The 144,179-nt window shown below is 37.7% G+C and overlaps 8 protein-coding genes and 1 long non-coding RNA gene across 22 annotated transcripts in view; 4 read left to right on the top strand and 5 right to left on the bottom strand.

Annotated features, from left to right (window-relative positions):
- LOC113644351 (1-phosphatidylinositol 4,5-bisphosphate phosphodiesterase beta-1) overlaps nt 1-18,623 on the bottom strand; it is an 83,091-nt gene extending 64,468 nt beyond the window's left edge. For 4 of the 5 annotated variants that reach the window (XM_027149104.2, XM_027149105.2, XM_027149106.2 and 1 more), the window contains exons 1-2: nt 18,222-18,623; nt 11,892-11,969 (exon numbers count right to left, since the gene is read on the bottom strand). In XM_027149104.2, coding sequence (XP_027004905.1) covers nt 11,892-11,969; nt 18,222-18,320 — 177 coding nt within the window. In that variant the 5' untranslated portion in view covers nt 18,321-18,623. The remainder of the gene's footprint in view (nt 1-11,891; nt 11,970-18,221) is intronic. The other variant, XM_027149102.2, reaches the window with a different exon arrangement.
- A 22,328-nt stretch (nt 18,624-40,951) lies between these two features.
- On the bottom strand, nt 40,952-45,770 carry bmp2b (bone morphogenetic protein 2b). The gene is made up of 2 exons (XM_027149546.2): nt 43,757-45,770; nt 40,952-41,915 (listed from the first exon to the last, which is right to left on the bottom strand). The coding sequence occupies exons 1-2, from the start codon at nt 44,103-44,105 to the stop codon at nt 41,041-41,043; spliced, it is 1,224 nt and encodes a 407-aa protein (XP_027005347.1). The 5' UTR covers nt 44,106-45,770; the 3' UTR covers nt 40,952-41,040.
- Nucleotides 45,771-53,563: 7,793 nt separating this feature from the next.
- On the top strand, nt 53,564-75,135 carry fermt1 (FERM domain containing kindlin 1). Of its 4 annotated transcripts, none has more exons than XM_027149543.2 (15): nt 53,564-53,684; nt 64,605-64,763; nt 66,064-66,297; nt 66,367-66,495; nt 68,173-68,359; nt 69,633-69,735; nt 70,388-70,495; nt 71,710-71,841; nt 71,942-71,991; nt 72,133-72,254; nt 72,354-72,460; nt 72,602-72,826; nt 73,388-73,512; nt 73,764-73,905; nt 74,601-75,135. In XM_027149543.2, the coding sequence occupies exons 2-15, from the start codon at nt 64,613-64,615 to the stop codon at nt 74,772-74,774; spliced, it is 1,989 nt and encodes a 662-aa protein (XP_027005344.1). In that variant the 5' UTR covers nt 53,564-53,684; nt 64,605-64,612; the 3' UTR covers nt 74,775-75,135. The 4 variants fall into 4 exon arrangements, with proteins under 4 accessions (XP_027005344.1, XP_027005346.1, XP_047657835.1 ...); XM_027149545.2 differs by lacking the exons at nt 53,564-53,684; nt 74,601-75,135 and adding exons at nt 62,703-63,009; nt 73,612-73,640; XM_047801879.1 differs by lacking the exon at nt 53,564-53,684 and adding an exon at nt 62,706-62,984.
- A 1,414-nt stretch (nt 75,136-76,549) lies between these two features.
- Nucleotides 76,550-83,882, top strand: trmt6 (tRNA methyltransferase 6 non-catalytic subunit). The gene is made up of 11 exons (XM_027149945.2): nt 76,550-76,893; nt 78,315-78,448; nt 78,533-78,642; nt 79,320-79,411; nt 79,497-79,580; nt 79,677-79,801; nt 80,672-80,976; nt 81,780-81,865; nt 82,358-82,460; nt 82,559-82,645; nt 83,433-83,882. The coding sequence occupies exons 1-11, from the start codon at nt 76,784-76,786 to the stop codon at nt 83,610-83,612; spliced, it is 1,416 nt and encodes a 471-aa protein (XP_027005746.1). The 5' UTR covers nt 76,550-76,783; the 3' UTR covers nt 83,613-83,882.
- Nucleotides 83,883-84,359: 477 nt separating this feature from the next.
- On the bottom strand, nt 84,360-87,420 carry chgb (chromogranin B). The gene is made up of 5 exons (XM_027149944.2): nt 87,072-87,420; nt 86,628-86,674; nt 86,441-86,537; nt 85,037-86,280; nt 84,360-84,445 (listed from the first exon to the last, which is right to left on the bottom strand). Exons 1-5 carry the CDS (start codon nt 87,115-87,117, stop codon nt 84,392-84,394), a joined length of 1,488 nt encoding a protein of 495 aa, XP_027005745.1. The 5' UTR covers nt 87,118-87,420; the 3' UTR covers nt 84,360-84,391.
- Nucleotides 87,421-96,622: 9,202 nt separating this feature from the next.
- LOC113644349 lies at nt 96,623-100,392 on the bottom strand. The gene is made up of 2 exons (XR_007138079.1): nt 100,167-100,392; nt 96,623-99,740 (listed from the first exon to the last, which is right to left on the bottom strand). It is a non-coding gene; the product is annotated as an uncharacterized LOC113644349 (long non-coding RNA).
- Nucleotides 99,887-114,776, top strand: gpcpd1 (glycerophosphocholine phosphodiesterase 1). 7 transcript variants are annotated; one of them, XM_047801536.1, is made up of 22 exons: nt 100,337-100,560; nt 100,643-100,735; nt 101,121-101,192; nt 103,892-103,982; nt 104,192-104,276; nt 105,852-105,887; nt 106,009-106,084; nt 106,956-106,997; nt 107,086-107,209; nt 107,284-107,509; nt 107,867-108,029; nt 108,295-108,424; nt 108,901-108,955; nt 109,041-109,133; nt 109,331-109,408; nt 109,576-109,615; nt 110,800-110,858; nt 110,947-111,012; nt 111,102-111,238; nt 111,374-111,509; nt 111,705-111,865; nt 113,697-114,776. In XM_047801536.1, the coding sequence occupies exons 3-22, from the start codon at nt 101,144-101,146 to the stop codon at nt 113,926-113,928; spliced, it is 2,079 nt and encodes a 692-aa protein (XP_047657492.1). In that variant the 5' UTR covers nt 100,337-100,560; nt 100,643-100,735; nt 101,121-101,143; the 3' UTR covers nt 113,929-114,776. The 7 variants fall into 7 exon arrangements, with proteins under 7 accessions (XP_027004892.1, XP_027004890.1, XP_027004891.1 ...); XM_027149091.2 differs by lacking the exons at nt 100,337-100,560; nt 100,643-100,735 and adding an exon at nt 99,887-100,007; XM_027149089.2 differs by lacking the exon at nt 100,643-100,735 and having other exon boundaries at nt 100,305-100,560.
- A 1,457-nt stretch (nt 114,777-116,233) lies between these two features.
- Nucleotides 116,234-122,295, top strand: napbb (N-ethylmaleimide-sensitive factor attachment protein, beta b). The gene is made up of 11 exons (XM_027149373.2): nt 116,234-116,446; nt 118,161-118,240; nt 118,401-118,517; nt 119,019-119,065; nt 119,260-119,337; nt 119,849-119,904; nt 120,034-120,118; nt 120,200-120,304; nt 120,401-120,469; nt 120,558-120,608; nt 121,302-122,295. The coding sequence occupies exons 1-11, from the start codon at nt 116,349-116,351 to the stop codon at nt 121,401-121,403; spliced, it is 888 nt and encodes a 295-aa protein (XP_027005174.1). The 5' UTR covers nt 116,234-116,348; the 3' UTR covers nt 121,404-122,295.
- Nucleotides 122,296-122,378: 83 nt separating this feature from the next.
- On the bottom strand, nt 122,379-126,555 carry gzf1 (GDNF-inducible zinc finger protein 1). The gene is made up of 6 exons (XM_027149372.2): nt 126,402-126,555; nt 124,383-125,696; nt 124,197-124,291; nt 123,944-124,111; nt 123,545-123,702; nt 122,379-123,357 (listed from the first exon to the last, which is right to left on the bottom strand). Exons 2-6 carry the CDS (start codon nt 125,675-125,677, stop codon nt 122,776-122,778), a joined length of 2,298 nt encoding a protein of 765 aa, XP_027005173.2. The 5' UTR covers nt 125,678-125,696; nt 126,402-126,555; the 3' UTR covers nt 122,379-122,775.
- Nucleotides 126,556-144,179: the final 17,624 nt, after the last annotated feature.

Here is a 144,179-nt window from a genome sequence, read left to right as displayed (position 1 = left end):
CTCTCTCTCTCTCTCTCTCTCTCTCTCTCTCTCTCTCTCTCTCTCTCTCGAGGAACAGTGACACGAGGGAGCCGGTATTTTAAGTATGGCAGACTCCTGTGTCCCTGCCTTGCCTCAAAGCACTTGAGCAGCGTTTAAATTTGATACTTATCATTTTACCAAAATTGAATTGGCTTAAGACAGAAAAAAGACAAGTGACCTAAATCTCTGACATACTTAATAATGAAGGCAGAAATGGAGCTGAGAAGAAGGACATGCAGGGGATGCAGGGATGGACAAAACACACTGCTTACATAAACCTCAATCACTACATTAATAAGCAGTCTTTAAATAAGTAAAAATATGCACACAGAGCTAGCCATTTACTATTTTATTAGGGGCAATAAACCCATTCGTTTTACGCTGCCTAGATAAAATTTAACAGGGTGCTTGTGAATCTTGTAGAGTAGCTAAAGGCTTTACAGCCCTGAGAATCAGAGCAAGAGACTCATTCCATTCATGTTAAGGTAGGAAGGAGCAATCCATGTGAGCAGGTGCAACAACCCATTTAATAATACTTTTAAAACACACACACAAAATCAGTGATTCCTTCTGAATTTCAAATGTCCTACATTCTCAAAAAAACAAAAAACAAAAAAAAAAACAACAACATACAAAAAAAAAAACACTGCTGCGTAGGATCTATATGGGACTGTTAGACATAGGTTTGACCTGGGTTTGGGAATTGGCATAATTCTTATACGTGTATTCATACATTTTAGACAATCTGCATTTTTGTTCATTGCTCAAACATTTTATTTATACAAAAAAATTACCAAAAACATGTGGGAGATGAGCATATCTAATGGTTGAATAATATTATTTCATACAAAGAATAAAGCCTGCCTGTGATTTGCTCTTCTCACATTCTATGTATTTCAAGTCATATAAACACAAACAACATGGACTACAAACACACAACCAAACAGGAGATCATGTAGGCATGCAGCCAGTCAATTCAGATAGCTTTATGTCTTGCATTCAGCTTTTCTAACCAAGGCATCTGTTTTGGGGTCATGTTTTTCCTGAAAGTAGGAGTTACATTTGATTGGGATTTGAGTTTCAAAACAGAGAGTTAAGCTGACTGTACCTTTACATATACTTACAGATACAATGACATTATATTTGTTTTGCACCATATAAACCATATGGTATTAACCATAATTGGTTACATTTCTGTCCACCTTTTAAAACACAAACTTATATAATTCAATCAAATTGGTCCCAATCCATAGAGTACGAGCTGTCAGCAATGTGATCCACTACAGTGATTCTGGTTGTCGTGGCAACACGGAGAGAACAGTGTGACGTGAAAGTGTGTGTCGACGCTGATGACAGAAAATGATGACTCAACACTCTGAGAGCACAAGCAAGTCATATACTATTACACCAGATAGAAGAGAAGATCCATAGACACACTGACAGCAACTTCCTGCTGTTACATGCAGCTGTTGTTCCAGGCAGGTTCCCAAAGAGGAAGAACCCACTTAGTTTATTAAATAAACTGTAAGATCCCGCACATACTTGAATAATGAGAAGCAAATGAGAAATAAATGTCAATCTATTCTAAATAAAATTTGTATTGTATTGTTTAGTTCTCAGAAAAACACCCAATGTTGCTACATGGATATTTTATTATTTATATTAAGAAGCCAGACACCTAAATATTATCCACGCTAATGTATTTTTTCCTTTTAATTCAGATAAAGTTCTAGGTCTATCAATAACGTTGACCATGAAATCATGCTAAATCTATTTTTCCTGCCTCTGCTTTTATATTATCTATTATATATTGAAATTAGATTTTTTTTTTTCCTCCGTGTTTTATCACAAGTGAACTTTAAGTTAGACTGAAAAATGCACTGACCCTCCATCCCTCTGCAGGCATCGTTCTGAGAGAGTCAGCGTTCTGCAAGCTTTGTTCATAATTACCCCTCCTACTGCAGGAAGCTAATGCTTCTCTCCGGACGCTGCCAGACTGTGATAACTGTGGAGTAATAAGGTCACCTTTCACTCTATAAAAGCTGCTGAGAAAAAGATTAAATTATCACAATACAGCCAATAGTTATGATATTGGTTGAATATTTGCAAGGACACATTTTCTTAAAATTTAATCAATCAACGCATTATCAGAAAAAAGTTTAAACTGAAAGGTGTCTTGTGTGTTAAAAGACTCCAAGCTTGTTGGGGGGGTTTCAGTCTACGGATGGCTGATGTATTGACTAGCAATGTTTAAGCATGAGAAGCTGACACTCTGTCCTACTGATAAAAGTTAAAACAACTATGCTGGCAATAAGTTCCTATGTTAATCAACATATCAGTTTATACCAGCTGGATACTACAGTAGTTTTGTGCAGTCATAAAACTAGACAGCACAATAAATGGATTTTATTTAAGTGGATTTACTTTTTGCTGATTTGTTTTATTGGTACTTTATTCGATCTAAAGTGGACTTAGAATTCAATAACATTGTATTGAAAAAAGATGACGAATCATGAATCATTTCTTACAATGAATCACTGCAGTCACTTAAGCAGGTTAGGAGATTAAGGAGATTTTCCTAAGTGACTGTATAAAAATGAGTGTTGCTCAGATTTATTCTTTTTGATGATGAATTACCATTTCATAGCTTTGTCTTGCCTGCATGTTATAAAAATTTCAAAACACTCATTCATTCATTCATTTTCTACCGCTTATCCGAACTAGTCTCGGGTCACTGTGAGCCTGTCATCGGGCACAAAGGCAGGATAAACTAACCCATCGCATGGGGAGAGTGCCAACCCATCGCATGAGTGCCAACCCATCGCATGGGGAGAACATGCAAACTCCAAACACACAAGGCAGAGGCGGAAATCAAACCCCCAACCCTGGAGGTGTAAGGCAATTGTGCTAACCACTAAGCCACCGTTGCCCCCCCCCACACACACACACACTATTTACAGCATAAGAAAAATACATTTAATCTAAATTGCATAAAACTGCACAGTAAAGTGAGTGACTGATTGAGTGTATATTTGCAATTGTGCCATTTGCTGGGTTGCTGTTGGTATGATGTTATTTTATGATAAATTGTAGTAAATGTTCTTTCAAAATCAACCGTTTCAACAAATATTTCAGTTAATATTATTTCAGTTAATATGTTGTAGCTCAGTGCTCCTATGAGGTCATGTTTTGTTTTCATTGCTAATGTAGTGATGCTGTGGACCCCATGGAAATGTGTGGATTACTAATTATTGTATTAATCAACCGACGAGCACAGTAACTGTCAGCAGCATGCACGGTATGCAAATCTTTGTTTGCCTTTATCTGTTTACTGCTGTACATATTTGAATCTATTCAAACAGATACCTTTTGTGTGAGTGAAGCCTTGCGTCACTGAAGAGCTATCAGACAATGAGACAAGCTGTGTTCCTTTAATCTGCTACATCAGTGTAGTACAAGGTGATGCGATCTCAGTGACTTGTGGTTGTGCTCTGTCATCGACAAGGTGTTTCTACACACAGAACTGCTACTCACTGGATATTTATTTGTTTGTTTGTTTGTTTGTTTGTTTGTTGCACGACTGAACAATGAACACTATTGTGCATGAAATTTCAAGATTTTCAGTTTCTGAAATACTCAAACCAGCCAATCTGGCAGCCATAAACATGTCAAAATGACATTGTTTCTTCGTTCTGATGTTTGATGTGAACAATATCTGAAGCTCTTGAACTGTGTTTACATGATTTTATGCATTGGCTGTTTCATTAACTGCGTAAATGCAGGACATTGTCCCTATTAAAGTGGCCTGTGAATGTAAATATTAATGCTGTCTTTAACAATGCAAGCCATTCAGATACTGAAGCTGGAGTTTATAATGCAGACTCAGGAAGTAATGGTCAAATGGAATAATCATGTTATCTGTATAAATATCTACAAATATTACACATGCGTGTCTACACACACTGGCATAGCTGTAAACACAGGGGAAGAGTCTGACAAGGCCATAATAGATGAGGCGGTTTAAAAAGACAATCTGGTCCTTACAGATAAAAACTAATCTGCCTTTTCTACATATCAAACAACAAATTTTCATCAAACCAGGACCATAGCATATGAAAGTACATCAGTAATGACTTGTCAGCCTTCTTAGATTTAAGTGCAATATGTTTGCATTCCCTTAAACCAAATGCATATCAACAAGCCTTTTTTGACATATCTGAAATAACTGCAAGACGTCATCCATCAAGCTCTTCTCAAATCTGAGACAAAATGGTCATTTCTGTAGATAAATTATAGGGTACATTTTTTTTCTTCAAACAAAACCCATGTCATGTATGAACCTTTCCCACTTATACTGAACATTATGATTTCAACAATAAGCCAGATCCTGAGTAAGCAACCACTTCGCAAGGCTTAGGCTGTTAGACACTAGACACAGTACATACCCTGTATATCTCTAAAACACATCTTATCACACTGGTTCATTTGTTCACAAAACATCGAAATATTTTCTTCTACTCAGAAAAATAAGATGCATTACATGTCTGCACTACATCCCATTGGTTTCCAATAGTTTATTATGTTCTACTAGGTTTAATCTTTTCTGGACAGTCTTTATAAACCTGCCATGGGAGAGTGTGAAACTCTAACCTGTAGATCACACACTGGATGAAGGTGTAGAGTGTAATTTGACGCCATGGACTCCAGAGCTGTATTCACTTTCCGGTTTCACTTTCCTTTTTCATGAATGGAGTCTGGCATTAGTTTTCCGAGGAAAAAATAACAGAGGAGATTGTGTTCTATGTGGCCTGATCTGAATATCTGAGCAGAGGAAATCGTGAATGTCACCCAAGTTTCAGGTCAACACTTCAGTGCTTCACATGACACACTTTAATCAGAGGAAGTGAAGCGAGATTTGTGACTGATGGGTACAGACCTCGAATACAAACAAGAGGTCCTTCAAATACAGTGCACAGATATGAACTTATAATAGAATTATTTATAGTCCATTTCATTGAACTTCACTGGAGGAGTCTGGTGGAAAGTGTGTGTCTTGCATTCTAAACACATTTGCCCATACCCAATTGCCCAGTCAATCCGAGAGCCAAGTGACTCACTAAACTCTTCGCCCTGAGCCAGAGAAAGCGACACAGTAAAGTCTTTTAAAAGGCCGCTGTTCAGGCAGTCTATGACAGATTAATGAGTTAAGCCCTCTTGAAAGAAACGACTTGTTTGGAACATTGTCAGTGTTGAAGCTTTCCAGCTTAAAATTCATATCTAAGCAATCTTCTTCCTGACAGTGAGAAGAAGCATGGTATGATGCCGATACATTTGTCCCGGCTCAATGTTATTGTGGAAAAATAAATGACTCTTAGCAGTTGCAGTTTTCATCATACCTGTCCTCATCTCACTTGAGTCATCTGAAATCAAGTGAAAACAGGGTTATAAAGCTGACAATCAAACGTTCTATTAATGCTGTCTGATGACCATAATCAGCTGTGGAAAGGTCAGATTTCAGAAAGCAATCAAAACACAGAGCCTCTTGTTCATCAGCTGAAGTAATGCAGTGTGATGGTTTCATTAAACAAATGAACCATGACACATCTGGTATCTGATGCATCACAGAGGAAATGAAAAGGAGCAAGTATTTACGCACTATGACACTTTAACTCTTTAACTCTGGACAGTGCCACTTTATACACTCTATACTGTACACGCCAAACTACACATAGACACTTTACGGACAATCACTAAAAACCATACGCATGTATGTATAAGTATATACATTATTTTTTCACATAGAATTTTCATATTTTTATATAGTTTATACTTTTTATTGATCTATCTCCTTCTGGTTTTGGTTTTATTTTTATCCCTAATTGCATTCCTTTCATGCTTAAATACCGGACAGGTGCAAAAGCATTTCCACTGCATGTCGTACCCTGTATGTATGTGTATGTAACAAATAAAATTAGATTTGATTTGATTTTGATTTGTATCAGGGGATAAATGTGACACCATAAGGCCAGTGCACAAAAATGGCAGCAGAAATTCAGAGTGTATACACAGGGCTTGAGTCAAGGCTTATTTCCATCTTTCATTCTCCTTCTCTCTCTGTCTGTCTTTTCTGTCAAATCATATGCATGTTAAGTAGATATTCCTCCTCCCTTACTCCTTTTTCATTGATGGAAAGTTGACCACCAATCCTGACTTGGCATTGAGTGCAATTCAATTTTAGGAGGTTGGCTAAGGATTTACACTTTGTCCACTCCAATATTGCTGAGTGAGAGGAGGGGAGCTGTCTGCCTAATCAGAAAAAAGTGCAGAGCTGGACAAATGCAGCCCTTTCAACTGTTGGCCAAGACAAGAAAGGAGGAAGCGGGGCACAGACTTTAGTTCCAAGAGAAAGGAAGCTCGTGTCCAAATTACTTTATACACAGCTCTGTTTACTGTGGGCATCCTAGTAACTTTACTATCTCACTACTTTATGCAATGAATTAGGATGAGTAACAGTCCTAATTAATAATAATACAGTGTGTCATAATTAGTAGCACATTAGTAGCATAATAATAACGACAATAATAATAGTAATAATAATAATAATAAGAAACATTTAATTTAGTAGCACTTTATTTGTCTACAGCATGAGCGTTTTTAAAAACATCTTGTCCTTTATTTTATATCTGACTCTAACTATGGCCAACGTGCCTCCTTTAACTATATATTGATATTAACCGCTTGACATTTAAAAAGAAAATTAAAAATGTCACACTTTACAAAGCTTGCTCAGTTGGGCTAGTCCATCTCTTTTGTGAGGCTACAGACTGCAGACAGGGTATAAAAATAGTAAAGATGTGACACCTCAAATTTACAACAATAAAAACCTTAAATCACTGGAGTGGGAGCTGAAGGGGAATAAAACAGTATTTGTAATAATAATAATAATAATAATAATAATAATAATAATAATAAGAAGAAGAAGAAGAAGAAGAAGAAGAAGAAGAAGAAGAAGAAGAAGAAGAAGAAGAAGAAGAAGAAGAAAATTAAGAAAACAAAGAAGAAAACGAAGAAAATGAAGAACAAGAAATGGTCAGAAAGTCACATTTCATACACTGATCATTTTTTTCTACTTTATCCAAGAAAAATGGTATGGTACTATGTATAGATTTGTTGAGTAGTTCTGTAAGAGCACTGCATGAAATAAAATATCTGGAGCTATCCAGCTACCATTTAGTGTGTTGTATTGACTTTGTCCACAATACAAAGCTGTATTTCTTCTCAGTCTTTATGAAGGTGAAAAAAAACTCCAATAAGCAGCACGATACTGAGGTCATCTGTGCTAATAATAAAGCTATTTCTAAAGCTCTTCTATATAAGGTATTCATTTACGTTATTGATTGCAGTTTAGAGAACTCATGCTAACACCAGAGAGTGGCCCGTGCCCGTGATAACTGAGGTAATCAATGCCAACCAGAGGGCATACAGTGCCTGAAATCTGCACATATATATAATTACAGTGCATTATGAAATGTTGTATTAATTCCACAATAGAAATATAACATTTGTTGTTGTGTTTATCCATTTTGTCTTTAAAGTAAAAACATTTGTATGGATAAAATAAGACTCAGAAACAAACTTTTTTTTTTTTTTTTAATACCCTTACACTGTAGGCTTTCCAGTATTGTAGGATTTTCTATAACTAAAATAATTAGTGCTGTCTAAGGTAATATAATGATCATCATTATTCCTTATAATGTTTGGCCTGGGATTTATAATAATATAAAATATTATTATATAAATAAATTAAACATTTGGCTACGGAATTTATTTAATTAAATTGCAAATTTGGACCAGACGCACACAAATATACAGAAATGCTCTAGATAAGTAATAATGTGTATATTGGTATCATTATAATTAACAACCGGTTATTCAGTATTGCTTTCTTCCTCTTGAGCTCCAGCCCATGACTCTGCAAGTTTAGGAAATTGAGGCAATCTGTGTTTAAAAATATGTTTTCTCTCTTTTTCGTTTCTATCCTTATTCTCTGTTTTAAGAAGCATCTGGTTATTTATGTGTTTGAACAAGCCACCTATTGACAGTTGTTGTCTGTTGCTGCAGTTATCAGTCTGCGGCTTCAATATTATGCAAATTATTCAGTCAAATGTCCTTCACTGACAGTTTCAGACAGAATGGAAGGTCTGTCTGCTTTGTACAAGTCAATATAAAGTAAACAAGCGGACATACTTACAGTTTGGAATTAGTATAACAGAATACTGTCACATTTTGTACTGCAAATGTAAGTGTATTAGCCAAAGTGCTGTGCAAGTAAAAGGACCATGACCCAGAGATGCAGAAAAACTTGCATGGATTCTAAATAGTTTCTTCATTCTTTCTACTTCCTTCTTCAACTTTTCCCAGTATGAAAGCATGGGCTGCTTTCTGCTACAATTATTTTGTGATTGTGATTAACATGAACATGTATATCTGGGAATAATGGTTCCAGCACTAAAAAACACAGTTCATGGGATGTAGAGAGCATACAACTATGCACTGAATGCACTGAGCCTTCAGTGATTACATAAGGACCAAATTGTAATTTTGATTAATATTTGATTCATTCTACAGCCTTAGGGATGAATCATTAATAGTTTGGCTCTACTATAGTACACTTCCATCATTATGCACTCAAAATTAAAATGCCGAAATAGGAAACATAATTAGCTGTAGTTATCTGTGGATTAAATTTGGAATTTGCCTTATTATTGTATATGAGGCATTATTTGCAGCTTGCTGATTAATGTCATAAAACATTTTCAAAAATCCCATAACCAGAAAACAAGACTCAGGGCCACTGGTCTTCTGACCAGCTCATATGTGTTGTTGTTTACATGCCACCATGCTGTTTTTAGTGACCACTATCAACAGAACAACGTTTTGCATCAAAGCTAATGAGGATAGCAGGTGTGTTTCTACAGTCAGGCTAGTTTTAAACTTGACACTTTTTATTATGAATTTTTTTTAAAAATCTTTTGGTGTGAAATGTGAATCAATGAGCAATGAATTTTAAGCTATGAAACTAAAAAAAAACAATACATGATATAAATGATTAGCAGTCAAACACCAAAAGGCTGTTTCTATTTATCACTTTTTTATCACAAATTTTCTTTACCAGAAGTCAAACATTTTCATTTGATTTAAAAATCTCATGCAAGGTTAGTCACGCTAAGTATTAGTCGGGGCAGTGACTTGGTTCAGGACATTCATGTTGTGACTTTTTAAGTGCATAACAACATGATTGGGCGATCCAGGCCAGACCCAAGAGAACACCCTCAAGAGAGTGGAACTGAGACTTTGTTCTGAGGAATCTGTGGTATGTAGCTGCTCTGAAAGACACAGGACTATATTAGACATGTGCACACAAACACACATATACACACACAGTCACTCATTTACACTTGTACGTTACATATCTAAATGTATGCGGTGTGAATCATATGATATCTGCATATATATATTCGCCAATATGCTTAGATCTGTGCAAGAATATCTGTATAAGAATCTTCTCATCATGCTGTACCCATGCTTATGGACTACATGTACTCATGAAGTTTTTAAGTTAATGTGACCCAGAACACAAAAGTTGGAAAACAGCTTTTGTTAAATGTCTTTAACTCTAAAGCGGGAAAACATTAGTTCTCAAGTGACCAATCGGTACTGTATGCTACCAAAATAATTAGCTCTGTAATGTTGTCTAACATTATGTCTAATATTAGATAGCTGTGTGTGTGATTGTTGTTGTGTGAACATGTGACTATACGTGTAAGAGGCTGTCAGCAGAGATCTGACGACTGAGTGTGGAAACTGTAGCTGTTTGTTGCTCATGCTAACTTTCAACAGAATCACACAGTACAGATTAAAGGCTTATGGCAGTTTATTTCTAATCAAAGATAAACAGCAACGTAATCAGCATCCTAATAACGAAAAAAAAAAAAGGCAAACATTAGACAACAATAAAATTATGACACTGCTGCCCAGTTGGCCCCAAACTTACTGAGCAAGCTGTTCAGTCATGTACTGTGTAGTATTAGGTGAATCGATGAAGACTATTGTTGTAAACAAGCACACAGATGGACATAAACAATGGATTAATGCAAGTTATTATATCTGGACTGAAGTCTGGTTCTACAGATGGTTTCACCTTTATACGCAAGTGCTGTCGGGATTTCACTGCATTTGAATTAAGATCAGAAATCCTGCCACAGGAAAATTAATCTATCTCATCCTGCCTATCTAGTAGAAGTGAATGAATGGTAACATCAATATATGTGCAATCTTGGAATGGCTTGGGGTCATGTTTCAAACATGGTCAGTTCTATAGTTAACATAATGCATCAGTAATTATCCAGGTCTAGCATAGTGGAATATTTCATATAGAGATAAAGGGTACTGTCATGATTCAGCTCGGACTTTGGCCACGTGCAGTTTTGTTTATGTTTCTCGTCACGTGTCTGCCCCGCCTTCATCTGCTCCTTCCGGTCACCACACCTGCTCCTCATTGTGTCAAGATTGTCTCGTGTATTTAATTGTGCCGCGTTGCCTTGTGCAGCGCGGAATCTACTGTTGTCCTATCTTGTCTTCAGTCTGTGTCATGTTTCGTGTTCCCTTTGTTATTAAACCCTGTTTTATTTTGCTATCCTGCGTCTGGGTCCGCTTCCAGCACCACCCTGGTCTCCGGTCCTGCTCTGGTCTCTGGCAACGTCCTCCATGGAAACAGCGACGCCCCCCACCGGACAAATGCGGGTGACCGGAAGGAGCAGACGAAGGTGAGGCAGACACGTGACGAGAAACATAAACAAAACTGCACGTGGCCAAAGTCCGAGCTGAATCATGACAGGTACACCACCCAGCATTAAAACCATTATCAACCTCCCTCTCTCTCTCTCTCTCTCTCTCTCTCTCTCTCTCTCTCTCTCTCTCTCTCTCTCTTTCAGTATCCATATCTCTACAATAACCTCACACATCTTCATGTACCTCTTGAAAACTAAAACATTACATTTGTTAGGAAAGGACAGTTTTATTTTTCTAGCTCTGTAGTCCAGAACATTCGACTTGATGTAGCACAATGTCTATAAATCTAAGGAGCAGAATACAAGCTTTAATTCACAGATATTTTTTGAGGGACCCATAACAGGAATAAGGACCACCAAGTTCAATACTAATAACAACCAACTTAACTATCAACTTAACCATAAAGTCTTTGATATAAATGTAAAGACACTGGGATAGCAAACATCAATCAACTTTGTACAACTACAACAGTGCTGTGATAATACTTAGAAATACTTCCACTGGTTCTGCCATCTTCCGAAACATTGAAATTGTGCATTGATTCATGACATATACATGATTAAAAGCACCATAACCCTTGAAGCAATGACATTATAGTATTAGCTTACATTGTCAACAGATTAGTCAGCAGTGTTTGTCTTTGCTAGTTACTGTGCTTTTTGCAAAGGACAAATGGTGGATAAATACAGCTAGTTTATGCCATCACAACAAAGCTCTCCCCATTAGCAAATTTCCTCATTGTACTGAGTCTGTGTTTCAGCAACCTGATCGTCTTGTGCAACCTGTCCCATTACTACCTCAAGAGAGAATAATAGCTTAGAGGATCTGACTCTGTCAAGGGAGACAGGATAGTCAGATTCAGTGACTTGCCCTGGAACAGATGATTCTTCTCTGCTCATCAACGATGAAGATTATGCTCGTAAATGTACATTGGTGATATAACCATGTTATTGAATATTTTTGAGCTATTCGTCATATGAAAATCATAGAAAAATATAATATACTTTCCAGTTGTTTACCTTATTCTGATCAGTCCAGTACAAGAAGTAGCCTTTGGGGTCAACCCGTAATGTCACAGGAGTCACAATGGTGGAGTCCTGTAAGAACAGTAAGACAAACAGGAAGTATTAGTACAGTGGACAGATAAGAACCAAATATGGATTGCTTTTAAAAATACAGAAAAATTGTACATTTTAAATTTTAAATTTGTTGTGTGGGGTCAAAAAAATAAACAGTTTAATACCAACCTTTTTTTTTGTCAAATATTTTCAGGGGAGTCAATTAAAGTGAACCAACTAAGAATTAAAGTGCAAATAGTGTCATTGCAGCAGGTTTGCTGCATGCTCTTACCAAGTGAAATAGCTAAAGGCATCATTGGACAATACTTAGATAAGAGACAACTGGGATGCTTGAAAAATGACAATGCTAAAACTTAAGAAAATAAAATAAAGAGTTAGAAAATGGATCAGTTTATGTAGAAAGACATTGAGAGAGATGCTTGGGATGCAAGCATTTCCTATCCCAGCCTATGAAAACATGAAAAGCTAAGACCTCACTACAGTGTGCCACATTGCCTTGGCAGTTCAAACAAAATTCTAACAACAAGATATTATTGAACACTTCCGTTCCACTTCTTGTCATTTTGGGTTCCAGAGTAAGGTACGGTGATTAGCTATAAACAAGGTGATACTGATGTTCCCGGTCTCCTATAAAAAACCACCTGTAAGAGCTTAAGTGAGCAGCTGGAACAAAACAGAGAAAAGTTTAAAGCCCTAAGCAGACACTGGTAAAATCTAAGGGAGAACGGTGGCTATAAAAAGAAACTCTACTCCATGGTATCACTTGTTGGCTCATTTACTACAGGGGGTGACTAGAGTGCTACATTAAAGCTAACATAGCTTTTACTAGCATATTCTCCAACTTTATGAAAAACAGTGGAACAAGCAAACTGATGATTAATGGTACATTTGAATCACCAGCCTAGGTAAGCATGCTAGGTTTGTAACTTGAGCTGTTTTTACTTTTAATTTCCTGCAATAAAATACAGATAACAATGCTCAGTGTAGCCTTCCTAAACCGGACTGAATGATTCTATTTCGGGTAACACGGTTCACTTACACACATCCATAATGAGACAAGGGAGGGAGAGATGAAGTTGGCGATGGAGCGAGTGTCGAGTTAACTGATCCTTCTGATACAGTGTGGGAATTCAAAGAGGGGAGCTGCAGTTGTTTTTGCTAGAGGGGATCCAACATGTAGGCAGCTATATAGGAAATCAATCTCTCTATCTGAAAACAGAGCACTAGGCAATTAGAATGGCTGCTTCTTATTGGGGAGGCACTGAATATCCAAAGCCCCAGAGACAATATGTCATAGTACAATGAATAATCACACTCAAGGGAACAGACTGAAAGGGATGTATAGGCCAACTATTAACATCTTCTGATTATAAGAAGGCACACTCCGTGATTCACCATGATCAAGCAGCTCATGGTGTTACATTTAGCTCACATGCTGAGTTTTAACAGTTCTTGCTGAGGACTACCCCACCCCACCCCACCCCACACCCATATTATGGGCATTTACATAGCTTGCAATTAAAAAAATCTACAATTATTATAGCACTATGAATAATTTCCTGCGGTTCATTCCACTGAACATGAAGTAGTCTGAACCCAACAAGTGACACTACATGCACTTTAAAAAATTTAGCTAAAGCACATTTCATACACAAAAAAGGCAAGAATGAAAACTATAGTGTGGTGAAAAGAAAAGGAGGAAAGAGTGCACAGGACAAATGTTTGTATAAGGGGAAATTTGGAGAAAAGCTGCTGGATACGTGGTTTGGAGTGGTGCCGTTGGAGGGCCGACGCCCAGCAGCATGACTGGGAAAACAAGGGAAAGAGCTGAGTGCCAAGGTTCTGAACAGGCCAATGCCATTCTTCCACTCAAGCTCCACAAGCTGATGGACAGTTCTACACCCACACCCACACATACACTTATCCAGGAAAAGACAGTGGGGAAAGAACATCATGAATGCACCATTTATGACTTCCTTTTGCTGTTTTGGTGTAAGTGTGCTGAATGATTTCTATTTCTTTCAAAAGCTAAATCTTACATGTTACAGAGAAAATGTAAAATATGTATGTGTATATATATACTCATACAACAACAGACATTTTCCGTGGGCATTGGGTAAATTTCGAGCTCTACAGGTTGCCAGGTGAATAACATTGTTACTCCCATAAAACATCCTAACAATTTTTATAGCCTGCATTATTCATTCATTTATTTACACTGAGCGATTTGTCCTGGTCATTGTGGGTCCAGAGCGTATCTGGAAACTCAATGGACAATGGATATAACCTGGATTGGACGCCAATCCATCGCGGGACACCATCCACACACTCTCACATACTCATCGAGACCTAAGGACAATTAAGCATATCTGATCCACCAACCAGCATGTTTTTGGGAGGGGAGAGGAGAACCAGAGAGAACTAAAGAGGAAACCAATGTGAAATACCTGGAAAATAAGTGAAAGTCAGCATAATCTGTTATCCAAGCTCAGGATTGATCCAGGATCCCTGGAGTTGTATGGCAGCAACAATATATGCACCACCATGCTGTCCATGAACATCAACAATCCAACCCAAACTGTTATCACACAAGCAAGGGTGCCGTTTTACTGAGGCTGCGATTCAGCTGTAGACAATCATAGCTGTGTCAATATTCAGTCCAAAAGCACAATTGGAGTGAACCATTGTTTTTATATGACAGTTTAAAAAATAAGCAATTAATATAGATTATCTGGCATTTCAGAGACAATATGACCAATATTTTTGTTTCTTTTTGCTCCACGATGTAAATGGGTCGAGAAGAATCCACACTCCTCATTGACTCAGCTTTGTTCATTTCTGTTAAAGGTGAAATTGGTGAAATCTGCTGAAACTGGTTTCCCCTTCTTCATTTAGAAGTTATATTCCTGAAAATGACAGTGATTAGCATGTCTACTGATGATGTAGCTAAGACTATTATAGTAGTGGAACTTTGTAGAATTACAAATTTATATGGCCATCATCGAAAAGTGGCGGGTTATGCGACGTGAAACCTCCTAGCGTGGATCTATTTAATACAAACACTTTTGTAACCCCACTCAACCAATCAAATTAATTGACCAACTGTTGTATAAACACTGGCATAGCACAATGTTGTTATTCTCACACCTGAGTTATCAGCACATGCTGATAAATTTCCTATAACAGCAGCCAGCTCTGGCTATAATTCAAATAATGTATTTATTAATACATTGGCTTTAATGCAGTGTTTCTGTCATATAAAGTAATTCACATGATGAAAACTCCACATAATCAACACAAAATAATAATTAAATAAAGAAAAACTGTGGATATTGTAAAGCTTCTTGTGATAAGACGTTTATTTAGCGATTACTTTACCTCACAGTTTGTACAATCTATCCCAGAAACAATCCTTCCAGGATGCACACTCCTACACCCAACAATAGCTCACATCTAAACCATGTAATAGTTGGGAAGACACTGTCACAACATCCCAGCCTTAGTAATGCATGATATTTATATTCTGCTTTTTAAATTAGATGCATAATTGGATGACTGCTGAGAATAAGGCTATACCCATTTCATTCTGATTGAACAGAAAATGTGTCCAATATAAAATTGAAATTGTATAGTACAGAAAATACTGAAGTGTACAGTAAGAGAAATATTCTTTAGTTTTGTTTTGTTTTGTATTCTTATGGAATCTTGCCAGCTTTAGGGAGTGATTATCCTGACAGATAATCATGCAAGGATTTTAAAAACATGTAAGCTTTATACTTTCATGTCAAAGCTTGTGAAGAAGGTTGCCAGATTTCAACCAAACGTCCACCTCAACTCCAACTCAAATGCCACATAAAAAGGAATGAAACCAACCCACAGCATAGGAAAAGACATAAGAAATGGTGAATATAGTTGCAGTTATTTTGTGGGAACAATACATTTACATATCTGTAATATAATATTATATGTTTATTATATTACTATAATATGTCAAATAGAATTATATATCTGCCAAAATTACAAGAAGGTAAATATTGTACATGGAACATGGCAACCCTGCTCACAAAAGTTTCAGGGAAATTTCAAGTTCATTCTAGTAGGAGATGAACTATTTAGATGAAGCATGACTGCCTTCCTGACCCCCAAAATAAATCACATTTCATATTTCATATCATATTTCTGTACAAACAAATGAAATATGCTTTAGTATATTAAGCAAAGCTCTGCTGGATCCACAAAATAAGTGTTCAGCCAATTTTCTTAAATACATTTTATTTAAAAAAAAAAAAAAGTATGTGTGTTAATGAACCTAGGACCTGAACTTCTTTCCTTCCTTGGTGAAGAGAGACAGCTTTATCTCTTTTTTATGTTTTTTAAGTGTTGTTTTCGTATTTTTGTATTTGGGTGTTTTGTTTGTGTTTTGTAGCAAAAAACTTTGTTAATTCTGCCATGTTTTTTTTTTTTGAGAGCGAGAGAGAGAGAGAGAGAGAGAGAGAGAGAGAGAGAGAGAGAGAGAGAGAGAGAGAGAGAGAGAAGAGCATGACGTGGCCATGGCAGGAGCCTCTTTTGTATCACCATCAATTTTCTGCAATTTGACACATCTAAGTCAATGTACATTGATCTGCTCAGCTTTTTAGATTTTGCACAATTGTATGGTAATTTGCAAGATACCCCACTTAGCTTCCAAAAACCTAAGTAATGATTAATGAGAATTGCAACAAATGCTACTAGTCTCCCACTGGGACAGGAATCATGCTGCCAAATGTTTGTGGGAAAAGCAGTGGACATGACAGATACATCATCTTGCCATGATCATACTGTAGCTTTTGGTCAATCTGGACTAGGCTAAAATGTTCTGCAGCCTCCAAGATCTTGTTTAATAAGAACTAATCCAAATAGAGATCCCCGATTTGATTCTGAGCTTAGAAATTCCATATGTCCAACCCACGAGCATGTTGGATTCATTCAGGTTTTCTGGTTTTCTAATAAAAGGTAAATGGACTGGCTAAATTGCCTCTAGGTGTGCATGTTTGCATGCATGGTGGCCTGCATTGGACTGGCATCCTATCTGGGGTGTGGCACCACCTTCTATTTGTGTTGATATGAAACACACAAGCTGTACATATAAAATAATACAAAATACGCTCCTAGACTGAATGTTGGATGATAGTATGTTACCCCTATTATGGGGTAACTCAAAAATATCCCTAGATTTTATGCTATAGCATAAGTCAGGAGTGATAGCCTGAGTTGAGCAGTTATGTTTGATGCTTTATCCTTATTAATGTCCTCCTGCACCACCAACATTTCATAAGTCGTCATTGTAGACTAACCACACAATTGAGTGTGTGACATGATGCTGCATCTCCATATCTTTATCTGTCGTTCTTTACAATTTGTTGAAATGTCTGAATTTACAGAACAGCAGTTACTGACCTGCTGAATAATTCTGTTACAGACACCAATGTGTGAGACAAAAAATGTTCAAACTGATCAAACGAATCATGATGTATTGCTGTGATCTGCGTGTTTGGTGTGATTAATACGTGTACTGCTTGTATTCATAGCTCTTGCATTGCGACTGGATAGTAACTAACGTTTAGCAGTTAACAGCTGGTGAATTAAAGCGGAAGCGAAACTTGTAGGAATACGCGTGGGGGGGAAAGGAACGCGCCGTTCCCACCTGATTTATGTTCGCCTTAGGAGCAGTGATGGGAAAAGTCACTACAGCACAACATACTGAATGTGTTTCTCAGAGACTACAAAAACTGTCCATGTAAAGTCTAATGCAATTAATACATCTTTAAACGGAATGGATTTACAATCATATATATATATCATATATGCACAAGGGTCTCCAATCACACATACACATACTTGTACACAACAACAGAATGTAAACAATCAAACAAACAAACAGACATATAGACATTTAGATATATTTATATAAAGATATATAAACACAGATCCTAATGCACACCTTCCGGTTTCTGACCAGCAACTTATACTTTCATAAACAGTTTTAGGTTATTGCTTAAAATGCACAGAAATACCTCCTTTTATTCGTATGTTGTCTCTGAAAAAAGTGCAAAATATCCAAGATGCACGAAAGGAACATTTGCACATGCATGAACTGCTTCAGAGAACAGGAGCAACACTTTATCAGGAGTTTATCGGGTTGTGCACAAGGCAAGTGGCACCAGACTGCATCCACACCATCTTTCACACTGCCCCCGTGCTAAAGAGTATTAATGTGCGGATAGTACTTACATCCTCCCATTTCATGAATTTGTTTCCACTTCTCAGACTCTCCGGCACGGCCACGGGTTTGAGCTTGAGCGCGTGAACTCCCGGCTGTGACCCCGCCATCTGAGTGCGCCGACCTTTAAATCTAACGCACAACTGCCAATTTCTGGTCCAAAATAAAATGCAATAAAAATAAATAAATTTAAAAAAGTCTCTTATGGCATTTAAAGTGAATCTCAGTGCCAGTCCGTGCGAAACCGAAGCCGGTTACTGTCCATACTGCATCAGGTCCGAGCGCTTTAGTTATGTGACAGGAGTGGTAAAGGATGGTGGTTCACACGCTGTCTTGCTCTTTTGGGCACCGAGTGCAGAACTCTAGCGACACAGACAGAGAGTAAGCGAACGCGCGGCTTCATTTATGAAGAGATTCAATGCAAGACTCCGCGCGCTCTGGGATGTGGCGCCGCCCCGCGTGAGGACGCGCGCATCCAGATCCCGCAGGTATCCAAGTTTTTCCAGATTTAAATTTTTATTTTTTTATTTTTTTAAATATAAAAAAAGAAGTGGATAATAAATATTTTATTTGGAATATAATTGTTCCTCTATCAGAGTGTTATAAACAATAAAAAAATAAAATAAAATAATAATAATAATAATAATAATAATAATAATAATAATAATAATAATAATAATAATAATATACTCCACATATTCTTTGTCTTGTTAGGAAAGATGCAGAATATTAGAGCCATTTTATGCTATGTGTTACTAAAGATATAATATGTAGATTTCATAATTTCATAATATGGGACAAGTTATTAGCTATACTTACCATGAAAGTGTGGGTTGTAAATAGCCTACAGGGTACAATTACTGTAGCCAATGTTGCTATGCAGTTTGTCACCCCCTCTGTCCATCACAGGACCCAGGTCGACCAGATATTGATCTGGCGAAGGATCATTTTCAGCTCTGACGTTGACATAATATTGTGTTCACCATCTGAAAACATCCAGCCATCTATGGTGCTGGGTTCAGAAAGTGCCCACTGCTAAAGGGCTAGAGCAGCTAGAGTTGCCAGCTTAACGCCTTCTACTTAGATTATTTGCCTGAAGTTAGTGAATCTCTTCGTTGCTGAAAAGGTTTGTTTTACTCAGATCCAGCTTCTGTTAGTTATATTATTTTATAATTATAAGTCTTATAACTAATTTTTCAAAGCTGATTTCTGCCTTTCAATACAGAATAAATGCTGCTTCAAACTTCCAGCACAGATTCAGGGGAATGGATTTTTATACAAAATATTGAATATCCTTAGAGTACTTACAATGTTTCCCATTTTGGGGCTTTTGTTTAATTTTTGTCTTGCTTAGATATTCATCCACTTGTGATTATTTTTCTTTTCTTTTCTTGACAACATGCCTCTTTATCACATTTTACTTATAAACTTCCAGTAAAATACTACAGTATTAATTTTTTAAATTAATTTCACCTATATACTTAAAAAAATATTTGAAAATGTAAATATTGTTTCAATCTAACTTAATGTTATTTTCATTTCCTTTATAATCTGATTAACAATCTGATCATAAACCACTGTTTATGAAATCCTGGGCTAGAGGAATAATAGCTATAGTTACTCATTGTTAGTAAAGTGTCAGTAAGAGTACACAGTGCTTAAAAGTCAGGAACACAGCTGAATCTACACACACACAAACACACACTCTACTCAACACTATCATTCTTGTTACTAAGAAAGTTCCACCACCCAAATAATACCCGCTCAGTGATGGTGTTGTAAAAAATTATCTATTAAGCATATTTTTAACTGCCATTCATTTCATGTTTCTCATGTATACTTACATTTTTTTATGGCTCAGAGGCGGGATAATGTCGATGACATAAAGTGCCAAAATTAACAGAAACCAATTTATCTCATATATCAAAACTCAAGCAAGAACAGGCAGAGATTGAAAACACTTCGGTTTCTTACAGTATTTCCAGAATAGGAAATGTTAGGACTTGATCAATTTTACAGAGGCTGGAGGATTTTACAATAATACTTCCACTAAGGTGTGAATCCATTTTATTGTTTGTTTATTTACAATAATCAAGAGGTCAAGAGATTTTACCATTTTTCCTTTCTCATTTTTCCTTTCTTTCAAAATGTATGACTGACTCCAACTTCAATGTATAAAGTTCCATTAGAATAATTTTGATTTGATATATAATCAATAAAAGCAATCCTTCAGACAAAGTTTCAATATTTCTTTATATATATATATATATATATATATATATATATATATATATATATATATATATATATATATATATATATATATATATATATATATAAGAAATAATGAAACCTTCTCTGTAATATATATTACATCTTGTCCTTAAGGCCAAGAAAAACACCAGAGGTCTTCAGCTGTTATGTACAGAACATAGACATTGCCTGTAATTAAAGATAAAAATAAAAGCATCATGATATTCATGAGCTTGTATAAACAAATGGGTGAAATGATGCCGCACAAATGATCACCGCCTCAAAGCTTTAGGATTGCCAGTCTCATCCTGACTAGAGTTACTCTCTCTATGGAGTTTTAAGCATTCTCCAATCGTCCATGTGTTTTTGCTCCAGTTTTCTGTCACCTCCTAAAAACATGTTGGTGTAGTGGTACTCTAAATTGCTTTAGATATGAATGTGGTTGTGCATGTTACTCTTGGAAGGACAGACATAACATTAAAGCTGTATACTTGCCTTACACCCACATGACCAGGATAAAGAATTGAAGTATTGTATTAAATTAAATATATATAGAAATAGCAGGGGAAATCTGGGCATCTCATGTCCATTATAGTGACCACAAATTGAAAGTGATAAAATGGATTGCATATGGTGCAGTACTCGGAATGTGCTGCTTTAAGTGGTCTGTCTCTTTTGAGGAATGCTTACTACATTTCATCATAATTGACCTCCATGTAATTTATAAAATAAATTAGCGCCCTCTGCTGTAAAGTTACTGTCAATGCATGATAGTTAATACAGAATTTTTGAAACCCAATATTTACTCTTGTTTATCAATATAATCGATATGAATATTTATGTATATTATTATGGTTTATAATAATATTTATTTAAAGAGAGAAGAATACAAATGCAGAAAGCTCATTGTGCAATATATTCTGTTAAAACTATTTTTAATAATCAGCCTTTTTCCCAGTTGTCTAAACTATAAGTATATATACATATACATATCTGAAAAAAATAAAAAACTTAATTGAATTCCATGGTAAAATATGAAACTTGAGTGTGTGATTCACAGAAATTAAATAGTTTCATAAATTGATACCTTTCAAAAAATTCTCTCTCTTTTAATTCCCATTTATAATTGTGCATTCAGGAATTCAGTTTCCAGATTTTAGATATTTGTAATTATTTTTTGTAAACCACTAAATTCATACTAAATTCAACTACAGCAGTGGAATGTGTACTGAGTGCAAGATGAAGAGGCAGGATTCACAGAGATTTCCAAGCACTAAACGACTTGAATTCAATGTTAGAATTATTTCTTATCACTAGCAGACAAGAGAATGTGGGACAGAAGGTAGCTGTTGTGTTGTTACCCATGTTACAACTACATAACTAAAGCACAGCAGTCACACTGCTCACCATGCACTGATGCTTATACCAGGTCCCCCTGATGTTGTAAATAAGAAGCCTGCATGACTGAGACAGTGTAGCAGGAGAGGAAGAATGATGGTTGGCTATCCAGAACTACCCAAAGGTTAAGTGCCCTAGGTTTATTTCAAGGTTGTCCTAAGAGATCACAAGCTTTTGAAAGATGCATCTTCAGAGATATCCACAGTTCAGTTCTGCTGGGATCTAGTTAGTGTTCTCAGCATAGCATACCATAACATAGCATAGCAGTGGTACAAAACTGTAGATGTAACTGCAGATTTTAATTCACTATCACAATAGTACTGATTAAAATTGATAGTGTAAATGCTGAGGTTTTAAATGTCTTTTTGGATGTTATTCATAATGACTCCACACGATGGAGGTATAGAGCTATGGGTAAGGCTGGACTTTACAACTTGCCTTATTGAAATTCTAGTATAAGGAAGTCTTTAAACTTGTATTATATACAGGTCAATTTCTGTGTTCAGCTGAGAGTTTATAGGGGCATTTACAACAAGAAGATTTGTACCCCAGTCCTTCCTGACTTTAGATGGATACAGCTGTGCAATGTGTGCATTTTCAGAGAAGGGTTATTGAAGCAGTGATCCACTACATCTGTACGTTTACTCCTTCAGGAAAACACCCAAATTGCTAAAAAAAAAAAAAAAAAAACCCCAGGAGGGTTTAGGTACAGTGATTGATTTAAAAGCTAAATAAATAAAAACTCATATAAATGTAAATAAAAACTCATATAAAATAACTCACTGGACCTGTTCTTCATGTTCACTCCATGTTGCAGAATATAATTCAGTGAATAAGCCTCACCCGTGAAAGGCAATTTCTAACCTATAACTGTCTACCTGAGATAGAATAACTTACAGTGTAAGTCTGAATGTCTGCCTCTATGACTACACATCCTGAAGGTCATCTACACAGGAGTGTGTGTGTACGACGAGCACAAAACCTTATGCTGACCTGGGAAACATGCTTCACCAATTAGCAGCCTCACTACAGGATCAAATGCAATTGAAAACATTTACCGACAAGACTGCCACACATCACAATGCTCCATTCATGGAAGCCGGGCTGCTGTTTTTTTTCCCCTTTCCCTTTTTTATGAATGCAGTTCGAACCTGACCTTATCCCATACCTGAGTGCAGGTCCACTTTACAGCTTTTTCAGGTCAAAGACTTAACGGAACTCAGTTTCTGGTGTGTCACATCCTGCACAAGGTGTACACCTTATTTAACACCCCCTCAACCGAGCTGCTTTACTCTGATGATAAGGTGCTGTGCTCCCAAAAAGAGAATGTCAGGATTTGGGGCCTGGTTGTGTGCTGAATGAAGATTTCTCTAAGCCAGAGCTATAAAGCAACGTCAATAGTTGTATTGTCTGTGTCAAAAGAAGCGTATACAGTATATTTACTGTAGAGAGAGAGCAGAGTCTGACACACAGCCCTTTGACTTGACTATCTCTGTGCCAGTACACAACCCTAACATTAATGTCTTCTACATGTTTATACATTTAAATGGTACTTCCAGCAACCCATGTTTCTGCTTGTGGATGTTTCCAGCTTATGTGGCGAAAAGGTTAACACAGAAAAAAATGCACACACATTCACACAGACACATCCACAGTTTAAGAGGAAAAAAATGTGTAAGAAAAAACCAACAGCAGCATGCATTTTCAATTATCTCTGTGTTCACTCGCAGATCTTAAATTTCCGTCAAAATCAGCCAAGTCCTGTAGCTCTTGCTCTCATGGAAACATCTGATATAAATAAGCCGTTGCAGCCTGTCAGGTTAGATAGATATTAATACAGCTGCTGCCATATGCAAACCCCAAGGTTTACCTTCTCCATCCGTCCAGGAGACAGAGAGTACCTTTGGAACCGGATATCACATGTTGAAATAGCACATGCTTTGAAGATCAGCTACTGTATAACAGCTTCCAGTACACAGTGGAGCTCTACATATGAGCTTCAGTGTTTTATCACTCTACAACTCGTAGACATAAAAGATATGGGTGAACAGACTCATGTGTTTCAATAAAGGTCATCTGCCAGATTGTGGTCTCCCCCTCTTTTTTTTCCTCTTCATGGATTACATATGTTTCCTGTGAGCTGAAAATAAATCCCAATGAAAAGCAAAAGCATCCAACATTGTTAAAGCTCAACAGCCACCTGCATGTGAGAAGTTAGTGACGTACTAAGGTGTAATCCTTGATAGCTGAAAGGGGAGAGGTTTTAGTTTTCTAGTATCTGCAGTAAAGGAAATGCCATCTAAACACAAAACCAGTGTAATACCAAAGGTACAGTTCAAGTGCTTACGGATAAAGATATCATTTCGCCTATTAAATTACCTTTCTCTGAAACGCCTTAGAACAAAAGCTCATAATATAGACTGTTTTTTGTTTGTTCTTAAAACTGTGCAAGCTTTCTTTCTTCTTAAACGTACTCTACACCCTGGATTCTGATATTGAATCAAGGGTAAACACTTTGAATGTATTTGAATAAATCTTTTGCTAAACCCAAATGCACAAACATGCTCTCCATCAGGAAAAGCTGCTAAAATAGACAGGCTCTGTTTACAGAGCACTTACGCTTTCCAAATCTGCTGTAACTAATAATGGACTAGTGCACGTCACCCATTGTCACTATAATGTCTTTCCTTTTTTTTTTTTTTTTTTCTGACGAATGGCGGTTTTGCATATGGTCTTTTTCTGTTGTGTTGTGTTGTGTTGTGTTTATTTTGATAAGTGTCATAGCTGAGATTTAAAAATGATCTGGGAAATCTCTCAGTAAAATGCGTACAGGTTTTGTTCTGTTTGTCCTATTATGTACTTTAATACCGAAATGATGCCAAGGCTTTCGGTAACCCGTGACAGGACACCAAAAGTGTGGGATATCAATTTTCACTGCATGAAATAACTGAACTTGTACACTCACCTGAGGAAAAATGACACCACATATACAGTATATTTGTTCTAGTTGTTCAATTTTATTCACAAAAATAGACATGATTGGTGCTGATTGGTGATGTGCTGTTAGGTTAAGCTAAAAGATGGTTAGAGAAACAGCTGCTTCTAGACTGAAGCCAGACTAAATCTGTTGAGAAAAGCAACCTGTGTACCCTTATGACATTCAGCATGTTTTTACTATTCATAATCCACACAGATTTCCAAAACAGGCAGCATGTCCCTATACAGCTGCTGGTCTCATTGAAAGACAAGACCTTTAAGAACATTTATGCATATCCCTGGATTCTCAATGTGTAAGAAAACAGAAAAGCTGTCTGATTGTACTTTATGCCCTGGGAGACATCCAGCAGGGCAACGACTCTGATGTTTAGGCTGTAAGTGCACTGGGTGAGTAATAGGGCACACAAGGGGAGGTGTTTGTTTCCTCCATCGATGGATATGCCAGCTATTCGTGAATGGATGCCATTTTGCTGCATGCAAATCTTCGTGCTGCCTGCTAGTATCAGCTGAGGTATATTAGTGTTATCCTTGGCACGGACCAAAAGGGAGGTCAGGAGAAAGACATATTGAGAATTCGGAAAGGTCTCACGAACTCTTACGGGATTACCTTACAGACACTTTCCACGGCTGAGATCCAGTGAATGAAGCCATTGTACAGAGGGACTCAACCCAGGAAAGTAAACTTTGTCAGGACCCAGTTCATTAGCACCTAGTTTAGTGTTTGAGGCATGTCGTTTAGACAAGGCTTATGGGGAAACCCCGCTCAGACATATAGACATATACCCTGTAAGCTCCAGAAATGGCAAGGGGATTTCCACTGCAAATTGCTCAAGAGCAATAAAACTTTGTGGATAAATGAAGAATGGCCTAAAATCACTTGGAGGGGCTTCACTCCGATAATAAAATTTCTATATTTTGTAATGACAGAACATTCATAGGAAATAATATATTAATGACATTTTTCAGAAAATATGCATCTTTTAAATATTTTTAGCTCCTATACAAGAAAATTCCAGTTTACTTTCTTTTTTTTTTTTCTTTATTTCTTAACATTAAAGTATTTGTATCCGTTTTTAAAGCAAGGATACCACTCTCAGGCTTGGAGTGATGGGAGGAGCAAAAGATGTGCAAAGAGAGAGAAAGAGAGACAGATTGAGCTTTGAAGGAAGGGGAGTGGAGAAAGAGTTGGAAATTAGAGAGTTAAACATGTTTGCACCTGTTTTCTGTCTTCTGAAGAGCAAATGTTTAGGGTTTCCATACTGACTGTTCCATTTAGCTACATATTTTGATGGGTATTAGACATTAAATTTGATGAAGCCACATCTGACCATTTGAGTCCCTATTCATTAATCATCATCCTATATATATTTATTGGAGATCAGAATTAATTTGGTTTGAAACTGGTTTTAAAAAAAAAGTGTATAAATTATGTACTGTTGTTTTCTCTCTGAATTCAGTGTATAAATGATTCCTTTCTACCTACATAACAAAAAACAACAACATAAAAACATAAGGCTGCTTCGCCACATCTTTTCTTGTTGACTTTGGTACACTGAGCAACGCTGCAGCATTACATGTTCATGAACAACTCAGAGCATATGGAGACAATCCATAATATATCATGGTGATATCCAATTAAAAACTAGTCCTATTTTTCATTGTCTTGAAGTTTTTGCTTGAAGTTAAATTCAGCTTAAAGTTCATATAAACATCATCCAGCTAATGATATTTCATACTCAGTCTGTCAGGGTGTTTGGGGTAATTGTGCTGTCTGGGGCAACAGACAGCACTATTAAAGCTGAGTGTTGTCTGGACAGCTATGAAAGATTTTCATATTTGTTAATCTGATATGTTGCAGTCAAGCATTTACACTAATCCTATTCATTCTTTTCATGTGAAAATTTCAGTCTTTTTTTTTTTATATCCGAAATCAGTTTTAGGGCCACAGTGATCTTTCATGTTTAGATAAAAAGTGTTATATCATACAATTTGTAAAGACTCTAGAATTCATGACTTTCGTTCATGACATTTGTAAATATATGTATATAGATATACAGTATATTACTCAAAGCTATAAACCTGAGCTAAACCTGGTAGTGACTCATCAGGCAAAAGAAGAGAAGCGTTACATTGGCTGTCTGTAGGCAAAGGTAAAACCAGCCTTACTCACAAAGAATAGTCATGTAATGTCTAACAGGTTGTTGTATACATGTCTTTCTGTCTGAGTGTGTTTCAACTCAGCCTAGGTACCAATTATATGTCTTTTTATAAAGCCATTAAAGTCTGCAGCATGTTTTTTCCTTACCTACTAATAGACTGCGTATGCCATCATTCTAATTCATTCAGATCAGCTCTCAAGCAAGGTGAATTATTTCAGAAACAAATTGCAAGATTTGACTCATTCTGATTTTTTTTATGTTGTTATAATGTGCTTGTTTTTAGGAATGTGGCCTTGCTTCTCACTGGTCAGACAAAAGTGCCATGTTGAGCAAAACCTCCTCTCACTTTGTATGGCTTGTGTGGGTCGGCCTATTTGTACACTCTTAAACAAATGAGAGGCACAGCTGTGCAGGCCTGGTCTATCTGTGTTGGCTTTCAACGATAAAAATATGCTCTGGTAAAAACCGCTCCAGAAATATGAGGCTTTTTCCCTGACTCTGAGAAGCACACAGTATTTATAATCAACTGCTTCTCCTCTTTAGCCCTGGAGAGATGAGAGAGAGAGAGAGAGAGAGAGAGAGAGAGAGAGAGAGAGAGAGAGAGAGAGAGAGAGAGAGAGAGAGAGAGAGAGAGAGAGAGACCACCTATGCAGATGTTTTCCAGACATGGAACAGTCTTCATGCCAATACGCACCTGTTGAATTGCAGATGTTTTGTTTGTTTTGTTTTTTTCACACATGCATATATAATTAGGAAATTGTGCAAGTCGTTTCTTGGAAACAGCATAAATAACAGTGCAGGGCATTAACCATAATAAACTCCAACATGTTCAAACGTGGGAGTTTGTGCACATAGGTTATGTCACCTTATTATAAATAGCTTGTCATATGTGACAAGCTTTGTGATTTTTTTTTTTACCCAAGTGTTTTAAGAGAACTAAATTGAACGGACGTCACAGAAGTGACATTTTGTGGTGTGACACTCTTCATGGTATTTTCATGATGCCGTCATGAATCAGACCAGGAGGGCGTTGTAGGGTGTTGACCGAGGTGTTCCCCGAGTTTTAGTCAGAATTTCCAGGTTTATGGCACATCTTTCAACAAGCAAGCACAGCATGCTTTGAGTCCAGGTTTATGTACCAGGTCTGATACACAGGTTTACATCAACTCAGTGTCAGAAAGCTGCCTCTGTGATGGCCAGCTGGAATAAAACTCCTCTAATTACATGGAAAAGTTGGCCACTGACCGACAGCAAACAAACAAAATCACTCTCACCTGTCACATGGCTTGCGGGACCTACATTGGGATTGGAAAATACTACAATGTTAGTTTTTTTTATTTATTCTGTTGCTCTTATTGTATTCTGTCATAGTTGTGACTTTTTATTCCACAACCCTTTTGAACAAATAAAGAAAGTAATGATTCGAGTTGTATAAAAACGTGTCTTTGGCAATTGTTCCAGCTACAGAGCTTATATTAATTCACTTGTTCTAATACATTATCATAGTATTGGCTTACACTTAGGCAGGGACTTGGTGGTGATAAAAATAGGATTATGATGTATTTTATTTTTTTAAATACAAAATGCTGCATTTGTTCTTATTACTTTTAAAATAGAGAGATTATTGAGTGACTAACTTGTTTTGCAAACATTCAACAACTTTAAACATACAAAGTAGGATGTGTCATTTGTTAATAAAAGGTTGTAATAGTTGGCAAGATGCTGTGGTACAAAGGGAAATAAACACTTCAGGACAGTTATTGGGGGGAAAAAACTACAATGTGGTAATGACTCAACACGTAGCATTGCACCATGTAGCTTTTTTTTTTTTCTTACATAACAACTTTTTTTTTTAAGTGATACCTATGCCATAAACCAATATTGATAGATTGATAAGCTGTACCATTTAGTTACACTATAGTTAGATTAAGCTGTTCTTGATAAATCTTTGTTAACTGTGCACTGTGCTATTGTTTGGACCTCTTCAGTGACCTGTTGAATATTTACTAAAGGCTTGTATAATGCTGGGCTGATATATAAGGCAAATCTACCTGAAATTTTCAGAAGCTTGATGAGCCACAATCTTAAATCTCATTTCAATCAATCTATTTGGAAAGAGAATAAAAGTTTTTTCTGGATAACACAAATTCTCCTGTTTATGAATAAGTTTTGCTACCAAATTTTCTATGTAGCATGTAGTTATTCAGCCAAGATTAAGGTTTGAACAATATTAATATCACAAATAAAACAAAGTTTACATCATTGCAGTAAAATGTCAGATACAGCACAAAATGAGTATCATTGCTAAAGACCTCTGTGTTGCACTGCACTTTCAAACTGCATGGGGATACATGGGCCATGTAGCAAATATTTAGCTTGGATGAAAAAACTAAATTATATTGGCAATGAGTGCATGAAAACACAGCAACCTCTGGAACCTCAAGTAAAGTGAAAAGAGGCTTAAATCCATGTGCTACTGGTTTTCATTCTGAAAAAAAGTCATCCATGCAAATATAGTTTAATTATATCTATAGTCACAGTGCAGTTTAAGTAGAAAAAAAACAATGATTTTGTATGATTTTACTGACCATTGGTGCAGAGCATGTAGATGAAGAGGTAAGAGAGCTGGAAAGAAAAGGACTAAAGCACATTTGCAATGGAACAGCATTGTGGTTACTGTAACAAAAGTGAAAACAAACCAACATTTTGATGAAAGATAGAAACTCTCAGCTATTTGTGGACTATTGAAACCATTTACCACCTCATGATGAAATAAAACATGAAACGTGAAATATCTGCAAGCAATGAGTTTACAACATGATCTGGTTGTCTAGTATGAAGTGTCACTAATTCTGATTTATTATTTACATCATAGTTCTCTTGGGACATTCAGTTGCTGTTCATGCTTTATTTGCATAAATGAAGCACATAAGTAAAAATGGCAATTCTTACAATAGCCATACATTCCAACATGACTAGCTGCATAGCAACACAGTGTTGGAGTTTGCTTTTGTTTGCTCACAGCTGAAGTTCTGAAGAAAGGGAGGAACATCAGGAATAGGCCAGCCCTGACAATTCCACACAAAGGGAGCACTGTTGCTTAACAGTGTCCGGTCTGTTTCAGTGAAGTTTGCACTGTTCCAGAGGCGCATTTCATGGAACAGTAAGCAAGCATGGCCAAAAACAGGCCCATTGACCAGAGTGATACCACACTGAGCAGGGCCAAACTAGGGCCTGGTTCTCCTCCGCCTGCTAGGTTCAGAGGTCTCTCATTGCCCAACAAGCTTGCTGTGTTTTGCAGGTGCTCATCCACAAAGTCACATGCTTGATGCTGTGAGGACAAGACCAGGAGAGGCAATCGAGTGTGGGAACAAAGGCGCTTGCTGTGACTAAGAATCAGCTGCAGGTGTTGCTCTAAAGATGAATACATTTTCTATTAAATCAAAAATCATATGAGGTTTATTATATAGGATAGTTCTTCTTAGGAAGCAGTTGTATTATGACCTCTTGTTGTTTTCAAGTGGAATATCAAGGGACAGCAGTGTTTTGTCAGTTTTATTAGTAAAGGAGCCTACTTGCATTTTCTCTCATCTTTTACTTGCATTCATTTGTGTCTTTTAATATACTGTAAACAGTAAATCCTAGAAATGAAGTGGATATATCCACACCAGTGGGTGTGAAAACTAAGCTTTTTACATGTAAAGGGAAAGGGAAATTCTTATTTAATGGCTAACCTCTGTCCTCAAGCATACTCAACAACTAAATTATGGGAACATGTGAGATTTTGTTTCATTATACCAAATATGTTGCCATTATCTTAAAGCAACAAAGTGTAGTTTGGTTAAAGGTTTCCACAATACATGACTAATTAATTTGAGGGTATTTTTTTCCAATGCTTTATTGCCAGAGAGGCTTTTCCAGAAGGAAGTGTGGTGATGTCATTACGGGGCCTTCTATTAGCTATAGAGAGGAACAAGCATGAAGGCCAGACTATGCCACATCACTCACTCTGCTTCTGATAGGCTGTTTTCAAACCCATAATCACAGAGCAACAACTTGGTATTAAAATACTCTGCAGCCACACATGCCTGACATCAGACTTATAAACATTAACAAAGACAGTAACCGGTCAGCTTCACAATCTTAAAATGCCCATTCTGACTGAATGGGTTGATTCAAAATTAAAATGGTATCCAAGTTTTCCCTCCCCTTATCATTTGCACATTTACACAGTTATGAAATACAGGAAACAGCCACAGTGGCAATCACGCATCACGGAGGATTTTCCCCCCTGTGATGAACAGGACCTTATTATGTTGGTATTTTATGAGGTGGGATACTTTTTCAAACAAAAATAAGCTCAAGCTTTTCAAAAGACATTTTTAAAGCCTAATGTATCCTGTGCATAAGCCTTTGAAACCTCTCAGAACAGAGGTCTACCTCAGAATTTAATTTTGGCTAAACCACAAAATGAAAACAACACAGGGGATTATGCACACATACTGATATATTTAGCTCTGCTAAAGTATATCTACTCCCTAGCTGCCAATATCTCAAGAAGATGACATGTCCGGTTCACAGAATCAATCAAGTCTGATGAACTTTGAGAACAAACAGTGCCTTGTTTCCCCTAGCTTAGTGACAGGGCTGTACTCTGAGTGCTGGCAGGACGGGGCTGAATGACCTCATGGCAGCACCTGCACTCCAACGCTCAGCCTTAAAGAAAATGCCACGGCCTGTATTGGCCCCTGACCTTTTTGTAGTTAACATAAACTCATTATGCACTCTCGGCCCTGGGGAGGCTTCATCCAGGCTCCGAAAGGGAAAGCATTGGCGTCACAATGGCCTAACCAGTGCCTAGCACATCCATCTGGAGCACATAATTGGGTGCTGTCCTCCAAAATCCACAACTCATTATCTCACATTTTCAAACATTTGTTGCCGCAAGTCTGGCCCCATGTTAACGCAGTGATGTTGCAGAGGTCTATCTGTTGGAGATTTAGGAAATATTAACACGGAGTGCTCAGTCTCAGTCTTGCCTGCACCGCAAACAAAGAATACCCTTGTCCACTGTCACTTATCAGCAATTACAGCACATCAAAATAGCTTTTTCTGTATTGCCACAAAGTGTTAATGGGCCCAAGGTTGGGTGTGAGGATCCATACACACAGAAGAAAGGTCAGAGGTTAATAGGGCCCTGTGATGTGGCAGATGAAATTTCAGCAAGCTTTCTTCACTGGAGGATAAGAGAACAAAGAACACACAATGCGGTACAATTAAGCAGACAGCCACCAGGTCCAGTTTCTGCAAGATGAAAGTAGAGGAACTCGAAGCAAGTGATGAGGTGAATAAGGTTTTCTGTTTGATCTGGTCATATTTGCAGGGGACATAACAGAGAATAAAATGTTGGTCTTCCATAAGGAATATTCCAAGCAATTACTTTAGTCTAATTTCACTGGTGAGATTATTTTATTATATACCTTCACTTTGAAGCAAACCCAGTGAAGGAGAACAGAGCACAGTTTCAGCTTCATAACACAGCTTCATATTAGAAGCTGGCCTAAAGCTCACCTGAAAATGCTCCATGATAAGGTTCCTCTGAGGGTCCTGCTTATAGCTCCTATTTCAAAGCTGTGAAAGACCTAGCAGGAAGATTAATGTGTTTCCATATTCCCTATTGATTTAAGCCCCAACACATTAAGGGAAACCTGGAATCTTTCAGAGATGAAAAGAAAAGTTGGCTATGTTTACGGCTGAACCGGATGCCCACTCTGCATGCAAAATGAATTCTTTATCAGATTGTGAGTAAAGCAGGCCACTAATCATAGGAGAGATTAAATCACTTCTGGTGTGTTCGGTTGTTCAAACTCAATGAATGTGGAACTAGTTGACTGTTAATGCTACATTTGCAAGAAACAGCCACAGATTTTTTAACCCTCTTTAAACCCCAACAGGACGATATTCCCACACTTAAAACAGAGTTTTCCACATGATGAATTATACAAAAACATTTATGTATCAGTAGATTATCTGTCTAAACAATATGAGGAGCCCCCCAAAGAAGAAAGTCACATAGGACGTTAGACCTCCCTCAGACTCATCCTATACCCACTATAATCCTGACATACAGGAAGTGATTCAATGGAGTACCTAAATGGGATCTGCAACAGCTGTGATTTCAGATTAATAGGAATGGCAAGCGGTCCACAAAAGGACGTCTTTCAATAGGAGGAAGCCTTTCAGAAACAGTGAGGAAGTTAAAAGCAAGGTCGCAGAGGTTAATTCCGCTTGGTTCATAAAGAGTTCCAATACTGAAGCGCTTACAGAGGAGACCGGAGTTGAATTTGGATGAAGTTGTCTGTGTGCATTTACTGGCCTTAATGGGCTTGAACAGGTTGATTTTTTTCTTTTTGCTCTTCCTGAATAGAGGTCACCTCTTCAGAGGAAGATGACATGGCTGTTTGTCAGTGTGGATGGGTTCTCCTCCCCAGATCTGAAGTCATGCAAGGAGGTGGAGATGGGTGTATATGCTACATGCAGGACTTTTATTACATCTGTCATCACAAAGCAGTTCCAGTCAAAATGAATTTCTTTTAAATTGCAAGGGCAAAAAGTACGTAATGCTCTTAAAAGTAGGTTGTGTGATTTGTTTATGGTGATCCTTTTCGCAATTTACTTTCTGTATCTTTAAATGGTTCTTGGTTCTTAAAAGAAAGAAAGAAAGAAAGAAAGAAAGAAAGAAAGAAAGAAAGAAAGAAAGAAAGAAAGCAGAGACAGAGAGAGAGAGAAATACACAGTCCATTCAGAACACTGTTCTCAAAGTCATGCCAACACACCTGCTACTATTCACTTCAGAGGAAATGGACACTCGGTGGATGAGAGGCTGCTGGCCAAGGGACAAAACCACCCCAGATCCAAATTAGAAACAGGAAGACATGTGGGCAACGGTCCGATTAAAACCGTCCTCCCCACATGGAGTCAATATACTCAAGCCCAGCTCCCTCTCTAGAAACCCAAAACCCAACAGAACTATTTTGTCGTAGTCAACAAATGCTTCGTGTTTGAGCAGTGATGGCACAAGTTGAAGCCAAGATGGTCAGAATTGTTTATAACCACTGCAAATACTCACCGCTGTTATAAATGTCAGTCGTTTACAAGAAGTTCTCAATTGACCTATAGGATTTATGTTCCCTAATGCCATACACAACCGTGTCACTCTGGTCTAAATGTTTGTAGGAATGTAAGTGGACCTAGAACATGATGTACAATTGCATGAGTTGTGGAAAGTCATGGTACATCCTGCTAAAGAGGTTGTGAGAATCTGCATGAAGAGACCCAGTTTGCTATTTTCACATCCTGAAACAATAAAATAAAAACTCTGTTTAAATATAGCTAAATATCAGGGTTTTTTATTATATATATATATATATATATAATAACCCAGGGCTTGTAGGGCAGACATTCTTAATCAGAGCTAAGGTACATGTCATATACTTATTGAACCCAGATGCCCTGTCAGAACAGCTTACGGTTTGTGACCATCCTTCTCAGAACATGGCAGATACACAGGGAATTGGTTGGTGCTGTATATTGTAATGTAGATGCTCAAAATGGGCAATTACCAAACCATAAAAGCAACTGAGTTGAATGTTTCGGACAAGGAAAGAGAGAGCTGCTGCTAAGCCCTATCCAAACATTTCTGTTCTTTCTGTCAGGTCAGAGTATGGATATGTGATCTTTCAACAGTTCTGTCAAATAGATTTCAGTGTGCAGAATGGCCCAGACACAATTCTAAGTTTCCCACACCAGACTATTAGTGCCGCCCTTGCTGTCAACAGGCGCCCAGCATGGACAAATGGGGCGGAACCAAATGAAAGAGGAGAAATGAAAAAGCGATGCTCCCCATGCTCAGTGGATGAAGTAGAAGGGAAATGAATGTTGAAGTATGCCCATTGCCCCCTCATGTTCACCTTTGACCTCTAACCCACTGATACTCTCCTGCTCTTTTAGTGACAGCCATTCTCTGGCATTTCCTGCCTGCTTGCGAACATACCCGTTGAAGTGTCAACTTCATGGACCTGGACATGTCAAGTTTAACTATCATGTGAATTATACAGTCTTTATCAGTGGTCCCCCTAAAAAAAGAAGCACAAAAAGAACCCAAATGTGTGTTATTTAATAAATGGCTCCTTTCAATCCAGAAAAAGGAAGAGAAAATATTGAAAAAGTACATGTCGCTTCCATATGATATTTTCATTTGCCTGTGGGTTTAAAGAACTTCTGCCCTGTCTATTTATTGTTATCTTTGGCAATCTTAAGTTTAAACTTTTCCCACAGCAGAAGTTCTTGATGTATTTTTTGCACGATTCACTGTTAGAACAAAAAAGTCTCACTCTTTCTAACGAGGTAGTCATCCGCTCACTGTAAAGTCAATAAATTCAGCACCAGAATGCAGCAGCACTCTTCGTTATATTTGGGCTGATTGAGGAGGCTGGAGGAGAGTGCTGGCACCCAGCTCAGTTCCCCTATGATGTTATAGCCAGATGTTTGTATTTCATAGGCAGTAGTGGAAAGCTGCCATGACATCACTCAAACGACAACAGGACTCTGGGCCTGGGACAGGAAGTGACTCAGAGGAAGTAAGGTGAGGTTAGGCAGGCAGGTGGCCATCTATCTCTTACCTTGCATACAAACTCAAGGATATTCACTCATTCTGGCATGAGGCATGGATGAGGCAGACCCAGACTTATGTAAACACACTTTTTCGAGCTGATGTTAGGTAGACCTGAAGAAGGCATTAGAGCTTCTCAGAAATTCCTATTTCTTTTCCCCTCAAGAGCAATTGTTGTTAATGAATTCAACAGATTAATTTTGATACAATTAACAGTCACAGACTTATTTATGTACTTATTTTAGAATCTAAGAAAGATGAGAAACATGTTGCAGGTTTGCACACATCTGTGGTCATTACTATGCCACTGTTTTGTTTTGTTTTTGTTTGTTTGTTTTGTTGGATTTCTGGGCCCAGGACATCCATGGTGACATTTCTCCAATGGCATGGTATGCAATATACTTACTCATAAAATAGCGTAGTGAAATGTGACTCCTACTGACAAGCAGTGACGAATGCCATGAATCAGCCAGTGCTGGGATGGCATGTGTCCCTGACCAGCATTGCTGGTTGCTTCATATGAAGCCTGTTAAACTAATGAAAAACTTGTGGAGAGGGAATTAGCACCATACCACCCAAGCAAATAGACCCCCTCCTTAGCAATGCAACTGCCTGCAGCCTCATGCTAATCAATTCTAAGCAGCAGGTTCAAGACCAGGTTTTGCTTCTAGGCCACCAACAGCGAGTGATATGCTCTGTATACAGGATTATTTCAGGACAAACTGTCAACTGAATTGTTTGTTCTAAGCACATTGCTACACTGAGAGAAACCTGAAGAAGATATCATCCGTATTATATACTCTATATCATTATTTGTTCTATAAAAGATCCATTTTAAATTTCATTATTTATAATTTGATCACATATCAACAAATCTGAAAAAAAAAAAAAACATACTTTCCCCCAGTTGTCTCAAAGCTCCTGTAACAACAAAAAAAAGCAGACAGTCTTTTTGAGAGACTGGTTAATGCCATCTGCTGGTAGGATCTGTTGCTGGTAGGCTCTGTCTACTTATCCCAGTAAGATTAACACATTGCAGGGCAAATTAAAAACCTTGAATCACAAATGGGCTTAGCATTTTTACATGATTTAAGCATTAGAGTTGGTTGAGTCACATGACTGCAGGTGAAAGAACTAAAGGTCATCAATACATTACTATGAAGGTCGGCTGTTTTCCCAAAAACCATAAACTGGGAAGAGGTGATTCATACCTAAGTCACTTATGACACAGCTAACAACCACAAAACATCCACAGCTGATTCTCATTTGTTGCCATAGTGTATACATACATATACACTAAGAACTTTAAAGATGTTATGAAAGGTCTCACATGCCATACCATACCTACTCGTTCATGAGAACCTACATATATTACTAAACCTCTTTTAAAGACACAGAACAGACACAACAGCTAGACCACCAACTACGTTCAGCACTGCTCTCCAGCTGCCCTGTACGAACAAACAGCCTAAAGACTGTATGCTCTGGCCATCTGTTTGCGCCTTCTTTCAGATTGACTGTCCTAACAGAGACACGCTCCGCACAGCTTTTTACAAGCAAAGTCCAAATTGCTTTCATGCAGCAAACTCACTATGCTGCCATGGTGACCATATACCAGTGGATTTAAGGAAATGAAACCAGACTTGACTAAATGGGGTCCTTGGGAACATAAGGGATGTGGTTCATTGGGGAGTTAGAAAGGCCTGTGTCCCAACAACACATATTTAGAGGTATGAGTCAAATTGGATTGGCCTGAGATCAAAGCAAACATTGCATTTGACCACGAGGGCCTGGGAGAGTGCTCTGACTCACCTCCAATGAGGCACCTGCTCTGTGGGTGTAGGAGTGTGTGTGTTTGCGTGTCTGCATGTGGAAGACAAAATTACTCCTCGCTATTCTGAGTGGATGCCATGGTGATTAGTGTAAACAACTGTTTTATAGAAAGGTAAAAGAGGTCCAATCACTAGACTGTAAAATGTGAAAGGTTAAAATTCTGGTATATGGAGATTTATTCAGTTGTCATAAAGTTTTTATTGTGATTAATAGAAGTTTCTGTTACATGCAGGTCATCTGTCATCAGATCATAATCATCTATCAAACAGCTTCCAGTTTAGAATATGCAGCAGGTGAGTTTGGATTTTCCAGTTGTAGTGTACAAGATTTTAGCCAAAGTCAAAAGACACTTCGACTCTGTCTGCCCCCAGCTAGTAGCAATGAATTTGTCATTGGGTATTTTTGTTAAGTGAACTCTTGATGAGAGGATAATCTGCTGTTCCAGAGGGAGAAGTGGAAAAACACAAACAAACATTAGACTTCATAAATAATACTGAATCATTTCCTAACATTTCCTCCAGTCTGTGGACTTACCCCGTTCCATCAATCACCCACACACTTACACAAACCATAAAACTATTAATTTAATAAAATAATGGGTGGTTCAAACGGATATAAGAATTAGAACCTTTGCTTCTATGTCTTTTGGTCATTCTGGAAAAGTAATTTGTGTGTGTTTTCCTCTCTTACCAAAATGTGGATACGAGGCTTTTTGATGTGTTTTGAGCTACTTCACAGATGCCGCATTTCCAAGTATGCTGGACGTCATCAGACGGATGCTTTTCTGAGCGGCAAAGCAAACCACACCTCAAATTAGCACACCCCTGTGGGATAACAAAGGCCTTCCGATCGACCGCAGACCCGATTCGAATGCCGGCATCCCCTTGGAGCATGGCCAAAAGTCATATTCTGCCCAGGCCGGGTTCACTTCATCAAAGGTTTGTGCTGCATATTTTCCAAACGTCAACCGCCAGAAATCTGGAAATCTGATTCTGCTGCTGTATGTGTCTGGTTAGAAGAACTACAGATACTTTCAGTGTGGTTTGCACTTACTGAGACGAATCAAATTACAGTTCCTTTCCAAACTGAATCACTCCCAACCAAAGTTAAGCCTGACGTGTGGAAATCCTTATGGTTGTATTTCTCTCAGGCCTTTTTTATGTTTTAAAAAAGAAAACCCACTCTATGAACTACAGCCTCTGGGATCATGCACATCAATATACAAATGTAAAAAAATCCCTTATTTGTTTTCACAAAGTAAGCTAAATCACTATTTTTTCAGCAACCACCTACCATAAAAATGTCATTAGCTTACTAAAGACGCATTAAATGTCCAGTGTGGCACATAAAAAATTCTCCCTGGGAAGAATTCATAAAATAAGGTAGAAGTGACGTGGTTGTTCAGCTAATGTTACAAGAGAGTGGTTTTAGGACTGCACCCTTTGGGACTATCTGGGGTGACCCTGACCTCTTCCATGGCATTCCCTCTGAAAACAGCAGACTCGGAGTGTGGAGGGTGGGAAATGTGCAGCTTAATGTGGTATTACAGGGGTAGGCAGCAGGAGAAATGCGTGCTAAATGTGAAACATGGCAGGGGAGTCGTATTCCCACACAACTCAATTAAAGCTTTATGGACTCAGTGCAATAAAAAGCCTACCATTAAATTGAAAAGTTTCCCAAAGCATGTTTCCCCCTCTTGGTTCCCTCATAGAGTTCCATGAAGAACTGCAGATTTTTATTGTTGCATGAAATGTAATTTTCATTAAAGACATCCATTTTGAGGGTTTAAAAGCAAAACAGTTCCCTCTGGATGTGAATAAAAATTCAACAACCACAGACAATGCAGCACTGTAGCCGGGTCTTTGTGATAAGAATGTAATACATATACCACGTTTTATGCCGTTTGCTGTGCAAAATATGAAATCAAACACGCACCATATGTGCTTCAAAACAATGACTCAGAAATAAAGATATTACTTAGACATAGTATGAGAGAATAATAACAGACAGAACGTTTTAAAATGTCTAAGATAATTAGGGACAATTTGTTTTTGCTGTATTCTTGTTGCTGTATTCTTAGGGGTTATCACAGATCTTTCTTCCACATCATTTCAAAATCTTTACATTTCTGTTCTTCCTCAACAAAAATATTTGTAATAGATATCAAGATTTAATATCTAAATGTTAACAACTTAATATTTAAGATTTACAGGGAATGTGTATTATGATCACTGTTTTCCACCCTTTCTACTTTTTGCACTCAGTGCTAAGCAGATGATGGTGTTTCCTACAGCAATATAATCAAACAATGATACAGGAATTCCATCAAGAGATAACACTGCAAATTGTGCCTCAGCATGAACAATCACAGCAGGCGCAATCTTCTCCTTTGTGTCTTTTTGACAATATTAATGAAGCACTGTCATACGGCAGGGTTCAGGCCCTTCACTGTGTCTTTATCAGCTGCTCACATTTCCAACTGTCTGAATGATTGAACACCCTCACCAGGACATGTTTGACTTAGACATTTTACATAGCTCTAACATTTATAAACTACATGGACTAGATGTGGGTTTTAGGAATTATATGAGCTAGAGTGTAGGTCCAGCTGCTCAGACATATCTTAAGCCTAGTCTTAGACTAAAAAGGATTTTCACCAAAGAACATCCAGTGTGATTTACTGCCAGATCAGGATTAATTTGAGTGAGAAAAATTAGCTCCCAGAGAAGCCAAGCAAGGGGCAGTGCCAGATTTCAAAATCAGAACTGCTGAAAAGGAAGATACAGGGACAACAAAGATATCTAATACTCAGAAAAATCCACTCAGAGAACAATTTAGCACTGCATAGGACAGAAGCTTCTCGCAGGGTATTGAACCAATGCCTAAAGACAATATCTGTCCATTTCGTATTGTAACCAATGCACTAAATTTGGGATGTAGCATTTAAGAACATAGTACATAAATATAAATACATAAATAAATAAAAAAAATCTGGTCAAATAACATATTCCCTCAGACACAATGGGAGATCGTATATTTTTATGATAAATACACATAATTCATTTACAAATAAAGTGGTTATGATAAAATAAATACATATTAAAAATCTGAGCTTCATACTTCATGTGCTCTCGCACTGAAATGTACATTGGACATTTTCAAAACCACTTAAAAAGCAAAATACTCATTAAAATATTTATTTTCCCATTTTGGTCAACATAAATATAACCATTCATTCATATATATATATATATATATATATATATATATATATATATATATATATATATATATATATGTGTGAGTGTGTGTGTGTGTGTGTGTGTGTGTGTGTGTGTGTGTGTGTGTATATATATATATATATATATATATATATATATATAAATACAAAAATATATATATATATATATATATATATATATATATATATATATCTTTTTTCAAAATAACTAAATAACTCTTTTTGAATGTTCTTTTATATAAATAAAAAAGTCTTCATAAACTTCATGAGTTTTGTTCTCATCGGCATCCGCAGCCCTCCACCACCATATCTTGGTAGTTCTTTAAGACAACCTTCTCATACTCATCCAAGTACAGCAGAGAGATGGGACTGAGCTCTGTGGGTACGCAACATGCTCGCGGCACATTAGAGTTCACAGAGTTCACAAGCGTTTGCACAATGGCATGGTTGGTGGAATTCAGATGATCTGACAGTGGGAACGGGCACTCGCCTTGGCAGTAAAAGGCATTGTAGCCTGGTGGCGCCACAATCCACACATTCCAGCCCACATCGCTAAAGTCTACATAGAGTGGGTGCCGCCGGCAGTGGTGTCTACGTCGCTGTTTTGGTGGCCGCCGCACCTGCCGTTTTTCTCTGTGGAGTGTTGCAGTGCCCTGGCCATCATGGCTGTAAGTGACCAGCAGTGGTCTAGCCTGAGCCCAGGATTCAATGTCAGGATGAAGGGACCGGCTTACCCTCACATGACTACTCCTGCTTGTTTTTGCCTCCTCACCATCACTGGCCCCGTTTGGGTGCAGAATCTCCACCATGAGGCCATGGTTGTGGTGTGGCTGTGTGGCCCAGCGTGCTACTGCTGAGCTTACATCAAAGCTTTCCCAGCGTGAGTGTGAGTCCTGCACCAGACGAGTGTCCAAAAGTCTGGTAAGAGGCTCCTGTGAGGGGGAATTCGCTGGCCTAAACACCTCAAATATGTTAATTCGCTGAAAGGCTCCAGCACGGCTGGTGTTGCTCTGCTTAAGGTCACTGAGCACCTGGTCTCTGAAGATGCGTAGCTCTGCAGCCGTGATGAGCTCCTCTGCCGGGACTGATGTGAGGTTGAAAAACAGCTGCTCTGTGGTCCTTCCTTTCAGGCTGGCCAGAGCCTCTAATGCCTCTGAAAGAAAAAAAACTATATTGTTAAAAGTGGACAATTAATATTGCAGCCATGGTTAAAGACTATCCTTCATATTAAATATACTATGCTTAAAAATTCAAAGTTATTGCTCTCTACAGCCAACGTAAACCCACATTTCTTTTAGGTTTGCCTCAGAGCTGTCTTTGCTTGCTTTAAGTGATAGTTAGACCAGGTGTTAAGCTATTTAAAGACACTTAGACAGCAAAGTGTGCCGGAGCAGTTTTGACGAGCTGTAGTCAAGCAATTTTTGGATGCTTTAAACACCTCCTTTAATAAAAATTCTGTGATCATCACATGAAAAGCCAACTTTTTTCTTAGAAGACCTAACAAATCAAAAGACAATCTTACACAAAAGCCTCTAATCTCTTTTTAAAAGAAACATTTTGGAAATTCCATTCTCCATAATCCAACCTATCTGCTCCATAATCAACTAAAATGACATGCAGATTTTATTTGATGTGGGAAAGCCCTGATCCTTCTTTCATGCTTTTTTCCTTTTCCATCTTTTTCTCTTTCTTGTTGTCTTTCTTGATTCTCTGTTTTCTCCCTCTGAGTCAATCCCTGTGTAACTCTGTGAACGTGTAAGGGCTTGTCTGAAGCAGTCAACCCCAGTTGTGAGTGTATAACATTCCTAATTTCTGTTTGTGGCAAAACAAGGAGGCAAGAGCTAATGACAAGTCAAAAGTTCCAGGGTATGCAGGTCTGTATCACTAGTGGATTAAGATAGAGATGCTATCACACACCAAAAAAAAGAAGATAATATTATTTGGGAGAAAAAGTGGTATAATTGTTATTGCATGTTTACATGATGCTTTTATTTAATGTCTCTTATTGTTACAAATGTTTTAACATACTAAACCACAAGCAAGTAAAGTTATGGCATGAAAGTATTGAACTTTATTTGCTATAACCGTAAAAGAATTTGTTCCTTGCATTTATAAAATCACACAATATTTGGCTACCAGCCAAGACACTGACAAATGATCAAAGCTGCCGTTTGCTCTATGTCAGGACCACCACTGGGTGTCATCCATGCAAATCCATAACACTGTAAGCGGCCTCTCAGGGCCTGAATGACTCAAGAATACTTGCTTTAAAACCTCACGTGCCACCTAATTTACTGCAAACTGATTATGTACCGTGCACAAAAAAATACTAATACACCAAGCAAGACTAACGATTCAAGGTTGTGACTTAAATATAGTTCATATGTTCCCTCAAGCAAACTTTTAAAAACTCTCACATGACCTGAATTCATTTTAATCAAAGTGTGCCAATAGGGTACAGACTGACAAATGCTACTGAGAAGTACCAAAAAAGTCACGCTGAAAATGTGTCAAATGGGAGTAATTGTAAATATAGACTTATAAGTAGACGTATCTATATCACGTTCTGATGTAAAGGTAAAATCCAGGGTACATTCAAAAAGGTTAGTGCTATGTCAATGTCTCAGTAAAAAACAAGTCATGCCCTTGTCATAATATTATAGCGCAATGGCCAGATTCCTGGCACACTACTGGTACAGGTACAGATATGCATTCTGTCTGGGAAATGAAAACTTGTTCCACAGAGGTTGCCGTCAGGATACATTTTTGACTCCTTAATAACAGAGTAAAAATGCTAAAATAAGCATCCTTTGTGGAATGTAGGTATGCTTTCTCTGCATTACATAACACTGTAATGGAGACCGAGCAGGACACTATAGTACTATTATTTCAGGAAAAATGTATTTTTTTTTTTGGAGGGCGTAAAATGTAAGAAGTCACTGAACAGTATGATAGAATGATAAGATGATGCACCGGTGGAAAAGGAGCTCTCACCTTCATGATGGAAACTCCGGATGGTGTTGACCCTGCTGGCCGCGCGCTCCGCGTGCCTCCCCATGATGCTCCTGGGCCGCCGGATGCTTTTCTGCTCTCCATTCTCTGAGTGCATATAATAGAGGTCCAGCATATACTGGGGTACCACGGCTCCCTTGCTCGGCGTGGGTTTTCGCTTTAGACCGAACATGTTGAGCAGTCGGAGCTCGAAGTCGCGTAGAAAGCGCTCGGAGTGTTCGGGTGCGTGCCTCCGCCGCTCCACGTCGGGAATGAGACCGGCGGCGGCGCCCAGCCACACCTGGCCGAGCAGCAGCATGAGCGCCACGACCGAGCGGAGCACGGCTACCATTATCAGAATGAGGGCACAGAGGAGGACGGCTTAGAGCTCCCGGGCCGAGCTCGCGTCAGGCAGCGACACCGCGCATGGACCCCCGATCCGCGCGAGCGCCCAGCCTCCAGCCCGCTCTCACTCTCTCGACACTAAACGGTGATCTCCGGATCTGATGCGTTCTGAAGGTAGATGGCGCACTTTAAGCCGAAGAACTTCAATTAAAAAAAAAGTTTAGGGATATTATCCCCGCCCGCGGGCTATAATAATATCCTCAAAGAGATCGAGCACGTGAGGGAGACTAAAGAGGATGTCAAACAACGAGTAGAGATGAGAAGGTGAATCAAAGAAGAATCTGGAAAAAAGGAGACGCGAAAACAGCAGACATAGAGGCTGCAATTAAACTGAGATAAGAGGGGCACGGTCTGGGTGGGGGGTGTACACTGAAATGTCTACTCTACACACTCTGCCTTCAGACCTTAACATCAGGCCAGGCATAAAAGGAAAAGTCAGGGAGAGAGAGAGAGAGAGAGAGAGAGAGAGAGAGAGAGAGAGAGAGAGAGAGAGAGAGAGAGACTCTGGGCGAGAGGCTAAAAAGAAACTCGGTGCGGTTTTAGGGTTTGCAGCTCTGCGCGCGCGTGCCAGACAGTTTTACAGCTAAATAAAGGGAGTGCAGGGCGCTGAGAGAGAGAGAGAGAGAGAGAGAGAGAGAGAGAGAGAGAGAGAGAGAGAGAGAGAGAGAGAGAGAGACTTTGAGCTACAGGTGGTAGACGCCTATGACAAACACCTGAATGTCCCAAACACCTTCAATTATCTTTAGAAGATGTCCCAGGAAGATGTAACGCTCCTCCAGCCCACTAAACCTAATTTGTGAAGAATTACCACACAGCCGGTGATCTGGTTATCAGTGTGCCCCCCCCCCACCCCCGCGGCAATGTCCTTGAAATTCCACAATAATCCACGTTAATCCATAGCGATTTTTTTTCTAACATATCATAAATAAAAGTGCTGCAGTCGGTCGCCGCGATTTAGTTCTTTAGCTCGCCTCTTCGCGCACATACTCGCCAAATACGTGTTGATACGTGCCGAGCTAGGAACCAGAGCCACGGAGTTTAAAGTGATTATAAGGTCAAACGAACGCGTCTGCACAAAATTGAGCGGTGAGAAGAAAAAAACACTCGTTTGGACATGTTTTTGTTTTTCGTAGACCCTTAGCCAGGTGAAGTCTGTGTAGCTCTGTTAAAGTCCCGGATTGTGCGAGCGTTCGCTCTGGAACGTCATCTCCGCGTGTTAGCGCGCGCTACCGAGGGTGCGGAGATTGCAGCGCGCACTGATCAAGGCTCTAGACTTTATGTTTTCGGGTGATGTCACCAGTGGACACTGTCATCCATCATGCGTCCTACGCGAAAGCGTGTCGGTTTCGGTGCGTAAAGACTTGAGCTGCGCCCTTTTGCGCCTTATTAAGATGTCGTACCCAACTGTTACTGCTTGCATTGCACAAAGTTCATGCAGAAATCTACAGTCTTAACTCACCATTTGTAATTAGTTTTTTTTTTTTCATTAAAAAAGAAAAACGGACGTTTTTTTCTTACCAAAAATACCGATTCTTGAGCAGATAATATTATAAACGAACCTAGTACCTACCATAGCTACAGTTTAGGACACAGCTACTCAAACATTTAGTAACTGGGGACCAATGCGCCCTGGATGGAAACCGTGCGCACGCGCGCGCGCACACGTACACACGTACACACACACACACACACACACACACACACACACACACACACACACACACACACACACACACACACACACACACACACACACGAACACACACACACACACACACACACACACACACACACACACACACACACACACACACACACACACGCACACACACACACACACACTGCAAAGGATTATATTATGAGTATAAAGCGATTATCCGGGCAAATATGTAACACTTCAAATGACAGAGCTCCATTTACACAGTGTTTAAGTTTTATTAATATTAGAGTTCTTAAATTTCCAGTCAATGAAGCATATGATTGTAACAACTAAATACCTATAGCAATTAAATAATATACAACAATAAAAAACACATCCATTACTGACTTTACCTTCCAGTCTCACAGAGTTTACCTTGAATAGTTTTTGTTATTCATCCATGTGTCTCTGATCAATGCAAAGGTACATGTGGTCAGTTTGACGACCTATAATTTACGTTCAAGGGAATCATGTTTTCAACCTGGATTAACATTGATTGACACAAAGCTGGCAAATATGATGCCTTTGGTTCTGTGGATTAAGGAGATTAAGGGTGTTAGTGACCGGTCATTTCTAGTCCCCAGATAATTCATTCTGTTGTCATTGCAAACTCGAGGACAGAGGTGGATAAGTTAACGTCTGATACTCTTGTCAGTGAATATCCAGGGAAGGGAGGGGGACAGGATTATCTCAGCAACCAACCCCTTTCACCACTCAGAAAAAAATCATTAGTATTCTTTGGCTATTAAAGTTGTCACATTTCCTTTTCTTTTATATCAGGAAGGTAAACGTATTAATGCTTTAATCTGCTGTAATGATGTGACCCCCAAAATTTGTGTGTGTATGTATGTATATATATATATATATGTGTGTGTGTGTGTGTGTGTGTGTGTGTGTGTGTGGTAAAAGGGTTTAGTAACAAGGAGGAAAGCCATTGATATTGAAAGCATACATGTGCTTAGTAAACAATGTTTATGTTGGGGGAATCAGCATATGAAAACACTTCATTGATTACAGGTATTCATTTCAATTATGTGATGATAGCAGGCTTGTTTTGACAAAAGCAGCTGGCCTATTGGGCTGAGAGAGATGGCAGCAGATTAAACTCCATTGAGATCAAAAGATCTTTGTCTACTTCCAAGACAATAACATCTTATGAGGGATAATCCCGGATCATCCACTTAGCAATTAAAATACACTGATGCATTCCATTCCTGAGGTGATGCTACTCCCTGCCTCACTGTCTCTTAAAAATCAGTGTTTAATGCACTGATCAATTGATCACTTTGAAATGAATTAATGAAATTACTAGCGGGAGACGGTGGTCTGGCCACTGACTGACCAACAGTTTGACAAAAACAGCCAATTATATTCATCTTTACTGAAATTGTTTCAGTCAGAGTGCATTTCTGGTTTTAGTGGCACACAAAGGAATAAGAAGTTTTTTAGATAGTGGACTTGAGTATTTGGTCCGATCTCTTTCTTTGTAAGGCTTTTGTTTTTTACTGATTGCTTGGTTGTTGTGAAAACATCAGGTCATGAACATGGTGCTCTAAACCCTCCACCGGCCAAAGGTGTTTTAGATTTAGGGATAACACCTCACAATACGTGTTAAGTAGCCTTAATTACCGAAAACAAGGGGATTAGGGAGAGTGAAAAGAATGTTTATCTTCCTTTATTGTCTGCTGGTGGGGCCTGAGTCCTTAAGTAGAGAATGTGTCCACAGGCTCGACTGCAATGTATTTGCATATCTGTCTTTGTGCAGGGTGTGGGTGTGTGTGTGAGTGCATACGTGTATGAGTGTATGTGTTATACTTTAATATCTACACTTTGATATCTCATTAAAAAAAACTACATTTGTTGTGTCTAATGGAGTTGTACTTGATGAGATTATTGCTGATTGGATGAAAACTTATCTGGTTCATCTATCATACTCTTTTACACCAAGCTGTTAGCATGAGGCCCACTGAGTTCAAAGCTAGTTACTTTCTCTGTCCTAGATACAACCCTGTTGAGGAACTGAAACATACTGAGAGAAAAATCCTGCTTTGACCCACCAATTTGCAGTAGCTATCTCAATCTATAGCGCAGATACTTCAGTCTTTATAGGCCATAGGATCACAGCTATTGGTAGTCACTCTGTTGAATTTAAATGGGCAAACAAAATATATATTCATGCAATTTTAAACAGTTTTGTAATAAACCAGGAATGAAGGAATAAAAAATAGAAGATTTTAAAAACATAAAAACCTAGGCAACCTAGGAAATTGTAGGAATAATTTATTTTCTTTTTAATTTATTTTTAAAATAAATAAATAAATAAATAAAATTAAAACTTTAGTTACTAAAAAAATACTAGATAACTAGAATTTTACAGTAAATTAACGGTAAATTATGGTAGCAAACTGTATGAGTGTATGATATGTGGTGTCTGCCAAATGCTGTAAATGTAAATATAAAGACACTGCAATGCCATCTGTTGGTTGCCTCAATTCACTTCCTCATTTCAAAAAACCCTCAAGTTTGATTGGCTGCCAGTATGTTGCCAAACCATGGTAAAACCACATAGGGATTTTGGCTTCTTTGAGTGCAATTATCATGACTATTTCAACATAACTTTGGGACTGAGCTATGCAAATGTAAGCCGTGTGATTTTATTTATTTTTTTTTAGCTCTAAACCTTCCTGTCTGAAGACAAAGTCCCTGTCAGTGGAGAACGTAGACTTTTGGCAGTGATCTGTCCCTATGTCTGAAACAAGCCTCATGTTATTGCACGGCACAGGTAGCTGATGAAGAGTCGCTGTTATTGTGCTGCTATCAGAGAGTCTTTGCTTCTCTGCTGTATTCTACACTAGGCTGAGTAGTGTTCCTGTCATCACCCACATTCCACTCGACTGTCTGGAAACAAGACACAAAGATGACTCTGCAGACGGAGCCCTCTTATACCGTGCTAACAGTTGTTTGGCCGTATGGTACACGCACATTCCAGTGATGATCAAGTAAGCTTTTGCTGCTTAGTCTAATACAGCTCCAGACCTCCCTCTCGTGTCCCATTGGGGAATGCAGCAATTACTATACATGTGGTGCAAATATTAAACAAGGCCAGGAGATATAGCAGAAAGAAATGTTTTGCAAGGTCTTGTCAGGACCAAATGATGGACTGCTATAAAGCATATGTAAATAATTGTGGATTCATGCTATGTGGTCTGCTTAGATCTTTATATAACCTAGTTTTTCATAATAACAATAGCAGAAAACACTGTCTCTCTCATGTATTCCAGTTGGACCCAGACAGTCCGTATGGGGAATCTTTAAAGATTCTCTCTTTTAGTCAAAGTTACTAAAATAACCTTTTAGAAAGATATAACTTTTCCACTCAAAGAACCCTTGAGAAAGCCTTTTGCAAATTGTAGACACAGACACTACTGAAGATTACATACTGTATTAAATATGAGGATCAGTATATAAGTTGTTCAGAGTGGATCGGTGTGCCACTTTAGCTAAACAGACTATAGTAACATAACAGATTCACTGAACCAAGCAGGTCACTCAGGTCATTCATACATACACAAATACTTAAATACTTATAATGTCTGACAATGTTGGCCGGGTAATGATTTGCATTTGGATGTTCATTATCTGTATGATTTTTTTTTTTTTTTGTTTGCTTTTATTAAACCGAGTCTTAAATCATATTTTAATATTATGCGTCAGGCACTTTTATGTGTAGTGCTGGTGTGAAAGAGTCTATATCAAAATGAATTGTAATTTACAGAACATCAAATGCATGAACATAATAACGTTCAGATGTGCAAAAATGATATGCCCCTGTAAGAAAAATTATACCCAAGCATTTTTCAGAGATTATAACAGCAGGCAATAAAGACTGACGCAACCTACTTTGCCAAGAACATTATTGGATACTTTGCCATTACATGCTGTAGTCTTCATGCACCACATACTGGTTTGGTTTGAACTAGAGGATTAAGAGGACTGAAAAACTTCATATGTGTTCCACTGTAAATTTGGCTGCTACACGATAACAACCTGAATAAGTTTAAAAATAAAAAAACGTTAGTGACTCAAGTAAATAAATATTTCAATCGAAGAGAATGAGATGAGAAATGTAATGCCGTTTTAGTTTGGAGTGAGACTGGTAAATACAGGGATCTGCCCTTTGAATCAAACTGGCCTCGTAAAGACACCACATGTCACTGAATTATACGTTTGCATGATTAGAAGCTTGGGCTGCATAAACATCCCGCGTCAAGATTTACATTTCACCGCTTAAGCACAAGCAGCTGTTTATAGCTTCCCCTGAAGAAACGAGGAGACTTTGCTATACATAGAGCTGAAAGACTCCATGCTGAGAGACTCATTTAGATTAATGGATGCAATGTCAAATTAAATGTCAATTATGGAATACATGGCTGCTGATCACCCATGTGCAGATGGAGAGGGTTGTAACATTCAGCATACATCAAAGTGTCAGCTTTAAGAAAGGACCCTTAATGAGGCCTGGATGGTGGTCTGCACTTTAAATATTTAAAGCATTACTTTAAATATGTTGATGCGTATTAAGCTTTGCCTGCCCTAGAAAGAGCATTGGCAAGTGGATATACACTAAATAGGCAGTTTATTAGCTACCTAATAAACTATCAGCTCAACAGTATATATGAACTGATCAGGATAAACCACAGCATCCATAAAAAATGATACTACTAAATTAGCTATTAAACACAGGGGCCCCACTAACTGGAAGTGTGTTGGTGGAAGATGCTCTTTCGAAGCCACTCACAATGAACTCACTCTCCTGATTCACAGGTTTACACTTGAGATTCAATCTTAAGTGCACATACCACAGACACACAAAACTAAACACTGCATTCAAGGGAAAGTCAAACAGATTCAAGTGGGTTAATGTGGAAAGGTTGTGTTATTTTATGGAAAGGTACACAATTTATAGTCTTTGCAGATGCATTCCATACTTTGGCATATCATGTGAATGATGGGCCACAATATTTTATTTGGGGTTTTGTTAAGTAGAACTGTGTTAAAATAAAAAATGGAGAAAAGAAATCTATACATGAAACATGTCTCAGGGCTTTGTGTGTTGTATTTTAGCTGTACGTTAAATGGAGAGAAGTTGTGTGAGCTCTGGAGGGAGGTAAAAAGTAGACGTGTTTTGGCATCCGCACAGCAACATTAAAAGTGTGTGGTTTCACAATAATAATAATCTCCAGAGCAGCTGTGTAAACATTTAACTGAGCACGCCTCTTGTGGCACGATATGGGATCCTCGTGTTGAACTGTGTCTTTTGCTTGATGCAATTGTGCGCACATATCAACGCTTATCTCCATGTGTATACCTTTCTTCTGCTATTGACTTAACCCTTGACCACAACGTTTTCATCAAATTGGATTCCAGGGCTACGCTTGACTGACTTTCCCACTCATATGTAGCCTCTTTCAATGAAATCTTAAAAAACATCCTGTGAATTTTGGTATTATATCATGCCTTCATGCTTCAACACCACAAATGAAATGTCAACAAACGTGAATCTGCATACGTTGCATGAGTGGAGTACAGCGTTGAGTAAATGGCTATGTGCTCACCAGAACAGTGTCTTTAACTCATGTGACTTAATCGCCTGTTTCCTCTATTTATCTTCGTTAAAACTGGCGCAGGAGTGTAGACTGTAATGAATAATCAGCCGGATCAAACGCAGCCTTAAATTACACCAGAGAATCAAATGGAGGCTGATGCCCATTCATCCGCATGGGTAAACAGCGTGTCTGTAATTCTCTCTCTCTCTCTCTCTCTCTCTCTCTCTCTCTCTCTCTCTCTCTCTCTCTCTCTCTCTCTCATGACACACTTCGTTACCGCAATGTGCCACTACGTCTGTCGTAAACAAACCCCAGATGCCGTAGTGCACACTTCTTTGATCCAGGTTCTGAGACCAACCCTTAATCTGTTCTGCTCATCAACAGATCTCATATGACTATAGCTCACTACTGCAATACAGTTCCTCACAACTATAGTTTTAAGTATAAACATATCCAAGCAGATTGGATACAGTACGAATCAGCTAGCTTTGATTTGTTCATCTTTTGCATCACATGCAACAGATTTATACAGTTTTCAAATTGTAAATGAGCCAGTCAGTATACTGAAATGCTTACCGTCTACTATTGAAAGTTGATGAATGAAAGCTAGGTCAAAGAAGAGTACTGTTCTCTCATTGGTCCCATATTGTAATATAACATGCTACACTACTCCAAATTAGAATTAGACATACAAATTAGACAAATGTTTCTAAGTGTATATGATTCAGCAGCTCTATTCTTAACAGTAGGCTTCGCTCTTTTTGTTCTTCTTCTTACATTTTACCAACAGACACCAACCCTCACCTACCACATTGTGAGAATTTTTACAATGATGAAGGTGATTCATCTCTGATTAATTTGCCAAGCCACTCTCTAGTGCTCAGAGTCAGAAAAATAGGCCTCTCACTTGGTTTATGTATGGATCATTGAGAAACACTGGACTCCTTGTCAGTATGTCAAATTTTACCTAAGAATGAAATATTTTATTTTCTTAACCTGGTTAAGTAATCACGTTACCTAAGGCTCTATAAAGTGGAACAAACAGTAGCATAGAACTTTAGCTTCTTTTTATGTGCCTTGAGTGACAGATTGGCTTTCATCAAAGAGGCCAGCTTCGAACTTATAGAGCCATTTCACTATGTTAAGAATACTAAATTGATCCTCATATGCGGAACATCTGGTGAAAAGCAATTTCCACCCGAGTGTTTTAGTATTTCCTTATAATTAATTTCATATGTACATGACAAGAGCTACTGGCCTCCCAGAACAGGCATACAAAAGCCAGCTTTGTTCACTTCTGTCAAATAGTAAGCTGTGGTTCCTCGTTAAAGCTTGCTCTTGCTTTGACGGTCGAATTGATGATGAAAGGTTCGCTTGGGAGAGGAAAGTCCCATCTCCCACCTCAGAGGAACGGAAGATTAGCTTTCATACATAAACTTAATCTACAGGTGAGTTTTTTTTAGGTATATGAACCACAGACCTAAACATGAATGAAGACGATTTACTGGGCTTACTTGATTAAAAAAAAAAACAGCTTTTCAGAAAATGTAATGGAAAGAAAATATTAAGCAAATGAAACCATCAAATGCTGGAAATGTAATATGTTACACTGTGAATTATTAACTAGAGAGAACTCTGTCGTAATGAATTTAACATACTGTAAGTGAACAGAAATACCTAATAGTAGATCTAGTGGATAGCTTTATCTTGGTTGTCAGGATGTCAGGTTTAAAAATATTACTAGGAAAAAGAGGAGTGCAAGGTGTAAAATACAACAGCACCTGTTGTTACTTGCTCTGAGCTTCTGGACAGTGAAGTATAATAAAGATAAAAGTCAGTCTCCATCAGATTAATCATTAAAGCAAGCAGTGTGCCAGCAGCCAATATGTCCAACCAAACAAACTGCAGTTCAATCAAACACTACTGTTTGGACAGGGTGTCTGGGACCACCTACAGGTACATATGTACTGTTACTGATGCCGGGCAAAATAAGGCTGATGTTGATTTTAATTTTTTTTTTTTATAGTAGACTTCCCTTTTTTCTTCTGCCTCAGAGTCAATTCATTCACTGTGACTCTACAGACACCTCATGTGGTGGAACATGAATGGACTGAAGTGGCTATACACAAATGATTAAGAATGGAAAATATGTTCCTACACTGATACTGCAAGCAGATAAAGCAGGTGTTTTGAGTGTTTTGGATAACTGCTGTATTTGAAGGTACTGTATGAAACATCCTGTTTGCAGACAGCAGACTCAAAGACTCAGCACCTTCTCTGTGTTCTTCTCAAAATCAAAGTGTCTTATCTCTTATCTTTTCATTTCTTTACCTTCATGCTTTGTGTCTGCCAGCTGTTTTTCTAGCTCCATTGCACTTTCAACCCATATCTGCACCATGACATATTGATGTTCTAAACATAGAATATTTGCCCCTCTATGACAAAGTGTGCCAGGAATCGAAGCATTAGTATAACATTATAATGCTGTTGACTTCTTTAAACTTTAGATTTCAGGGGCCTGAGTATGCTTTGTGGCAACACTAGTCAAGTGACGTATAGATGTCTATCTCATTTCCATGTCTTTTATCTTCCAATGATATTGGACAATCCATTGCTGAAAAATTGCATTGATCATTTAACCTCCAATGACCTTGCTCATAATCTCCGGAAAGGATAGCATGACTCTTGAGTGATGAGCAGATGGTGAGAAGGAGCCCTACAGTCACCAGAGGAATCATGTCACCAAGAGGTCAAAGTCATGAGGGGTGCCATTATCTTGCTGAGCCCTCTTGTTTGTGACTTCAAAAGCATTTAAATACAAAAGTAGACGTCCAGAAAACCATTTGTGCCCCAAGCTCTTTGTGTAAGAGCCTGGACGGTGACTGGCTTCACTCAAAGCTGCGATAGGTCTGGTGTGCTGTGCCTTATGAAGAGTCTAATATTACACAAGCAGCTTCAGTATTGGAGGCTGATGACGAACAAGACAAACAGGGAAGCTGCTTCATTTGCTTCTAACAAAAACACAAATAAGAAGTTGGATCCAAAAGTTAGCTCGTGTTTGTGTGAAGGGGAAGTAATCTAAATGGCCTTTAATCAATTTTCCCATGATTAGCAATTGAGATAAAAGGCTTGAGAGAGAATCTCCTGCTCCAAACAATGTGGGTTGGTTGGTTGGTCTATATGAGAGATTGGCTTTAATTTGTGTTCGTAGATTGTCCTGTAAGCTTTAAAAGCTTAATTGTTAACAAACACAGTTGGTGCCATGTTTGTAAGGACATGGTTTTAAAAGATGTTTTCCATACAGTCACACACCCAGTGTAACCACAAAGACCAAAAGCACTATTCAGGTTAAAGAAATAATCAAATGCCTAATTAACACATTTTGAATAGTCGATAGTACAGTGATTTTAGAATTATTTCCCCAGAGTTAAACCAATAACAACAAATTGGTAGAAACTGAAATGCTCTGCTTCTACTTTTTCCTTTACTACAAAAAAGGAAATACAAAACAGATTTCACTCAGTGCACTACAGAAAGAGGTGTAAGGTTAGGCTTCTTTTTTATGTTGCTTATAGGAACATCAGCTCCTTCGTGTGGCAACTGTGTAAACTCCCACTATAGGGTTTCAGGTAAGGCAGTAAATGCTGAGAGAGAACTCAGGCTGTCTTTGTTCCTCATGCAGGACAGCAGTAATCCCCTCACCTGAGGCCATTCTGAGAGAGGTTCCTGTAAGCCGAGAGCTACCGCAGGCCATCCCAGTAAAACAGCCACAAAGCAGATCTGCCCACTTAAGATCCATTACCTGCTCTGGCTCTAGGAGGAATGTGAAGAATTCTGCTCTTTCAGTACCAAAAGAGATGTAAAATCTATCGTTTCCCATCTGGATTTGGTGTAATACTGCATGACATATACTATTTACTGAATAAGTAGTTATATGTTTGATTTAATGACATGACTTCATGATTCAGTGTAAGTTAACAGCATTCATTAACCAAGTGCTGCGGTGAATCTTCTGACTCAGTGTGGACAGGGAAGATTAAGTCATTTCCTTGTGACAAGCCAAAGATAACATCCCAACAACAAAATATAATTTAGTCATATTTCTTGTGATGCTAAGAGGCGCTAAATCGTTTCTGATGGGTTCAGCTAAAGGACACCTGCACCTTTGTTTTTAACGGTTTATAAGGTGTTCTTAAGGCAGTGCGAGCTCTGCTGTCTGATGGATGGGAGCAGAAAAAGAATGAGCAGAAAACAGTAGCTTCTCTGTGCACTTGAGCAACATGGCTTGATCATCACTAATGCGACAGTAATTGCTCCTCAATGCCTGGCCTGCCAGTACACAGCGAGACCTTGCTACATGGAGGCAGAGCAAAGAAAGCTTGGAAATGGAATGTCAATGGGATAATCCTCATGTCACTGCTGACAGATCCTCTTGACCTTTGACTACTAGATGTAACGTAGAGGGAACTAACAACTTTCCTAACAATGATGCTTTAAATCAAATAACTCAACATTTTAAGATTTTTTTTTTTTTAAATAATGCATTGAAACACAAGTGGTGTGCCAAAGGGGCTCGTTTGTTTGAAAATGACCACAAATGGCTTTGGCATGCCAGCTGGCCAGAGCATGTGGGGAGCCTTGCTATAGGGCTTCACAAAGCCTGTGGAGCAGACTTGAATATATATCTAAATATTTCATCTCAAAACAAGGGCGGCCAAGGATTTTTCGATAGTCTGAATTCCTTTTCCATGTGTAAGAAACCAGGCTTCCTCACCATGAACTTAAAACTGTAACAAGTTTATTCGGATTAGCGGGCAGTAACCATGGCTGTAGACGGGAAGGAACAGGCTCGTGGAACTGCAGTAAAAATATAAATATACAAACTGTTGTGGCTTGACACTAAAAAAAGTTACTAGTGTACATTGCATGTACATCATATCCCTGATGAAATCAGATCCGCAGTAAAATGTTCGTGAACACCTTTTAACAAGCAACTCTGTTTAGAACAAGGTGAGCATGGCACTGGCTGTTAAAACATTATCTTTAGCACATTTCTCCGGTATCTCAGAGCTAAGAGGAGTCTGTTCAAGTGATCCACATTTCAGCACACTGAAGGGGTCAGGAAAGTAGTGCCAAAAACGTCAGGAGCCTGTCAACAATCCCCTCGGGTTGTCATCGGCCTTATCAGATTCTGCTTTGCCTTGCGCAGTATCTCTTTTCTTGGCGTGAATGGAAAAATGGAATTCATTCAGCTTGGAGAGTGCATGGCAGCTAGCTGTATGTGTGTCTTTGACGATGGCTAAACAAAAATGGATTCTGAAAAATGCCAGATCTCTTCCAGATGGTTTCACACACCACCCCACAGTGCTGTTTCAGCGCCGCATTTATGATCATGCCTCAATATGGCCATTCTATGGCAAGTCCCCCTGAGATACATAAGATAACAAATCATTTTTTAAATGTAAAGCGCTTTTGTTACAACTAACCGGCCACTTGTGTATTTATGTGCTAACTGAGTAAACAAGTGTATAGATTTCTCGAAGTTAGTCAAGTGCCAGTACTTATTTGAACCCAAGGATTAGTGTGGTATTCCAAATGGTCATATAATTAAAATCTATTGGGTTTCCTTTAAAAACTATTAAATTACACCTTCCTGTTCAGTTCTAAAAACTGAGATTAGTGAACATTAGATTAAACTTAATATCACGTTCTTTCACGTCCTCTTAATAAGGCCTTGGACTTGGCTCTCTGGCCAAATTACATGTTTAAATAGACTTCAGCATGAGACTCAAGTCTAAGACTTTGTGTGTGTGTTTTTGTCCTACCCTGCATCTGTGCATTTTAGTGTAATCAAGTACAATATATATGACCAGAATAAAACTGCCCTATATGTTCCAATCTGTAAGCAGGTCATCATTATATTTGCTAGCCTGCTCTTTTTTGACTTTTTCTTGGTCTTGCTACTGCACCAACAATTTGGAGGACAAACATGCAATTGGCCTCAGTAACAGACAGTCCCTTTAGTTAAAGCAGTGCAGTGTGAATTATGGCAAAGCTTTGAATTATGGGGGAGCTATGGTGCTTCTTATCTGCAGGGAGTTATTTCTCCATGGACTTTGTTCCATAGCAGTTAGTCATAGGGATGAGTAATTCTCGAAGCAGGGACGACAGTGACCTTTTTAAAATACAAAAAATGGACAATTTGCAAAAATTCACAGCATGGTCTGTGTAATAACAGAACCTGCGTCAACTTGGCTTGTGGCTTGTGTATTAAATGGGCGCTTCACGTGGTGCCACTATGTTGAGAAAGAGTGTTACACACATTCCTTCATAATTGTACATTTGACGCACAAAGGAGGAAGAAGTGGCAGTCCAGATATGGGGATAAGTCGATATGGCCCACATCCGTCTTGCGTCTCCCGTGGGCTATTTAAAAGTACAGTAGGCTGTATTTTCCGCTGAAAAGCCAAGCACCCACCCTTCCGTCTTTTACTCCTTATTGAAAACAGATGCTGTTGGATGCAAGACCCTGCTAATTTAAGTGGACAGGGCATATGCTGGAGAATCATTGCATACTACCCCCAATTGGCTTTCATTTCAGAAGGTCTCAGGAACATGTTCTATCAGCAGAAGTCTGTGGTGATGTGCTGCATGTCTGCTTTACTTTGAACAAATATGATCCCATGTAGAGTCCAAGTGGGAAGACAAGGCTGAAATACGTATCGCCTTTTCGTCCACTCCTCTAAAGGCAAAGTTCACAGCTGGTAAGCTAAACAAATATTATGCATATGATGATAACAGTTTTCTACAAACACCGGTGCTTGTATACACACATGCAGACACACCATGATATAGTGCTTCTGAGAACGCAGCTTTACACAACTAATACATAAAGACATTAAGTTTACATGGCTGAAACAAATACTGCCTTGAATTACAACATTACACTTCAGCGATACACGTATTTGTATTCTGGAATGTCACTCAGGTAATCCAAATTGTGTGTGTGTGTGTGTGTGTGTGTGTGTGTGTGTGTGTGTGTGTGTGTGTGTGTGTGTGTGTGTGTGTGTGTGTGTGTGTGTGTGTGTGTGTGTGTGTGTGTTGGAGGTAGGTGAATATTAACATTAATATTTTCTAGCCAGTGCTTGGTATTTGATTTTTTTTAATGTGCTTTGTTTTCACCCACACCAAGACTATTGACTTAGCCAACCAAGCCTGATAGGCACACATAGATGAACCCAACTCTTGCCTAAGTGATGTTGACGAGTGGAGAATTGGATTTCAGATTTATGTTTGCTCTCTTGAGTGATCATAAGATGTTGATTACATGAGCAAAAGTAATGCATTTTTTTTTTTAGAGAAAATCATCCAAAATCAGCCATAACCAAAAACATGGATTTGGTCTGTTCAATGTATTTATTTATGTATGCAAATAAAACTGACCCAGAAAGATCAGTTCAATATTCCCAAAGAATCAGCATCTACGTTTACTATTAGGAACGTCGGAACGTGACCATTATGGTGATTTCTATGTTAATGCATGTATTATATTTTTCTGGCCGTACATGTATAATTTCCACTGTAATATCCTGACACGGATTGTATCTTACAATCACGTGATGATTCCGAGCACATTGTGTTAACACAAAACAGATAATCAAAGCACTGAGTCTTTGTTAGATTATTTTTTGCAATTCAGAGATAAAATATAGTTACATAATTACATTAAATATAATTACATTTCACTGTATTCATATAAATGGATTTAATGTATCTTAAATGTCTAGTTTGGAGGAAATCAAAGCCCTAATGTACAGATGGCTTGGCATTAATCAGTTCATGAACTTTTCCTGTTAAGGGATTGTTATCTCCCATGCCCTTTGGGGGTGATTAGGCAATGTTTTCCCTGTCAAACTCTTGTACTTGTGCTTAAATGTCAAAACTATGACAGGAATGCCAGCAAGAAGAGGTGAAGTGAGGTCATATGGAGGATGTAAACAACAAAGTTTTCTTTTCTTTTTTCTTAATGGACTGATCCACTTAAGAAACGGCCACACTGCAGGCCCAGTCTGAGCCTTCTGGCCTTTGCACGAGGATTTTAAAAAGGGATTTAGGTTTTAGATCGCAATCGGGCTTGACCGCAGTTTCTGCACCAGCTATGGAAGAATCCAATAGTCCACACAATAGATCCTCTATTTTCCAACAGGATTCCAGTGATTGGCTGACTAAACTATAACAAACATAAGAATTAGTTAAGTTCAGGGTCATAAATTCAATGCTGCTTTCCATTTTCCAAGGCCGTATATGAGATTTCACAGTTATAGTCACTGGCACTGGTTTTGGAATCTCAGAAAAAGTGTCCGTTTTGTACCTGCTTGGGTTGACCATGCAGAATTTGTGCTCAAGCAGAGAAAATGAATATGGCCATGGATAAGCACCTGGTCTGAATAAGCATAAATTTACTGGAACACATCTCCCATGGGGGCTACTTTAATGAGGCATATTTAGGATCTTTTGACAGAACCTTGACACTTAAAATTTTGGTCAAGTCCACATTCCATGTTACGTTTACCAAAGTGTAACATTATTTCTTAAGGGACTTCTGCCTATGTGAGAGTCTTTGAGTGGAGTTCAGACAGCTCTCTTCTACAGCACTAGCCCCATCTAGTGCCAAATATATTAAAACAACAGCTGCAGGATTTGTGCATGAAAATGTTACAAAAACAGAACTAAGTAAACAAAGTAAACTAGACTTCTTCCAAAAAGCTTTTTCCAATGCTGACACTGGCTACTGACATTCTGTTTTATGATCCAAAACATGGCATGTATCCATTGCACACTCTATCCCTCTAAACCATAACAGACACACATCTGAATATACTGAAAAGAAAATTGACCTTATTGACCATATTCACTGGCCTATACCCATACATAAACTCATCATTCATTTCTAAGGACAGTGAGATTTTATGCCATGAATAAAGATGCAACTGAATGTAATAGAATGTAGTTTTGGTTGAAATACACAGGGACACCTGTTTTAGCTTGTGAATAACTGACCAGGTTGGAATATTAAACATTTCAATAAAACCACAGCACACCACATATACCTAGTAAGGAATAAAACACAACAGGAGTGCGGTTATTGGAAATTAATCAAAGTTTAGGTTTAATTAGTTACTGTGATAACAGATATAAAAGCTTGTTACCTTACCAACCAAGTTTGTATACTTAATACTTAGACAAAAATACGTGGTTTATTTTGAGAAATCAAAATGCCCCGATCCTGGCAAGGTTAATTTGTTTTTAAACATTTTATAAAGCGTTGATACTGGAGACTCCTTCATCAAGTGCAAAATATATGAAAATAAAGAAAAAAAACTTTCATCAAAAAATCATTTTTTATCTGTTTATTTGATCTGTTTATGTTACTATAGAAAGTATAAAATTAAAAAGAGCTCTTTAATACAGACCTTGCACACATTTTAATCTGTACAGTTATAGTATATTAATTAACACCTTCGGACCAGTCAGAATTGAGTCTATACAAGATACTATTACTGTATCTGCCTTGAAATGAGTCTTTATTCCCCATTGACATAACTTAATCTTTCGTCTTAATTTCCCACCCTTACTAACAGTATAACCTTTGTACATTCTTTGTGGCAGATTTAGTCTGTGGTTTGCAGATTCATTGAATGTTGTTTGTTGACTGTTTTTAACCAATGCATTGCTTTGGCGTTGTGTTTGTAACCGCTGTCCTGATGAAAGGTGAAGTTTCTCCAAAGTTTTTAAGCAGACTAAAGTAAGTTCCCTTAAATTTCCCCACCCATACTTGCTTCAATTTTGACAAGAAGTCCCGGTTCTGAGGATGAAAAGCATTCCCAGGGAATGATGCTGTCACCAATATATTTCACTGTAGAGATGGCTTTATTTAAGATATTGCCTGCATCACAATTTGAAACTTGCCCAAATCTCTTCGAATGCAACGGATTTTCTCTCATACCATACAGTCTTCAGTTTTTGCAGAGTTCTTGAAATGGTTGCCTGGTGTACCTTCACACCACTCTGAGTCACTGTATGCTATAACCCTTTATGTGTGAATGTTGGCTTCACTGAGGCTTCCCCCAACAGTCTCTATCTTGTTTTTTTTAAGCTGGGGTGTGATGCAGCATTTGCTTCATTGCTATTTCTCTAAACAAGTTTACTGGGATATCCAAACCCCTAGATGCAATATTACACCCTATTCCTAAGTAATGAAATCCTTTTTAAAATGCTATTTAATCTTCAATTTTCTGTCCTTTCTTCAGACCAACAGTCTCTTCAAAGGCAGTTTAATTGAAGTTGTTTTTTACAGAAACACTATGCAAATGTTATTCAAACAAATCTGTTAATTGATTGATTTTATTTTGAAAGTTTATTCTAGTTACTGCACTTTTTTTTATTCTAGTTACTGCACTTCTTGTTACTACACACAGTGTTATTTCACACTGTTTTTGCTTTGCCCCAACTGTTGTTTAAGGCAAAGTATTTTGATATTACTGGTCAGATCACTTACATGGTTATCGGTTAAATCCAAACAACATATTGAATAACTGTATCTACATTTACTAGAAACAAAATATTCATTCTGCTTCCTTTTAAAGTTCAAATTCAGCATGTTTGTTGTAGTTTGTCTTTGTGGGCCAGAGCTGTATGTTTTATATTTTGATCTGAAGTCAACATACATACATATGGTAAATGCATCAGAACATTTATGCATATAACATGCATTTATTTAGACAAATCTGTCCTTTGTTTGGTGAATGGTTTTGCCATGTGTGGTTATAAAGATAAATTATCTTTGGTCCCCAATTAGACTTCAGTGACTGGAATTTGACATTCGGTTCAATTTACAGTTGGCCTATATATATATATATATATATATATATATATATATATATATATATATATATATATATATATATATATATATATATATATATATTTTGCCTAAGTATATATAAAGTTATTATTATTATGTAGTGTTAGGTACATGTATGTGTAGTGTTACTAGACGTAGTGTTAGGTACATGTAAATAAGTGTCAAGGCTTATTTGTTTGTTAGCTCTGTAAAGTGTCTTTTATTATCTTTTAAAGTCTTTTATTATATAACTTCTATTGATTTTATATGTGCTCTATAAATAACGGTTTGTTTGACTTGACTATTAAATGTGCTAAATACACAACTTAATAACTCAAAATGTGACCTAATGTGTTTTCTCTGTAGAAAATAAAGGAACAACGGTTCTAAGGCTCCAATTATTGGTCTAGATAATGTTGTAGACTTTTGAATAATGAGCCTAATATTTAATATGACGCTATTTAATATTACGCTAGTCTACTGTTTTTTTAAATATAATTTTTCTGAAAGTAGTCACTTCCTTAGCTTAGCATAGCACACCTGAAGGGAGGGGTCTTTTCTCACCTGCTCACCTGGAAAGCGGCTCTGTCCCACTCCGCACTGGACGACTGAACAAGAGTAATATATCGGACATTTTCTTTTGGTGAGTGTGTATTTTCATCTTCAACGAAAGGAAAACATATGTAGTTTATAGAGAGACACTACATTTAATCGAGAATATGATTAGTTTGTTGAATTAGCTCGTTTAAAGGCAACGTACCTGGGCGCGATGAGATGCTGATGTAAAAGAGGACGTATTGTAAATAAAGGAGATTTTTTATCCTTCCCATTAACGTTTTCGTTTGTCTACATATCATTTAATCGTGTCAGTGTTGTATATTGTTGTTGGAGGTGTGATTCATGATTCTGGTGAAATAACAGATTTGTTTTCATGCCTGTAATTTGATCATGTTTGCTGAGGGTGAAGGTCCAAGACTGAGTTCCTTTTCATTTGTGCCTCCAGGCATATAAAAAATGTTATGACTTGTGCTCTTCAGGCTAGTTTACTTCAAACAAGAAGAATATTTAATTACACTACTCTCATTTAAAGATGAATTACCACAGATTGGAGGGGAAAAAATCTACACATTATATGTACTGTAATCTGTACCAAATAGATCAAAAACAAATCATAAAAAAAAACCCATAAAAAAATCTTTTACACATGACTATTCAGATATCACCTATTCTGGTACACTACAGCATAAACAACAGTAGTAAAGGAAAATACAAGTGTTCATTTTCCTAACAAATAGTCTAAAATAATCAAATTTGATTTGTTAGCTGTTCTGTTGTAAATTAGAAATGAAGAAATTCCGGGCCTTTCTGTTCTTGGTCATGTCTCTGCTTGTTAGGAATTTTAGTCATGGAGGTCGGCTCTCCTTCTTTGATGACCACAGCTCAGACAACAAAGTCTAGCTCTCTTTCTTTCTCTGTGACAATACTTCTCATGCAATTTCCTAATTATTGATTCTTCCTTAGTCAATGTTTCCTAATCGCTGCCCTGCAGTGTGTAGTTTTCCTGTTTCAACATGCCAGATTCAGCTCATGAAGGATCTAAATGACTTCATGCTTTGCAAATTTTGTTTTAGGGCACAGAAAACCAAAAATGGTTCTAAAAAGAGCTACGGTCTGTTTGGAAAACTCTTTCCAATGCACAGGTCTTCTTGTCTACATGTTGTGGATGTAAATTTGCATTTGGTGTTGTGTGATGTTTAGTGATTACTTTTTTATGCTTTCTAAACTGACCTGGGATCTCACGAAGGTTAAGAATTTAGTCACGCTACAGGCGTAGACTTGTACTGCATGCTCTAAGACATTGAGTATATCTACACTCTGTGTTTGAGTTGTTGCTACTTGATGCACTAGTAACAATCATAACAGTAACTAACAAGCCACTACCAAATCTGTGTCACTGCATGCTGAGAATAGCTCAACAGCCAAAAAGTGGTAATGCTGTTATTTTCCACTTGTTAATTGGGTAAATTTAGTCATATTTAGTAAAATGTGCATAGCAAACATTTGAGCCTGTATTTGTGACTGTCAGTATTTGCACATATGCATTTGAGCAAATGTAGGTACTGTAGGTACCTAATATACACCCAGTGTTAGAGTTAGAGTTCCTTTGTCTTTACAATTTGTAATCTGAAGAATTTTGGACAGCAACAAGCTAGTTGTCTTTTTATTCTGTTTTTGTAGGAGAGCCCATGGACTCTGCCCCTGAGTATGCACAAAACACTTGGGAGCTGTTGGTCCAAGTGGACCAGCGGGAAGGGGACGAAACAATGCGATTTAAAACTCGTGTCAAAGGAGACCTTCACATTGGAGGACTTATGCTCAAACTTGTGGAGAAGATCAGTGAGTTCCTTTTTGTTCGCCAAATTTACTTTCTGTCCAATAAGTCTTGTTCAACAGCTTTAGTGCCACAGGGATTTAGTCATCTTACAGCATGAACAGAAGAAACTTGGCAGAAATGATTGTCATTTGCACAGTATTGTCATTAGTACATAACTAGGACTAATATGTTATGTATTAGTACATAACCAGGATGATTCAATCATTATTATGCACACGGGTAGAGCAGTATCTGGACTAGTACCATTTAAACCTTTGGGTGCGTCCATGTTTGACTTGCATTCCTTTCAATTGCCATTGGCTTCTTGCCATTTTCCCGCCAGAAGTTGTGTTATTTGCTGGGATAAGGTCTGAAGTTCACCACACCAGCCGATCTGAGAGAATAAAATTACCAGACATATCAACAGACATCCAGAGCCTATGTATTATCTATATGTATATCTATGTATAATCAGATATCTTTCATTTTAAATGCTTAATAGTAGACAGTTTAATGGAGATCTGTAAAATATGTGAGCCAAAATTCAACCTGTACATGTAAGCTATTAGCTAGCTAATAGCTTACATGTACAGGTAAGCTATTAGCTAGCTAAGTGAGTTAGACTAGCTAGTCAAAACTTGATGTTTAACAGCATGAAAAAGCTCAGTTGACTGTTGCCGAATAGCCAAATAGCTATGTAGCTAGACATAAACCTAGCAGACTACTGAAATCCCAACAACATTTGGCAAAGTTAACTAGCCAGCTAACAGTATGTTGTAATCATGATGGTGTTCATATAAGAATAGCGGTCTTAGTTAGGAACCTTTGTTTGACTGAGTCATCCACTTGGGTTCTAAGTGATAGTCTGGATCATAAGATTTATCATTAAAAGTCATCACCTTGACACAGCTGTAATTTCCTGTTTGACGCACACCTTGTTTGTGTGTGGAGTGCTGATATTCTGTGTTTTCAAGAATTATTTAACTACTCAGGACTGATTCAACTATTCAAGCATTAAATGGTTTGTGTGATATTCATGTAAAGAGTGTTAAAATGAAAAATAGATTAACCTCTTATTCGGAAAAAGACAGTGTGGATTCAGGTTTTCATTCCAACCAAGGACTAGCCACACCTGAGTCTATTGAAAACCAGATTAAACAGGTGGAATCAGTCATGGCTCCTGTTTGAAACCTGTACCTACACCAGCTCTTTGGGGATAATATTGGACACCTCTGTCTTAAACACGCACATTGGTAAATTAAAATGACTGAATCATAGGTTTTAGGGAGTTAAGGAGCTAAAGTGCTTTGTGTTTTGTGGCAGAGGCTCCTCAGGACTGGTCAGATCATGCTCTGTGGTGGGAAAAGAGGAACTGCTGGCTACTAAAAACCCACTGGACCCTGGATAAATATGGTGTGCAGGCAGACGCTGAACTCCGTTTTACCCCTCAACACAAAGCTTTATGTCTGCAGCTACCCAATATGAAGACAGTAAAACTGACAGTCAGTTTCTCATCAGTGGTCTTCAAAGCTGTAGCAGAAATCTGCAGATCACTCAGTAAGTGTAGAAGTAAAATGGTATAGTGTAATTACATTTTTTGGTTATTAACGTATACATTCATCTTAGATATAAGAAGATCTGAGGAGTTGTCCCTTCTGAAACCATCTGATGATCCAAAAAAGAAAAAGAAAAAGGACAAAGCTAAGGATATAGATGATGATGACATCATAGACCTGGATGTTACTGGTGGGACAGGTAACATATCCAGGATGTTACACTTTCATTGTTTTTACACAGTCATGAATGACAAGAATCACATAAGAACATAAGAATCACAACAACTGCTTCAAATATACATCAGTCCCTTTTATATATATCACCTGATTTTAGAGGACTGGTGTTAATGGGGAAATCAATACATAAAATAAAAATTAAATCCCCACAATTCAAGCTTGTTAACATTCAATACAGACACCACTAGACATCTTCCCCAGAGTTTCCAGGGTTTTAATGCAGCGATATGTTTTGGTGGATTTGCCAAATATTGATCCCTATCCACGCCCTGCCAAATACTGATCCCCTATTTATCAACAGCCTTGCCAAATCTTGCTCCCTGTCCACACCCTGCCAAATACTGATCCCTATCCACACCCTGCTATATACTGAGCCCCTATTTATCAACTCCCTGCCAAATACTGATCCCTATCGACACCCTGCCAAATACTGATCCCTACCCACACCCTGCCAAGTACTGATCCCTACCCACACCCTGCCAAATACTGATCCCCTATTTATCAATGCCCTGCCAAATCTTGCTTCCTGTCCACACCCTGCCAAATACCGATCCTTATCCACACCCTGCCAAATACTGATCCCTATCCACACCCTGCCAAATACCGATCCTTCTATTAATCCACACACTGCCAAATAATGATCCCCTATTTATCAACACCCTGCCAAATACTGATCCCTATCCACACCTTGCCAAATACAGATCCCCTATTTATCAACACAATGCCAAATACTGATCTCTTATTTATCCACACTCTGCCAAATACTGATCCCTATCCACACCCTGCCAAATACTTCTATTAATCCACACCCTGCCAAATAATGATCCAGTATTTATCCACACCCTTCCAAATACTGATCCCTATCCACACCCTACCAAATACTGATCCTTATCCACAACCTGCCAAATACTGATCCCCTATTTATCCACACCCTGCCAAATAGTGATCCCTATCCACACCTTGCCAAATACCGATCCTTCTATTTATCAACAACCTGCCAAATGCTGATCCCCTATTTATCAACACCCTGTCAAATACTGATCCCTATCCACACACTGCCAAATACTGATCCTTCATTTTATCCACATCCTCCCAAATAATGATCCCCTATTTATCAACACACTGCCAGTGATCCCTATCCACTCCCTGCCAAATACTGAGCCTACTATTTATCCACTTCCTGCCAAATACTGATCCTTCTATTAATCCACACCCTGCCGAATAATGATCCCCTATTTATCCACACCCTGCCAAATACTGATCCCTATCCACACCCTGCCAAATACTGATCCTTAGCCACAACCTGCCAAATACTGATCCCCTATTTATCCACACCCTGCCATATACTGATCCCCTATTTAGAGCCAAACAACAATTGTCATATCGTGTCTCTGTCTGTTATTCCAGGATGATTCAATCATTATGATTTTCAAATGGCCTATACATCAATCTAGCAACTAGCAACAAGCAACTAGTTTTTGGACTGTTTGCAATCCACCTGATGCCAATGGCTCTAAAATGAATATGTGATGCACACAATGTAGTGGAATACTCAACATGTATAAATATACTGCAGTAGTTATTAATATGTTAATGAATGATGGAAGCTCTGTTAATAACTTGTTTTTAATTCGAGCAGGAACTGGCCACTACAGTAAGACCATGACTGCAACTTATGACCCTGTTAATGGGACCCCGATGACTTCCACAAACATGTGGTTTGGAGAAAACCCTTTCAGTACAAGCCAGCCTAACGTGCCTCCAGATGAGCTGGCCAGGATGTATCAGCCTCTCAATGTGGAGGACAAAGCTGCCATCAATTCAGGGTAAGAATTACTCAAAACAGACGGATTGAGATACAGTGATAAAGTACAGTAAGAGTTATGTGTTGTGACTTTAAAACTGAAAGTGACATAATAAATATGCCGGTAGTCATGGCACTCCAAATGGTATAAGTGCTTAAACACTGGCTAAGGTTTTTAGTCATTAACGTAGAAGATTTCAAATGCAAAGTAAATCACTTTAACAATAAGCAATTTTATGAATAAAATTCAGTTGACATTGAAAGATATTACCATTCTTATTCTTAATATATGAATATTTACTTAAATCTGTTCAATCTTATTGGAGAGGAGCATGGTGGATTTGTGGTTATCACATTTGCCTCAATACACTGTGAGTTTGCATGTTCTCCTGGGGTTCCTCCTGGTATTTTGGTTTCCTACCCCAGCCTGAAGATTGTAGGCTGATTGGAATGAGTGAGTGTATGATTGTGCAAACTTGTGTAGGATAAGAAGTGCAGAAAATGGGTTGATGGATTCCCCTTATCGTTAGATCATAACATAAAAATGATCAATATGTTATAAAGATGTCTACCATTTTAGTATGGAAAACATTGTACCATTATCTTAAAAGCCAGAATAAAATCACACTGAAAAACAAATCCAATAGCATATTTGCATTATTGTAGAGATCAGATAACTAACAATATAAATAAGGACACAAAATCAGTGTGTGTGATGAGAATGAGGGCATCTGAGAATGAGGTAGCCTGGCATTAGACACAGCTGGGTTATCTTTATGCCTGAAACCTCGGAGCTTTCAGCATGGGAATTCTCATAAAATGAAAATATGAAAGTAAACAGTTCATGGTATTACACTCTTCTCACATAGACACAGCCGTACACTGTTGGATAGATCCGCATGCACCGCTCTCTTGCATTCAGCAGCTTGTTGCTAGACACAGAGATTATAAATAAACAAGTGTTAATCACACACAGGTGTGTGTGTGTGGTGTGTATGTTCATTCATTACCCTCTTGTTCTTTGTGGAGGCTCCTCCTCCTATTCACAGCCACTGGTTCGACCACAGCCCTGCTGCAAAGTTTTGGCATTACATATTTCTGTATATTGATCTTTTGTAAGCACGCACTTGCACAAATATTTTTTCGAGGCATCATGCAAGGATTACGATAAGAAAGAGTTTCAAAAGATAATGGGACCAAAAAGAAAAATACTACAAACATATGATTAGTACTCTAATAATCAGTATTTGGTTTTACTGAAAAATGTATTTACGTAAACATGGGTGTTTTGGCAGGTGGCTGGATTCCTCACGTTCTCTAATGGAGCAGGGCATCCAAGACAAAGACAGACTCTTACTGCGCTTCAAGTATCACTGTTTCTTTGACCTTAATCCAAAGGTAAGAAACCCTTTAACATTTATCATGATCTGTTTTACTGTTTAGTACTTCAGTATTTCGGTTTTTCAAATGCCGTGAGCCACATCTATAACTTGTTTGAGATTAACACATATTATATTTAGCACATTTGTTTGGCATGAAAGACTGGAAAACTTTTTTATTTGAAACTCAGTTTTTATTTGAAGTCTAACGGCAGTTATTCACATCAGTCAATAAACACATAACTCTCACACACACACACACGCACACACACACACACACACACACACACACACACACATATATATATATATATATATATATATATATATATATATACTTAAAACTGCAACTATTATTGTTTAACTACATGGTTCATAGGATAAAAGTGAAAAGAATGTCTAAACAAATGGTTTCTTGTGTATTTTATATTTAAAATATTACATTTTGGTTATTTCTCATATTAGTGTTGACTTTTTTTTAATTCAGTTCAGTTTTATTTGTATAGCACTTTTATCAATGGACATTGTCTCAAAGCAGCTTTGCAGAACAAAATATATACAAAAAGTTCAAGATTGATATTAGACTCATATTTAAATGTATTTGTATAAATCCCATTCTTATAATGATGGTAAAGTTTGATTACAGCCATTGTTTATATCTTCTGCCCCAGTATGATGCAGTAAGGATTACGCAGCTGTATGAACAGGCACGCTGGACCATTCTACTAGAGGAGATCGAGTGCACTGAGGAGGAGATGCTGATGTTTGCCTCTCTGCAGGTGCCACACTCTTATACACTCTCAGCCTGACGCAGTTCTAGGTCCCGGCTACTGAAAATGTAGCATTACATACAAATGTTTATTCTTAAGATTAACATAGAAATTAAATCAGGTGGTGCAGATTTATTAGAATTAGATGTTGGCCTATATGAAAATGTGGTTAAAATTCTGTACCATTCTCACAGTGTGTGGCTGAACTAATCCTGTATTGAACTGCATCATCTCTGCTGTAGTCGGAATGAAACAAGGCATGCACGCCTTTGTGTGGCTGTAGGCATAGGATTTTCACAGGGTTGAGTAGACAAGCTTTATGTGTGGAATGTGACGAAGCATGTCAGAACAAAGAGAATGAGCAGAATGCGGTGTGAGTGACTCCCTCAAACCAAATACAGCAGTGTTATAAAGACTGCCTTAGCAAGAACACACAAATACGTATACCACAGAGGAAATATGGTATCCTTATCTTTTGTTTCCTAAACCATTAGCCTTACTAATATTTACTCTTGAAATGTAGCATTAAAGAGGATTATTGTTAAAGCATTATTACATTATAAGAAATTTTCTATAGATTGCTAACATTTTTGAGAATTGTAAAAATAGTAAACTATGTTTACATGCAGATAAAAAAAGAGCAAAGTTTGAATATTACTAAGCATTCATGAATATGCAATAATAAATTCATCTTTGTATGTATTTTAAAAGCCACTATAACATTGTAATGTAAACATAATTCAAGATGAGTCCCATACAGAAGTATATCAGCAGTTATTTGTTATAACCCACCACATCGTCATTTTTTTTCTTTTATTGCAGTTGTTGTACATTTGGTCATAGTTGTTGTGAAACATCTACAAGTTGGCTTCTGATATCTCTTAAATTCTAGCAGCCATAAGTTATTTTGTCATAAGTCTTGCTTTGTCATACTTTTTTCAGTCAAAATTCAGTTTGTCATGTTACCAGGAATACAGAAAGTGCAGATGTTTCCATGTCACAAAAGTTTAATTTACAACTCATTTTAAAACTGCTAAATAAACATCTCTTTACAGAAAACCACACCATAGTAACGATTATACAATCATTACAAAAGAATAATAGTGTATTAGAAGACACTTCTGTCCAATCAGAATCAAGAATTCATCAGCACACTAGTAAAACTGTACTGTATGTTAGTGACAATAACCCTCATGTATATGAAATATTTGTGCTTCTTTCAGTATCACATATGCAAACTGACCATGTCAACCAAACCTTTGGTCCTTTCTGACGAGCCTGAGATTGATGAAGTGGAGGCAGCCCTCTCTCACTTAGAGACAACTCTTGAAGGCCGGAGCACAGACAAGATTCTGGTATGCATGAGGTTTTAAAATCACATCACACAGCTTTCTGTGCAGTACTATTTTCAGAAGTCCAGTATTTAACAGTATTGTAACTTTTTTATGTCTTTAGGAAGACATCACAGATATTCCCAAGTTGGAAGACACTCTGAAACTATTTAGGTAAACTAAGGTTATCCAGTGCAACTGCTTGTTGTAGTTGATTTGATTATTAAAGTCTAATCATTACTTTATTAAGAATGTCATTGCTGTCCCCAGATCTCAGTATACATTCATGCTTCATTCTGCCCCTTTACACTGCAGGCCCAAACGGCTACTACGGACTTTCAAAGATTACTGGTTTGTGTTCAGAGACACCAGCATTTCCTATTACAAAAACAAAGAGTCAGCCAACGGGGAGCCAATTGAACAGCTGCATCTGCGAGGTAACAGCATCATAGATGGTTTGTGTAAAAATGTCTAAACTATTTCCTCTGTGGTTAAACTATTAATGTGTGTTTGTTTAATCCACAATGATTATGTAGGCTGTGAAGTTGTTCCAGATGTCAACGTAACAGAAAAAAAGTTTGGCATCAAACTTTTGCTGCCTGTTGCGGATGGGATGAACGAGGTGTATATTCGCTGTGACAATGTGAGTTAATTCAAGTGTGTTTTATTGGCACAATAGATCTGTTTTTACATATGAATAAGCTTCAGTATACACCACAATTTAAACATTTACCAAAGAAATCTCTTTCTCTTGCCTAATTTTTGCATAACAACTATGTTAAAGGAGACACAGTATGCCAAGTGGAAAGCTGCCTGCATTTTGGCATCTAAAGGCAAGACAATGGCATACAGCTCATACCGCACTGAGGTGAAGAACATTCAGTCCTTCCTGCAGATGAAAAGTTTAGCGCCTCCACCTGGCCAAGCTGTTCCTGACGTGGACTCCATGGACATGAATGCAGAATGCTTTGTCTCTCCACGATACTCCAAAAAATACAAGGCCAAACAAGTAAAGAAGGCTTTACACCTGGGTCATTATCATGAAATGCAACACCATCGAATCTGAGTCATGCCATGAATAGAGTGTGACTTTGTACACACCCCTCAAACGATTCTGTGTACACTGCTTAGCTTCGCAAATATATTCCATTGTGTTAGAATACACTTCTTATAGGCAGACATTTTTAAAGGGTTCTAAAGCACACCAAAGTTGAGCTTTTTTAAGCCAGAATACAAATATGGAAAATATGATATATAATATTTAAAAAATCAAATATAAGCTTCTAGACAAGGAATAAAAAGCAAAATGTATGTTTTTATTATATTATGATATAATAAGTAATTTCACATTCATAATTTATTCCACCTGATGCATTTGATCTCAGCTATAACAGATCAAATGCATCAGGTGGAATAAATTATTAAATAAATTATGTAACAGACTATTGTCCCTGAGAAATCTTCATTTATATTATACATAACTTTAATATTTGTGTAAATGTTTTCGGCTTTATTGCAGTGACTTTTTTTACTGACAAGCATATGTTTGTGTACATTTGTTGGTGTTCAGCTGACCACACGGATTTTGGAGGCACATCAGAACATTTCCCAGCTTTCACTCATGGAGGCTAAAATGCGCTTCATCCAAGCATGGCAGTCTTTACCAGATTTTGGCATCAAGTACTACATAGTCAGGTATTACGATATAATTAGATGTTTTATTCCACTTACACTCGTGGAAATAAATCCTTAGAGGTTTTGCAGTTGGACTGTTAACACCAGTGTCTTTTACAGCAAACCTCACATTTAGGAGCTGTTTAATAGTAAGAGATTATTTTTTGTTAAAACACACACGATACCCAGAGATTGTAGCTTGTCGATCGTCCACCTGGCTGTATATTTACCACATGTTCAAATGTATCACTATGACTTCTGTGTACATGTAGATTCAAAGGATGCAAAAAGGATGACATTCTAGGCATCTCGTACAACCGGCTGATACGCATCGATATGACCACACGCCAGCCAGTGACCACGTGGAGATTCTCTAATATGAAACAGTGGAATGTGAACTGGGAGATTAGACAGGTGAGGAGAGACCACACAGGAGATTTCTACAACAAAGTCTTTATCGTAAACTTACCCTGTGATTCTTTTAGAAGCAAAAGTATATTTGAAAGGTACCCTTGCTCATTCATGCAGTTATCAGCCAACTGAGTAGCAGCATGGAAAAAAACATACAGATCATATCAAAAATCAGAATGGGGCAAAATGTGATAAATGTGATGTCTGTGACTTTGACCGTTGCATAGTTATCATTGCTAGACGTGCTGGATTGAATATTTCCGAAACTGCTGCTCTCCTAAACACAATTTTCTCTAGAGTTTACACAGAATGGTGCAAAAAACATACAAAAAATACTTTGCAGTGAGCTGCAGTTCTGCAGGCAGAAATGTCTTTTTGATGAGAGAGGTCAGAGGATAATGGGAAGACTTGTTCAAGCTCAGAGGATGGCTACAGTAAAAAGCATACAACACTCCAAACCTTGAGGCTATAGAAGACACATCTGGTTCTACTCCTGTCAGGAATTTTGAGATGATACAAACATCACATGGTCTTTTCCCCATCTTGAACTGCCCTGTTTTTTATGAGCTAAAATGAACAATTATTAGCTACACTGAACAATAATACATAACTAAAAGTTGGTTTTGAAAATGAGTCAGTGAAACTACAGAAATGATGAGTTTATGAGTGTGTAGTCTAACTGGTGGTTTCTCTTTCAGGTGACTATTGATTTTGACCAGGGTGTTGCAGTAGCTTTCAGCTGTCAGAGCTGTGACTGCAGAGTGGTTCATGAATTCATTGGAGGCTACATTTTCCTCTCAACACGATCCAAAGATCAAAATGAAACACTAGATGAAGAACTTTTCCTCAAACTTACAGGAGGGCAAGAGTGATCTTGAAAACCATGAAGATTTTCAGATAAACCTGAAGATTTCAGCTGAACAAGAGCTTAAATATATTTATCATGGCAGTTTTGTTCATTTTGTACATTTTTTTTAATTGTAGGCAGACTTATCTAGCTTCATACTGGGTTCCTATCTGCTCTCATGTTAATTACGCTTAATATGTTTCTGAAAGCTTCTGTTTGGCATAAGGAGAGGTGATACGGTAGTGCATGCTTCACTGTCATGATATTATTCTTAGTTTTATTTTATTTTATTTTTTTAGAGGGATTGTATCCTTATTAACTTTGTTTTGTCATTCTGCAGGTTGACAAGAAATAAAGCATGCTACCAAAAAGATATAAAATTTTAACATTTTTGTTTTTATTTTTTGTGTAAAAATACACTTTTACTAGAGTGCTGATGAATTCTTTGTAAAACCCAGATCTACACTGATCAAAATAATGTTAGTCGAATAAATATGATGCCATCTATGTATATACAAAATCGTGTTTACATTTATATCTAAAAGAGTTTTACTTGTTTTACGGGTGTGTGTTCATGGTGTGTGTGTATTCACTTTGGATGGGTTAAACGCAGAGAACAAATTCTGAGTATGGGTCACCATACTTAGCCGTATGTCACGTCAACTTTCAACTTTTGTGTTAGTTTTCAAATTCTAGGAATTATAAAGCTCCGCCTGGCAGATATTTACGATATAGAGACACTAAAAAATGATACTTTAATTGAACCAAAGTAATATTTTCACTTAAAACTTCCCATATGCAGTATATTCAATCATTTAGGCATTCATTCATCTTCAGTAACTGCTTTACATGGGAAAACCTGACATAAGGGATTACACCCTGACCAGTTCTTTATATGACACAATGTACCCATATTAACCAATTGTATTGTACCCTTACACACACCTAGATGCTATGTAGAAGAGCCAGACCATCTACCAGCATGGTTTTGAGAGGTAGTTAGGAGTACTGGGAGGAACCCCACAAAGACATGGGGAAAACATGCAAAACTACCTGTTGCACATAACATAAATAGATGAAACTGAAGCCTTTATTTGTCACATATGTATTCAGTGATATTTAAATAAAAAATAAGTGGTCAAGACCCTGGGGTTCAAGTGTTAGTGCTGCCACTGTTGGGCCCTTGAGCAAGGCCCTTACACCTCTGCCCCAGGGGCGCTGTATTGTAGCTGTCCCTGTGCTCTGACCCCAGCCTCCAAAGGTGGGATATATGAAGAAAGAATTTCACTGTTCTGTAATGTATATGTGGCAAAATAAAGACTTCTATATAACATAATATTAACAGTATTTTTGCTAAAAATAAAAATCTAAATAAAAAGTACACCAAAACAATATATATATATATATATATATATATATATATATATATATATATATATATATATATATTAATTCATATTAACATTGCACACACAATGTATGGCTAATAAATATATACTTTATGTGACCAAAATTATGTGGACACCTGATTATGTATGTGGCCTCTTAGTTCAAGGACATTCTTAATATTAAAGCATACAAAAACTCTTAACAGTTTTGTGTTTTTAGTTTTGTAGTTCCATTATTTATTTATTTATTTATTTATTTACTTAATGGTAAGATGGCGACTCACATTTCAGCCAAAACACGTGAGTCATTTGCACCACGTTGTCCACATAGAACTACAGGTAGAGAGATCATCGTTGTTCTCCCTCCCCGTAGTCACTTTATTTCATTACATCAACTGTATAAATCGTGAGAGCGTTTAAAACACCTTGCAGCAGAAATGCTATGACTTCTGCTTTTGACAATAAAGTTCAGAAACACCATGGTCGAGGAGGAACAGTTTATCTGCGATCATCTTGTGTTCCTGCCTGAGCATACCAGTGCTATCGATTAATCATCCTGCGCTCCAGGAAAGCAGTGTGCACATTTTCTTCTTCACTGAATGTTTTTCATTTTAAAACATTTTTGCTGGTCAGTCAGAGTGTGTAAATGGCGGTCTCGGTGGTGGACAGCGATGCTGAGTGCAGAATAATCGAAGGAGATTATGTGGTGTTAAAAAGAGGAGATGTTTACAAATCAGTTCAGGTGGTGAAGAAAAAGTGAGTAGTGCTAATGATGCTAACGATGCTAATGCTGCTCTAACACGAGCAACGTATAAACAATACATTGTTTATCTTTATAAGGAAATGGGTTCGGTTTGTTTACTCAGTTCCTCTAGCTATAGGTTATAGTCATGTTTATTTTTTGGCTAGTTTGGCTAACTATAGAGGCACCGAACTGTAGTCTGAGTAAAGCTTTAATAACCCATTTAACCAATAACGCCGCCCCCCGCCCCCCATTTTTTCATCAAAACTTGATTAAGAATAACACAAACATCCTTCAAAATGCCGACCCATGAAGCGGTTGTGTCTGTTATTCCTGAGTGAGTCATAAATGTGTAGCTAGTTTTAAGCTCTGTAACACTGACGTGGTTTTTAAGTGACGTGACATACGGCTAAGTACGGTGACCCACACTCAGAATTCGTTCTCTGCGTTTAACCCATCCAAAGTGCACACACACACACACACACACACACACACACACACACACACACCGTGAACACACCAGGAGCAGTGGGCAGCTATTTATGCTGCGGCGCCCGCGGAGCAGTTGGGGGGTATTCGGTGTCTTGCTCAAGGGCACCTCAGTCGTGGCCGGTCCGAGACTCGAACCCACAACCTTCGGGTTACGAGTCAGACTCTCTAACCATTAGGCCTGTTTAATGTACTTTTCAGGAGTAAGTGAAAAAGTTCCTATTGGAGTGGAACTTTTAAATATCGTGAGTGTTTATATGGTGCTTTCATAGTCAATTCTGTGTGTTGGATAAGGAGAGAGAACAGGAGCCTCATGTTGCTGTTATAACTATTATATGTGCTGAAAGGATGGGAACTTTAGGGGAGTGTGTATATAAGATCTGACCTTGCTGAGGTGACTGGGAGATCACTTAAACCCAAATGCACACACATGTACCAATACACACACCTATCAGGCCACACAAGTACACACCTAGGGAACAAAAAGGAGAGATGAATCAGTAAACTTTGCTTCTTCACTGTGTAGACTTGGCACTCTGCACTGTATGGAAGACGCTTTTTGCTGCAGCAAAATAAAATACCATCTTTACTTCTTTGCCTTTACCACCAACTCTGTTTCTGATTGTGTTTTTTACATGTAGATCAAAACTGCCACTACACTGTTCTAATGTAGAGTACTCATTCTGTTGCGATCATTACATCAGCCTTACATGCTTTACAAAACTTGTTTTTACTTCTGTATGCAGTCTGACTGAATGCCCCACTGAGCAGAAAACTGTGGGTCAATAAACTGCTTATTAGCTTCCACTGTAATCTAAAAAGTTTGACTAGCAGCAGTCATTAATTTGGCAAAGTTGAAGTTTGTTTGTGTGTTTTCTTATTTGTTGTCTTTAGCAAGGATTGTTACTTTATCATATTACAATTAAAGCACTGCTGCTTTTCTCAGGAAGATCATTTTTGAGAAACAGTGGATCTTTTTGGATGCAACCATTGGGGAACTGTACGGCTCGACTTTTGAAGTGGACCCTGGAGGACACCTCGGGCTAAAAAAGCCGAAAAATACTGGCGACAACTCCACAGGTGATTGCACAATGTCAGTCTCATTTACATGATAAATGCTTTAGAAAGCTCTGTGTTTTATTGTTAGTCATTCTCTCTTCGCAGAGGCCAAAGAAGCCGGCCAAGATAACAGACACATCGTAGATGATGGCAGATCACAGAAACTGACCAGAGACGATATTGAATCTCTCAAAGAGCAGGGGTTAAAGGGCCAGGTTTGTGTTCCATTTGAACAGTTTGTTGCAGCCAGCATCTGAAATCAGATTTTGGGCATATTTCAGCAGTCTGAAAAGATAAAAACACGCAAAAAGAAAATCGTGTATAATTTCACGTCATTACTTGTGTATATGGGGCAGCACCACAGATCATGTTGTGTCTGGTTTGAGCCTGCGCTATTAAAGTCTTTATGGAGTTGCTCTTTTTTGATTTTTCCATTTGGTGCATAAATCTTCTTGCTGTTAATAAAATTTTAGCAACAGAAGTAATGTAGATGCAAAGGCAGGTGTGTATCTGAGCATACATCATTGAGGTGCAGACCTGTTTTCTTTGTGTTGGGAGTCATGACAGGCTAATTCTTCTGTGTTAAATGTAATCCATGACACAATGCATGTTGGTATAACTAGCCACCTTTTAACTTCTTACTGTGCACCTGCCTGCATTGCTATAATAACAAGTCATGTAGGCGTGAAAGCAAATTTGATTATAATAAATAGATTTTTTTTTCCCCCGTCAGTGTAAACATAGGTCTGCTTTTTTGTTTTTGTTTTTTTTTGTGTGTTTTTTTTTTTTTTTGCAGTCATTGCTTATTTGTAAGTGCTGACTATCCATAATTGAACAAGACCTTAAGTTTTAAGTTCAAAATATCTATTTTATGTTTTTTTTTGCCTAACAGGAAATAATTCAGCAGCTCATAAACAACAGTACAACATTCAGGGATAAAACTGAATTTGCACAGGAAAAATACATCAAGAAGAAGAAGAAGAAGTAAGTAAAAAGGAATGGCTGCCTGATTTATGGACAGTATTGTTTCCTGTTTAATGTTCTTCTAATCTTAGTGACATGTCTTCAGGTATGAGAGCAATATCACAGTACTGAAGCCTACCTCCCGTATACTGGCAATGATGTACCATGGCAGAGAACCTGGAAAAGTATGGTATGTCCTCAGACTAAACTTTTAGGATGAAGCTAATCTGAAGTTTATATAGTATGGCTTGTAACTTTCTCTTAAGTCATTTTATTTTCTGTGCAGTCACCTGAGGTATGACACTTTGGCTCAGATGCTGGCTCTGGGAAACATTCATGCAGGAAGTAAGATCATTGTGTTTGAGACTTGTGCTGGACTCGTCCTCGGTTCGGTTATGGAGAGAATGGGAGGTAAGTGCAGACTTCCTGTAGTCTATTCATAAAATGACTGGAAAGTGATATTTATGTCATTTATAAAATCACATTAGTCTTTCATTTAAAAAAAACGTAACTTTGCAGAAAAATATATCTGCAGTGACCTTTGAAGTGAATTTTTTTCTCTTTCGACACAGGATTGCTTTTAATAGTTAATTCTCTGAATTGCATCATGTTTTAATGGTGAACAACGGCAACTAATAACTTGGATCATGGTTGGATAAGTCTCTAAAGCGATAAAGTAAAGGGTAACCTATTCTACATTTGAGTGATACCAGAGAGTGAATAGAAATGATTATAAACACCGGGAAGTCGGATTATAAATAATATCCTTTCTACAGGAATATATACAGTCAATTCAGAGTTGTGTAACTAGGAGCTCCTGAGCAACTCATAAATTAGCTCATCATCTGAGTTCATTATCGTTTCACACCAACTCCTCCATGCTAATGCTTTTAAATCCTGGAGCCTTACAATGCTTGTAAGCATATTGTAGTAATGCATTAGTAGCCTAATTCAGTCAATAACGCAATATATATGCAGATATTTATTTAAAAGTAAAAATCAGGAGGTTGTATATCAAATTAGCAAGTTGTGTCTGTTAAACCTGGACTGTGAGCCTGAAACATTTAAAACAATATTTTGCAACCAAATGAACCCTGTTAAGAACCAAATATTTACGTCAAAACTCTGCAGTATGTGCAGCACATACAACAACCTTTTATTATTACTGTGGTCACTTGTTATATTTAGATATAGCAGCCATACATTTTTCAGTGTTGATTATTTGTCTGATTTCAGTTTCGTTCTCATAAACGAAACTCTCATTCGTGTTCTCTTTCGAAGGCCATGGCTCAGTGATCCAGATGTATCCAGGCGGTGGACCTGTCAGAGCAGGCATGGAGAGTTTTGGCTTTCCTTTGCACTTCCATGAAACACTACATGAGTTTCCTTTGTGCAAGGTGAATGCGCTGCTGTCAGGAACGCTGAATGTCGATGAGAAAGAAACCGACTCTGCAAATAACGGACAGTCAGAAGAACAGCCTGCTGCACCTTCCTCGGGCAGCTCTGAGTCACAGAGCATGGAGGTGAGCACAGACCCTGCTGAGGCCAAGAAGATGGAGGAGAGGGAGAAGTTGCGTGAGCAAAAGGTGAGTCTCCTGCACTCTGTGTATGAGGAATTTAGATGTACATACACTTCTGTAGCATATGTAGGTGTATAATGTCACAGAGATTATACACTGAGTGCTAATATAATATGTTTTCTCCAGCATGATATTTTATATTCCTTCATTTTAAGCATTCTTATCCAAAAGCAGCATTTTCCAGACTTCATTCAAATTCAGATGCTGATTAGAAAATGCTCATTCAAACTGTTGTCAGTCATGCACATGCACGCATACTTTGAGGTGATTCACATTTTGTTGTGCACAGCAGTGTACAATGGGTGACAAAACTAAAATGCAACCCTAGGTCTGAATCTTCCATATGCAGAAAGTAATAGCAATCTTTCTATCCATGATTGCACCTTTTTATACCGTTGCTACAGCTCATCCAACACTAAAATCAAATGCACTCATGAGTTCACATTGCAATACTACACCAGTCAAATGGAGGTCTGTTCTGTCTTCCCATAAATCTTATGATGGACGGGTGAATCAGGGATGCTAGTTGGGATGAACAGGTGAATCTGGAGCAGTAGTTAGAATGAATGGGTGAATCGAGGAAGCTAGTGAATTGGGTTGCTGTTGGAATGTAGTTGTATATACTGGTTATGGTACATCATGATTTAAAGACTGTAGTTACACTTACGAATTATTAAATAGTATTAAAAGCTTTAGCATTTTTTTTTCTTTTCAGATTGTAATCACATCACAATGAAGGAAACACTATGTTTACAACAGAAAGCTTTGTCACTGGGCTTAATATAATAATAAGAATTATGATTTACCAGGCACAAGAGAAGAGGATAAGGATGGAGGAGAAGAGGAAGAGGTTGGCTGCTGCTGCTGCACTGCTGGAGGGACGAAACGCAGATGGGTGAGTCCTGTGTGTTATAGTTCCACACTGCACTGGTGCCTGAGGATGGATTTTCGGCAAGTAAAGCATTTCTCTTGTTTCATGTCTGGTGGAACATGAATACTGTGCATGCTTAGACTGAAGAGCTTATTTCTTATTCATCAAAATGACACACAGCCTTCAGGATTTCCATCAACGCTTTTAAAATACAGGAAAAGACAGAAAACTCAGTTAATGCAACCCCCTGTTCTGGATGTCATTTCAAGTTGTGAAAATGCCCTACTGTTCTGTACTTCTCAACTCCAAAGACTCTAACGATCCAGTGGTGATATATTTCTGGATTTGATCTTGAGTGTCAGAGTTTAATCTCTTATTGCATTGATTTCATGTCTGTAAGTTGTTTTACTGACCTTCATATTTAGCAGCCATATTCTTTATGTAGTTCATAAAATGAATTGTGTTGAATTGCTGAACTCGCATGTGTCTAAGTGCTGAATGAATTTTTCACTTTAGGTTAGTGATTGCCAGCCGTTTCCACCCCTGTCCTGTGCTGCTTCGATTACTCAGATTTGTGGCACCATCCAGACCATTTGTAGTGTTTTCCCAGTACAGAGAGGTAATGGCGGTGATTTGTATATTGTTTTTTTTTTGCAATTCAAATCCTGATGTATGAGCTGTAATATTTAACATACTCTGCTTTTTTTTTTTAAACAGACATTAATTGAATGTTACACAAAGCTCAGGGAGCAAGGTGGAGCCATTAATCTCAAATTGACTGATTCCTGGCTCAGACATTACCAGGTATTAATAATTTAAATGTATCATGTTTGTAACATCTTATTGTCAATCCATGTCTGGTATATAAGCTTCTCACCATTCAAGAGTATACAGTACATGACCAAAAATATGAACTATATACCTAGGATCGACTCCAGGCTCTTTGCAACACTGTATTATATGCAGAACTACATACAATGGGTAGATAGACAACCGTGGCCAATAATAACCAATTTATCACCCTTTGCTGCTATAACAACCTCCACTATTCTAGAGAGGCTTTCTACTAGATGTTTGGATTTTTTTTTATTTTTTTTTTTTTTGAAAAAGAGATTTGCCCTTTCATCCATAAGAACATTTTCATGCTGGAGCAGGTTTGGGTCCCTTTAGTTCCACTGATGGAAAATCTTAAAGGTACAGCATACACCAATACACCTGCTTCCAGTTTTCTGGCAATGGTTTTGGTGTGAACCTCATATGGATGTGATGTCCAAGATGTCCTCATACTTTTATCTTTTATGACTGAAATGAACTGTGTGGAAGCGCTGACCCACTGATGACTGATGGGACAAATCATATTGGAAGGTCTTTGGAAATATCCCCAAGAATATCTGGTCAACTATTCATTGATTAGCAGGACAGAGGGAGGCTGAAAAAATATCCTTTTCCACAGATAGTCTACTGATTACAGATGTACATTTTTACAGTTATTTTATATTTTTGAGTAAGTGCTTGAATAACCTATGGGTCGGAATATAATGCTTAATAAATATCATGTAAACGTTTTCTAAAGTCTGTAACTTTTCTCCAGGTTTTGCCAAATAGAACTCATCCAGTGCTGCTGATGAGTGGAGGAGGAGGATATCTGCTCTCTGGAATCACAGTCTCTGTAGATGCCACCACATCAGGCACTACAAGAAAAACTGGGGAACCAGCTGCCAAAAGGATCAAGCTAGATGAGATTAGCAGCTTGAGTAACAGTTCTGCATAGCCTTATTTATTGGTCAAGTTATTTTAATGAGAACAAACCAAATTGCTCTCTCTTCATGGAGAAATCCAAAAATTAAATGGCTGTATAGGTTGATAGATTTTCTTTTTTTAATATTTTCTTTCATGCTTGTATTTCTGAGGGCCAGTATTTCATCAAGGAGCTCTTTAACATATTTTTTTTAAGTACCATGAATGTGAATACCTGCAATATCACCACCCATTGTAGTAGTGTGATGATGATCAATAAAACGTGACATTAATGGAAATATAACTTTCCCTTTTTCCTCAATATTAAACCATAACTTCTGATAAGATTAAAATGTGGTTGACAGTTTTTGGTCCCACTGTAAGATTTTTATTTGATGCATATAACCATAGCAAACAGGAATTTATAGGAGGTTAATACAGACTTAGACAAGTATTAATCAGATGGCATGCTCTTGGTTTTTTAACATTACATTTCACAAATACACAAGATATACAATAATCAGCATTCAATTTTTTATGTTTTTTCTGCTGATGATATTTTTCTGCTGACTTTCTTAAAGATAAAGCTGAATCTAATACATATTTAGGCTGTATAGCTGTATATTATTAAAGCAGGCATCTATTACAAGGCCTTCACAGTCACTTCACATTAAAAAACAGCTTCGAGTTAAGTGTGCGTTAATTAATCCAAAAGCAGCCCAAAGCAGCATCACACAAAGCCTCTGGAAAGTCATAATAAGGGGGTTTCAGATGTTTTTTGTATGCTTGGTTTACTTCTCGTTTCAACCAAGACTAGTTAATTTGTGCACGTTGCTCCACAGAGGCAAGTTTCTCCAGTTCTTTCAGCTGAGGAGACAGGAGAGAGAACACATTTGTACTAAAGAATTGGTTAGAGGAAACCATTTATTACTGATTGCAGTTTTTATCACAGTTTGAGTACTCCCTTTGTGTTTCCTTGCTGTTCAATAAAATATTTACTGCAAAGCTCCCATTTGGTGGAAAGTGTCTGTCAGTATGACAAATGATACTCTAAGCCTGCTCTAGATACTAGCCACCTGTCCTTTCTGTTTCATTGACCACACTGTATCATCTAGTGTTATTTTATTAAGGCACCTGGGGAGTCATTGAAGCTGGGAGGTAATTATTGGGTTTGGTGTGGTCAATTCCACAAGCATTAAACTTCCTTATATTGATTAGAGATTCTATTAGAGCTATTAAAATCTCACTTTAAGCCATGCATTGCCTTTTGCAAAAAGAACCCTCACACTGTACATTGTTTTCTAGATAAATGTTGTTAGATTTATCTTTATATGTATTCCAACAATAGAATGAAAACCCTGTCCGTATAAAGAGTCACAATTTGTCACTACAGAAGAAAAATGCTTTTAAATCAAATATGCAGTAAGAGTTTATTTTGTTTTGAACTGGTAAATTTACCTCTTCTGAAGTAAGAGCCCTCTGGTGGAGGTAAGACTTTTTCCCTTCTTTTGACTCCTTTTCAGACAGTAGACCCATCTTGTATCGCAATGCATTGGCAAGCTCCTCCAGTTTCTTTGAGGGACCGACAAGACCTTTGTTTCCCTCAGCACTCCGCTTATACCAGGCTGGATGATAGTATCCTCTGTAAATCCAGGGATTGCGCTTGTCATAAACCTCACCATCTTTCAGTAGACGTTCATTTTGTTTCTTGGTCAAGTATCTCATCTCTGCCTCTTTCTCCTGCTGCTTTTCTTCAGCATCAATGTGGTGCCTTTTCTGCTCCTCTTGGGTGTCATAAGGGTGCTTGTTTTCATTTAGCTCTTCTTCCTCAGGTGAAAGGCGCTTGGAAGTCTCCTGTGAGTGGTGGAGGTTTGCATCATTTTCATTCTCAAATTTACCCTGTTTGTGAAAAAACTTGATGTTTTGGTCTTTATAGCTTGGCTTCCAGATTCTTTTCTCCCTCTCTTCACTTTCTTCTGACCCCTCCTCTAACCCTCTGGTCCATGAGACCCTTTTATCGTTCTCCTCACTCTCCATTTCTTCATTAGAGGAATCACCATCATGTTTGTGGTGTTTCTTGTGGTAGAATTGTTGGATTGGATCCCAGTATTGTTTGGCATTCTCTTCTTCTACAAACCTCTTCTCTTGAGAGTTAAGTTGTACAAAATCATCATTTGATGTAGCATCATACCGTTTGTAATAGTATTTGTGAGGTCTCCATAGTTGCTTTTCTGTCCCCTTGTCTTCATCATGGTACCTTTTGTAAATATAGCTTGGGAAGTCTTCTTGGCTTCGATCATAGTCAGGATCATCACGCCTTTCCTTGCTGGTCATTACAAGGTGCCTTTTGTGCTCATAAGTTGGAAATTCTTCTTGGCTTCGCTCATTGTCCTGATACTCACGTTTCTCTTTTGTGGAAAATAAACTGTATCTTTTTTGAGGGAATTCTTCTTGGCTTCTATCATAATCTGGGTCTTCACGTTTTTCTTTGCTTGTTAAAATATAGTGTCTTTTATAATAATTTGGAAATTCTTCCTGGCTCCGCTCTTCATCTGTGTCTTCACGCTTTTCTGCATTTGTCTTGAGAAGTTCATTCATGATTTCTTCTGCCCTGGCATTTGATTCCCTTTCTTGACTTTTGTCATCTTGTTCTGGCTGAATAGTTTCTTCATTCATTTTCATAAGCAGAGCATGCCTGGAATCTACAGTAACATGTTGATATAGACAAGAAAAGTATTTGCATCATATGGCAATATACTGGGATTAACCTATACATCCAACCACCAATTAAACCAAGATGAAATTTTAAGATATTTAGTGAATGAATCAGGCTGTCACGACATTATTAACTATGGTACTTGCCTTGCTTTTGAAGAATGTCTTTACATTCTGGTTGCAGAGATGTGCCACCTGGTATGGATACTACCTTAGTAAGGACTGCAACCAAACACTGAATGAGCTTGAATGAAAAGAAGAAAAATTTTTACATTTGAGATATTTTTTTTAATGTTTTATTTCACAGCAGATTTTAAGACCAAATGTACCATACCGGGTCTTTCTTCCTGCCATCTTGTTCCAGTGGTGAAGACTTGCTTTCTGTGGATTTAAATCATAAAGTTTTAGTACATTTAATTGATTTGAAAGTAAAGGCATAGTACTAAATGTTTATCATTTGATGGCCATGTATTTCAGAATAAGAAAGTAGCAGCTGCAGTGCTGAAGAGGTGAGATATGAACCTCTCAGAAAATGTAGTTGAAAGCAGCAGAGATGTAGTTGATGAACCCTGTATTTAAGAACCATCACCCAGTGGTATTATAAAGAATATTCCAATTTTCACGTTTAGGTCCGTCTTATTCAATACAAACAAGAGTTTTCTACACATCTGTTTGCGTAACTCTTGCCGTGACGCTGACCGTGGTGCTGAAATGAGTACATGCGCTATAACACTTACTGCAGTGACATTTTTGAAAAAGAAAAATCGGAATGACTTACCTGCCAAAAGGGACAAAGTCACGACAAAGAGAAACAGAAGCTTCATGATAAAAAATGTTCTACAACCTTAATGAAAGCCCGGATCCGAAATTCCAAAAACAAAAAGCCAGGCTCCTGCCTACACTACAGAGCGCGCGAGACGCGTTATGTTCGAAAAGCGCAGGAACAATCAGGTCTCTGCGCGAGAGGGCGGAGTCTCCAAGACCATCGTCACGGCCTGGTGAAGCGCTCGCAGGAGCCCGTTTTATATCCGTCAGTAGCCTGTTAAAACCCGCAGGCATGTAATATTCATGAGCTCGTTCGATCCTTGAAATAAAATGAAGCCTTGGAGAAAATAACGGTAACTGAGCGATTTTATGTTGAATATGTTGAGGCTAAAAGCAAGGGCGCCGTGGGTGGCACATGGTGGCAGCTGACGCTTATAAAATAAGCTTTGTTGCTCTAAATGCCACCCCAACATTTATCTCAAATCACCTACACTTTTTTGGCCAAACGTTTGTGTATGCCTTCACATTACACCCACATGCGTTTCTTCACCAAACTGTTGTCACAAAGTTGGAATAACACAATTGTTTAGAATGCTTTTGATGCTGTATCCCCTTCACTGCAACTAAAATGCTCAAACCTGTTCCAGCATGATAATGCCTCTGTCCATGAAGACAAAGTTTGCCAAGTTTGATATGGAAGAACTCCTGCACAGAGCCCTTACCTCAAAACCACTGAACACATCTGGGATGAACTGAAACACTGACTGCACCCAAGGCCTCCATTGCATGACATGCCTGAACTCATTATGACTAATACTAATAAAAAATATGAGTAAATCTGGAATGGGATGTTAATCAAGCACATATGGATGGTTGCTTATTACTTGTTGATTGAAATAATCCCTGTGGGATCTTTATCCATCTTTATGAAGTCAATACAATGTTGTCATTAGAGCAAGTCTAATTTCTGCATATGAATCTCAGTTAGTGTGCAGTTTTTAACCATTGCCAACTCCTAAACCTGGGCATGATACTAGTTTAAAAAAACTCTAAACACATGTTATGAATAATTAAGATATTTTGATTCATATTTTGCACCCTATGTATTGTATTAACAACAGTACCCTGTTCCACACAACAATTATCATGCTATTAAACTGTGAAAGTGTGTGGTATATGTCTCTTTTACTAGCCTCTGCAATAGTGTCCTTAAGCAGGCTGTAGAGTTCTCTGGTAGTCAGTTATGTAAGAATGTTTCCCCTGCGAAAGACTTCACATGGAATATTACAGAAATGAAATGAAACGAAACTCTGCATTTTGTATAGCCCTACAAACAGTTTCTATTTGCAGATGATGTGATGCATATATTTTAAATAAGATGCATAGTGCATAGTGCATATTTAGTCAGATGAGCTATGTGTGAAGTCAAGCAAAGCTCATTTAATGTATTCTCTTATTTCCCAATACAGCTGTATAAGTTCCATATCCTCGAAAACCACATGTACCTATAAATAATGAATTTCATGCCACACAAGTAATTTCCTAATCTTGAGGAAAGCGTTACTCATTGAAATACCTTGATGTGCATATGGGAAGTGTTCTGTGGCAATCACTTTGCATCTCCACTGAGAAACTGAAATGTGTTGAGCTATAAGCCTACAGAATGCAATGTCGTTCAGCCTAGTACACATTGCCACTAGTGTTCCTTGTCATGATCTGTAAATATCTGTGATACATAGCCTACTGTGCAGCTAATATTCATTTCTGTCGTAACTGCTTCTGATGTAGATTACAGTGCCTAATTAATTCCAGTTGCATAATTGCTTGAATATACAAAAATGACCAGAAGCTCATAAACAATGGTAATCAGAAATGAATCTCATGAATGTATCAGCCAGAGGCCTGCTTAATTATGATTATGATTAGGAAGCAGTCCACCGCTTCAAATGGCAGTAATTATTTAATTAATCCGAGATTATGGCAGAGGAACCATTTTGACTCATCTAGAATGTTGGTGTGAACTGGTACAATTCTGAAACACTTACAGGTCATGTATATCAGATTCGGAGAAGGAAACTGTGTCTGAGGTGAAGGGTTTGCATGTTGGTTTAATTCTGGATTATATTTTTGTTTTTATTAAAAAAACAAGATGAACTTGCATTTTTTATACCCAATTTGTTCTTTCTTTTGATTTTTTTTTCTATTAATGACATATTATCTTGCAAACAGCTCCTCGTTTAGCTCACAAAGCACTTGGTAATTAGCTGATGAGTGTCTTGAAAAAAATGTGCTCCCTAAGGTTTTAGTTGAGAACCAGTGATTTAGACCAGTGGTTTTGAATGAGATTGGACAGAAGAAAGGGGTGGAAAATGTAATGTACAGAATTTTTACACCCCGTAGGTAATGCAGACAAATAGTTTTCATTAAAAACAAAAACAAAAACAAAAAAAAAACAATGCAGTGTAATGTGTGTATCTTTGATTAGAAATGAACTGATCCTTGTTTGTTCTGTTTTCTCAAAGTGAATCATGGTTTGTATACTATACTATAGTTCAGTCTTATGTACACCTATGTAGTCTGCTTTACCCTCTATTTTTCTGTTCCATTTCTGTTATGCTATCAATATTTAATGCAGTCATAAATATAGGAGGTTTACTAGATAATATTGTGTGAGTGAGAAGTCAGCTGTATTTACTAAACCAGCTTCATGAACTGAACAATGAAGTGTTTTTTGGTCTTAGTTATAATACAAAACAGTACTGTTAAATTTTTTTTTTTTTGTTGCACAGTGATACTCTATTTGTTTTATTGAAATATTCTACACACAACCATTACACACTATTGCTAATTCAATTATTTTTGCACTTTAAAAGGCAATCTTGGCAGAAATTTCTCATTTTCTCATTTATTCTTAGAGGAGAAGATACGTTCATGTAATGAACGTTCTATTTAAAGAGTTTGTGTACAAGCTAGTTGTTGTTGCCATGGTTTCTTTGAAGTCGTGATATGATCTATCTTTATGTCACAGTTATTCTAACTGCTAACCTTTCTATATTATAAATCACATAATAATAGTCTGGGTTTTTTTAATCTAAGAAATTAGCTTATTAGTAGCAGCAGCTGTCAGCCAGCTCACTGTGCTAAAGCAAACTTTCACAGCTTTTCTCTCTTTCCCACCATTCAATGTTGTTCATCCTATACACTTGTTAATTTTGGCTCTTGGACTTGTTTTTTATGGAAACTGTAATTTGAGCGTGCATTGCAGAATTTTGTGCTGTGCTTCATTCATTTTCTCTTTGTGTGCAAGGCTCTTTTGATTGGAGACAAGACAAGGTGGTGGGCACTGCCTATTCAAATGCTTCCAGACACTTTTCCAGGTGTGCAATGAAAGCACTCTGCTAACTTATGCATTCAAGGTTAGGAAAGGCCAGAGCACAATGTGTGCAGCTGTTTTTTCTTGTTTTTTTTTTTTTACTGTGATGGGATTACATTGTACCATACAGTTCTTCCCTTTGTCTCATAACTCCCACAATCAGACGACGATCAGCATATTTTACATTTGCCTCTATAGCATTTGTCAGATACTCTTATCCAGAGTGACTTACAAAAATACTTTCTTAAAAATGATCCATACTAGTGTCTAAGAAAACCATTATGTTAAAACACTGTTTGAATCAGATTTGCAAGTTAGTGGTACTGGTATATTTTACTGATAACCTTCCGACAGACGAAAAGCTCATCATTTAAATGGTAGAGAATCACAATGAATGCTTTCTCTCTTGAAGATAAGAGGATCCTAACTTTGTGCTGCTTTTGGGAATTGCAGCTCAGAATATACGTTAATTAAGCCATACTCAAACTGATTAAAACTGTTTTTTATCCCTCATCGACTCCCTGAGGTACAGCTGAAGTGTTTTGAAACAGCATGGTCTTATCAGCTTGGTCTTAAACATCTGTAATAATAGAAAATAGATATCGACAGAAATTGTGAGGTTTCTGTGACTGCAAATGTATGCATTTATACCCAATAAGTCTACTGTAAGATAAATAATCCATGAACCAAGTTTTTAACAAGCACTGAAATCCCATGAAAGCCTTCAGCAGAGCTTTCATTATTAGAAAAAAAAGATGTCGTTTCTACACACTATGAACAGATATCCTCTTTATTCTGCAGTGCAAAGGTTTCATTTAATAATACATCTAAGTAGCTGAGACAAGCTGCTCTAAGTATCAGCACAGATGTCCCACTATGTCCCTATATATAAGAGCCTGAAGAAGTAGTTGAATGTTTGTCCCATTATGGTGATGTCTTTTAGCAAAAGATGGCATCTCTTGCTTTCTGTGAAGGAAAATGATCGAACTTTAAACAACTGTCAAATCCATTAACATAAACTACAGTCAGACTGACAAGACTCATAATTTGCCAGCTTAATGCAGTCATATGTTTGTCAAGACAGTGATGAACAATTAACGTCTCCTGTACTGCCTATTTGCATGGGAAATTCAACAATCATTGTGTGTCCATCAGTAGTAGCAATTTAAATAATTAGATATGAAATTGCTGGGTAAAGATTTCATATACTTCATATACTACACTGTGACTAACACTTTTTAGCAAAATGTCTTTCAAAACAATTCAATTCAATTCAATTCAATTTATTTGTATAGCGCTTTTAACCATTCTCATTGTCTCCAAGGAGCTTTACAGAAGTATAGAAACAGAGAAAAATAAAGTAAGAAAAAAATTAAATACATAAATAAATATATACATTTAAAGTTTTCAATTAATTTAAAATTATTAATTCAAAATGTAAATTGTCCGTAGTGTGTGAGTGTGTGAGTGAATGAGAGTGTGTGTGTGCCCTGAGATGAGTTGGCACTCCGTTCAGGGTGTATCCTGCCTTGATGCCCGATAACGCCTGAGATAGGCACAGGCTCCCCGTGACCCGAGAATAGTTCGGAGAAGCGGTAGAAAATGAATGAATGAATGAATTCAAAATGTAAAATACTATATATCTCTTACATCTATCTCTAATGAACACCGAAGGTGACAGTGACAAGGAAAAATTCTGTGAGATGATAATATATAAAGAACACACACACACCTCTCTCTCTCTCTCTCTCTCTCTCTCTCTCTCTCTCTCTCTCTCTCTCTCTCTCTCTCTCTCTCTCTATTATTATTTTACTCTCATATATTACTGTTTACATTTTAACCAGATTGCAGACATACTGAAAAACTTTTTTAATTCAACATCAAACTCTAGAGCTAGATTTATACTTTACATCCTGACTCCATGTTTGTAAAACCGCTTTGTGATAACGTCCACTGTTAAATGTTCTATACAAATTAATTTTAATTGAATTGAATACAATGTGTAGAATATAGAATCAGAAAGTACTTAATTGTATTTAGATATTGTAACAGGTCTTTATCAATATAATGTTTATTAGAACATTGCAATAAAAGGAGAGACATTTTCCCAATGCTCCATTTGGCTAAAAGGGATAAACAAGGGAATAAATCATAATACTTATGGCATATTTGCAGCCATGCAGGTAAAGAAATGTATATGTTATGTTAAATAACTATAGTTAAGGTTTGAGTCTGGAAAACCTAGTGCATCTTTAAACCCATAAAACTATAACAACCTTCAGATCAACTCTGAATGGATCGTGCTTTATGTCTGATTTCAAATCTGATTAAGCAGATGGACCCCAGATAGTCAGTCTCAAATGTGTGAACCTCTGAGCTTTGTGCCCTTTAACTTCCTAATCTAATCTGGGAAAAGGGTGACAAATTGGATCTTGCAGGTATCTATTTAACCCCTATTGATAATGATCGTATGTTTGCTCTACCCAGATTTGCTTTATGTGAGCTGGTATTTTGCTGACAAATAATGAAACCTAATGCAAAGAATTCATTAGACAATATTGACCTCTTTAAGTGACCTTTGTCTCATTAGATTTCAAATTGTTTTTATAATCAGTTAAGTACATCAATGTCTATATTGGTTGCATTCCTAACCGGTCACAATGTGTATACAGAGTTAATGGGTTTTTAATGGTTTAATTCACTTTAGTCACTAGACTAGTGGACTCACCCTGCCATATATTGCCTTAAAGATATAAAGTTATTATGTCAGGTATTCTGCTCCAGTTCAGGAAGAAAAACAATGACAAAAATGCTTGATGGATGGATCTAACCTTTGAATGCTGCAAAACTTTCTGCTGTAGAGGACGTAATTAATCAGTTATTATGCTATTGTGTTCTCACATGCAAATTAGGGAACAAAGCTAATAAGCATCTGTCAGCATGAGCCACCGTGACTTTACAGTGGCAGTAATATATAATTTAAGATCATTTTAGCACAACTGACAGGTACAAACAACTCATTGTTTTGCCCAAGTTTCTCTAACTTGACAAGCAGTCCTGCTTGTCATTTTTAAACTTGCTCCCAAGCTTATGTCATGCTGCCATACTTCCATGCCTTCAGCAGTTTCTGTTTAATCCTTGACTGACAGATTTAAACAGACATTTGTTTTTCTCAGCCACCAGAGACATTGCTTGGCCTAGAGGGTTACCATGTTCAGTTTTTCATTACTGTCTCAACTAACTAGCTTCATTCAGGATTCTGGGATTTTTTACTTCTAGTGAATGTCCATCCTGTTTTATAGTGCATCTATCAATCATACTTCAGTCACTGCTAACTGAAGTGATATATGTGTTGTACAGGTTTATCAGACAAGTGGAGAACAATATATCTGGGAAACAATCAATAAAGTATATAATCATATATATATATATATATATATATATATATATATATATATATATATATATATATATATATATTTATAAAGACAAGAATAAGTCTTTGTCATATTCATTTTTTATGCACTGACAACTGCTACAATAATGAAGCGATGCAGAAATGTTGATTATAGTTTCTTTCAATTATTATATTATTGATTGTTTTGCTCTGGTTAATGGTGAAGGCTCAAGGGGTTTGTGAAGATTGAAGATCAGGGCCCTTAACCCTCCCTGCTCCAGTGGTGCTGCATCATGGCTGACCCTGCACTTTGACCAAAACTTCTTAAGCTGGACTATGCAACGAGAGAATTTCAGTGTGCTGTAATGTATATGTGACAAAATAAAGGCTTCTTCTTTTCCTGTCTGTAGTGTTAGATACACATGAATTGTGTATTTTTTTGTCCATATGCCAGGTTCTCTAGAAGCTCAAAAGCCTCTTTTTTGTTGTTCTGTTCAAACTCATTGAAATAATAAGGTCTCACAAAAGCCGGATCATCATGGTGCAGCTCTTGATGTGTAAATTACCCATGCATAGTCAAATGGAGACATTTTCAAATGCAAATTATTAACGAGAGCTCTGAATAAGGGTAGACTATTTTTAATAGCTATCCGATCTGCATGAGATCCTCTTTCTCAAATTTGGTCTAGCTTGGACTTGAGTTTATTGCCAGCAACGTTATACACATTATAATTTTAGACTGGAAGTCATGAAAATATCTGTTGTTAAATGTTCACTAGATTTTATATGTTAAATGAATTTAGTTGGGTGACAGATAGACTTTAAGATTGAACTATATTAAAAGCTTTTATATAATGTGTTAACAATTTCCCATGCCTTCGAGATGTCAGGTGGGTCTTGTGTCATTTCAATTTTGTGAAACCTGTGAATGCCATGAGTCTAGAAACGTGTGTGATGTGGTTTATAAAAATCATCTTAAAATGTATGAAATGTTTTTTTTTATTATTATTTTATTATCATTTTGTTGTTAAAATAAGAATTTTTTTGTATTATTTATCAGAAATATTAAAGAAATTACAAATTGAGAGTCCTCCATACATACAGTTTCTTTTCTGGTGCTGATTTAGGGTACAAGATAAAAGAAAAATGTATCAGTCTTTTATGTATCTGTGTATCTGTGTAAAAGTGTATCTGTTTACATACTGTACCTTGTAACCTGAGAGATGCTGGGACCAGTCATTAGCATTAAAAGAGTTGAAACTGCTTGACAGAGTTACTTAAATTCAGATGATTTGTTAATTTAAGAAAACACTGCTGATGATAGAGGCCACAGAGAAATGTTAATGTGATCCAAACTCATGCAGACTCATACATCTTTCTTGAACCTGCAGGGGTTCATTGGTTTGCAATGAGAGCAATGAATTTGCTCATTAGTGTTTCTGAAAGAGCAGAGCAGCAAACTCCAGTGTGAGGACTTGCGCAACAATGAGAGATCTTATTGCTTCATCAGTTTAGAAATTAGATTACAAAGCACAAACAGCAGGTCAGCATGATAATAAATCAGTGTGTAACCATTAAGATTCTGTGACAGAGATATAGAGAAAACCAAAAAGAAAGGGAATGTATGTTAATATAAATGATGGAGAAGTCTAGCCTAATGGGAACACTTTAAAAACTATGTTATTCACCATTGTCTATACACCATCTGATTACAGGACTACAGCAGGTATAAACAACTACGATTATTGTCTCTCTTCCATTCACAGTTCATTTTTACTGTAAAAGCTGTATCCATAAAGACTCCAGCTCTATGAATGACTCCTACCACAGACCATCTGGCAAGTTATTAGAGCATTCCTACACAAACAAAACAGCTTTTTTCCTGAGGCAGTCAGCCTCATCAATACCCTCATTCCACTCAACAGGAGAGGCACAAAACGTCATAACCACTAGTGATACAAAACTTTATAGCACTATATTATCTTTTGGACCATATTTCTTAATCAGGTAGGACTCATTCAGAGTCTCATTTAAAAAAAAACTCTCATATGGTATGATGTATGCAATTTGGACATTTGGTTTGTCCAGTCCTGGACACTTACAGTACACAAAATTAATTTACCCTTTGACGAATTGTGTAGTAAGTATGCCATTGTTATCTATAGTCTTTCATATTTATTGTATTTGTTATTGTACTGAAACTAGAGTTACAGTTACTATTTATTACATTCTTTTACAGAAACTATTATTGCAGTTACAATTCACTATTGTACAAAAGCTATAGGCATTATGCATTTGTTATTGTAGAGAATCTATAGGTTTGTGTATATATATATAAAATGCACATATACAAGAGATCAATATTTGCTTGCTCAATGTAAGACCAATTTTGTAACCTCTCAAACACTTCAACTAACAGCTCCAGCAAAACATAGTGAGTTTGATACAAACCCTAACAAATAATCTATGGAAGATACACTGTTAAGTTAATCATCACAGTATCTTGTCATATTTATCAGATGTATTAACAAGTGTAGTACCAAGAAGGGTTTTAAATGTATGTTGTATCTCAGAATTTAATGTGTGTGCTAGCAGACATCAGAGTGGGTTGTAGCTTGCAGCATTCAGATGGACCCATAAATATTGCACTCATCATTAGTGCTGCCTGCAGAGAATTTTCAGAGTTAGGTATGAGCATAATCAACAATTATAAATAAACCAAGGACTTTAACATACAGTACCAAGCAACAGTTTTTGGAAGTAATGCTGTAAAGTAGGAATGATTTCAAAAGTGTATATTTTAATTAATTTTAATCAATTTACAAAATGCAAAATGAATGAAAAGAATAAAAATCTAAATCAAATCAATATTTTTGTGTGACTACCCTTTGACTCCTTGCTTAATTCCTTTTGACATCATTGCCATCAGCAAAGAACTGGTGGAATACAGTGGGACCCAGGAGGAGAAGTCTGGCCAGAAGTAGTCCTTATGGAAGAATTGTGGCCAAAATTCAACAATGCATGAAAACATAGGAATTTGCAGCAGATGCTCTGTTCTGATGAGTCAAAATGTTTCGTGTTTGCTGAAAGGCTGGTATGTCTACAGTCTCTGCGGGCAACAGTGAAGAGAAAACCTCGCAAGGTTGGGGCTGCATTTATCCAAATGAAGCTGGAGATTTGGTCAGGATTAATGGTGTTCTCAATGCTGAGAAATACAGGAAGATATTTATCCATCATACAATACCATCAGGGATGTGTCTGATTGGCCCCAGATTTACAGCGTAGAGAAACAGGAGTCCTAAATGTGATGGTTTGGCCCCCACAGAGCTCTTATCTCAACATCATCGAGTCTGTCAGGGATTACATGAAGAAGTGAAAAATGTTTTGAACAGCACAAAATTGCCTCATAGATCTAGGGTCCCTGAGCTCAGCACGGCTGTCTGTCTGTATTCTCCCAATGTAATCTGGGTTCCCTGAAGGAAGAGTGCATATCATAAAATCAACCCTGGGTGTGAATGAGTGTATAAATGTGCAAATTGCATCATCCTAAAAAGGGTGTATTCCTGTCTCACACATAGTCCTCCTAGGATAGTTTCTGGAGAATAATATAAAGATGAATAAGGATTCTCTGGTTTACTTCCACCTCCCAAATTGTGCCAGTAGGTGAACTTCTAAATCTGACACTAGATGTAAATAATTGTGCCACTCTGTATTCATGGTGCTCTGCAATATACTGGCATCCTGTCCAACACGTATTCGTACCTCGTGCAAAGTGTTCCTAGCTCTGTATCCCCCACGAGTCTGATCAAAATAAAGACAAAACAATAAAGCTATTGTTGTTATTCTTCATTGGCTACCACTGGGGGTCATCACAGCAGATTACTTGATGTGTTTATTTAATTTGGCACAGCTTTTTACACCAGATGCCCTGCAAGGCACAACTCATCCATTTTTATCCATGCTTGGGATTGTGAGATTGCACTGGCTTATGCAACCCCCAGTGGCTGGGTTGGTTCCTTTCTCACAAATTGAATGCGGGCCGTGATGGGACCATTAGCAGGAACAAAGACAAAGCAATATCGCACAATGGTTGCACTCTTTCATGCTTCATCATTGTTTGCGTATTTGGTTGAAAAAAATAATAAAAAATGACTGGCTAACCTTACCAAGCTACTTTAAGTGTTTGCAGTGGTCATAAAGTCAATGGTAAATATTTTTTAATAAATTTGACTAGTGTTAGTTATCTTGGTTTATGCTAACACTTGATTTTTTGTTGATTTGTCAGATATAATACCAGTAATGCAAGTTAGCTTAGACACCATAAGGAAGTACCAGAAAAACCACCCAATGAGGTTCTGTGACAATAGTTTACAGCAAAAAATATCATGGCTGTCAAAACTTAATCTTTAAATCTTCTTTGTGCAAAGTGTCGTTTGAATGTGTGTGTGTGTGTGTGTGTGTGTGTGTGTGTGTGTGTGTGTGTGTGAGAGAGAGAGAGAGAGAGAGAGAGAGAGAGAGAGAGAGAGAGAGAGAGAGAGAGAGAATGTGAGATTTGGAACCCAACCCAAATCTGCCAATCACCTCAACAACTACACCATTTTATTTATCATCATAAATAATTCGTTAAATTCAGCTTCATTTCCTTTGAACGGTTGAGGTTAAAAACTGAACTGCGACATGCCATCAGGGGGATTTAGACGGTTTGGCTTAACTTTTGAATGCATTTTTCCTCATACAGCTGTGCTCAAAATTATTCATACCGTTGGTATTTTTAAGTGTTTTCTTCTGTGATGAATGAGTTTTTTAATACTTTCATATATTTATGTGACAAACAACTGAGAGAATAAAGGTGACATTTCAAGAAATATGACATTTCATGGGTTTTTGACAAATATTCAAATATCACCACCATGTTCAGAATTATTCATACCCTTTATATTACAATGTTTCAATAAATTAATAGAAAAGCCTTTGTTCTTATTCACGGCCTGCAAATGCTTTTTTTAGGTCTCCACAAGATTTCTACAGGTCTGCTGTGGAATGTTTCCCCACTCTTCCTTTGCAAAAGCCTCCAGTTGTTGGAGATTGGAAGGCTTATTAGAAGGTCAGGTCTTTCCCTAAAAAAAGGGTTGTCCCTGAACCATTGCTTGACCACTTGCGCATATGCATCATGTCATTATCCTGCTGGATCCTGTGGGTCCAATTCTTTGGCAGGTTGAGCTTGTGTGTTGACACCACCAAGTTTTCATCAAGAATTTTGAGATAGTCCTCCTTTTTCATGATACCATCCATCTTAACAAGATACCACGGCCAAAGAAGCATCCCCATAGCATGATGTGACCACCGCCGTGCTTGACTGTTGAGATGGTATTCTTAGGATCGAAGGCTTCTTCTTTCTTAAACCAAACATATGAGATATCCATATGTCCAAAGAGCTCCAGTTAATTCTCAGAGGATAGATGACCAGAAGTTGGGATCTCTTCCTAGGTAACCCCTCGCAAAGGCCAGGCGCGCCTCCTGGTGTCTCTAGGTAAGGAGTGGTGTCTTTCTGGTGCGATGTCCATGGATTCCACCTCGATGCAGAATTCGCTGAACAGTGGAGCTTGATACCATCTCCCCTGCTTAGTTGAGGGTGTCTATTACAGCTTTGGTGGTGATACAGGGGTTGTTGTTTGCATCTTGGCACATCTTTCTAGCGACTCTTGAGGATACTCTGCTCTTCCTGCCACATCCTTCCAAGTTTTTTAAAGTGTTGGACATCTTGAACTTCTTGATGATACACTATATGGTTGATACAAGGACATCCAGTTCTTTCGAAATGGAATTGTAGTCTTTGCCTCCACTGTAGACACTGACAACACGCGTACGAAGATCATGACTGAGTTCATTCTTCTTGGCCATGGTCACGGTGGCTGAGAATTAAAATGAAAGCTTAATTGTACTTCACAGAGCAGGTGTTACCACTTAACATAATTAGGCCTTAATTGATTAGATCTAAATTGCTGAAATTGATTATAGTCGCTGGAGTGTGAACCCATGTGGGATGAGGTAGCCTAGTGGTTATGGTGTCAGACTATTGATCAAAGGGCTATAAGCTTGAATCCCGGGTCCACCAAGCTGCCACTGCTGGGCTCCTGAACAAGGCCCTTAACTCTCAGTTGTATAAATTGAGATAAAATGTAAGTCACTCTGGATAAGGGTGTCATCTGAACAGGCTCAATAGAGAATCTTTGGCCATATCTCTTGGTATATAAATGAAGTTTAGCTAACAAACATGTGGGTTTGCACTGTACGTATATGCAGTGATTGATTGGTAACAACAGAGTATTAGCCCTAACCTCCGATAGATGGCACGTTTGCACCTCTATCCTGGTTGATCCCTGCGTCTTGAACCGGCTGAACTTGGCCAGCGTGATGACGTAGCCGGGACGCACGGCATTTTGTTTACCAACGTGACTTCCTTTTACGGATATGTAGGACGAGCTAATGATCATTTCACAGCCAATTTTTTTACGTTTTCCGGACCGTTGTATTTCCGGACCATTTTATCGTCTAATTAACGAATTACGTAGATAAAACATTAAAATGCGTGTAAACGTATAAAGTGAATATTATAATTTTAGTTGTCTATCGTTAAATGAGAGATTTACCGGCTTGCTGCATGGAGAGGTCTGTGTTCAGTTAGCATCCAGTTTAGCCTAGCTGTGAATATCCTGAATTTATGTCTCCATGGTAACGTGTTTACGTTCTTTTTAATGGTTCTGTATTTACCACATCATACCATGTGGCGTCAGAATGTTAGCTTTGATTGCAGGGTTTTGTCGCAGAGCTTGTTGTTCGCGAGTCGCTTCATGTTGTCAGAACCGGCTGGGACCGGTTTAGATAGCTGTGTAGAGGGATACCGTCAGTACGTGTTGTTTTCTGTTCTTTACAAATGTAACGTGATATTTACATTTTAGCGTTTAGGGGCCTTTTTTTAAAGAAGTTTTAACGCTGTCATATTTTTGGTATAATGATGTAGGTTAAATCAGTAAACATTGATAGCTTATACATTGCTAACGTGTCTTATCTTTTGTGGACAGACAGAAAGTCTTTTCTTGCTTTAACAGTTAAACATCCCTTTAACTTTAAGATTGTTTTATGATTTATTTTAAAACACGTCGTGAATGTAAGGTAAGGCGTAATGCCACAGCAGGGGTAACATTAGCCGGTGTGGCCATCTGTGAACGTGTGAACGCTTTGTTATGTACGTAATGTTCTTTATATTGAGCTCAGTGTTGTTTTATTTCCAGGTCTTTGTACCACAGAAGCAGCCATGGACTGTATTCAAGTGACTCTTACTGTTCGGGGAACTACATTGTTTGGTAAGTAGGACAACAAGAAATGGGGATGTAGTGGTTAAGGTGCTGGATTGCTGATGGTGATGACATTTTGTGAAGGAAAACACTCAAGTGTGCCGTTTTCTCAGAAAAAATAGGTATATTTCAAAATGCTAGTGTCCTGGTCATAAAAAAACAAAGTTTATGAGGAATAAGCGAATTTTTCTATACGTTTTTAAGCAATTAAAAAACATACCACCCAGGATTATATAATTAATGCATAGATATTTGATAACTCAGTTGTTAAGGTGTTGGGATAACTCAGTTGTTATAACTCAGTTGTTAAGGTGTTGGGATACTGAGCAGAAAGTGATAACTCAGTTGTTAAGGTGTTGGGATACTGAGCAGAAGGCTGTGGGTTCGAATCCCACGTCCACCAAGCTGGCACTGTTTGGCCCTTGAACTAAGCCTTTAACCCTCAATCGCTCACTTGTTTAAAATGAGATAAAAATGTAGGTCACTCTGGATAAGGGCGTCTGCTAAATGCTGGAAATGTAAATGTCAGAAATCTTTGTAGTAATTTGTAGTAATTAAGTCATAAAATCTTTGAGAGACAAGCATAATTAATAGAATAGAATTAATAGAATAGAATTCTGTTTAATAGAGATAAACAGAATTAATATAATAAGCCTCTGTTGTTAAGTGATCAAAATATAATTTATTTGCTCTCTTGGTAATAGAGACCATGTCGTATTATTTTATCAAGACTTTTTTATTAGGACAAAGTCGGAACACTGATACTCGGTTGACATTTTACACTGCCTTAAAATCTGTATTAGATCAGATTTGATGTAAGGGGAGAAGTCAGGCAAAGTGTGATTCTTAAAAAAAAGTACAACAGGATGGATTAGGGTTATATTTACTTACAGTATATAGTTATATTTTAATTATATTCAGAACACTTAATGCTGTTAAAATTACTGGGTAATTTTTAGAGGTAGGACCAGTTTTCATGCCTTTAGCATACACATACGGGAATTCAGTCTTCTTATTATACATGTCGGAACTAAAAATTTTACATGATTGTTTGTTCAGCCTTGGGATTGCTGCCAGTTAGATAATGACTTTCAAAGTGTTGCTTGTGGTGATTTGTAGACAATATTAAAGCTACATGAAGTGAGATTATAAGATACAGAAAAGAGTCTGTGACAAGTAATAATACAAATTTAATTAATGTAGACACATTTGGTAAAGTAACGTATTAATGTGGCAGTTTGAGATGTAATCCACTCTCTAACATTATTTATGTCTGCCAATGTTATCAAGTATTACAAAGATAAAAACTTATAAATATAAAAATGCAAGTCGCTCTGTATAAGGGCTTCTGCTAAATGCTGGAAATGTAAATGTCAGAAATTTTACTAGTAATTAAGTCATAAAATCTTTGAGAGTCTCAAACAGAATTAATATAATAAGCCTCTGTTGTTAAGCAATCAAAAATCATTTATTTGCTCTCTTGGTAATAGAGACCATATCGTATTCTGTTATCAAGCCTTTTTCATTAGGACGAAGTCGGAACACCGATACTCGGTTGAGATTTTACACTGCCTTAAAATATGTACTAGATCAGATTTGATGTAAGGGGAGAAGTCAGGCAAAGTGTGATTCTTAAAAAACAAAATGTAAAGAGGATGGATTAGTGTTACCTGGACTCAACTTACGTGGACTTCACATGAAATTGTGACCTGTAGTTATTTTATGGGATGACTATGAGCAAGATGAAGGATTGGGCTCAAATACAATGGTTGTCAGGTGCCAGGCATATGATGTGCAGTCTTAGATGGATCCCTTACAATGGATTCATTTTTAGTTACTGTGTCAGGATGCCCTTGTCAGACTGTCCTCAAGACTTGGAGACATAAACCTGGAAAAAAATGTGATTGGTTTGTCTATCAACAGGTGGTCATGGATTTTTCTGGTTGTGAAGTAACTTTCCAACTAAAAATACCATTTATGTTCAACAGATGACCTTGTAAGAGCTCTGAGCCTGTATGACAGAATGAATTACAGCAGGCATGCATCTCATGTTAGATGCCCTTTGTTATTTTTTTTAGTCCAGGCTTCTATGAATCTATGAATATAAACAAAGTCAACAGAGTCAAAGAAAAGTTAACAGTTTTGTGTCATGCTGGTGTTACAGGGGAGATTACTGACACAGTTACAATGAGGTATAAGAAGAATCTATTATACAGGAGAGCAAACTCAGTGAGAACAGCCACACACTGTCACCCAGGGCTGTTGGATACTGAGGAAGCCTACATAGATTTAGTGGAGACAAAAGGCTTTTGGGCCCAAAGCTCCAAAATGCAATGCAACAATACAATTGAGTTACAGCAGAGACAGCCAGTTTAGTTAGCGACCTATGAGATGACAAACATGACAGTATTTACAACCATATTACGGTGAATGTTGATGAACTTGATGACCACTTGCCCCATTATCAGTAGTCAAACAGCATTGTTGGTAGTGTAGGAAAATACTATAACCAATGTAAAAATTGACCAAAATGTTGTTGACCAAAAGATGTCTAAACTGAAAAAGCAATAAAAGTGTAATAATATTTTCATATTTCTTAAGACCATAAATCTTGAAGGCCATGGAAAGCAGCATGTTAAATTATAATGATTATAACCTTATAAACTGCAGCTCATTCAGAGTGGATCTCTCCCCCCCCCCCATTTCAGGTGAAGTAATAGCAGTAGTTGGAAGCTGTGAGACGCTAGGCAGTTGGTGCTATCAAAAAGCACTGCCTCTACAACCCACAGAGGAGGATAGGTATGTTTTTTACTCTCTTTTGTTTGTGTGTGTATATATATATATATATGTGTGTGTGTATATATATATATATATATATATATATATATATATATATATATATATATATATATATATATATATATATATATACATAATCTTATATATATATATAAATATATATATAAAAGATTATGATTCAAAATTATATCTTCTCTGTTTTCTTTCAGCAATGTTTGGAAAATATCCATCACAGTTTCGAAGGGAGTAGAAATCAAATATCGCTATTTTAAGGGGTTCTTCCTAGAAACGGAGGTGAGAACTTTTCTACACCACATTTTAACATTTAAAATGCTCATTACTAGACCTGTATTAAATTATTTTGGATGTTAAGCATTTTTATTTTACAGGAGAGATTTTCACTCAAGCATTAGAATTTAAACTAAATATCCTGATAGTTTAGGTTATAATTTTTCTTTGTGAATTAAATTTTTGCATGATTCAACAGTAATCTTTCATAAGCAAAACATGTCAGTCTTGGTGGGAGGAGTTGTGGCACCAGGTTTAATCATGCGTATTTACATTTGGGGAGTCGATAATTGGCTGTTTACAGTTCTTTTATTAAAGAGGGCTGCATGATTGACACATCAGCATTGAAATCATTTTACTTGATATTATTATGAAGAGGTGTGTTTTATGTTTGTTTGAATGACTGTGATCCAAGAGCAAGTTCAACAACTCATAGAGTACACAGTAGAAACAACATACAGGCTCTCAGAACACTTAACGTTGTTAAAATTAATGGGTAATTTTGGCTTTATCATACACATGCATGGAATTATACATGTTATGTACTGATAATCATACATGATTGTTTGTTCAGCCTCTGGATTGCTGCCAGTTAGATCAATCATATTCCACACTGAACTCACATTGAAGTGTTAGCTTTTGTTCAAAGTGTAGCTTGTGGTGATTTGTAGACAATATTAAAGCTACAGGATGTAAGATTTTAAGCTACAGAAAAGAGTCTAAAGTCTGTGACAAGTAGATAATACAGATTTAATTAATGTAGACACATTTGGTAAAGTAACATAGTATTAAATGTGGCAGTTTGAGATGTAATCACGCATTTATGCTTGCCAATGTTATCAAGTATTACGAGAATAAAAACTTTTATACTTAAATGTAATATACATAGTACTGTAGTATCGAAAAGAACATCAGACAGCTAGCTTGATAAAATTGCTTGTTTTGTTTTGTTTATCATTCATCACCATGTTTGAGAATCTTAGACCTAGTAGCATGGTCCAAAAATATAACTTGTATAACATCAGTATACAGCAGAGAGCTTGGTAACCAACACTCGTGCACTTCTGAAACACAAGACCCGGTATGAAGGAGGTATAATCTATCAGTGCACTCTACCTGATTGTCGATACCTAACTCCATACAGTTAAAGGGAAAGTTTTTTTTTTTTGAGTACTGGACATTTGGGGTCTTCTTTCAGACATGATTAACTAGGATCTAGCAGGTTTGTGCAGGTGAACAATGTATGTGTTCAAAACTTCCCACCAAATTAAATTTGACAGCTCTAAATTCCTGTAAATCTGTATTATAGGAGTCCCGTGACAAATCACAGAAGCTCAAGAGTAGCTCCCCTGATTGTTTTCATGTTCAACCAAGAAATCCTACATACTGTAGCTTTAAATGTTAGAACTGTTTTAAAAAATCGTCCAATTTTAGCAGTCAGAATTTCTAATTTCAGAATGGTAAGTATAAAAGTGTGTAGATTTCTTTAGTAAGACAGCAATCTAATCTAACAAATGTTAAATTACTTGTGTAGCCTTGTAATGCCATGTATTTCTTTTGACTAATGAATCCACTTTTCAGATGCCAACCAACTGTGGCTGGGTGGCTGAGAAAGTGGTGAATATACCAGCTCAAGTTACTTGTTTTAGAGTATGACTTTGGCTGAGACCAGAGTCTGCTTTAATTTAAAATTTTCCCCTCAACATACTTAACACCTTGTTAAACATTGGAATTACAGAATGCAGGTGGTCCAAGTCGAGTCATAATCAATAATTGGGAGACCCATCATCAGCCTCGGTCATTGAGTTCCTCAGGTATATAAATCCAGAATAGCGCACGGTTTGGTTCAGTGTTTCAATCATTTGCAGGGTCCCTATTTTGCTGCCCAACTTACTCATACAACACATTTCCAAAATACACTGACCAAATGGCTTCACATCACTTGTCCTCTTTTGTTACTACATGGCTATTAACTTATCTTAAGCAATTCAACATCTTTACTTATTTTACTACCAGTTTATAATTTATTTTACATTATTAATTTTAATGTAAGGTTGTTTTTTTTTAACAGTAGAAAAAAATGTTAAGGAACACAATATTTTTCCACTTATTTTATGATTCTCCTTATTCTTGCTCTGTTTTTTGTTTGATTATAAATTATTCTACTTAATGTTTTCTCACACCGTTGTTTGATAATGCTTATAAAGCTTGTTTATTGTTTGTGCCATGAGGTGTGTCCAGTGCTAATTACGCGAACATTGTAATTCCCTTGAGCTATTATTATTAACACTGCCTTAGAGCATTTTGAAACATCCCTTTAGGATCATTCTTTATTTCATACAGGAAGATTATTTAATTTATAACTTTCCCTTCATGTACTCACAGCATAAACACTTAACATAATAAACTAGATTATATTTCCTGTCATGCTTGATGGTTATATGAAATAGTCATCTACAAATATTTGGAGGTATTTCTAGTGTAGAGCATTTAATGTTTGAGTTTACAAATATTATATTCATTTTATTGCTATATTTGAATTGGACTGAATTGGATTGAAAAACTGAATTTATCAATAAAAAAGGAAAAGTCTTGGGTATGTACTCTTGCTCTGCCCTTGAGATTCCACTTTTGTAGATGTGCTTATGGATGAAAATTATACCAACACTCGTTTTGTCTTTACAGAATCGAATGTTGAAATTGACGATGGCCTGTTTGGATTCTCTAGTAAGTTGTATACAGTTTGAACACCATAAGTTGCATCACTTTGTAAAGTTGTTCTAACGTGGTGCTAAATTGTGGTGTTACCATGCAGATGGTGTTGAATGTTTGGACTCTGGCTGGTTGACATGTCAGACAGAGATCCGTCTACGTCTCCATTACTCTGTTAAGCCACCAGTGTCCATTACTAAGAAGAAATACAAGACATCCCGCTTTAGGTAATGTTTGATCTTAGATGGTATTTAATGAATAAATGAATGAAGCAAAACTTTAAGTTTATTACATGCTTTAGACTCAAATTGCTGGAAGGTATTGAATTGGAGGAGGATGATGAGAGCCCTTCATCCTGGCACAAGATGACCACCACACTAGAGATTAGTATGATCAGTGACAGTGGCTATAAGTCCCGTCACTCCCAGCCAGAATGTGGCTACGCCCTGGAGCCAGCGAAATGGACTGAGTACAGCATTCACACAATGGAACCTGACAACCTGGAGATTGTGTTTGAGTTTTTTGAGGTATGTGTTTTTCATTAATTGGTCTCTGATAAATCCAAACTTTTTATAAACCAATGTTACTCCCACATTCCCACCTGTATCTTTCCTTTCTGTCTTATTTGTGTGAATGGACTTCATATTAAAAAGTATTTATTTTATCATTCAATTATAATTATGTTTTTAATTAATTTCATCAAAGAAAGTTCAGAATTTGGGGGAAGCAATTTATTTTCAGTTTTGAGAGGATTGTCAACCCATCCAGCTACAATCTATAATCATAGTGTAGAATTGAACAAATAAGCTGCTTACTTGAAACAAGAAGCTGTGGCATTGCAGCAACTGTTGTATGACTCACTGTTTCTGATGTTTGTCCTTTAGGAGGACCTAAGTGAAAAGGTCTTTCAGGATGATGTCCACCCAGGACACGTTGGCACCGCTTGCCTCTTATCTTCTTCCTTTCTGGAAAGTGGCAAAGATATTGGAGTGGTTACCCTCCCAATTATGAGCAGAATTTCTAGGCAGACAATTGGCAAAGTCAGAGGTATGCTTTAAAATCAAAATAACATTAGCATGGTATTAGAGTGAAATAGATGAGTGGGTAAGGGAGCTGGACTGCCTAAGGAACTAAAGCAAGATAATCACTCCAATTAGTCTGTTTTCCCATCATATGTCATGTGTTAACACTCCCATTTATTACATATGTATGGCTTTGTCCTTCAGACACAATGGTATATGTCAATATTGTGAACTACTCATGTAAATATGTGAGGGTGTGTGATTTGCTTGGTATGTTATGTGATTTGCAGTGGACTACCTGGTTATTCGGCCAATCGCAGGCTTTAATTGTGACATGAGCCAGTGTTACACTAAGTACTGGCGGAAGAGGAGTGCTCTGGATGTGGGCCACAGAGGAGCAGGGAGCTCACATGCTGCCAAGTAAGCATGCTCATTTTCAAGGGAACCATAGTTTTCGTAGTTGTTCTTACATTTTCACAATTCAACATTGAGTATGTAAGCAAGGAAAGAGACCTACCTTAAATTTGCATTAGGTGTTCAAAAACCTGTAGCAAGGGGTCATTGACGAGAAAACATAGAGTACAGCAATATGTCTCTATGGGACAAATGTTCTAATCTGCTATCTTGGTACAGAATGTCTTGAGCAACTGACAATTTTAAATGGAAACTGATGTTGTTGATTAAGCAACTTGTATCGGTCTGTCAGTGTGAAAGTTTTTATTTATTTTATTGGAGAGATATTGCTTTGTATCTGTCTTTTTTCTTTAACTTCTTGTGTAATGTGTTGTAACCATTCATCCAACCATCCACACAGAAATGTGGATCTAAATCATCCTTTGATTGTTTTCTTTTGTTTGTACCTTTACATTTCCAATTGATTTTAATCTCTGTTGCAGACACCACAAGATCAGGGAAAACACAATTGCCTCATTTCTAAGTGCTGCTAATCATGTAAGGGGACATTTAGCAATGTTGCTTCACTTACTGATGTTTCCTTGTAACATAACTCTCAAAATATCAATGTCATTAATTACAGGGTGCTGCCTACGTGGAGTTTGATGTCCATCTGTCCAAGGACTTGGTTCCAATTGTGTACCATGATCTTACATGCTGTATTTCCACTAAGAAGGTGACCAACTTGGCCTTGTTAGAAATTGTAACATCTAATCTAATCTCTGTTTATTGCATTCACAAACAGAATGATAACTACCCTTCAACCCCAAGTTTATCTACATGTTCGTTTTCTGGATGACTAACTGCTTTTTCTAGCAAATGCTATAAAACTAAACCAAAATTCACTGACATTGCTCAACATGTCTTCCACAGAAAAATGATAAAGATAAAGAGGTGTTGTTTGAAGTACCTGTGAAAGATCTGACATTTGACCAGCTTCAACTTCTCAAAGTAAATATTTTACTTCAAACTAGATTTCATTCTCCAAAATGTTAAATTCAAATATCTTATTAAAATGTATATCTAATGTATCTAATCTAATCTAATGTATATCTTCTGATTCTATGAATGACACACAAGAGTTGTTATAAAATCTAATGCTATTTGTTTTTTTACAGCTTGCCCACTCTACAGCTTTGAAGGTGCATGATCATAAAGGTATATTCCATAATTAAGGCAGAGCAATAATACTTTGAACAGATTTTTGCGATGTAACAATTTTATCATTTGTATATCAAATGATAATTGAAAATGATGCTAAAAGGGCTGTATTTTTTTCTTTCAGTATTTTTCGCAAGGTAAATGAAGAATGTTTTGAATTAATTGATGCAGCATTGTATGCGCAACATACTTAACACTAGACTAGATTAAATAAGGTATGCTATGTTTTGACTGCAGCAAAATGTCAAATTTAGCATCACTTTCCAAATAATGTTGATGGTGTTGATCATTAGAAAGTGTTTAAATACACTGGGTTTCTTAAAATAGCCTTCATGAAATGCTGATCAGCAGGGAATTTGTGTATCTGGAAATGGTTTATAAGTTTTATCAAGGGTTGTATATTACATTTACTGCATTCGGCAGACGTTCTTTATCAGTGAAGTCTTTATCAGTGAATACATTAATGCTGGTTCACTGGTTACAGACTTAACTATCACCGTAAATCTTTTCAGGTTTTTTCATATATAGATAAAACAAACAGAAGTGCTAGTTTAAGTGTTTCAGGAAGAGGTAGGTCTTCAGCCCTATTGGAACTTCATTCCAGTCTAGCAGATTAATAATGCTTAATTTTAACAGTAGCATCACATATTATAAATAAAATAGAAGCCTTTATTTGTCACATATGCAATATAGCACAGTGAAATTCTTTCTTCTTGTATCCCAGTGAGGGGATACGTTTTGGTTAGGCATGATGCAGTGCCCCTGAGGCGATGAGGGTTGAGGCCTTTGCTCAGGGGCCCAGAGGTGGCAGCTTGGCAGTGCTAGGACTTGAACCCCAATCTTCCGAGCAGCAACCCAGAGCCTTAACCGCTTGAGTCGCCACTTCCCCAATATAAAATAACAACATAATATTGTTAACAATGTTATGGCATCCACTTCTTTTCATTATTCTGAACCACTTTATTGTACACATTCTTGTTACGTGCATGTATGATGGCAGACACCTGTGCCACTGCTTGTGCATGGTACGCTCAGGTTTGCAAATGTACAGATGTAATAATATAAACCATTCCTGAATATTGTTCCATCGGTGTTAAACTTGAATACTTTTACCTTGTTATTGCCAGCAATGTAAGAGAACTCTCCGGGCAGATGTGACTAGTTTGTGTATTCTTATTAAGATTTACAGGATGAGGAGGAATATATAGATGAACATCAGCCATTTCCTTCACTTTCCCAGGTATTCACACAAACATAATCAAGAGTGTTTTTTTTTTCCACAGGCATTGTGTGAAAGCTTTCAAACTGCATACAATGTTTCTCTGCAGATCTTTCAGACTGTTCCAGACAATGTAGGATTTAATATTGAGCTGAAGTGGATATCCCAGATGAAGGTTAGCATTCACATATGTACTGTTTTAAAATGTGTTCACATTTAAAGGACAATTCAACCTTTTGTATCATTTTTGCCTTCTGGAATTAGGATGGCTCTTGGGATGGAAACTTGTCCACTTACTTCAACATGAACCAGTTCCTGGATGTCATCCTCAGCTGTGTACTCCAGAATGCTGGAAAGAGAAGGATCGTCTTTTCTTGTTTTGACCCTGATGTGTGTGCAATGTAAGAACATTTTGTGTGTATATATATATATATATATAATTTGCTCCTTTCTTCCATTCAGTAATATATTTTTTAACGATTTATATCATGAATAAAAATCAAGGCTAGAAAAACATCTTTTGTGCTATGTTTTAGGGTGCGCCGGAAGCAGAATAAATATCCCATCCTGTTCCTGACACAGGGTGTGTCAGAAGTCTACCCTCAGCTAATGGATATACGCTGTCAGACCACACAGATTGCTATGAGTTTTGCTCAGAGTGAGAACATACTGGTGAGTGCAAGATGTCTTGCCTTTCTTGCCTTGGGTATTGTAACACGTTTCTATATATTCTGATATTGATTTACAGCATATTGTTTTTTTTACCCTCTCAAAATACATTTGCAAATATATATGAGCTGTCATGTGGCCTGTTTTGTAAGATTCCTTTCTTATAAAATAGAAACTTGTCTGTTTTCTGGTTCACAGGGTATCAGTGCTCACGCTGAGGATCTACTGCGCAACATGGACTGTATTACAGAGGCCCAGTCTAAAGGCCTGGTGGTCTTTTGCTGGGGAGATGACAACAATGACCATGAGAACAGGATGATACTCAGGGAGAGAGGCATCGATGGCCTAATTTATGACAGGTTTTATGAAATTTTTTGTCATTGTATAATCATGATCATTTAAGGAACCGCAGCTTGTTGTCGTCACTTAGTACATTTTACATTTTGGCAACTCTGTCCTGGTGACGAATATGGCTTTGCAGTTACATAACTTGGAATATACCATGTGTATGCATTTATTACATAGGTTCCTTGTTTCTTGTCCCTGGTTCTCACAATCGTCATTATATCTATTATAATTATAAATGTCAGATGAAATGTAATAGTATTTGTGCTATGGCCTCATTTTTAGTTGAATTCCTTGTGGTCAGACTGCAGCACTGAAATTAGATTCAAATTCTTAGTGATTAGTCCAATTACTATTCCAGGCTGTTTGCATATTTTTCCTCAGTTTCCCTTCATCACCCATTTCTCTCAACCTTTTAAAGTCTCAATGCTAATATCTTTCCTCTGTCTTTTAGAATTTCTGAAAGCTTGGTGCCAAATATCAGTCTTCCTCTGAAGCCAGTAATGTCTACCACCAATGTCTTGTTTGCATTTGGTTTAGTTTTTGGCCTTCCTGGTTCCTGCCTGGGAAAAAACTGTTCATTGATAGCACTATTGCCATGATGTGCTATTTTCTGGCAGTGATGTCTGAGGCTGATTGTATGACTAATTAGGCCTGATTAGTGAAATTGCTAGCGGTTACTTTACTTGTTCATGCCTCTCGCATCATTTTATGAAATACCCTAACCAGTTTTTCTTTAGGTCACTTTGTGTGTGTTTTCCCAGCATTATACAAGATTTAGTACAAAAACATTGCATTTTGCTCATTCACAGAGGATTTCAGTTTTAGCCAGCTGTTCAGTGCATCTGTTAACTAACCTCTGTAGCTTCATTATTTGATTTTGTTAGAAATAAATGGCTGCTTTGGCTGTCAGTCCAGCATGGCATAGATATTAAAAATCTTATAAATGAATGTTGAATTACAGTTAAGGAATAACACACAACACATGTGGTTATCTAGAAATAATCCTCTTTGTGCTAATATGCAACAGCCCAACATGAAGTGAAGTCAGGTGATACATTTGGTTGACATGACATGACATGAACCACAACACATTTGGAACTTGTGTAAGAAAGGCATGATGACAGTGGAGCTCATAAAACAGCCCTTTGTTACTTGTATAAACTTGACCTGAGATTCAAGAAAAATGCCTTGCCTTGTCTACGTTCTTCTGGAATACAATACCACATTTGAAAATAATCCATGTGGAACCATATATGTTGTGTCTCGACACAAACCTGAGTGCATTACTGACATAACCACATGGGCTGGAGTGTGCCATTCCGCTTAAACCATAGCGAGTTGTTATTAGAAAACAGAAACTGATTATAAATTCAATTATAAGTTATTAGTTGAATAACTTCACCACATCAACAAATCCATGATTTTTAAATGACACTTTGAAATAAACAAATCTGTATTAGTATTAGATTATGTGAAGCGTCCTGTGTGCAGGTCTCTTTGTATAAGCAGTTTCTGTCAGAAATTCCATCTGTGACAAATTATAAACCACTAGTTTTCCATAAGCATCACATTTATACATATTATTTACATACCATGTGAACTACAGCTTTGATGCATTGTGATTTTTGGTTCAGCTCAGGCTTGAGTTATTAACAATGAAATAATTATGCATTGTTATTATATGTATTATATGTTATTATATGTATTAAGCAATTCTGCTGTATTTGTTGTTATGATTATAAATGAAGAGTTATATAAAGTAGATATAACCTAAAGATAATGATTTTGTTCTTATTTAAAGCCTTTGTTTGAATGCAGTGTTTTTTCTCTTTTATTCCCCAGAATCATTGAGGACCTGACTGAGCAGTCCAACATCTTTAAAGTGGAAGAACAGGTGTCAATAAAAGAGGTGATTTCCGAGGAGACGCTGAAGAGTTGTGCCTGCTCCACGTATAGTATTTCCTGCTCAGCTGTGCCTTGCTCCACGTATAGTATTTCCTGCTCAGCTGTGCCTTGCTCAGGTGAGGCTCGTGCAGGTAGCAGTGAGTCAGACTCGGGACTCAGCTCATCATGAACTCCAGCCTTTTATAGCAAAGTTAATCACATACACACAGACCTTCTGCCTAGGTGACAATGTTTTGCCAAATGATGACTGATTTAATGGTCTGTGCTTGATATATAATTTTATTAAAATGTATTACAAGTGTCCTCATAGGCATTATTATACATGTTGTTTATTATATATGTGTATGTCATGTAAGCATTGCCCTGATTTTTTATTTTTTCTTTATGATTTTTATTATTATTATTATTTATTTAATTTCTTTTCTATTCTTCCCCTTTGGTGTAATACCACTGAGCTGTTAATAAAACTATTAATATCACTGTAATAGTTGCCATGGCAAGGGATCTTATTCTCATTCAAAGCTACTTCATTCCTCAATATACTTTTAAATATTAATCATTGTTTATGGTAACATGTATTTCAACAATGTCAAATCAGAAAATGCAGATTTTAATCTCATAAATCCTACATAAGTATATAATGAAGAATGCAAATCATATTAATGCACAAAACATGTAATCTTGAAGAGTCACTAAATTAAGTTAAAGTAACAAGTAAAGTAATTAAGTAAACACTGTACAGCACAACAATTTGAAGAAGTGTGTTCTGCTTTTAAACACTGCTGCTGTTACGTGATATCTGCTGAATATTAGCATGGCTGTGGCACTGTATTGAAAGTGTTCTGTTTACGTGTGTTCTTTAATAATTCTCCCACTCTGCATGACCGTGGGGCTGTGTTCCATGTGTCTGAATGCTCCACTGAGCTCACTTGTGGGATTGGACAGGGTAATTCATTTCATGGCCCAAGTTTGGAAATAAAGACTGAAGCAATTACAATAAATGATTCAATAAAGTTATTTATCTGTTTGTGGTTTTTATTGTTAATAGGTCTGTATATGATAAATTACAGAAATGTCTTATTGGCAGTGGCATTGTATGCACACCTTTTATGCATCATTGCTCTAATCCTAACATGTATACAAAAATGTTATTTGCTTTGCTACTGTGCAAGTTTAGTTTTTTGATATGATATAATATAATGATACTGATATTTCCATACAGTCCTTGGGCAAAAAGTGAAGGAAAACCCACCCAACAAGTCATTCGTTTGTTGTAGTAGGTTTTAAGAGAAACAAAAACTGTTTCCAGAACATGATAAGCTTCTTTTGTGTGTGTTTGTGTTTGATCTGCGGGTCAAACTCTATTCTCATTTTCTAGATTGTTTTCATTTCCAGCATTCATTCCTAACACCACAGGCCTAATGGTAGCTTTGTGCTGATGGGGGTTAAATTACATTTACATTTACATTTACAGCATTTGGCAGACGCCCTTATCCAGAGCGACGTACATAAGTGCTTAAATCTCTAACACTGAATACATTAATGCTGGTTCACTAGGTTACATACTTAAGATACCATGAGTTTAAAACATTTGTTCAAAGTTACAATGAAAAAGTGTCAAAGGTGTTTTTTTTTTTTTTTTTTTTAAATGCAAAAGATAAGGAAAGAAGTGCTAGTTGAAGTGCTTCCTGAATAAGTAGGTCTTCAACTGCCGCTTGAAAATAGCCAGTGACTCGGCTGTCCGGACCTCTAGGGGAAGTTCATTCCACCACCTTGGTGCCAGTACAGAGAAGAGTCTTGTAGTATACTTGCCTCTTAGCCTGAGAGATGGTGGAACCAGTCGAGCAGTGTTGGTAGATCGGAGGTTGCGGGGTGCAGTGCGAGGAATGATGAGGGCTTTGAGGTAAGAGGGAGCTGGTCCATTTTTGGCTTTGTAGGCCAGCATCAGTGTTTTGAACCGGATGCGTGCAGCTACCGGAAGCCAGTGGAGGGATCGCAGTAGCGGGGTGGTATGCGAGAACTTTGGCAGGTTGAAAACAAGCCGGGCAGCTGCATTTTGGATCATTTGCAGAGGACGGATTGCGTTCATAGGTAGACCTGCCAGCAGTGCATTGCAGTAATCCAGTCTAGAATTACTAATGTGACATGTTTTGTTTGAGATTAGTTCTGGCTCAACATGAGAAACAATACATTTTGCCATCTGCAGTATAACAAACTACACTATGGTTTAAAAAAATGCTTTGCTATATATTATAGATTGCACATAACTGTGATGCTGTTATTAAAACAGCATAAAACACCAACTCTTTATATCCACAATACCTAATATCGCATGACGTTCGTCTCTCGACATGGGAGTTGTAGTTTGTTTTGGTTCGTGGAATACTAGAGGATAGACGGCGCGTGACGTTTTTTAGAACTACATTTCCCATCATGCCTTTCAGTTTGAGCTTTTACGCCTACGCAAAAAAAAAAAAAACCTCAACAGTAATCCCCTTCTACTGTAGTGTTACATGGTGGTTAGTTTAAGAAGGACAGCAGTAAAAATATACATATACAGAGTATTGTACTCCTCAATTATCATTCAAAATGGACAATTCCAGCAAGGAGAAAGAAGCAATTCAGTTAATGGCTGAAGCTGACAAGAAAGTGAAGTCCTCCGGGTCTTTTTTAGGAGGAATGTTCGGGTAAGATTAACGTTAGCATTAGCTTAGGAGACCAAAGCTAATTAGTTGCACTGCGTTACTTAGTTACTGCGTTCATTACTATTGACCTATCTTTATTATTATTTAGACTTTATACTAATGTATACAGTTATTTTTATGTGAATATTTTTGTCACACCTGGAAAATTTATATTCAGACGGATATGTTTACAGTGTTGTGGATGACAGCTAGCTACGTGACTAGCAATACGATGCTAGCTGATTGTGTGTGTGTGTGTGTGTGTGTGTGTGTGTGTGTGTGTGAGAGAGAGAGAGAGAGAGAGAGAGAGAGACAGATATATAACCTTACACAGATGTTTTTTTTAAAGCCAACAGTGTAACAAGTTAAAGGTTTTTTCCAAATCGACGCAAATCTGACAAATCAGCAATATTTCTCATTCAGCACTTGTGCTTGTAACAGGACATTATTCCTGTATGTATTAGCGTTTAATCAGTGATCTTGTGCGTTAAATAAATCGGACTTTATTTTCGCCTGTCTCCGGTTTCCGCAGTGTTGGCGCAGTTGTGCTGTCAGTGCATGTTGACACTGTGCGTTCACACACACACACACACACACACACACACACACACACACACACACACACACACACACACACACACACACACACACACACAACAACAACAACAACAACAAATCTACGCAAAAGATGTAAATGTCGATGTTTTACTTCCACACGACTTAAAAAGATGCGTAGAAAACGACCAAACCAACACACGTCATGTTTAAGGTTTAACCCTTTGAGGAAAAAACCCGGTTCTGATCCGAAATTTTTGTTTTATATTTGGATGGACCGCCTGTCGGTCATTTTATACGCACCGTATAGGCCACTGTAGATGCTGGGGGTGGAGACAGAGGGAAAACAACACATATTCATCTGCTACCAAATTAATGCATAAAAAAACATTAATCCTGTAGCCTAGTGGTTTAGATGTTGGGCTACCAATCGGAAGGTTGTGAGTTCAAACCCACATCCACCAAGATGCCACTGCTGGGCCCCTGAGCAAGGCCCTTAACCCTCAATTGCTCAGTTGTATGAAGAAAAAAAAAAGGGTGTCTGCCCAATGCTGGAAATGTAAATGTAAATCCTACCAAATATCCCCATAAGTAGCCAGACAGAGATGTTTAATGTTGTGATAGCTATTTTAATTCCTTTCCAACATTTTTGGGTTTCCAGAAAGAAATTTTTTATGTTGCCTTATCGTGACAACATGTTTACAATTTTAGCGTGGGTTGCTGTAGGACCTATGTAAATTGCAATTCATTTTATTTGAATGCGAAAATGTTTTGAATTATATGGATATACTGATATATATGGATATAATCTGCTCATCAAATCAACATAAGGGATCAGTTTACAAGTTCAACAGGAAACCACAAACCTTACAAACACCAATTGTAAATATTGACCACTTGTCCACCCGAGTCCCCTCTGACTGGTGTGTTGATGTAAATAGAATCCTGAATCGAAAAAGCTTGGTCTGTTAGATAAGATTGTATTACATACTGCTGTTTTTACTATCTTTAAAGGCAATTAATTATTATAGAGTGTAAATCATTTAAACTTGTTCAGATGAACCTGCATGAACGTGTGTTATGCCTTCATATATAATGTTAATGTGCCAGTTTATTTGGTTATAATAACATGTTGAATTTAATGTATATGATATCTTTCCAGTGGGAATCAAAAATTAGAGGAGGCTTGTGAGATGTATGCCAGAGCAGCGAACATGTTCAAGATGGCAAAAAATTGGACCGGTAGGTAACTCACTCATTACACAGAATTATTATGGATTGCAGTCACAAGACAGCAGCCGGATTATTTTCAGTAATTATTTAAGAAGTTTTTAAGCGGCTATAGTTTTTGTAGCATCATCAGTTTTTGTTCGATATAAATATGTTCTCTGTTGGTGTGCAGCTGCAGGAAACGCATTCTGTCAGGCAGCCAGACTACACATGCAGCTCCAGAACAAACACGATTCAGCCACTAGCTTTGTTGATGCCGGAAACGCTTTCAAGAAGGCTGATCCACAGGGTGAGGGCCAATGGGCTGTCTGTCATCGTAATTTCATTATACATTTGCTTCAAATAAACCCCAGATGATTGCAGTTTTGCTGTCCTGTCTCATATGGAAAAATAATCTATAGAATATAAATAATGTCTGTAGACATGTTGTAAATTGACTACCATAGTTAGGCCTTGCATAAGTTATGCAATTTTAAAAATTGATGTTTTCCCTTTTTTATTTTAACTCGATTCCCAGCATAATGTCGTGTCGATGCATAACCTGTAATCCCAGTTAAGTTCTTTATTTAAATCCAGGTTGCAAAAAGTTTAATGGTTATAAATAATTATGCAGGACAGTGGAACAAGATCTACACTAATTGTGCATGTGTGGGTTTATAAAAAATATCCCATTCAGCTTGTATGGTTTGGTTCCTGCGGTGTGTGTTATATAGTGGCTTCCCCATGCAAACCCATAAGTTTGTTGCATCTAAAGCGTGTTTCCCTTTTTTTCCTTTAATGCCTTCGGTAGAGTCTATCAACTGCTTAAATGCAGCCATCGATATATACACAGATATGGTAAGGTGAAGTTAGACTTACTGTGACAATGAATGATTGTATTATTGTGTACAATAACCCCTGGCAGTATTTACTTACCTTGCTCTGCACTCTCCACTGTAAAAACGTTGATTTTTAAAGCCTTATAGATATAAATGGTAGCTCTAAAATAACTGGGTGTTTGCTGGCATGTCAATTTTCTGTTTTATCCTCAGGGTCGATTCACTATAGCAGCCAAGCACCATATCACAATTGCTGAGGTGTACGAGTCAGAACTGGTGGACATTGAGAAGGTAGGAGTGCTTTTGTGTGTTAATAGTTAATTAACAATTGTTTGTGTCTTTTGATGTGTTGGAACTGGGGTTTTAGTCTTCTCTAAAATCTTGATTCTAAAAATATGTGAAACTTTTAAACGCTTCCCGAACACAGAGCTATAATGATGAGTCTGTGTCTAGAACATATGATGGCAATGTCCCTAGAACATATTCAAAGGATTGGGTGATTTCATAAATTAAAAATGTAGGTATATGTGTCCTATGTATCTTGTGTGTTCACTTTTCACAAGACTAATAGTTTTAGTTTATTAGCTTTACATTTTAAAAAAATATGACATGAGCAGTAATTTTATTGTTTATTGTCCACCACATTTAAATTTGTTTCGACAATGATTCTTACAGCAAAGACGGGGACTTTTCTTCGCTAATCGGGATCAGAATGACAAACGCTATTTTGTTGCACCAAGATTTACTTATCCATAATACCATTAAAACCATTAATGAACAAATTTGTTTGGTTTTCTATTAGGCAATTGCCCATTATGAACAAGCTGCAGACTATTACAAAGGCGAGGAGTCAAACAGGTCAGTTGTTGCAGCAGGGCATGTTTAAAAGTAAGAAATATTTGGCTGTAAGTCAGTTGTATTAAATGAAAGTTTTTTTGCTAATCATTTTCTTATGGTAATTTGTTATATATATATATATATATACAGCTCTGCAAACAAGTGTCTCCTGAAGGTTGCATCATATAGTGCACAGCTGGAACAGTATCAGAAGGCCATCGAGATCTATGAACAGGTAAATTATTTCTGACTACTGGGATGCTTTTAAAAAATAATAATACAAAAGTTTTTCATGACTTTACCTGAATGTCTTTAGGTTGGAACAAACACCATGGACAACCCCTTACTGAAATACAGCGCCAAAGAGTATTTCTTTAAAGCTTCTTTATGTCACTTCATTGTAGATGAACTGAACGCAAAGGTCAGTCTTCTTAGAAAGAAATCAGAAATCTTTTCAAATATGGACATGTATTCTCTTGATTATTGCACACTACATCCTTTCTGTTTAAACTTCTAGCTGGCTGTTGAGAAGTATGAGGAAATGTTCCCAGCATTCTCAGATTCAAGAGAGTGCAAACTTGTGAAGGTCTGTAAGTCCTGTGTTTAAAAAGATAACATGTTTTAAACTACAAACCCATTTTGCTTTTGCTCATATCTCATATGTTTCCTTACAGAAACTCCTGGAAGCCCACGAGGAGCAGAATGCAGAGGCTTTCACAGAAGCAGTAAGATTCATTGCATTTTTTTTTTATCAGTAGGATTAGACTGACTTTAAGATACAACGTTAAACAGGTATTATTCAGACATAGAATATTCATGAATATATCTATTTCAACTCTTACTGTTATGCTGCAGGGCTGGAGAAAAAAAAAACAGTAGCCTGGGACAAGCAGATTTCATTTCCATCCTTTTAGAGTTTTATTCATGGTTCTCCAGCAGACAATTAGAGTTAGAAATAAATAACACATCCTTATTGATTCATACAGACAAATTCACACTTGGTTTGTAGACTGTTTTGTAGAATGCTTAATCCTAGTGTCTCATGCTGGAGTCTTTATAGAATCAGGAAAACTGATGAAACACTTTTGTCTGCTACACACAACCACCTGGTGAAAAATCCTTGCTAGGCACCAATAATTTCTTAACATCTGATATGAGGACAGAACAAAACATTTGAAATTTGGTCAGAAGATGAAAACAATCACATGCACATTTGATCCACATACTGTATATAATATATTAATGCACCTAACTAATAAATCATGTTAGTAGGGTTCCAGTCAGCTACACATATAGATGAGCAGCACACTAGTGCAATTTTCTTGCTAGCGAATACATTTCCAATTTATAGTGACCTTGTTAGCCAATAAAACTCAAGTGTATGTAGTTCACGAGTATGTTTCTCGTCTTTTTACTAGGTTAAAGAGTTTGATTCTATCTCGCGTCTGGACCAGTGGTTGACCACCATGCTTCTGCGCATCAAGAAAACCATCCAGGGTGATGAAGGGGACTTGAAGTGAAATAGGGAAGTTTGAGGAGTCCACCTGAGGCATGCCACCCCTTACCCAGTGCATTTCATTTCATTTTTGTGCAATGGCCAAGACCAGGTTTCTGACTACAGTATGTCCAATTAATTGCTGCACCATTTATCGAGAATGTACAATGTACGCAAAGTTATAAATCTTATTTTTAATATATACACCTGTTTGTATGGCTGCATCTAAGGAATCCTGTTTTCATAACACTATGGGTATGTAGTTGAGTATAGGGAACATCATGGTTAAAAGATGGATGTGAGAACCTGATCTCTGTTGGAGTTTGGCTGGCTAGTGCTGCATGACATGTAGATGCAATTCTCTTGAATATAAACAGAAGACAACGACTTCTTTTTTTGAGCTAACTTTATTGTCATTTAGTAAGAGAAACCAGGGATCCAAGACTTGACTTAGATGGGATGAGTAATAATCCACACAAATGTAACAAATATTGGAGCAGTTTTCTGACCAACACCCTTCACTTACTTCTTGCTTTCATTCAGGCGTATATACCTTATTATTGGAGGGGTGGGGGGATTTCTTAACCCATAAAGTTTTAGCTTTTTGTTTGTTAGCATACTCGATCTATGAAAAGTTTGATAGCCCTGTAGCCCATCAGTGTCGTGTTGTGCAACCATAGTTCATGCAGCACTTCAGCTAGTGCACTCTCCATACTAAAGGTATTTAGCAGCGCATGTCACTGTGTATTAGTGTTGTTGATGTTCAGTATCTCATTGTGTGTACAATTTTCAAACAAGCCATCAGCAGAAGTGGCCTACATGCTTATCGAGATTATTTCTGACAGAGCTGTTGGTGTCTTCACTTGCTGAATGGCTCTATGAATGTACAGGAATAAAATATCAATATTATACACAAATGTGACCTGCCAGACGTTTGTTAAAACACTGTACTATGCGATGCATTGTGGCCAAGTGAAATATAGAAACCACTAGACAAAGATTACAGAACCTCATTCATTTCCAAATGATCAATATATTTGTCTAATCGATATACAACATGATTGACTGCTACATGAATATTTTCCCAAAACATTTTTTTTTAAATCTGCTGGTTATGTCTTCTCCAATAAACATGGATAAAAACAAAACCATTAAACCAGACAACACAAATCTCAAACTATTATTTCAGCTTTGTTTTGATCAACCAAAAGAAACCGCTCAGTCTTGTTAGTAGAAATGGAATCTTTCTTCTGAGTATTATTATTTATCATTTTCTATAAAATAGGCCCTTACATAAAATATAAGAAAACCATTAAAGACCCAACTGATACAGTGTATAAGCAAGAGCCACTAAACTGCCTTTAAAACTACTCTCCTGTATGGATCTCCATGGCCTCTTATGTTTCTGTGTTCTGTACATGCTCAGTTGTTCCCTCCTGTAAATCTGACTGCTGTGCCTCCACAACCTGCTCCACCTCTGCCTGTGCTGTTACACATTCACTAGATGTAGACAAAGTGACTTCAACTGGAGAGAGAATGCCTTCTGTGACTGTGGCTACAGGTGCTACTGGGGTTGCTGAAGCCAAGATGGCATCAGAAACATTGGCTGCTTCACTGAAAGTGACTGTGCCGGTCAGTGAGGCTGTGCCAGAGATGCAATTTGCAACAGAGATAGGAATGGAAAAGGGTAGAGCCATGGTTCCAGGTGCCACCTCTGTCTGGATAACTGTCAGCTTGGTCAGCGTTCCATGACTGACCACAGTGATGGTGCCAGGGTCTGCCCAGTCTCCAGAGATGGTCACTGGCTCCTCTGGCACTGCCACTGCCAGAGTCTGATCCTCTGCTGCCTGATGTTCATCAGCATTTACTGCTGTCTTGTCCTTCCTTAAAGATGAACCTTTCGGCTTCTTAACACGTTCCTCTACATTACCCTCCAACACAACAAGGTAATTCTTCCAAGGTGTATCTTTATCATGGGTCTTCGTTTCACAAAACAGACATATACAAGAGGGGAGAAGGAGATAAACATTAGTGAACAAACAAGACAAGCAGTTTGATTATCCCTTGGTCATTATAATATATATAACGAACATACAATAGCGTCCATGGACATTTAAATACCTTTTTTTTTTAATCCAAACACAAGGGCTTGCGACATTAGCTTACCAAAGTGTGTCGGCGGACAGTAGATTTGTCTGTAAATGTTCGGCCACACATGCTGCACATGTACGGTTTCTCTCCGGTGTGGATCCTCTGATGCCTCTGAAGAGCATTGAGCTGGGTGAACTGCTTATCACAGTCTTTACAGTGGTAAGGCCTCTCACCTGAACAGAGCATAGCAGGAGAGCACAGCAGGCATCATTAGGTAGGTAAACAGCATTATAGGTAATGAGACACAGTTAACAAAAGTGAAAATAGACCAACATATTGATGTAAGACATATGAACCAAAAAAGCAGACTTGCATTACAAAATAAATTTTGGATGCTACTGAAATTTACATGTTAATTATAAAGACTAATGTGGAAGTTGTTCAGGGTGGATTTTCTTTAAAATAAAGGAATACCTGTGTGAATTTTCATGTGCTGATGAAGCGAGTTCCGCTGTGCAAATGCTCTTCCACAGTTTTCACACTTATATGGCTTCAAGCCTGAATGGATTCTTGCATGGTGTTTTAGGTATTCTTTAGAGGCAAAGCTTTTTCCACAGTTTTCACACATATAAGGCTTCTCCCCTGAAAAGACAAACATAATCATATATAAATAACATGCCTGTAAGACAGAATTCTTCAAGATACAGTAGCTCAGTAATTCAAGCACCTGTGTGGGATCGCTTATGGTAAGCCAGCATGTGGTTCTGGGTAAACCTGGCATCACACAGGTCACAGGCAAAAGGCTTCTCACCAGTGTGGATCCTGAAAAATATCAAACAATGTGTTAAAGTTCAAAAAGCAGGTGCCTCAAACAGGAAAGAAGTGTCTTAGCCACTTCAAATAGCTTAGTTACCGCTGATGTGTCTTGAGTGCTGAGCTCTGAGAGAAGCGAGCTCCACAGTCATCACAGCTGTAGGGTTTGTCACCCGTGTGTGTCCTCTCGTGCAGGTTGAGAGCAGTTCTTGAACTCAGAGATTTGCCACAAATCGGACAGTGGTGTCGCTCGGTTCCACCCTCATGCACCTGCCTCATGTGCCTAGTCACATCCTTCTTGCGCTTGAAGGCCTTTCCACACATGCCGCAAAGAAAAAGCCGCTCGTCGTTGTGTACGTGCCGCTCATGAATCTTCAGGTTGCAGCGGTTGGCAAAGGTCTGCTGACAGATGCTGCAGCGGTAAGTCGTATCAGCTTGGAGCCCATGACTAACCTTAACATGCTTTAAGTAGCTTTTCTCATAGCGAAATGAACGAAAACACATGTCACAATTATATTTAGAGCCAACTGGCTTGCTGTCCTTTTCAGCTGCATCTGTCCCTTCGATGGCAGCAGGTGGTATTTCAGATTCTTGAAACTCTTCTTCCGACATGTCACGGATAAAAGTGTATGTCGATTCAGAGCCACTGTCAGTAAGAGCCTCCTTCTGGGGTAAAACTGGATCAGCAGAAACATCTGATTCTGTTTCTCCAACCACTTGTGAAGCACCTTGTGTTGCATCTGATTTGTCCTGATTTAAATAAGCATCAGAGGCCTCAGGTAGAGATGTTTCTTTTTGGTACGAATTCTGCTTGTTGAAGTCTACAACAACACGGCGGCCAGCTAACCTGCTGCTCCTCCTTCCCTGTAGCACAATTTTATCCCCCCTCTCGGTGCTTATGGTTTTCAGTGTAAGTTTAAGTTTTTTCCTGTTATCTAGTGCTCTTTTTACAGCCTTTTTCGACCTCTCCTTCAGTAATTTGCCTTTTCTAGCTATGCCACTGTCAGAATTATGAACGAGAATTTTGGTACTGCAAGCTTCTACAAGGTCTTGGCAGTCGAGTAGCATTGCCATCTTTAATATCTGATCGAGACGTCTCTCCTCAACTTCCATTTTTCCAGAATACGCATACTCTAAGAATTTTTTAAAGACCTCAGGTGAAACGGTAGCTAAGAATATTTTTCCCACTCGCTCCTCTGCTAAGAGAAGGGTCTTAAAATAGCCACTAGATGCAGCAAGGACAATTTGATGAGCTGGAAATTCTTCAACCTCTCCATGAAAATCCACTTGCACTGTGAGATCACACAGGTTCCCTGTGACTCTTAATTTCCACATTGCCTGAAGTAAATGCTCATGATGTGAGCTGGATATGAGCTGAACCACTTGATCTTTCATTTTCCCCAGTTGTACTTTTCTGAAAAGGAAAACATGCAAGAATACAAGTGAACAAATGAGACTACATCCATACACCTCTCTGTGCTGTTCAGCTTTTATCTTAAGCTCAATGGGCAAAGTACATATTTCAATGATAAACTTTTAGTATTTAATGTTACTTAAATCTTATATAAAACAGGTCAATAAGTTTAGGGTTAATATTTTGACTAAAGTGTCTCCTTAGCTCAGTGACTCAGTGAATATGATGGCATTTTATAAATAAGAAAGTTGTATATGTATTTATTTATATTTAACTATAAAGCTACAAAGAAATTCTAGAACGCTAGCTAGCTAGGTTAGTTAGTTGGTTTAGGCCATACATGCTAGCCTGTCAGCTAATTTCGACACACGTCTGTTAAACCGTGTAATATTTGATTGTTTCACTTCATGATTGTGTGAAAAATCAGTCACTTTTAGGTAAATGTAAACCCTAGAGTGTGTGTATATATAGTGCATTTCGTGCTACTAGCTACTAGCACATAACAAACAACAAAAGCAACGTTAACAAATATCAGCTAAATAGTGAGCCGAATAGTTCTTAGCTTAGCTTTAGCTCTTTTATTAGCTCTCTACACATGAAACTAAGGCTGTCGGCTACAAGAACGTGATTTCACTGAGCTCGGCTTGTTTAGTGCAGTCAGGACTGAATGGAGAGTTTACATAGCTGTTACTGGAAATGTCTTACCGTAAGCTCGGTAAAATGGCAGCCCTTTACAAAAACAGGCTCGTATGAGAAAGTATTTCCTGTAGAAATCGCACCCAGCTCTCAGTCCGCCACGTTGGAAAAGTGTCCACGGGAAATGTAGTCTTACACAATCTCATACGTCATACCACTTTGTTTGTTTATACCTCAACATTTTTTTTTTACCTGTTTTGCTGATAACTTTTTGTGAAGGAAAACACTCACGAGTGCCCAGTTTTCTCAGTAAAAATAGGTATATTTCAAAATGCCAGTGTCCTGTTTATATAAAAGTTTATGAGGAATAAGTGCATTTTTTCTATACGTTTATAAGCAATTAAAAAACATAACACCCAGGAATAAATAATTAAAACATTTGGGAAGTGATAACTCAGTGGTTAAGGTGTTGGGATACTGATCAGAAAGTCAGGGGTTCGAAAGTCCTAAAGTCCTAACCCCTGAGCAATGGCTCTTAATAATCAGAATCAGGTTGACACACACAAATAATTTGGTTCCAGCTGTTTGTGACTCTAAACACTACTGTACAAGATAATACAGACTATGCAAGACCAAACAAAAAGAAAGTACTGGAGACAGTCGTGCTGAGGCAGCCATCCGTGGCACCATCTTGTTTCCCTCAATAACCCTCAGCTGTATAATTGAGATAAATGTATGTCGCTCTGGATATAAGCGCATCTGCTACATGCTGAAAATGTGAATTTGTTATGTAGTGTATAATAATCAAACTTGTTAAGATTTCCAATAGGATATTAAGGTCAATGGATGGAGTCTCAGGTGTCTCAGGTGCATTATGAGTGAGGTTAGATTGGATTAGATTGAAGAGCAACATTTGTAAACCCTTTGTGGGATTCAAACAACTTGAATGTTTAATTGCTTTAAAAAGATGTAGCAGAAAATGGTTTTAGACATTATTTTATCATTGCTTGAGATGATTGCTTATGTAATACCTTTGTAGTTTCAGAATCAGAATCAGAAACAGAAGGAGCTTTATTGCCAAGTATGCTTGGACATTGTGTCATACGCTTCCAGTACACGGAGACAACACACAGACAATTTTATTGTTAAGATAAGATAAGATGAGAAAAAAATGCACATATGTAAAATGTAAATAGACAAAAAAGATTGAAAAATAAATAAATTGGATGTGCAGCTGTGTTATAGATGATAGAATAGAATGGAATAGAATAGAATGAGATGCAGGGATGTTCTAGGATGGTGATGGTAACAGATAAATGTAAGGTTATTGCACATTGTTTTTGTGTAAATGGGGGAACATTTAACTGTTCATGAGGTAAATTGCCTGGGGGAAGAAACTCTTGTGCCTGGTTGTGCTGGTATTTGGGGCTCTGTATCGCCGGCCAGATGGTAAAAGTTCAAAAAGTGGATGACTTGGATGTGAGGGATCCAGAGTGATTTTCTAAACCCTTTTCCTCACTCTGGATATATACAGTTTATTGGATAAACACATATAATCTATTTAGCAGTCTGAACTGTTTTCTGTAGTCTTCTAATGTCTGATTTTGTAGCTGAGCCATACCAAAAATACAACCTCTTCTTTTAATAATTTTCTCTTTTACTCTTTTGTTCTGGCACCAAGGTATTGGAATGAACTTCCCCTAGATGTCAGATCAGCTGAGTCACTAGCTGTCTTTAAACAACGTGTCAAGACCTATCACTTCCTGATACACTTAAACTAGCTCTTACTTTTAAAAAAAAGCAGCTCTTTATAAGGGTGTCTGCCAAATGCCATAAATATACATGTAAGTCCTAATGTAGCATGCAGCCACTAAACTAACCCTAATGGAGGTACATTCATAATGATTTGCCAACATGATGGTAAATCTAATAGCCTGCTGATGTTCAGTTAGACCAAACTTACACCACTGAGCAACACACAAAAACAGTGAGAGCAAATCCATAAATATGTCCAGATGAGGTCGCTATTGCACACAGATTGTGTACAGGAAGGATGAATAGCCAGATGTACAGTAGGTAGATACCCAAACAGGTTCAGGTTGCATGTATAAAGCTACTCTCACAGGTTAGTCGCTTGAAAGTAATATTGTACTGAAGATTTTTGTGGTTAGACAACAACTACCTAAAGATCAAGATCGAATGGTTTATTATCCAAAAACCAGCCATTGTGGACTTAATTTGAAGAAGTGTTTTGAAACGTTTCAAAGTTCTAAAGTTCTGAGTTTGATTCTTCATTCACAATGTATACCTTTTATATTTGTTACTTGCAATCTGTGAGATGAAAAGAAAACCAAGCTGTTCTTAAATATTTAATACATTCCATGTTTGATCACTCCATGTTTTTAAGCTTAGATTTTCCATTGTTGTCCTTGTGCCGTTTTTCTGCTCTGTGCAACTCCAGGATTCACCGGGGGGCTGCTGAGGCTGCCAGTGCTCTTTGTATTGACATAGGAAATCCATACGCCTTACATTTCGCTTAATGAGTTCTGCAAGTGCACGGCTCCTTCCTGTGACTCATTCTGCACTTGTGTGGACCGGAGGCTGTGGTTTTCCATTTACCACTGGACCCCAGCCATGGTGTCTGCAAGTCTGCACGCCTGTAACCCTGCACGCCTTCAAGCCAGCCAGCGAATTGAAATGGTCCTCTTATTCAAAACAACAGAGCCCCTTCTGCTCACATTCATTATGTTACTATTTGGCTGGAGGTGTTGCTTCATGATAAACTATGCTAAGGTCACAGCATGTGTTTAAGTGTGACTGAATCCAGAGCTAATAAAATAAGCCAGCTATCAGGGGGAAGGATTTTGAATGGCGGAAGTTGTGGCTGATTAAGTATGGAGTCTCTACAATGCTGTTTCTCAGAGGACCATTAAAATGTACATGCCAGATGAAGTGATAGAGTGAAAGCTAGTGTGATGAAATCTTTAAGGAAGTAGTCAAATACTCCAGCATGTAAGGTTTAGAGCTGTCTAGAAAAATCTGGAATTTGGCAAGTAAGCCAGAAATATGAACTACTAAGATATTTTTCATAAAGCATGGAAAAAGTAGAAGAAACCCGTGAACTGTGTATGCATAGTATTTGCATAGGTTTTGATGAGATGCTGCAGTTCAGTGAAACAAGCAGTTGTGGATTGACGATAAATATGAGTTATAGCGTATGGTTATATTTAAGTGTACGCAGGGACTTTGTCCTTAGATGACCAGACTGGTTTTGAATTCTGTTCAAACCATAGACTATGATGACTTGCTATGCAAAACAACAGTTCTCTGTTTGGTCTCAAATTTAACCACATTCTTAATAGTATTCCAATCAAGCCTCTGTCCAAGCCAATGTTCTGCTTCAGTGGGTTTTTTTATTCCCATTTCAAAATGCTATCCTGTTAGAAACCCTACACTCAACCCACAATGAGTCACCGCTGTTATGTGAAAGGTATGCAGTGGAAAATACACTTTATTTAAAATATCTCAACTTTTGGCATTTCAAATTTATCCATGTATTATGCATTCTATTGCATTTGTATACTTTTGCTTTGACAGAGAGGTACAGAGGAGCACACTAGTTCCGGCACAGTGCAATATGTTAGAAGAGATTTTAAGGTGTTTCTGTTATGTAGTAGTCTTGACTCTAGCTCCGGCACAGTCTGTCATAGTTTTCCACTGCTAGTGTACTCTGCATCTGGCAGAACGACATTACTGCAGGTAAACACAGTTCATGTCACTGACACTGACATCTCACTGTACACCATAGCTGTGCACCAGCTTTGCTTCTCTGTGTATCGTACCATGGGTTTTTCAGTACATTTGCAATGTACAAACCTCAGGTCCAATTATGGAAACATGATATATTGCAGCTGTGATATTTTGGCATTTCTGTAGCTATGTCAGTTGTAAAAGGGATGCAATATTTAAAACGAAACAACACGATGCATCTATATATAGTAATTGTCTCATCAAAAGAAGCGACTGTACTTCCCCCTGAGGCATACTGTGCATTAGTCTCATTTCTATGACATTGAGAAGTAACAGGCTTCGGTCATGCCTCTGACTCTTCAGTGTGCTGTCTCCTTGAGCCGTTATTGCGATACATGCAACGCTGTAACAGGATAGCACACTTAACATTCCCAGAACCTACCTTACACACTCTAGGGATTAATGCTGATGCTAACTTTGGCCTACGGTTGGCTCCCAGCAATTACCCAAATGTCATATGATCTTTACTCTCTGCCTTCTCTCTTCACATTATCTGTTGTGTATGAGAGAAGGTCGCTGTCTGAATGAGCAAAGATATGAATAGTCTACCATAGTGAATGGATTGCCTTGACATGAGTCACGCTGTCTTTGTGAATGGAACACAAGTATAGCATCGACAAACCTGCAGCAGTGGATCTGCCTGTCAGCAGCCTGAAATAGATATCGCTCACAAATTGGCCAGACGAGTCTCGTCTCATGTTGCCTGTTCAGGAGGGGAGATTTGTCCTGGGAGCATCTGTTTTCCCATTTTTACCCATGAATCACGCAGAAAATCTTATTTTGGCTATATATTGATCAGAATAAATCTGACACCAACCGGAGACGAATGCAGCTGAAAGACAGAGAGTAGGTGTTCTCATCTGTCAGATGAATCAGAAGTGGATGTGTGAGATCATTGTGTGTGAGAGGTCTTTTTACTTTGGAGTGAAAAGAATCAAGGAAGTAGATTGAATACACACTGTGCTCCACTAACTTGTCTCACACATCACTGTGCCCAACACCAAGGCTGCCTCTCACTGAGAAAATCAGAATAGGGCATCATCAGCACATTCCCAAAGAATGCAAAAGTCATTAAGAAGTCCCAGCGGTCCCCTCCTCCTCCTCCTCTTCTGCATGTTCCCTTCCTCTTGTCGTCTTTCGGCATTCCATAGATTGCATCACTCTGGTCCTCTAGTTTTCCTGCTCTTGTGGTGACATGCACTCTACATTGTAATTGGACTCGGAATTTACTTTTCTGCATTTCTCCTTCTATCATACACTCACACATAATTACAGCACACGCGCACAAACATATACAATGTCTCTTTTCAGGCTGCCGCAGGAATTTCATGCCTGGTTAACAAAGGGAGGTGCTGGAAGCTGTCCAGCTGCTTCCCTACAACAGCTCCCAGACCCACACACAAAAATATCTCGTGGTTTGGGTCTGATCTTTCCAGCACCACTTTCATATAAAACGCATGCAGTGATCAGCAGTCTGTACAGCTCACACTCTCACACTGTATGTAATTTTTAACCTCGGAGATTACCCCTTAGGCTACTAAATCACACATAGTTAACTACACTTTCATTTACATGGTTTACATGGCACTATAGGACAAGTGTCTCACAGGATGCATACGTTTTACACAGATTTAGAAATCATGCCATATACAGTACAGGTCGGGTCAGCCCTCAGCATGTTGCGTAATGTTCTCAAGCATGTGAATTAAGCATGGTTTTCCACTCTTCCATTCTTCCTCTTCAGCTTGTTGAAAAAGAGGACACAGGAAATTAAAGCAGAGCCTCTCGGTCTGACAGGGTGTTTTGTTGACACAATAGCTCATGTGGAAAAGCAGTTCCAAGCATGCAGTTGCCTTTAGGACACTGCATACACCTTGTCATGAGGATTTCTCATACTTCTGTTTGTGTGTGGATATGAGCCTGTATTTATGGTTCAAGGTCATTGACCTTACACATGAAATTCGGGAATGCTGTCATGCCTATTTAGAGGAAGTGCTGATAACATGCCATCTATTTTGATGATCTCTTCCTTTCTGTCTTGCTTTATGCCTCTGTCAGTCTCTGTCTTATAAGAAATTATTTAAAGCGGAGGTTTAAATTATTTTTATTTTACAGCAGGGTGGTTCAGAAGATATTTTGGTGTCCCACACCAAGGGTTTGATCTTGAGTCTGTGTGGCATTTTAAATATGAGTCTGTATGAGTTTCCTCCTGCAATTCCAGTTTTTTTTTTTTCATTCATTTTGTTTAGATTTTCAAGAAAAGTCTGGGTAACTCTCTGGAAGCATTTGTAAGAAATCACACTACAAAGACTTTGGTGTGGTTCCCATCAATAGACTAGCATCCCTTTGAGGGTATACTGCCATGCCTTTGCACCCAGTGGTCCTAGGATAGGCATCACGTCTACCATTAACCCCGACCTGGACAAAGTGCTTACTGGAGCCTGTGCCACAAAGGTGGTTCTGAAAACCACTGAATTAGGTATTTGACATTCTCCAAGTAGGCATTGCTTACCATTCCATTAACCTTTGACTTTATATTAGCCTACAAAATCAAGATATGATAATGTTCTATATATAATCCCTCTGCCATAGTCTTTATATTCTCAAAGAAGCTTTGCAAGCATTGTCAGTGATACATTGAAGAGAATGTAGATTGCATGACTTATATATATTTATATTATATATATACTTATATATTTTTCTATTAGCCATTGCATTACACTGTGTGAGGCCGGTAAACAGGGTAGCATTTTCTGAGAAAACTACTATTAGCATGAGTTTCAAAGAGGAGATTTGGAAATAATGGTTTTCTGGAGGTGTTGGTTGTTTAAGTAATAATAATAAGTTGACTAATGCAGTCATTCAACAAAATGTACTTTTTCATGTTTTCAGCTGCCTTACATGTTGCTTGTGTAAACGAATAAAAGACCATTTCCCCTTAATCCTTCCTTTGCTTTTCACAGTGCTCTTAGTAGAAGGACTAAATGTCACTGTAATACCTGTAATGGGACTTCTCCTAGGCTGAAGCTGTGTGCACACTAACCCAAATGCTCAAAGATAGCAACTTCCCTTCTTTTTAGGACCATTAATTCTGAGCCTCAGTGGGCTTCAAAGCTTAAATGTATGTGCAACAAAATTCTTGGTGGTCTTGTAGTCTGGATTTCCCCCCCTCTTTAATCCGTATAACCTAACAGAAATAATTAAACCAATTACCAAGGCAGGACTACATCAATATTTTCTCACCTGTAAAAATGCAAAAGAAAATGTCTGTAATTTCCCATACAAAACTACCCATAAAGGGTCAAAGTAATACTAATAATGTGATGATGTGGAGAAGTTGTATGTGTAAAATGCAAAAACTGCTTATTTGTAATTCAGTAGAAAAAAAAACCTGGCAGAAGTGTACACTGTGTACCCTGTGTGTCTTCTCCAAAACGAGGCAAACAACCATGTCACAGTATCACCGCTTTCCTTCTGCAGCATCTTAATCACCAGAATGGTTGGTATTTTATTGCAGAGGGAACACTCTGTATCCCTCGTTAGGGAGACTCCTCGGCTCATTCGAGCAAGGTTGCCATGGTGACATGCCTGCATTGTCGTGGATCTTTTCTGTCTCAGTCTATCTCAGTGTGAAAGTGCGGGTCACTCTGTCAAACAACAGAGCTGAATGAGTCACCGCACACGAGACACAGTTGGACTGCCAAATAGCATCAGAACTGAGGGACACACAAACAAGCTATAAGCTGTAGTATGTTTACATACCTGAGCTGTGTAGATGCCAAAGGGAATCCCTATTCATACCCTGAAAGGCATTACACGATACAGACTGCAGACTTTCCAAATTCCTAAAATGAATTAAAGGATACAATAAATGTATCCCATTTTCAAGCTTAATTCCATGGCAGAAGTTGTAGATATGTAGAATGATCTAAATACTTCTCAGTCTCAATCAAAGCAAAAAACAAAGCTTTTAACAAACAAAATGACCAAAACCCCATGATGGCATCACCAGTTTATATGCCATGCTCTTGGCAGAGAGAGGGTTTAGTTCCTGCTGAAGCTTGGCAAGAGTTAGTATGGATGATCTCAATGTCAGCAGCGTCGAGTAATTGCAACAGCTCTTTGTAAATCCGAAGTGAGAATCATCTGTCCATCACTGACAGTCTCACATCCTTGAAGGTTGTCATCGATGATGCTAACGCTTTCACTGCAGGTTAAAAAGATAGTAAAACATATGCAACTGCCAATATGCCCACAAAAGTCCAAGACCAGTGAGAGTAATAAGACAGCAGGCTAATGTGAAGGTAGGGCTTTCATGCCATAATAATCGAATGAATGGAAATGAAATCTAAGATTGGTGTGAGATTTTTATCTTTTTAATAATTTTTTAATGCAGTCAAAAGGCAAATATTCTTAGCCGATTTGAAGGCTCTGGCATGAAAAATACAAGTCTGTGACTGAGAGATGAAAAAATATAGCAGGGATAAAAGGATTTGCCATTTTAATGCATTACAAAAAGGTCCATTTTAGTAGTATGAGATTTGAAGACATACAGAAATATAGAATGCTACTGATGGAATATATCATATAATTTTTAGGAAAAAGAAGCCTGTTAGTCGAAAAGAAAAGAAATAAAGGTGTGAAAAAGTGATGAGTGAATTGTTTCGGTACTTAAAACCAGCAGCAGATTTAAAATGTAGTTGTATTATGTATTTTAGCTCATTTCCCAAATTGCAAGTAAGTGCAATACTGCATATAGAAAGCTGCACTGAAGTCTAAATGTAGTAATAAATAAAAGGAGATTGCTGCAGATTGTGAAAAATTGTTAGCTGATCTCGTCCAGGCAACCTTATTATTTCTGATTGAGTACCTGGTGAGAATGAAACAAAATATCTGATCTCATCTGACATTGTGTAGTAATCATATTTTTCTGCTAATGTATCTGTATTGCGAATAGGTATCTCTCTGAGAGAGAGAGAGAGAGAGAGAGAGAGAGAGAGAGAGAGAGAGAGAGAGAGAGAGAGAGAGAGAGTTTTGTCGGATGACTCATACTGCTCAGGCAGGAAAGCTGAACCGATCTCTCTCCGGCTCGAGGCATCTTCTGTGGCTCTGCATGCTAGGCATGTCATGCAGAAAGGGGATTCCCGCCAGAGATTTAGCGTGTGTGTGTGTGTGTGTGTGTGTGTGTGTGTGTGTGTGTGTGTGTGTGTGTGTGTGTGTGTGTGTGTGTGTGTGTGTGTGTGTGTGTGTGAGCCGTGCACATGCGGCAGTATATATCTGCGGCTGCGCAGATATTCCTTGAGGGCCGACTGTTAATGGGGATGACTCATCCCAAGGAGACTCTAAGGACGGGTGCGGCAGTGATTCACCCTCTGATGTTTCTATGGATATTTGCGTTTCTGAAAGAGAGAGAGATTATATATGTATCAGTGCATGTACTATTCTGCAAAACATATACAGAATTTGTAAGCAAGCCAGATCTAAACAGAGCTGTCTGTCTTAACATTAAGTATTATTTATATCTGTGTGTTTATCGTCTGCTGTTTCAATCCGGCTGCATACTGGCCACTGATTAGCTGCTATTTTGAGATCTACAACCTGATGTATGTTGCCTCAACCACCTACAGTACACTGTCAACTTTAAAAAAAATTTTTCTTAAAATAAAAAGTTACTTTCCAACTTTTTTCCAATAAGAAACTATCTCTAGTTTTGAAATCTAATTTCCAGCTGTGCAATAGGAAGTTTTAATTAATGCACTGACCCTGATGCTTACATAACCTTTACAAGGGCACGTCAAAATGAAGTGCATTCAGTGCCTTAGGCCTGGATTACACCTTAGCTGCAAATAGTCTGGCAAGTTCAAGTTTTAGAAAACTGTATCCAAGGCATAATGAGCTGATGTTGGACAACACCATCCCTCGCAAACTCAGTCATCCCTCCATCAGAGCATAATCACTCCTCTAATCCTGCTCAAACATGATGCCTCAGCATGGACTTCGGCTGCATTAGAGTTCATCTGTATTCCGATGGGACTAGACTCTCAGCCGGAGAATCATCCAGCCCCAGCAGAGAACATGGCATCAGCATCTTAACACAATCTGTAGAGTGATTGCATTCAAATGTAGTCAGTGTATCTGTGTAAGGTATGACAGCAAGTGCTGCTGTAAGAAAAATAATCAACAGCACACTGGTATGATGTGGCCTGATGTGTGAGATAAAGCAGAGTTGCTGTTAACCACCTCAAAGTCGATTATGTTCCTATGACAGTAAGTCATTGAGAAAATGGAAAACACAACATCCTCTGTCTTTAGATCACGTCGATTTTGATCTGTTCACATGATCGAAAAAAAGCAAACAAAGCACTGACTGCTTCCAAAAATACTAAATAAACTTCAGCATTTCAACAATTACATAGATTTTTTATTTGTTAACTGGTTCAGTCTATGTGGAGCATCTGCAGAACTAGTGTCAGAGCTGTGATTCTACAGAAAATGTTTTAACATTTGCTGAACAATAATATTTAAAAATGAAACATTGAATGTGTCAGTGCACTGAACCTCACAGTAGGATGTGAAACTGTGACACATGAGTTCAGCATCCAAATGAAAATCAGACTGAAACTGAGGATACAGAAGCCTTTTCTTTCAAACAGGTCATGAGATCATTTTGTTCTACGAACTTTTGGTCTACAAGCATGTACGTAAAGACTGCATCGGTAGCACGACCCCCTTTTTTTAAAACAATTGAATGCGTCTCCATTAAATGTAGACACTTGGCTGTGTTATTCATCACTCAATATTTTAGCTAATCAAAATATCAGATATCTTCCCGCACTATATACACACTGTTAATTCAATTAACTATATTTGGTGGACCACACAGCCTGCATTAAAAAAAAAGCCTGTAGAGTCATGGCTAACAGCAGGGACCTCCACTGACACGGCAGATTTGAGTACACAGTGTTTTAATAGAAGTGAATAGAAATGCCCATTGGACAACAAGCTTTTAATATGTTATTAAAAGCCCAGACATAAGGCTTAACTGGGAGTCAATAAATGAATGGGTAGGTGGATTTTGCATTGGAAAACATCTCACACTTTATCAGATAGTGCGCTCTTAGCTTGTTCCGCCTAAACGCACAATGATTGGCAGCTCTTGAGAGGCGTGACCTCATAACCGGCTGCCAAACACTGAAAAATCTACTATATATACTTATTATTATATACTAACTATTTGTTTATCCATTGTTGTTACTACCTTTAGTTACATTTACCTAGCAAATCTATCGTCTTAGCTGATTTTTAGGGCAACAGGACTGACACTGCTCATTGTGTTGACCTCATCTTGAAAAAAAAAAAAAAACTTTCAATGCTCTTACTTACAGTATACACCTCAGTAACTGTACTGTGCTTCCCTTATTTTAGAAACCATCAACTGCTACTTTTATGGTCTGTGCATCATTGAAATACAAGGTTTTCTAGTGAAGACATGAAGCAAGAGACATTGCATTATATTATGAAATGTATGTATGAAATGTAATGATTACAGGACAGTGATGTGGTCCATTGCCACTGCTTATTTATTTATTTATTTATTTATTTATTTATTTATTTATTTATTTATTTATTCGATCATTTATTTAGAAGAGTTTTTGATTAAAAAACACATAGAAAAAGGTATGATGTACCTTGGATAGCCAAGTTGCATTTTTTGCTTGTACACTGGGCATTGACGAGATATCAGCCTTACTAAATGAGTCAGAGAAAGTGCTTTGCTCTATGTCCTCTTTTCACTGTAATACTGCAGATTGTTGAACCAGCCAGACACACTCATATATGATATATGCAGCTTCAGATCTCTGTCTGAATGGAAATTGTTAGTAGATTACCATTAACCGGCTCTCCTTTCTCTTGTTTGAGTGAAACCATATTTTTAGTTTTTTTGTTTATTTTGATGAATGATTTTTTGAATTCACTAACAGCTTTCTATTGAACCATTTGAAATTTCACACACACTCTTTTGTGCATGGATTTTCTGTTTCACCTCTGTTGCATCTTTGCATTGTTTTATCCCAAAATGGAGAATTATGATTCAGTGTTGTCTGAAGTGGGCTCTCTCTCTCTCTCTCTCTCTCTCTCTCTCTCTCTCTCTCTCTCTCTCTCTCTCTCTCTCTCTCTCTCTCTCTCTCTCTCTCTCTCTCTCTCTCTCTCTCTCTCTCTCCCTTGCTCTCTTGCTCTCATTCCCTCCCTCTGTCTTTCATCTCTCATCTCTGCTTGGCAGCATAAACGATGTCCACAGCTTGCGTCTCGCCCCTCACCGTTGCCATGGCAACTGCCGGGACAGGGGAACACTGTGTTCTTTGCAAATGGGTCACGGTCGAAGCAATTCATGCCGAGCCACACTGAGCTGCTGGTATACTGAGCTGCACTGCCGATGACCTATATCACCTATTCAAACTGAAATACTTGGCAGATCCATGGGAAAGATGCATGTGATATAGCCACTGACATCACCTGAGGAGATTGGGAGGGGTATTTTGGGGACAATAGAGAAACTCACACTGACTACAATCTGTCCCACACCACTTAAATAAAGAATCTGTAGGTGTATATTTAACTCTTCAGGAGATCATCTTTCACTACTGATATTTATAACTAATCTGGAAACCAGTACACATATGAACTAAATGAAGTTGTTGGGTATTTTGAAGATATGCTATTGTATATACTACTACTACTACTACTACTACAACTACTGCTACTACTACTACTACTAATAATAATAATAATAACTGCACTGTCACGGTCTTCTTTGAGTAATGTTATAATGTTTAATGTTTTTTTCCCATAGACTGTGCACACAAATGTGAACACATTCAACAAGAACACTTCAGATCAATGTCTTGATATGCAAAGTATTTTATTTTGATTATATAAATATTATACATTCATTTACAAAAAAGCCAGATGAACTTTTCAGTCTTCTGATGCCACACGGTTTAAATTATAGGCAGGGACAGTGTAACACAATAGTGATTATACTTTTTAAAAAAATAGACAGAAAAGCAGAATATGAACAATGCTATGACTAAACGCAATTTTAAGTCATTTCCAAATTAATTTAAGTTTATTTAAGTGTACAGTATCCAAAGGTTGAGGGAAATACACTACATGCTCAGCACTAGCTGCCCAACATTTTCAATTAACATTCAAGAAAAATGTGAAAAACAGTTCAGGAAGTTGTAAATGTACAACTGTGGTGTCTGGAGTAACATTCCCAACCTTCACATTCACAATTTCTTGGCTTTTCCTGCTGTATGATCCCAGAGGTCCATTCATGTATGCACTTTTGCATATGTTGAAGCTGTGTGATTGTACTCACATGTGTCCAGTGACACGATTCCTATGTGCTTTGAAAGTGCTGAGGTGCTTCCAACTAAATAAGTTGTGTTTTACTAGGCTGCCAGAAGCCCTTCATTCTGTGGTTTGGCACTGCAGCCCTGTGATGTTAACTCAAGGGCAAAACGAGCAGCTCGCCTCCAGAGTACAGGAGCCCCTGCCATACAGGAACCACATTGTCTTCCACTTAAGAGAATGTTCGTGGTAGAATCAGTGCTGTCGTCCATTTCACAGATTTAATAATGCAATGTAACGAGCTCTGTGATAGACACTCCTTCTTAAACCTGAGTGGACAGTTTGGTATTAAAGACTTGACTTGTTCTGGGGTTTATGGAAATTGTACAAATCTGAATTCAGTCTTCCAGATGTTGAAATACCAGCAATGTGTCAAATTAGGTTTAGTGCTAGTGTGGAAGTGCCTTCTTTAATGACAGCTTTGCATAGTGGGCCCAGCTAAAAAACGAGCATATGTTTATTTTATTTTATTTTTATTTTATTTTTATAAGACTGTGTCCATGCTGGTTTTAAAGGTTTGTATGAACTTTTTTTTTTCAGGTAAATGATGTAACCTACTTTTTTGTTCCACGCTTGGCAGCTTACCATATCTTGATGACATTGTGCCACTGTCCTCCAAACAGGATGATGCAATGAAAGACAATCCTCTGTGCACAGTTGAAAGTCTCCATTCTTATATATTCTAAAATGTGTCGAACCTACAGTCTAAGTGCTTCCAAAGCATTCAGCTTCCTTCATTTGTATTAATAGACTGAAAGATGTTATATATTTAAAAAAAAAAAAAAAAAAAACTGAGCTTACAGAAAGTGCACAAACAGGATGTTGTCAGCACAGAATGATTTTAGGTTTGCACTGCACCAAGGCCTGCCTTACAGAAGGCTGGCATCCAGTTACATCATTCTTTAGTGAAAGGATACTCTGATTACAGGAAATGCAAATACCGGCCTCTGGGGCCCTTTCCTTTTAGTCCTCCGGTCTTACATAACCAATCAGAAAGGCTGATACACGCACAATGTTCAATCTATTGTTCGTGCTTCACATTCATGCTTTCAAAAAGTAAACAGGGAGCTGTGTGTTTTCAGCTGTTCTCACTCAACATTCCTTTTTTATTCACTGAAAGTATTTCATTATTACTTTCGATGTACAGCTTCAGTTAATCATCCCTCGTCCTTCATCAGTGTCAGATTCTGACCACAGGGCTGCTGGTGGCTGGATATATTTTGTTGGCTCTTACCATGCAGTGACAGTGAGGTGATTAAATCACCCAACAATGCTGCCATGTCTAATACACTTATTCTAGCACTGCACACTACCGTGTTACTTCCAGGATAATATGACTGATGTACTGAGAACAGTAATAATATCTGCTGAAGGGTGGTTCTATGGTGTGTCAATACCTTTCTATATTAGGCTGTTGAACTTCAGTCAGAAATGTATACCTGTAAAGTGCACCTATAGAAGCCACTATACTGTAGATACTACTGTTTATATACTATCAGTGAATGAAAGATAAGGATGTTTTTGTTTTTTGTTTTTTTTTTATAGAGAATAGAGACTCCTAGATGTCAAGGAGTATCCAAAATGATCTTTATGTTACAGTGTATTTTAACAAATTAAAAAATTAGAATTTTTTTATGGAAGCATTTTATGGAATTAGACAATTGATTCAAAAATGTTTTTAAGTGCATGTTATAATTGTTATTTATTCTACTTCTTCCTTCTCCACTTCTTCTTCTTCTTCTTCTTCTTCTTCTTCTTCTTCTTCTTCTTCTTCTTCTTCTTCTTCTTCTTCTTCTTCTTCTTCTTCTTCATCTTGTTATTATTATAAGTATTATTAATTAAGATGCCACAAGTACATGTTTGTGCGCATCACACTTTGAAATGTATTACTCAAGAAAAAGGAAGACAATTACATAGAAAGCCTGTAAAATATTTTACAGCACACATTGTTTTAGCTTTAATTTGATTTTAACAGCTCTATCTATGTAAAAATGTATTTAACGGTAAGTCGTAACTTCAGTCTGATCCATTTCTGTGTTTTAATGTCATAGAGATCAACCAAAAAGTTTTGTTTCTGCCTCCGCATACAGCTTCCATGAGATTTTAAAGGCTACTTGCTGGGTGATTTTAAGGGCAGACATTGCTGCATTTTGAATATTGGATGGTATCTTAGTAATGGTGAAAAGCAATATATGTAAGAAATGTATCAGAGCAACTGACAACAATCTATATCCAAATCAGGGAAGCATAATATATAAAACAATCTTTATAGGAATCCTAAACTTGCATCAGTTCTAATTTCTTCAAATTTGTCTGTTTGCACTGGACTCAATTGACTGTAGTCTAATTGGCACCCAGCAACTTCTAAGTGACAGGCAAAAAATCATGTCTCCTGTCTGGAACAACGCCATAGTTTTCTCTACTGAGAAACCTCAGGATATCTGGAAGTGTTTCCATTATATTCCTAGTACAGATGGTTCTCCAAATTTTGTTGGGGAATATGGGTGAATGCAGATTTTTCTGAACCTCATTCTGTAAGTGAAAGAGCTACTTTATCTTCTTACATTATTGTGAGGTAAAATAATCTTTTGCAATCATCTTTTGTAATTGGATATATCACGAAAATTGCAGGGCTTCATAGATACAGTATGTGCATAAGATGCAGGAAAAGCTTACAGTTGTGTGCACAGAATGTACCAAAAGTAGAATTAAGAGGCCATTTCAATAACTCGGTAAAACCATGTAAATTCTAAATGGTTACAGGCTTGGCTCATATCAGAGTTTCCTTCAGCAAGTAAACATTATCCTCTCTGTGGCTTTCAGATTGGCAGTGTACAATTAAGGGTCCAAATGGAATTGCAGATGTTATGAAGTCAATTAAACATCAATGACCCAAGCTGAGAGTGTTTACTGCGACTCTGCAGCTTCGGAGAGTGAGATTTTTCAAGTCTGTTTGAAGCTGGCTCTTGACTGTTTTTGCAACAACTTGAAGTGAGTGTGACTCATAATGATACCCTTCTATGCGTCAACTACTCCTTTTGAGAATTTCCTTACCATGTACAGTTTCACTGGTCTTTTCTAAGTATAAACCAAGTGTTTTTGTTTGAACTTCTTAGGTATGTTCATTTTCATTTTCATTTGCATTTGCATGGTTCTGTGCATTTGACATGTTTATAGTAGCATCGCTTCCTTCAAAATCAGACAATGTATTTTGATTGTCATCTAAACCACTGCACAAAAATGAACAGCGTTCCTCAAAGAAGAATAGCATTTTTTTTCTAAGCAAGATATCACCATATAGGATGAACATATTGAAATTCTCTGAATGTTGTATATGCTGTAACCACAATGTTGCTGATCTGTAGGGCCTAATGAGCTGGCAATTCCTACTGCTTTCTAGTCTAATGGAGAACTGCCACTAATCTTAGGGCAATGATGCCTCCATGGCAACAATCTGCCATGGCATATGTGTTTCCTTCCGCTCTGATGTCCATTCCCTGTCACCGCTTTATGAAGCGCCCGTGCACAAAATCACACAAACATGCTGAGTTTGGGCTCCCTAGATACCAGAAGCTTGTTTTTGCCTAGCACAGGTGACAATAAAAAAATGGTGATGTTTGGACACTGCTGCACATTAGTGAGAAAAAGTAAGTGCCTCTGCAAAGTGAACTAAGTATAGGTTATCTCTTACATTCTATTTATCTCTTATAAGCAATCACAATAATTTAATTCAGTGAGGTGACAGTAAGCAACCTGTATGCAAAACCTACAGCATAGAGATGCAAAGCAGGATTCAGCAGACATTTTAAAGCGCAATGCATTTCAAGTGAATATTTAACTTGCAGCAGAGTACTGGATAGATTGTTAGTGATGTACTTAAAAATGGACATCATAATTCTGTAAACCGTAAAATCGTAGACAGAAGCCTCAGCAGGCACTCATTGTCATTAATCAATGGATGAGCACTTTTTCACAGAAGTTAATGACTGTTTTTTGGCTTGTTTGTGCTGCTTCTGCATTTATCTTGGTGCTCACCTGATAAGTCCTCCTGTAAACAGGGCTGTTGTATATTAAAGTATATGATTGATTGCATATTTTTTGGTTTTGCATCTGTGAGAGAGCTCTCTCTGTGTGTGTGTGTGTGTGTGTGTGTGTGTGTGTGTGTGTGTGTGTGTGTGTGTGTGTGTGTGTGTGTGTGTGTGTGTGTGTGTGTGTGTGTGTGTGTGTGTGTGTGTGTGTGTGTGTGTGTGTGAGAGAGAGAGAGAGAGAGAGAGAGAGAGAGAGAGAGAGAGAGAGAGAGAGAGAGAGAGAGAGAGAGAGAGAGAGAAAGAGGCTTCCTTGATGACTCATCCCTAAATGACAGACTAGTTGTTCTGTTCTCTTGTGTTTCACGAGCAAGGCAAGAAAACAGTGTCTGAGTCAGAGCAACATGCACAATGTGAGTTTAATTACATTAATGCTATGCATTGAGCTGGGGCATCATGCTCATTCACAGAGAACAGGCACATGCTTTAGATTTGTCTAGCTCTGTGATATTTTTTTTAATTTAATTTGAAATCTGAAACAAATCTCTGTATGATAGTATTCAGGCTAACCCCCAATTTTTTTTTTATAGCAGAGAGT

The sequence above is a fragment of the Tachysurus fulvidraco genome, chromosome 16 (genome assembly GCF_022655615.1).
Source record: "Tachysurus fulvidraco isolate hzauxx_2018 chromosome 16, HZAU_PFXX_2.0, whole genome shotgun sequence".
In the NCBI taxonomy this organism is placed as follows: domain Eukaryota; kingdom Metazoa; phylum Chordata; class Actinopteri; order Siluriformes; family Bagridae; genus Tachysurus; species Tachysurus fulvidraco.
This window is presented reverse-complemented; position numbering and strand designations above follow the sequence as displayed.

Excerpts from the sequence above, each read along its gene's own strand:
- bmp2b (XM_027149546.2), bottom strand. The coding sequence starts at position 44,105 with ATGGTAGCCGTGCTCCGCTCGGTCGTGGCGCTCATGCTGCTGCTCGGC. Across the intron at positions 41,916-43,756 it reads CCGGAGTTTCCATCATGAAG|AGGCATTAGAGGCTCTGGCC; the intron begins GTGAGAGCTCCT and ends TTTTTCTTTCAG.
- fermt1 (XM_027149543.2), top strand. The coding sequence starts at position 64,613 with ATGGACTCTGCCCCTGAGTATGCACAAAACACTTGGGAGCTGTTGGTC. Across the intron at positions 68,360-69,632 it reads AAAGCTGCCATCAATTCAGG|GTGGCTGGATTCCTCACGTT; the intron begins GTAAGAATTACT and ends GTGTTTTGGCAG. Across the intron at positions 73,513-73,763 it reads ATCAAGTACTACATAGTCAG|ATTCAAAGGATGCAAAAAGG; the intron begins GTATTACGATAT and ends GTGTACATGTAG.
- trmt6 (XM_027149945.2), top strand. The coding sequence starts at position 76,784 with ATGGCGGTCTCGGTGGTGGACAGCGATGCTGAGTGCAGAATAATCGAA. Across the intron at positions 78,643-79,319 it reads AGCAGGGGTTAAAGGGCCAG|GAAATAATTCAGCAGCTCAT; the intron begins GTTTGTGTTCCA and ends TTTGCCTAACAG. Across the intron at positions 79,581-79,676 it reads AGAGAACCTGGAAAAGTATG|TCACCTGAGGTATGACACTT; the intron begins GTATGTCCTCAG and ends TTTTCTGTGCAG.
- chgb (XM_027149944.2), bottom strand. The coding sequence starts at position 87,117 with ATGAAGCTTCTGTTTCTCTTTGTCGTGACTTTGTCCCTTTTGGCAG. Across the intron at positions 86,538-86,627 it reads ATGGCAGGAAGAAAGACCCG|CTCATTCAGTGTTTGGTTGC; the intron begins GTATGGTACATT and ends TTTTCATTCAAG. Across the intron at positions 84,446-85,036 it reads GGGCTCTTACTTCAGAAGAG|CTGAAAGAACTGGAGAAACT; the intron begins GTAAATTTACCA and ends CTGTCTCCTCAG.
- gpcpd1 (XM_027149091.2), top strand. The coding sequence starts at position 101,144 with ATGGACTGTATTCAAGTGACTCTTACTGTTCGGGGAACTACATTGTTT. Across the intron at positions 106,998-107,085 it reads TGGCCTGTTTGGATTCTCTA|ATGGTGTTGAATGTTTGGAC; the intron begins GTAAGTTGTATA and ends GTTACCATGCAG. Across the intron at positions 108,425-108,900 it reads GGGAGCTCACATGCTGCCAA|ACACCACAAGATCAGGGAAA; the intron begins GTAAGCATGCTC and ends TCTCTGTTGCAG.
- napbb (XM_027149373.2), top strand. The coding sequence starts at position 116,349 with ATGGACAATTCCAGCAAGGAGAAAGAAGCAATTCAGTTAATGGCTGAA. Across the intron at positions 116,447-118,160 it reads TTTTTAGGAGGAATGTTCGG|TGGGAATCAAAAATTAGAGG; the intron begins GTAAGATTAACG and ends ATATCTTTCCAG. Across the intron at positions 120,609-121,301 it reads CAGAGGCTTTCACAGAAGCA|GTTAAAGAGTTTGATTCTAT; the intron begins GTAAGATTCATT and ends TCTTTTTACTAG.
- gzf1 (XM_027149372.2), bottom strand. The coding sequence starts at position 125,677 with ATGAAAGATCAAGTGGTTCAGCTCATATCCAGCTCACATCATGAGCAT. Across the intron at positions 124,112-124,196 it reads CCATAAGCGATCCCACACAG|GGGAGAAGCCTTATATGTGT; the intron begins GTGCTTGAATTA and ends TTGTCTTTTCAG. Across the intron at positions 123,358-123,544 it reads CTGTCCGCCGACACACTTTG|ACCCATGATAAAGATACACC; the intron begins GTAAGCTAATGT and ends TGTGAAACGAAG.